This window comes from Micromys minutus (genome assembly GCF_963924665.1).
Source record: "Micromys minutus genome assembly, chromosome: 9".
NCBI lineage: Eukaryota > Metazoa > Chordata > Mammalia > Rodentia > Muridae > Micromys > Micromys minutus.
In genome coordinates, this window is record NC_137978.1 from 43,554,637 (window position 1) to 43,697,754 (window position 143,118).

The following is a 143,118-nucleotide window of genomic DNA, read 5'->3' on the forward strand; positions in this document are numbered from 1 at the left end:
ATCCAAATAGTGTTGAACCAAGTATGATTTGGGGCAAGTAAGTTTCTGCTCCAGGGTCTCAGTTTCCTCACAGTTATATAATGGGAACCATGAGCCATGTGGTTCCTGAGGCACATCCCCCACTCTCGAATGTAAGGCTCAATTCTAATCCATGTTTTCTTTCTTCTCCAAGACCCTGCACATCTTGTGATTGGTTTAGCCCAGTCACGCACCAGGCCCTGAGACATTTTTAACACACTAATTATTAGCTGTCACCTCATTTAACTTACACAATAAGCCTAAAACAGGAGGTGCCATTTTTATCCCTTCATCACAGAAGAAAAAGCCGAGTTCAGATCTTGCAACTCAACAGAACAGTCCAGAGTCTAGGCCAGGGGGGTCCTTGACAATGCACCTGAGTAGCCTCTAATCATTGTCTGCTTGGTAAAGCACAGGGAGAGAATTCTTTCCTGGTGGCAGTTGTTGGACCTGAGGACAGAGAGGAGAGATGGCCTTTTCCAGAGCACACAGCAAGGCCTTGGGCAGAGCTAGGAATGTGCTAGCACCAGGCTATGTGCTCCTCAGCCCATCTTCACCTTTTGCCCAGAACTCAGTGTTCAGAAAGGGATGATGGGAAAACAAAAGTAGCCTTGGACTAGAGCCAGCTGGCCAGGGCTGAAGGAGGGGTGGAAGTTGGAGAAGGTATCAGCTGAGAAAGGCTGTTTGTTCAGCCCAAGATCACTTCAAAGAAGTGTTGACTTTGGCCGAGTCTCCAGATTGCCTGTGGGGTGGACGAGGGCTGGGCCAGGAAGCGTCTGTCTTTCTTTCCCTCCTGACAGACCACAATGGTCACCCACACCATAGACTCCCATATCATACCTACTGTGTGTTGAGCACTGAGGCATGCACCACAAACAGGGTCCTGAGTTCTGTCAGGAAGTGCATGGTGACCAGACCACTCAACACAACAAATATACTGAGGGCTAGGAGAAGGCAGAGTCCCTGGCACTCAGACAAAGGGTGCCTCCCTGAAGCCCAGACCCGGAAGATGAGGAGGAGCTAGACAAAGTGTTTCTGGAAGACAACAGCCTCTTCAGGGGACAGGAAGAGGGAAAGAAGGCTATGTTCCAAGGATTGATGTGAGGGTGATATAGTTTTCGTTTTTACTGCTGTGGTAAAACACTTACAAAAAGCAACTGAGGGAAAGGGGTTTTCTTGGCTTACACTTCCGCATCATGACCCATCACTGAGAGAGTCGGGGTAGGAACTGAAGCAGAAGCTATGGAGGAATGTTGCTTGCTCCCTTCAGTCTCTGGCTCATGTTTAGTTAGCTTCTCACATAGCTCAGGTGAGCCAGGTATGATGTCATTCACAGTGGGCGGGGCTCTTCCAGAGCCATCACCAATCAAAACAATCTCTCTCAGACAACCTGATCTATTGAGGCTCTCGTGTCCCAGGTGAGCCTAGGTTATATCAAGTTGACCACAAACCTAACCATTGCAGAGAGCAAAAGGCAGAGCAAGAGAACAGGGATGGGTTTGTGCCACTCCATGAGTCATCCTGGTGGCAACAGGGATCCATGACATCATTTTAAGCAGAGAGGGAGTGTGTGTCTCCCTCTGTGTGTACTCCTAGTGTTCAGGGTGCAGCAAAGCTGGATGCAGGGAGACCTGAGAGAAGCCAGCCATGCTTGGAAGGCTGACCCATGGGGCAGAAAGAGAGATGAAGGAAGTAGGAAGACAGGGATTTCTCCTGGGAATGTGGTACGTGTTTTAAAGTTGTACTGCTCATCCTTGGTCCCCTGTTTCACAGGTATGACAGTTGCAATACCTGACACCTGCTATGGGACAGCAGAGCCCCACATGTCCCTAGCCCCACAGAACCTTTTCGATGCTTGTGATATCAGTCTCTCCCAGTTTCATAGTGTCACTGTGTGAGTGTGATGACAGGGGGGCTCACAACTATGGCCCATTGTTGAATAAGTTATGCCTGGAGATGGTGGCACATGCCTTTAATCTGAGCACCCAGGACACAGAGGCAGGTGAATTTCTGAGTTCAAACCCAGCCTGGTCTACAGAGTGAGTTCTAAGACATCCGGGGTTACACAGAGGAACTCTGTCTCAAAAATAAAAAGAATAAAACATAAAACCTGCTGGTGTGCCCCTGTGTCCACTGGTCCTCACCCTGTCTTCTTAGCCTCAGCTCTGCTTGACCAGCCTTGAGAGAAGGCTTTTGTGGCCCTCCGTTCTATCCCTTCTCAGGGACACCCTCTGGCTGCTCTGTGGCGTAATCAGAGGCAGAGAAGAACTGGCAAAGGTGGAGTCAGCCAGTGTGTGACCTGACCTTTGCCACCTTTCAGCTGGATGACCTTGAATCAGACACTTCACCTCACCAGCTTCAGTTTTCCCATCTACCCATGGGGCCCATGAGAGATCTCAGCAGGTAAAGGCACTTGCTGCTAAGCCTGATGACCAGAGTTCTATCCCAAAGAACCCAGAGTCGGAAGAACACACTCTTAGAAGTTGTTCTCTGACCTGCACGCACGCACAATGGCATGCATATGCTGTACCCAATTTTAAAAAAATGTTTGCTGTTTGTTTTTTGAGACAGAATTTCTCTGTATTACAGCCCTGGCCATCCTGGACTCACTTTGTGAACCAGGCTAGACTCGAACTCACAGAGATTCGCATGGTTCTGCATTCTGAGTGCTGGGATTAAAGGCATGCATCACCACACCCTGTTTATGACTTTTTAAAATATCTAGAAAAAAAATGGTTCGTTTGCCATGCAGACCAAGACTATCTACATAATACCACTTAGGGACAGTTGGAGGTTTCTGAGGGACTCTTGGGAGCCAGTGAATTCTTACTGGTCTGAGTGACATACCTGGCTCATTCACGGTCAGTGTTCAGAACGTGCTCAGAGACAGTTCACGGATAACATGGAGGCCCAGAAACTTGCGGCTCTGAGTTGAGATCTCTCCTGTGCCTGCAGCTTCCCCAGCTGCTGAACAGTGCTGGTGGGAGTGGCTTGTTGGATTGAGAGAGATGGGTCATAAGAAGCATAGGGCGTAACCGTCATGTCCCTCATTTTAGTCCACAACTTCTACCAAGCACCTGCCACGCGCCCACTCACTGACTCAAGGTACCACAGTCTTTGCCTCCAATCTCTGCCTCTGTTGTCCTGTCCCATATACCTCCTCTATGACATGGGAGCATACTACCTTGTGGGAAATGGCTGCAGAGGTCAGAGGCATAGCCTGCCCTGAGAGAGCAATCCACCTGATGCCCCATCCCTTGGTCCAGATCAGGGCAGCATGCAGACTGTGGTGGTCGTCATCCCGGCCCTGAACTCCCTGTCCACACTGCTGGTCGTCAGCTGCATCTTATGGAAGACGTGCCGACGGCGGACCCGGATCACCTATCCCAGCCCTCCATCCCCATGAAAGGACCCAGGCAAACCACTCCAGGACCCTGATGGGCATGCCAATGGGTACAGGTAATGCCAGCACTTGGGGGGAGAATGGAGAGTTCAAAGCCAGCCTGGGATACATAGGAAGAGCATGTCTGGAGAGATTAAAAGGAAAAGAGGGCTGTTGTAATGAAAAGAGGGATTTTTTTTTTTATTTAGTTACACCAATGAAAGCCCTGCCTGTTTGCACACTTGTGACACTTTGGTGTGACATAAAGACAAGAAATGGTCTTTGCTCTCGTAAGGCAACAAGTCATGAAGTGCTCCACTGCCTTGAGCCTTAGCCACAACTAGGCTATGTGCCTCTTACAGTCCCCTGTCCTGCCCAGGTTCTACGGGACATTTCTCAACAACCCCTTAGATCTAGAGGGGTTCATTCAGTCACTTTTGTTACCATGGCTCTGATGAGTGTGAGCCATATATTCCCTCCCTGTTCTGTAGCCTCTTGAGTGTGTGTGTGTGTGTGTGTGTGTGTGTGTGTTTCAGAAGGGGGTGGAGAGGAAGATGTGAACGTGGAGTCACTTTCTTTTGCACATACATGGAGGACAACTTTGTGGAGTTGGCTCTCTGACCTGAACCAGCAGGTTGTTCTTCAGTGCCAGGTCCCTAAGAGGAAGGACCAGGGGTTCAAAAAAAAATACAGAAGATAAAGAAGTTGGGGTCAGGGGGTCTTATGTAAGCTATGCCTTATGCCAAGCAAGTTTATTAAAAAGTCCAACATCTTTTTTTTTTAAAGAATTATTTTATGTATGTGAGTACACCACCGCTGTCTTCAGACACACCAGAAGAGGACATCGGATCTCATTACAGATGGTTGTGAGCCACCATGTGGTTGCTGGGAATTGAACTAAGGACCTTTGGAAGAGCAGACAGTGCTCTTAACTGCTAAGCCATCTGTCCAGCCTGAAGTCTGACATCTTATGCACAGTTTTCAGTGGGGCAGGAGAGGGACCGAGTGGGAAGCTAATCAAACAATGAGCACAAAGGGAACAGGACATCTAATGTGTCACAGGAGCACACTCTGCTGCCTTGAAACTGACAACCATAGCTTAGGATGGGAAGATGGAGTTTTTAGCATGAAGTCAGTTTCCCTAAGGCCCTGAACCCAGACTGTTACTAGCCTTGCCAAGCATATTCTTGGCTTTAGACAGGGAGTTCTGTTCCTTCCCCATATATCAGAGCCTCAGGAAAAAGCTCCCCTAAAGCTCTGACCCCAGGATGTTACTGGCTCTGCCAAGCATGTTCCTGGCTTTAGACAAGAATCTGTGTTCTTTCTCCAAACAGGGCCTCAGGAAAAGCCTTGGTCAGCCTGGATCCTAACAGTTCTCTCTCACCATCATTCCATGAATTCTGTGAATTAAGCAAGCAAGCCAGTCTGTTGAGCCATCTCATTGACCCTAGGTTTTTGTTTTTGTTTTATTTTGTTTAAGACAGGATTTCTCTGTCTATCTCTTGACTATTCTGAAACCCACTTTGTAGACAAGGCTGGCCTCAAATTCATAGAGATCTGATTGCTTCTACCTCCAGAGGGCTGGAATTAAAGATGTGTGCTACCGTGCCTGGATAGGTTTTGTACTTTCGATGAAGAATGAACACACACACACACACACACACACACACACACACACGCATGCACGCACCTACGCACATACACACATTCACATAAACCACTACTAGGAATATAACTTTGGGCTTCAACATGGTAGGCAAGCCCTGTACCACTAAACTATATCCCCAGTCTTCTTTGTTCTTGAGACTAAATTGTCCAGGCCGGCCTTGAACTCACACTATATCTTTTTCAGTTTTTGATCCTTTGTCTGAATGTTCTAATCATCTGGAACTCCAGGCCTATGCCACCAAATTAAACTGGGGGAGGGTATTAGCTAAAATTAAAGAAGAGAAATGAAACTTACAGTTACAGCTTTAGTCAGCATAGCACAGCATACATATGAGACACATATATAATTTTAAACTTTGTAATGGCCACATTGGAATGTGTTGTAAGTGAGTTTGTTTTAGCAATACGTTTTATTCAACTTAATATATACATAAGATTCTATTCCGGTGCAGAATTGATACTTTAAAATTTGATTTTTTGCAATCTCCTCTTAAACTATTGCTTCAAGGTCGATATCTATTTATGCTTACACACCTCTCACCTCAGACTAAACACACTGCATGTGCTCCACAGCCACAGGCATGTGACTGATATAATCTAGGTAGGATGTGGATTTGGGTTCTTGGGGTTGGGTGGAACTGGCATAAATCTTTCTCTCTGAAAGCAAAGGGCATTCATTAAGGTGATTCAGACCAGGATTTCATGTGATCAAATCTGACTTTTTCTTAAAGACCAGAGTAGAGAAGAGCTGAGTTTGGGAGACAGGTTATAAGGCAGCTAAAGAACTCCACATGAGGTCACACTGTCTCAGACTTGACTGTGGGAAGATAGAGTCAGGTAGTAACTAGGAGTATGGAGCGGCAGACCTCTTTTGATGTTGTGCTAGAGTAGATGCTTGAGAGAACACGGGGCGTTTGGAAACAGTATAAATATAACCCAAAGAACAGTGGTCAAGGCTGTGTGGCATTGGTTCACCTTGTCATCCTTTCCTGGTCATCACTGGGCTTTGCTGACACTGGTCTTTGCTAATGACACTTTGTTCGCCACACCACTCTTTGTTAGTCATCATTCGTTTTGACTTCATGGAGAGAAATGCCACAACAGGAGATGAGAAACTCATGGCCATAACCCACTCCTGAGTGTTCCCTCCCACATCTGATCCCCAATTCAGAAATAGAAGAACCTAGAACAATATTGGTGCCTCATGTCTTAGGTAGGGTTTTATTGCTGGGAACAGACACCATGACCAAGGCAAGTCTTATAAATGACAACATTAAATTGGGGCTGGGTTACAGGCTCAGTGGTTCAGTCCATTATCATCAAGGTGAGAGCATGGCATTGTCCAGGCAGACATGGTGCAGGAGGAGCTGATAGTTCTACATCTTCATCCAATGGAAGCCAGGAACAGACTGAGCATCTTCAAGCAGCTAGGAGGAGTGTCTCTAAACCCACCTCCAGAGTGACACACTTCCTCCAACAAGACCACACGTTCTAGTAGTGCCACTCCCTGGGCCAAGCAAATGCAAACCATCACACCCCACCATCACTACCAAATATCTAGGGTGGGGCAGTAGGGGTGGCAGTAGGAAGTCCTTTCGGTTGTCTGGATGTGGGCAGGGTTGTATTTTGCTGGCTCATGGCTTGCTTAAGAAATTCAAGAGATGAAAGAGAGGTGGGGGGGTTGAAGATTATTGCAAGAGAGTAGTTATAAAGACTACTCATGGTGATGAAGCTGGTATAAGAACCTTTCCATGCCGTTCCTAACTACTGCAGCTCTCCACCCCTACTTCCAAACATGGAGTAGGAAAGCACTCTCCTGCCTGCTTACGGTTGGGTGTGGCCATATGCCTGACTTGGGCCCATTTGATGGTACCAAGTCTTAGATGGAACAATGTTGCCAACAAGACACGCCCCCCAAGTAAGTTCTCTTTTTATTCTAACAGGTGGCCAATGTTGATTGAAATACTGGTTTCTTCCATCACAGGAGTAACTCAAGGACTATCAGCAGAGCCCCCAGAAGGCCCATAGTATTTAAGTAGCACAAACAAGAAATGAATACCCTTCTTAAATCTTACAGTTCAGAACACTAAAATGTGGGGACCGGTTGTTACTGCAAAACCACGTAGCCTACCCAACATATAGAACCGGAAGAAAGCATATTAACATGGGGAAGTTAGCACAAAATGTAGACTTCGTTGCAGTGCCCGATGCTGATGGAGTCAGGTCACAAAAGTAAGAGAGGAGCTGGAAATACAGCAAGTGCTGCATGGAGAATGAGACTCATAGTATATGGCTTGTGTAGAGAGTGGCAAACATGGAGTCAGGGCAAGGTCTCCGAAAGAGGTCAAGAAATGGGGAAAGGCTCATCTGCGTGCATACCGAAATCCTCAAAGATCAGAGCTGTTCCACAGCACCAGAGTGGTACCCGCAAACCAACATCTTACTGTTTCTACCTGAGACCCAGTGATGAATGCAATGAACGTGAGGATTCTGGTGGTCACTTTCGTGTCCCCAGTACCTGAAACAGGGCCTGTTACAGAAGACGCTTGGTCAGTGCACACTGAGGGTGTGGTCTGGTGCCGTGCGGGGATCAGCAGACTGCACGCCTGGGTAAGCAAACCTCACTGGGGAAAGAGTTTCCTCCAGCACTCAGGGTCTAGTCTATTATTTTTTTTCTTTTTGCACTCTATCTTCTCTGGCTCACAGTGACTGTTTTCCCTCTGTCTGCCCTTGAGTCCTCTCCGTTGATTTATCCTGTAACTGCAGATCTCAAGGAGCTCCTTTGAAACACATCCCCAGTGACCTGTACGCTGAAAACGCCTCAGATCGCTGCGGACGCCCTTCTCTCCTGTCTTTCCCTTTGTTCTCATCTAGTTATATGGACAGATGTCTCCCATTCTTTTTCCAAATGTACCTAAGATCATCTCCTGCTTTTTACCCCCACAGCTGTCATCAGTTCCTGTGCATACAGACCTGCCCACAGCATCGCTCATAGCACGGCTGGCGTCTCCCCGCGAGCAAGACCCAAGATGAAACCTAATCTCTGTCTTGACGTCATCGCTTCCAACATTCTCTGTTCGTTGAGATGGGCTCGTTAAGCCCGCTCCTACTCCAGGAGGGAGGACTAAACCAGGATGTGGATTCAGAGATGCAGGATCATTGAGAACAGTCTTAGAGACTGCCTGACACCTCTTCAGCCTTCTAGCTCGACATCTAAAGTGTACAGATGACATCTTCTCTCCCTTCTTGAGAAATTCCGATGACTCACTTGTACGACCAGAACACAGTCTTTCCTAATAGCCCCGCCCCACTCCCACCCATTCTTGCCTTCTGCTCTACCCTTGAACTCCCAAGGACTTTGAATTATCATGCCACTATTCCTGTCACACACCATTCCCCTGAAATGCCACTGATCCTTATCAAGTCTGTCCTGGACTGCACAGGCTGTCCCGTTGATCTCTAGTTAGGCATCCTATGGAGAGCTTGCTTTTCTCTAAAGCAAACCTGAGCACACCGAATCACAACTTGGAAATGTCATGGGATCGAAACATTTTACAATGTCCAGGAGCCCGTTTCATCCCTGGGATTTAGCCAGAGTTACATTCTGGAGCCATCTGTTCCCATTATTACAGAAACCTGGCCTCTGGTTTGGTGTATACAAGACCCTCGCCAACTCCATTCACTTTGTTAAAATGTCTGGAGAACAGCCGTTTGAGATAGGGCAAAACTAAGTCAATGCACACACTACTAATAGAAACATCTGTGCTCACCACCGTCTGCCTGCACAAGCAAGAAGAAACTTCGAGAAGGAAAAAGGGGCTTCCTAACTTGCTCCTCTAGTTACTTACTGTCTATTCTTAGACATGTTACTCCACATTTACGCTTGTTTCCTCGTTTGTAAATGTAAACGACTTAAGTAGTCACTGGCCAGCACCTACCAGGAACTGTTCCGTATGTTTTAAATATGTTAATTTAACAACGGAGAAGGTAGGTACTATATTTCCATTTTACAGACACAGTAATGATATCACAGAGTAATTTACGCCGTGAGACGCTTCAAATAAATGGTAAAAAGAAGACTATGACACAAGCCGTGAGGGTGAGAGTCTTGGTTATAAAACTCACTCCTCAGGGCTGTGTGGGTAAAGTGAAATAAAGCAAATTAAGGGCAAAGACAGGCCAAGGCAGGCCTGACCGTAGGCATTCTTACTTCTAAATGCCCAGTATCATCGTGCAAAGCCTCCGGCTTTCTGCACAAACTCAGCAGACATCATCTACACCGCTTTGCGGTTCTTGACTCTGGAAGGTTCTGAGTTGGAAGCAATGGCACCTAATGGACCAAAGAGTTCTGAGCGGGCGGACGCCAGGTCGAACCCACTCCGTGTGGCTGCTGTCCTGGGTTGACATGTTTCCGTGGAAGCCCCACGCTCGGCGAAGGCTTGAGTTTCCCTTCGTGGACCTAGAGGATGAGCCCATTTCTGGCTTTCCACTTTTGGATTCAGCAGTTTGTCCAAGTCGGTAAAGTCGATTCCTCCTCCCGGCAGGCAGAGGGCGCCGGAGTGCACGGCTAGAAGCCGAGGAGGTTCTTGGATGCGGAAGTGACGTCAAGAAAACGGAACTGCAGGGCTTGGGTGCAGTGGAGAGAGTTTCCCTGAATTCAGTCTTCACACTTCTGCTTCCACAAACTGGCACTTAAGTGTGCTTTCAGCTCTGACACTCTCATTTATGTTTTTAAATGTTAAATCAGTGTCCTAGACAAAGGGATCTCTTATAGTCACCTGGTGCTTCCCCGAGAGGAAGGAGAACCCTGAGAAGCATAGTGCAGGGTCTAAGGAGTCCAGGCCAAGTATCTCAACACTGCCCAGATTCAGGGAGGGAGGGGCTTCCAAAGTCGAAGGAATGGTTTTCTAGGATACGGCTGCCCGAGTTAGCAAATAAAATGCAGGGCACACTGTTAAACTTGAATTGCAGATAAAATAATGTCTTTGCCTAGAAATATGCCAGATACTGCACACACACACACACACACACACACACACTTATCCATATTCAAACTTAACCGGTGGTCTCTATTTTACCTGGCAACCCTCCCTCTAATGCTACCTAGGAAGCCAGACTTTCTATATACCCGCATGTCTCTCTTGCAGTACCTAGTAGTTTCTGAGCTCTGTTGTACCCAGCTATAACTCTGAGTTTATCTGTGGGCTTCTAGCTCATCGCAATGGTGACTGCACAATCTAAGGCTACGTGGAAGCTAAGAGATCAAACGTCCTCTCTTTGGACTTAAAAAATACCCTCCACTTTTAAGATGCGTGTATTCCAAAGACACTAAGCAACTGAAATACCAACAGAAGTCTGAGCTGAGGCTGGAAAGCTGGACACAGAGAGAGTAATCTATCTTTTATTGGCACCTCGGTGGGAATCAACTGAAGGATTTCAGCAGAATTGGGAAGTCACCCAAAAATAGAGCTCATGTTTCAGAACACTTTTCTGATTGCCAGGATGTCATAGCTGATGTGTCATCCCCCCCCCGGGGGGTTACAACGTAGCAAAGGGGTGAGAGAATCCCTATACTGTTGCTTTCCCGGTGGGCCCTTTACTGCAGGAAGTAGGTCGGTTTAGACAGGTGGGCTTCCTGGATTGGGGTAGAGAAAAGGGCTCTCAGACAACGTATCTCCTGCCACCTTATGAGGCTCTGTGGCTGGGCCTGCTTCTCCCAGACTGGAGGAAGAGAGACAGGAAGGAAAAACTACCACTAGGTCTCCCCACTCTGTTCTGTTCTGTTCTTTTGTAACTTTATATTGATTCGTTATGAGTCTCACATCACGTACCCACATCTCACTCATCTCTGCGTGTCTGTCACTCTTGCAGCCTCCACCCCCCCCCCAAATAAAGCACTCACATGCAAACAAATCAAAGCAAAGCATAGAAAACGCCTCACTGTTGGAAGCTGCAGTATGTCCCAGGGTGTCCCACAGTGCATCCCTCTGTCCACACATCTCTTGCAAATGTTCATTACAATGAATGGATCAATGGTGTGGTTCAGGATCTCTGGCTTCTGTGACACAATCACTACTGGACCCTCACTGGGACTCCTCCTGGTTGTCCTGTTGTTTCCCTGTGTCATGGAGATCCTGAAGCCTTGGAACAGCAGGACTGGTCCTTTCACGAATCTCAACCATTCACAGAAGATACAGATTTTGGAGAGGACCAACTCAGAGTCCTGGATCTGGGCTTGGGTAGTAACCAATGAGCTGGTCAACGCTGGGGCTCTCCCTTACCCACACCACCAGGGCAAGTTTCTCCAGCACTGCTCCAGCTAGGTCACGCAGTGCTGACTTTGGCCGGAGGCAGGGTGAGCTCTCCTGCTGTGCCGTGCAATCAGGGTGCAGGGCCAACTCTCCCAAGTGCTAAGGCCTGCAAGGGGCTGGGCCAGGTTGCCCAATCTCTGTAAGATGTAGTTGGTGAGGAGAAAGGCTAGCTCTTTGGAGCTCATGAATCTGTGGACACATTTCCTGACTATCAGAGATGGGGAACTGGTAATGGGGGGCATCACCTCTGCACCGGAGACACCCACTACAGAGGAGTGGCAGGGTCAGCTTGTCCACACTCATGCCCTTGGGCCAATTAAAACACACTTCTGCCACCAGAGTGTGCCTCCACTGTGCTACCTGAGCAAGGCACGAGACCTGCTCTCCCAAGTGCTGCCTCCGGTAAGAGATGGGACCAGCTCTCCAGAGTGCTGCATCTAGTGAGGGACACGGAAAGTTATGCACAGTCCCTGGACATCCATGTGGTCCCCAGGGACATCCCTATGTTCTCTAGTGGTAATATGAGCCATGGATATCAACACTGGCCCCTGCCACTACACAGCCATGGGGACCTCACCATGGCCCCCAGGAGGTAGGGCTGGACACCCATACCAGGCTCCTCCTCTCCACCCTTGAGTCTCTAGTTCCATCTCTCCTCAAAATGCTTAAACTGCTCCGCTTCTCTTTCTCTCCCATCTGACCACCACACACTCACTGTGGTGGCTCCTGCTGCAGGCTGGCTATGCAGCTGGTTGGGACCCCAAGTGACATCATCCATCCATGCCGAGAATTGTGTTGCCAAGAGGGTTATCTATGGCCCAGCAGTGCTGTGCGCTAGAGGACAGGTCTCTAGCTGCTGTGGTGATCCGCAGGTCTGTGTATGTCCTCCTCCTGTACTGTGTGTGCTGCCTTGATTTGATTTGATTTGATTTGATTTGATTTGATTTGATTTTTATGTGTCCTTGGCATAAGACATCTTTGGCCACCAAGCCAGGTACCAAGTTAGAATGAACAAAGGACTGCCATCTGCTCTGCTCCTGATTGAGATAAGAACAACGTCACCAATAAGGTGTCTTTTTGCACATTATCAGGGGAGGGGATTCTGTTCTTTTTTTTTTAAGATTTATTCATTTTATGTATTTGAGTACACTGTAGCTGTCTTCAGACATATCAGAAGAGGGCATCAGATCCCATTACAGATGGTTGTGAGCCACCATGTAGGTGCTGGGAATTGAACTCAGGACCTCTGGAAGAGCAGACAGTGAGTGCTCTTAACCACTCAGCCATCTCTCCAGCCCTGTTCTTTTTTTAATACCACCTTTCCAAGGTCTTGTGTTTCAGAAATATATATAATTTTATACACTGTTGTTTCTTATTGTACTGTGTGCTAAGGCACTTGGAGCTTAAAAGTCTTCACCCAAAGAGAGCACGGGGGTACAAAAAACCTGAATGACATGTGAGCTACACAGATTGTCCTAGGAGAGGGATCAATAGGAACCAACTAGGCCATGGGGTGTTGCAATAGCAAGGGGGCTGATGTGGCTGGGACCAGAGAGAAGGGGGATGGCACAGAAGTCAGAGGTAGATGGTGAGGGATTTCGGGGTCATGCTGAAAGAAAGGAGGCCTGAAGAGTCACGGGATCTGGCTTCTGTGTGAGGGGTAGACTGTTGAGCAGCAGAGGGAAGAGACCAGCCTGTAGAGGAAGAGTTTGGGTGTGAGCCTAGGGCAGCGCAGGTCTGTTGACCTCCTGGGAGCACATTATACAAAGAGAGGCTTCCGAGGGCATGGAGTAGGTATGAGGAATGCTGTGAGTGAGGAAAATGCTCCTCAGTGAGGTCCTCGGACAGATGCATCTGTGAGGACCACTGGCAGAAGTCTGCTTAGGATGGACAAAAGGCCATGTAGCCAAGGTTTGAGGACATCTATGGTCAAATTCTCCAAACCTCAGCATTCTTTACTCTTAATGCTTTTCTTCTCCTCTTCCTCCTCCTCCTCTATGGAAAAGGAGATAAGAAACAATGGGAAAGACATCGTTGCTGAGATTGGAAAGATGGCTTTGTGGCTAAGATCACCTGGCGTTCACACAGAGGGCCGAGGCGCAGTTCTCAGCACCCACACGGAAGCTCAGAACCATTGTTTCACAGGCTCTGACATCTTCTTTAGGCCTCTGTGAGCACTGCATGCACATGGTGCTCATATATGCATTCAGGCAAAAGTTCACGCTTACATATAAGAATAAATCTTTCTAAAAGAAATGAGTATGCATTAATATTTTTCAAATAAGGTCTGTCCTCAGCAAAGGAAGTGGGGCATAAACACACAAGATGTCAGTGAGAGAGCAGAACAAGTCCCTTACCAAGCAGAAAGTCCAGGCCCTCCAGCGAAGTAATGACTTAGTCCGAAGCTGCAGCTCAGCCATCCATGGCTCCAAAGGTGCCCTTCATCTTTGGAAGCAGGGGCCAGTTGGAGAAAGAAAATGACTCATGTGTCCTACGCTCCCCTGACCACCTCCCTCAGAAATGAAGCACAAGTGGGAACAGATCTGCTCAGACAGCTGACGTGGACACCTCAGAAATGGTCGCTTAGAGTGCTGAGACCAGTATGGGAGTCCCTGTGAGGCATGGCTCTGGGTGGCCGTTGGAGGAACAAAGGAGTAGCTCCTTGTGATTTTCCTGAGTTGACATCCTGAGCTTTCCTTCTGTTCATTGTCAGTGTATGAAGACTAAGCCCATGTTTTGAAGAGGAAGATATCCTTGATTATGATGAACACACAGCACACGGACTCATTAGATGACCTCAAAGCCTCAAAGCCATGTATGAGCCCGAGACTAACTGGAACTCTGAAGCAGAGTTGCCAGGCTTCTCCCAAGAAATGTTCTATAAGGACAAACATTGTCATACTGAGATGTCTTAACTGGGCAAAAGCACAAGGACACAAAGATTAATATTGCCAGGAGCTGGGGGGAGAGAAAGTGGAGAGGGAGGGCTTAGTGCTGGGATGTACTGAGGAGTATTCACTTTTACATTTTACAGGATGAGTGTGGGCCATTGTGGGTGGGCTCAGCAGTTAAAGAAGTGTTCTGACAAGCTGACACCTGAGTTCAAGCCCCAGGACCTACACAATGGGAGAAATAACTCCTAAAAGCTGTCCTCTGACATGCACACACACATGCACACACACACACACACACACACACACCATGCACCATTGCACATGTGTGCCTGTACACATGCACACAATAAATAGTATCAGTTTTTCTAAAAAAGTAAAGATAATTTTATGGCATGTGACCTTGTCTCAGTTTCCTTATATCTGGAAGAACCATCTTTAGCACGCTCACAGAAGCGAGGGGAAGTCTAAATTTGAACAGCTTTGCTCAGCACACACACACCAGGAGCATAACTTGAGACTGTGGCACTAGGAAGGAGCCTGTGTCCTGGTGAGAACTGCCAGTCTGTGGACACATTGGGACCCGTGGTACCGGGCACAGCGATGCTCTGTGCCGGCCTTGTTCGGATAGCTGCTGCATGAGCAAGCCGCACATGTGGTTACTGTTTCTGCCTTCCCTGCTTGCGCAGTCTACGCAACATCCTGGGGACAGGGTGATGGGCCACAATCGTGGCTCAGTGGCAAAGCACTGGCCCAGCATACACAAAGCCCTGGGTTTGTGCCCTGGAACAACAAAGCACCCATCCCCCACTTCTTTGCTCTCTATTTTTAAAGCTTCTCGGGGCCAGGCCTTAGCCTTAGGTGGGTTACAGAGGCCATGGCCAGTCATAGGTTTAGGAAAGGTCGCAACTCTGACTCCCACCTCACCTCACCCCACCTCATGACGCCTGACATGGAGGCCTGTGAGGAAGACGGCGATGAATCAGAGACAGATGACAGTGGGTAATGGTGAGGTTCAGGAGCAGAGAGTTGGGGCTGAAGTGAGGAACTGGTTTTTATATGTTGGGTGGGTCAGTCTCTCTCAGCCTTGCTAGGCTGCTATCTGAATGAGTCCACTGAAGTTTTTTTTTTTTTTTTTTTTTTTTTACAAAACTAAATATTTATTTGATCCATATTTACAAAGGGGGGGAGGAGACTAAGAGCAACCCCAAGCACACCCCCCCATACCTGGATGGCCAGGCCCCTCACGCTGCAGAGGCAGACACGGTTGGAAGGGACAGGATTTATGTTGCATACTTGAACTACAGCGAGTGTAAGACTGGTCCTATTTACAGGGCAGAAACACTACAGGTGGAGCGTGGGGGCGGGGCAGAGCAAGCACCAGAGTCCTGGCCAGAGGGTACCAGCTTGCCGCCATGCCCACCTCTCCGGAGGCATCTCTTTGGCCCCGCTGGGATTCTCTGGGAAAACAGGCCCGCTCACATGATGCTTGCTGGGGTGAAGACGGGGCCCACACACAGGGTGTCTGCTATCTCCCAGCCACAGGACAGAGGTTTGCACACGCCCTCGGCGTCCTGGTCTTCTTCTGTAGGCAGCAGCTGCCCTCGGAGTGCTTCCCTGAGAGCGAGAGACGAGTGGGGATGACAAGTGACGTGGGGACGGAGGCCCAGGGCTTCCTGTGGCCCCTGCTTCTGTAGAGTCCAGTCCCGCTCCACACCTTCCTGCCAGACTCACAGTCTAGAAGATTGACCCCTGTGTACCCCATGTTCTCTGTGGCACCCCCAGATGCCACTATAACACCTGCGGCACATCCCTCCCCAGCGGCATGCTGTCCTATCTGCATGGCCCATGCTCGCCAATTCCTCCCCAGCATCCAGGTTTGGAGCCCTGTAGACACCGCAGGGCCCTTCTCACACACCAGCTCTCCTTGATATCAAAGGCTCCGTGTCTGCACCCCTGGCATCCCTTCACCAACAACGGGGCAGGGGATGTGGCTGTATCCCTTACTGCGGCCATGCCTCTGTAGTTTAGCACCCTAGTCATTCACTGGGCAGGCGGGGGTACACGCTAGGGGGCGCTGTGAGGGAAACGGCACGAGCCAGCCAGCTTGCCTTTTACCTCTGGGGGCTACTCCTCCTATTCAATTCCTCACATTCATTTCCCACGTGTCCCACACATTCCAGTCCCCCAAGGGCAGGAAGGCCTCCCTCCTGGCTGCTTCACACAACAGCAAGTCGGAGCAAGTGGGAGGCTCTGCCCCTTGGTCTCCTTGTCCGTAAATGTAGCTTGGACCTACAGTAAAACCCTTAATGGCTCCTGCTGCCTTCAAGACCAAGCCCAGGCTGGGCCTCCCAGGTTCTCAACTCCATTGCCTGCTGGCTCTCACCTGGCCGGGACGGAGCCCTTATCCGGCACAGCTCCAGTCATAGGACTATATGCCCCATTGGGGGCTGAGCATCCCCTGTTACCATAGCCAGATGCCCATCACAGGCCTTACCTAGGTGGCTAAACTGGATTCCAAAGCGACAGACTGAGCTCTCTCTCCCTACTCTTCTGCCCAACTCCCTCCCCCTGCCTCATAGTAGGCCCCTCTTACCAGGCTAGCCGGGACATGGCGTAAGTGACTCTGCAGGCCTCGGTCCCCCCAAAGAGGGACTTTGTGTCCACGGTGTAAGCACCCATGTTGTCAAAGACCAGCCAGTCCCCTACTTGTAGTTGCGGCAGCCACAGGCCCTCAGCCACACAGTCACAGCCATCAACTGCTGGGCCACACAGGCTACTGCTGTACAGCGGTTGGTCCGCAGATGGTTTCTGTAGGAGAGAAGGGGGTAACACCTCAGTACCACACCCTCAGCACTTCCTTCCTCAGACACCTGCCATAGCTCCCACAGCCAACATCGGTAGTATTTAAGGACTACCCGATTTCCAGACTCCAACACTAGCAGTGTGACTTCAGGCAAGAACATAAACCTCTCTGAGCCTCAGGTTGCTTGTCTGTAAAATAGGGATTAAATCTCGCCTATGTTACCTGGCCACTGAAAGGGGAAATAAGTCGGTTCACACAGATCTTTTAAAGCCGGCTGGCAGACGCCAAGAGTCCGAGGGGTTCACACTAGTAAACTTGCTGTCACTGGGTCTGTGGGTCCAGCCACACTGTTCACTTTTCAGACCTCCTCTGCGTCCACACCCCCACAGCCCTTTCCATGAGCTCCTTCCCAGCCTCTCTTCCAGCCCTGAAGCTTCCTCCTCTAGGATGCATGGCCAGGAGACAGAAGCCGGAAACCCACAGGGGAGTAAGAGTCACCTGACTCAGGTCCCAGACCAACAGACTGTCACCCGAGTCTTTGACCTGGAAGAGTCTACAGAGGGCCCAAGGGTCAAACACACTGACTCCCAACTTCGGTGATCTTGGAACCTTGCTCTGTAGACCAGGCTGGCCTCAAACTCACAGAAATTCCACCGGCTTCTGTCTCCCGAGTGCTGGGATTAAAGACATGTGCCACCAACTAACAGCAAACTTTCTTCTTAAACGATTTCCAAAGGGAAAAAAGACCTCTGATGGCCCACCTCTGGGCAACTAAAGCATCAGTGCTTTCTGCCACAATTTGGGGCTCCTGCAAGAGGGGCCGCAGCTGACGGAGAAATGTGGGTGGGTCTTCTGATGGCCTCACTGGCCCCTTATTCTGTCTGCTGCAATGCTAGCCACATCCAGCTGCTCCTGGCTTAGTCCCCAGAGGGACATGGCAGAACATGCCTATAATCTCAGGCTAGGAAGGCAGAGACGGAGGACCTGGCTCAGAGAGACCCTATCTTTAAAAGGGGCTGGGGTGCACAGGAATTCGGGGTACATGGACTTGATGGGCCCTTAACCAAACCTGAAATTTTTTCAAGTGAATAATTCATATACCATATAAAACATTCAAAAATATTTTCAATGGGAGAAAGAGAGTTGACAGGCAGCGACAAAGGCAGAGTGTGACAGCGGGACATGACCTTTGGGTCAAAACCCTATTTGTGGACGTACAGAGATCAGAGAAGAAATTTCAGCTAATCAAGTCCATCTTTATGACCAGAAATCCCCTTCGGGAACCAAGGAATTCATCCCTGAACGGGAAGGAGAGGCAACATGCACAAAGCTCATCACTGTCAACACAGAAAATGCAGGTACATGAGTCCAGCTCAGTGCTTAGTATAAGCCAAGCTGGCACTGAGCTGCTGAATGATGCTCGGGTTCTTGATTTAAACTGCAGACCAAGCAAAGCCCCTCCCTAACTGTATCGAGGCTTGCTAGAATAGCCTTACGTAGAGCCAGAAGTGACTTCGGGAGTCAAAGGTCAGCACCCTCATTTTCCAAAGAAGGAAAGCAGAGCGTCAGGCTTCAGCAGCCATTCAGTGGCCTGCCTATGATTTCTCTGCTGCCTTGTGGCAGAGTTGGGTTCTGAACCTGTGCTTTCTGACTCTGTTCTCGTTACTGCGTGTGTGTAGTTACATGTATATATGTATGTGTATGTGTGTATGTATATACGGAGATACAGGTATATATGCATACATAATAAGAAATATTGGCATTACAGGATTTATAATGGGAAGGATATACATAGAAAAACAGGCTATATGCATACTCTTGTGTATTCGGGTGAACTTGTGTGTGTGTGTGTGTGTGTGTGTGTGTCCATGCATATGGAGGCCAGAGATCAACATTTGGTGTCATCCTTCAGGAGCCATCTACCTTGAATTTTGAGACAGGGTCTCCATGGTGGTTTGAATGAGAATTCGAATGACTCCCATAGGTTCATGTGTTTGAATGCTTGGTCCCCAGTTGGTAGAACTGATTGAGAAAGACTAGGAGATGTGGCCTTGGGTATGAGCTTTGAAGTTTCAAACACCCATGGCAGGCTCAGTCTCCCTTCTCCTCCTTCCCCAGTGCCATGCCTGCCTGCTCCCTGCCATGATGATCGTGAAGTACAAGCAGCCCCAATTAAATGCTTTTTTTTATAAGAGTTGCCTTTGTCGTGGTGTAGCTTCACAGGCAATAGAACAGTGACTAAGACAGCCTCCCTGGGACCTGGAAATGTGATGACTAACGAAGGTTTAACTGGCTGGTAATCGCCAGGGCTCTGCTTCCCATGGTGTCCCCAGTGCTGGGATGACAAGTGTGTACCACCAAACCTGTTTGTTTTTTACACAGGTGTTGGAGACTAAACTCAGGTTCTCATGCATGTGTAATAAGCACTTTGCCAACTGAACTATTTCCACAGTACCTAAGTGTACCTGCTGTATATAAACATCTAAAATAGTGGACTGTCTAAAACAGCATTTATTCCAGTACTTCATAAATACAAAGTACAATTGGGTGGGAGAAGGGATAGTAGATCAGATGGAAGGAGGGATAGTAGATTAGATGGGAAGAGGGATGGTAGATTGGGTGGGAGGAGGGATAGTAGATTAGATGGGAAGAGGGATAATAGATTAGATGGGAGGAGGGATGGTAGACTGGGTGGGAGGAGGGATGGTAGATTGGGTGGGAGGAGGGATGGTAGATTAGATGGGAGGAGGGATGGTAGACTGGGTAGGAGGAGGGATTGTAGATTGGGTGGGAGGAGGGATGGTAGATTAGATGGGAGGAGGGATGGTAGATTAGATGGGAGGAGGGATGGTAGATTAGATTGGAGGAGGAATGGTAGAATGGGTGGGAGGAGGGATAGTAGATTGGGTGGGAGGAGGGATTGTAGATTGGGTGGGAGGAGGGATGGTAGATTAGATGGGAGGAGGGATGGTAGATTGGGTGTGTGGGAGGGATGGTAGATTAGATGGGAGGAGGGATGGTAGATTGGGTGGGAGGAGGGATTGTAGATTGGGTGGGAGGAGGAATGGTAGATTAGATGGGAGGAGGGATAGTATATTAGATGGGAGGAGGGATGGTAGAATGGGTGGGAGGAGGGATAGTAGATTGGGTGGGAGGAGGGATGGTAGATTGGGTGGGAAGAGGGATGGTAGATTGGGTGGGAGGAGGGATAGTAAAATACAAGGAGATTTTATGAGAGTCTTGGGGTAAGATTACATTTTGTTTTTTTAAACCGTTGATAGAACTGGAGAGATGGCTCAGTGGTTAAGAACACTGGCTGCTCTTCCCAAGGAACCAGATCTGGTTCCAACTACCCATATAACAGCTCACAACATTCTGTAACTCCAACTCTTGTGAATGCAGTGTCTTCTTCTGGCCTCTGCAGGCACTGTATGCATATGGTGCATATGTTTACATGCAGAAAAACACTCAGACACATAAAATAAAAACAACATCTTTGTAAAGGCCTTGGCACCAACAATTAACAATAAACAATTAACACAATTAAAATGTTCCTATGAAGACAATTGTAAAGTATGTCATTTCAGATGAAACAGCCAACAAGCAGCCACTATGCTTGCTGTGGGGTACAAGTGTGTAGGACAGTGGGAGGTTGTGTAGGACAGTGGGGATGGTGTGTAAGACAGTGGGGATGGTGTGTAAGACAGTGGGGATGGTGTGTAAGACAGTGGGGATGGTGTGTAAGACAGTGGGGATGGTGTGTAGGACAGTGGGGATGGTGTGTAGGACAGTGGGGATGGTGTGTAGGACAGTGGGGATGGTGTGTAAGACAGTGGTGGTGTGTAGGACAGTGGGGATGGTGTGTAGGACAATGGGGATGGTGTGTAGGACAGTGGGGATGGTGTGTAAGACAGTGGTGGTATGTAGGACAGTGGAGATGGTGTGTAGAACAGTGGGGATGGTGTGTAAGACAGTGGTGGTGTGTAGGACAGTGGGGATGGTGTGTAAGACAGTGGTGATGGAGTGTAGGATACTGGTGAAGACTGTGGGAGAGTCTGCTGGAAATGTTCAAGCAAAGGGCCTGAAGATGCTCCTGAGCCTGGTAAGACTTTAGGGATCCATCACTAGAATATCATTCTTAAAGATAATTCCATCTTAACAATGTCAGATGAACCATTCCCTCAGGGTCATTCTAACATGGAGGATGCCCGTGAATGGGAGTAACAAGACCCCACAGCACTGGTGACACAGAGACTGTGGAAGGAAGGTGGTCTTTTCACAAGAGCTTCTTCTCTGACACCAGCAGATGATAAGGATGAATAAAGCATGCCCACCCGGGCGGCTCAGTCCTCAGGAAATAAGCATTCCACCTTACTAGGTCTGAGACTCAGCAAGGAACTCGGCCCCTCAAAGGCCAGTTTTCTCATCAGAAAACTAGATCAATTGCATGTACCTTAAAGGATTCTTACGAGAATTGAGAGTAATGCCGTGTGAAATGCTTAACACAGAAGCCACAGCCATAAGCCCATAGTATCAACTGTTCCCGCACATCCGTGAGGCAGGCAGTGATGAGGCACCACGTGTGCACAGCAGGTGAGGAGCCAGGACGATGGCCAGCGTTCATTAAGGTGGTGAGCTTTTCCCCTTTCTGTCTCTAACTGCCAAAGTCTGTTTGGTTCCAGCAGCTACACTCGACTGTGGCAGTGCCAGCTGTTATAAGATCCTGTCTTTTAAATATACATATATACATATACATCATATACATACACATACACATATATATGGAGAGAGGGAGAGAGGAAGGGAGGGAGGGTGGAAAGAGTGACTTTCTTTGCAATGTAGTGAATGGATGGATGGTAGGCAGGCAGGAGGAGAGGCCTGGTGGTCGCTTGGGTGGTTCAAACAGGGGGTGGCCCACAGGATGGTAACAACAGGGAAAAAAAGGAGATAAACTCAAATAGAGTTGGGATCTAGTCCTCAAGAACTGCAGGTGTACTCCATGAGGGAAGACAGGGAAGGCAAGAAGCCACCACACCAAGACCTTCAGCTGGGCTGACCACTGAGAGAAGGAACCATGGGTTAGAAATTAAGAATTCAGATCTGAGCAAGTTTAGCTTGAGGTGCTTGTGAGACATAGAAAAATCCTGTCGCAAAATCAGAAACAAAACCTTAAAAAGGCCTGACCCTCGAAAGGGATTCATGCCATGCCCAGTACTGTAGACCTGATCAGAGGCCCATGGCTCAGAAGTCAGAGACTCTAGGGGGAAACCAATGACCATTGTCTTTCTAAATGGGCTCACTGACAAATTGCCTTCTAAATATTTGTCTAGACCAGTGATTCTCAGCTTTCCTAATACTGCGACCCTTTAACACAGTTCTTCATGTTGTGTTGACCCCCGACCATAATAAACTTTGTTACTATTTCATAACTGTAATCTTGCTACTGTTGTGAGTTATGTTGTAAATATCAGATATGCAGAATATCTGACCCCCTGTGAAAGGGTCATCTGACCCCAGAGGGGTCGAGACCCACAGGTTGAGAATTGTTTATAACCATAGATCAGTGCCGCTTTCATCCTGGGTCCAGGACGCCTGTCATAAGCAGCAACGCAGAGAATCGAAACTCGCTTTTGCACTCATGGACTCTTTACAGCCATGATTACCTGCACAAGACCAGGCACCGAGATCCATCAGCATCTCAGCAGGCAGCACTAGTACACTCAGTGGGTTATTAAAGCTGGGGGTGCAACAGTGGTCATGGGATGCATTGGGATGTGGGGGTCAGAGGAAGGGGACTGGATTATGAATGACCAGGACATGTTATTGATATGTATAAAATTCTCAAAGAATAAGTAAGACAGTTTTGTTTTGTTTTGTTTTTTAAGTAGGAAATGGGAACTGTAAATAGCAAGCTACTAGGCTGGCCTAGTCTAGCCTGGTCCCTAAATCTGAATAGTAGGCTGTGGAGTGCCACACAAAATACAGAATGTAAAAAACTGGATTCCTCTGTGCATCGGGGGGGGGGGCTTCCTCAAACAAGCAGCCGTGACTGGAAACCATAGTTAACTTTGGAACAAGACCCCTCAAGGCCAGTGCACCACATGGAGGCCCCTGAATGAGGAAGAGATGGGCTCCCCCTGCCTGCCATGGGATTAGAAGTAGAGAGGGCCTTAGGGAGATGCTGGCTGTGAGGACATAGGCACAGACAGGATTGTCTGATTGTCTTTCCCTACTCAACTGTGCCCTGCTAAAGCTGCTGGAGGCCCGTATGCTGTGTTGCTTTGGTTCCCGTTCATATGAAAATCTATGACTGCCAAGCTTCTAGGGACTAATGGCGGAGTGGGGAATCACAGACATCCATCAGAACACTCAGTGCTGGAAACAGGAAGCCAAGCAGTCAGGTCTATATTGACTGAAGCACTGCTTAGCCACAGAAAACCTGTAAGCTGAGGCAATGGCACAGCGATAGCTACACCTCATGTAAAGGAAATGGAAGACGATGAAGCAACATCACCCCAGTGTCACGAAAACAAGTAGCTTGTGTTTTCTAAAAGAATGGAAAGAAATACAACATTCTGCATGGTAAGACTGTGAGCATTAATCTTCCCCCTTACATTATTATTATTTATTATTATTATTATTATTATTATTATTATTATTATTATTATTATTATTAACAGGTTCTATGAAGTCTAGGCTGGCCTTTAACTCAAAATACTTCCATCTCAGTATCCTGAGGGTTAGATTTCAAGTACATACCATGCCTAGATCTTTTCTCTATTTTTTAAAACCATTTTTAGTGTGCATTGAACCCGGGGCCTCTTGTGTGCTAGTCACATTCTCTGCCACTGAGCTACACTCTGAGAATACAGTTCAGTGACAGTCATGCTCAGCACCACTCAGCATTTCTGAGGCCTCCGGTTCGAGCCCTGGCATCACAAAGATAAGTAAACGTTAGATGAAATCCCATGCACATGCACAGGGGTGGGCTCACCTTCTGCAGGGTGGGGGTGGGGCAGTTGTTGTCAAACAGGACTGAGTTGAAGACCCCATAAACGCCCTCATCAAGGTGGTACACAATGCTCTTAGGGGCTGCACCGGTTTGCTCTGCAAGGAAGGAAGAGAATGGGGCTACACAAGCAGAATGCCAAGGGCTTGGGAGTCAGAGGCTGGCACCACAGTGGGCTCAGTAAGGAAAGGGCTGTGTGGCAAAGGGCTGTCCTTCTTCAGCTATGAGACAGACCCTGCAACAAAGGCCACTAAAAGCCATCTTTTTGGTGACATGGGTCCACTTCCGAGTTGGGAAGACTCCCCTGAGCAGCTGAGTCATGAGGTCATAATTCCCTGTTGCCTCTGAGCTGCTCGAGGCCCTAGTAAAAGCAGGAAGGCAGCTCACCCAAACTCAGGTCACCAGGACATTAAGCCACTTTCTCAGAGGCACATGACAAGGGAGAAGGTGTTTCAGAGTAAGAAACCAGGTGGGCTAGCCACCCTAGGTAGGATAGTCCCCCAAGTCTATCAGAGATCAGGAGAAAGCATGAATGCACACATGCACACAAACTGACCATGCTGGTCCCCCACCCCACCCTCCCACTGCCAACAAGCTCTATCTGGGAAGAGCACAGCACTGTGAGGCTCTCCAGGATGAGGGCCCTGGGACAGAGGACAAAGCCCAAAATCACATTCATTGACACCGGTCACTTATAGTGCTCCGAAAGATCCCCGTGTCTATCTGGAAGGGCAAATAAGTCACTGAGGCCAGTGGTGTGGGCACATGAGCTCCGAGTTAGCCTGGTGCCAGGGGTGTGGGCACTGGAGCTCCGAGTTAGCCTGGTGCCAATGGTGTGGGCACTGGAGCTCCGAGTCAGCCTGGTGCCAATGGTGTGGGCACTGGAGCTCCGAGTCAGCCTGGTGCCAATGGTGTGGGCACTGGAGCTCCGAGTCAGCCTGGTGCCAGTGGTGTGGGCACTGGAGCTCCGAGTCAGCCTGAGCTGAACTCCAAGCACTGCTCTTTATCAACCTTATGCCCCGGAACTGATGCCTTAATCTGTCCCTGCCTGTGTTCTTCCTGTGTCAACAAATATGTTTCCGTGACGTTATGAGAAAGGATGGGCAGAGGCAGACATGGGTCAAATGCAAGCTCACCTCCAGCTACCCAATAACCTCTTCACTCTCATTCTCTTTGACTCCCTTTCTCATCCCTTGCTCATCCGCAGCAGTTCAGACCATCGGAAATAGCAGACACTTACATTATGACTCATAACAGGAGCAAAATTACATTTGTGAAGTAGCAATAAAATGATTTTATGGTAGGGGTCACCAAAATATGAACTGTATTAAGGGTCACAGCATTAGGAAGGTTGGGGACCACTGGAATAAAGGGATAAGATTGTCTTTGGGGTGAGGGAAACTGACCACAACTTTCCCTACAGAAAATACCCATTCTCCAGAAGGCCCCACGCCTGCTTAGCCAGCCACTGTCTCAGCTTCAGGGAAGAAATGGGCTCTGCTGCCCATCTGGTACCGCACCTACCCTCCCTGCTGGGCTGGTCCAGAACCTCCTCCTTGGCGACGATGCTGACGGCCACAGTGAAGGCAGAAGTCACATAGTAGCGCCCCAACTCAGCAAGGATGTCCACACCACAGCCCTCAGGGAAGTACAGGTCCAAGGCTGAGTTAATCACTGAAGCAATCTGGGGAGAAGAATGTGCGGGACCATGAGATTTCGGGGAGAATTTGGCAGTGGAAAGGTCCCAGCTGGTAGCTGGGTGACAGCTAGCCAGGAGGGAGGAGGCTGGGGGTGACAGCTAGCCAGGAGGGAGGAGGCTGGGGGTGGAGCTGGAGTGAGGACCTCATACAGCTCACTCCTCCAGATAATCCCACAGAAAGGGATATTCTTTCCTGGAATGCTTGGTGCTAGATTTCAGGTAGCATGTTACATAGTAGGTTAGATTCCAGAAAGAATCTAAGTGCAAAGCTGTCACCTGTGGACGAGCCTGGTCACCTCGAATCTCTTTAGGGGGGGTCCTTTAATTCATATGCAAACACTACTTCTAATTATAAAGACAACTGAGTTATGTGGGCTTGGAGGTTTTTGTTACTGTTTTGTTTTGTCTTATGGGAGAAAGGTTTGTTATTGTAGCCGAGGCTGGCCTTGAATTTATGACCGCCTACATCCACCTCCCAGGTGCTGGGATTATAAGCATGTGATACCAGCACAGGTATATTGTTATAACCTGTTGCACTGGATGGATTCTTTTTTTTTTTTTTTTTTTTTTAAGAATTGTGTTTTACATTATGCACATGAGTACACTGTAGCTGTTTTCAGACACACCAGAAGAGGGCATCAGATCTCATCACAAATGGTTGTGATCCACCATGTGGTTGCTGGGAATTGAACTTAGGACCTCTGGAAGAGCAGTCAGTGCTCTTAACTTCTGAGCCATCTCTCCAGCCTGCTCGATGGATTTTTAATGTCCTACCCACACAAATAAATGTTTTCATCATATCCAGTTTGAGCACGGGGAAGTCCACTGGGCTTCTGCTATGTACAAGGCCACAACTTTCAATTTCAAGGCTAATTCCTGGGACATGTGGGGCCTTCCTCGGGTCACAGACTGCAGAAGTATTGCACTACTAAGGAGATGCGCCCCCTAGGGGGTCAGAATGGGAATCACTACAACACATGTTGGATACAAAGGGAGCAAAGCCACGGTTGGTTTTCCTTCCGTGCCCTTCCCACCAGGTTTCTTACCAGCCCTTCGGAGCGTAAATAAGGCAGACATGCTTAGACCACTGTAGAGTTCATGGAAAGTGAAGATACCTTGGCGGAGCCTCTAACTAGCTAGCTAAGTACATGGGCTGGAGTCAAGCAGAGGTGGGGTACAGTGAGTCCTGCTGTGGACTTGGGAAGTGACATAGACTATGCGCCAAGCTGAGCCACAACACGGGGTTAATAAATAGCAACACAATCCACCAAGCCCAAGGTGTTGGCAGTCGGGCCAGAGGTAATGCCCAGCGGGCTCCATTCGCTCGCCATGTGCCCTTCCCCACCGCAAAATAACCACCGAGCCACACTTGACCACGCAGTTACCTCTTCAAATCTCACTTTGGCTCCCTCTAAGCCAGGAAAGCCACCGCCAAGGTCCAGGATGTTCATCGTGTGGCCCAGCTCCGCACCCATTTGAAACACAAGCCTGGCATCCGCGATGGACTGGGCATAGGCCTGAGGGTCAGGACAGCCACTGCCAATGTGAAAGCTGGGAAGGGAGGAAGAGCCTCGGCTTACATACAAGGTCCGGGTAGCCCCGTGTTACAGATGCAGTGGCTGAGGCCTGGAACATTAGGCTACAGAGAGCCACGGGGGAAGCAAGGAGCGGAAGGAAGCACTTCTCCCATCCCTCCATGCGTCTCTGGAGAGAGAGACCTTTTGGGATGAGGACTGGAGTCCCAAGGTATCATGTGGCCAGGGAAAGTCACTAGACTTGCTTTGTTTACGTCTCAGCAACTACAGACTGGGAGAAGAGCCCCTATTGTTCGAGGGTGTGGATTAAGGCATGAGGCACAGGGCATGGAACCTGATGTACAGAATAAATCAAATTAGAGAAGTGGCCCTATCTCGGACAGAAACTTCTCTGGAGTATGGCTATGCCCTCTGACCTATAGGCATGCAGAACTCCCACGAAGCCACGCCCATGGCCACGCCCACGGGAAGAACCTCCGGGGATAAGACCTGGGGACTGTGGAGCTATGGAAAGAAATGCCAGGAAACCTTCCTTCTAAAGAGAGGACACTCTGGTGGCAAAGCTGCAGGCCCAGCTAAGGGCCCAGGATGTCCACAAATAATTCCCGGGGAGAGGACAGTGAGTCGGGCCTGGGCAGGGCGGCTGGCTCCCAATGCACACCTCACACCCACCACCTCCACATGGCTCTGCTTGGCGTTCTCAAGCAGATGTCTGCAGGATTTCAGCGACGCCCCGAACCTCAGGCTCAGGTGATTCAGAGAGTGGGAATCCTGGGTAGCGATGCACAGAACCATCCTGTGGAGAAACGAGGCAATCCTGCTGAGTGAATCCCCCCCCCACACACACACACACTGCCACGCCCAGCTGCTCCTCTTTGGACTGATGAGCTGGGAACCACGTAACTGAGAGGCCACTGAGCACACAGCCTTTCTAGCTCACCCTGCACTACTAATCAACTTCCGAGGCACTTCCGGGATCCAGACCAGCCCGGGTGACTCAGGTCTTCTCATTCAACCCCATACCAGGCAGGTTTCCTAAGTTTTCAGACATCACACAAGAGGGAACCACGTGTTTTAAAAGATTCCTAAGGAGAGTCCTCAAACATGAGGGGTGCTCTGTTTGGGGTGAACCAGAATGACTTCTGGACGCCCTACTATTCCCTCGGACCCCTAAGAGCTAGTAACAGCCACAGCCAGAGCAAAATATCCATTCCCACTCCACTTGCCCTGGGCCCTCCCCTATGACAAGTGTTAAAGTATCCCAATGTTAAAGTATCCCAGTGTTAAAGTATCCCAGTGTTAAAGTATCCCAGTGTTAAAGTATCCCAGTGTTAAAGTATCCCAGTGTTAAAAAGTTTGCCAGTGTTAAAGTTTGCCAGTGTTAAAGTATCCCAGTGTTAAAGTATCCCAGTGTTAAAGTTTCCCAGTGTTAAAGTTTCCCAGTGTTAAAGTATCCCAGTGTTAAAGTATCCCAGTGTTAAAGTATCCCAGTGTTAAGTATCCCAGTGTTAAAGTATCCCAGTGTTAAAGTATCCCAGTGTTAAAGTATCCCAGTGTTAAAGTATCCCAGTGTTAAAGTATCCCAGTGTTAAGTATCCCAGTGTTAAAGTATCCCAGTGTTAAAGTTTCCCACACCCATTGCACATGTTCAAGCAACATGATGCTTGTACTATCCCTTACATGGTCCATGATGTTTACCAACACCCACATATTTGGTTGGCTGTTTATGCCTCCCCAACTTTCACTCATTCCTCAAAGCCCATGTCAAATGTCATCTTTCCTGCAGCTGTGGATTCTTGCTCCTTGAAATCCTTTAGGCCTTTTCTACCTGGGCTACAACAGGTTTGCCCTGGATCTGGCTCCTATCCAAGAGTACCACCCCACCCTCCTGTGTGTTGCAATCCAAGGGGCATCCAGGGTGAGGATCTCTTCCCCAGCAGCCCACTCCTTCCCCCTCCACCCTCACCCTGCAGCCCAGCCTCCCTACATAAGTGGCCTTCAGCTTACTTGGCACTGGGGTGGCTCTTGACCACCTTGGCCAGCTCCACTTCATTGTCGAAGCTCAGCAGTCTCACCCCATGCTTGGCAGCATACTTGATCTGTGCAACTTGCTTACAGGGGTTGGCACAGATGATCTTACTGGCAGGGACACCAATGTGCTGGACCAACTCCATCTCTGCCTGTGAAGTTCCAGAGGTTGTGGTGAGGAGGCCCCAGGGGAGCCAGATGAGGAGCAAGCTGGTAACCATACACTGGTTTACCAACATAAGGGGGCTAGCTTTTTTTTTATTTGTTGGCTGGTTGGCTGGCTTTGGAGGGAGAGTTGTTTTTTAGACAGGTTTCTCTGTGTATCCCAGGCTGTCCTGAAACTGGCTCTGTAGAGCAGGCTGGCCTCGAACTCAGAGATCTCCCTGTCTCTGCCTCTTGAGTGCTAGGACAAAAGGTGTGTACCACCACTGTGGCAGCTCTTGAAGACAGCAGATCCACAACAGTCATGTCACACTTATTACCCGTTCTTTCAGGGCAGCGCTGCTGTGAGCACACAGGAGACTGGTAAACTGCACAATTCGTGACAAAGGCAAGACATATTTGCATATTTATTCTAACTTCCTGAAAGCAGAAAATCTCATTCTAACACGATCAGTATATTTATTCCAAATGGTAAATGCCTTGAAAGGGAGGCACATGCGCTGAAGAGAAGGCTCAGCCGTTAAGCATGCATGTTGCTCTTGCAGAGGACCTAGATTCAGTTCCCAGCACCCACATGGCAGCTCACAACCACCCACAACTCCAGTTCCAGAGGACCCTCAGCAGGCACCAGGCATTCACACGACACATACATACATGTAGGCAAAACATCCATATGGATGAAAATAAATAAGTCATTTAAAAAAAAAAAAAAAGGACAGGGACACACAGTTTCTAACTCACACTGGTATAGACTCACTGGCTTCCGACAAACAGATGTTTAATGAATATTGCTTGGGGAATAGCATGAAGAATATAAAAATTACTCATCATCTGTGATTACCTGCACAAGACCTTCAAGACTGGTGCTTAGGAAGCCCCGCCCCAGCCTGAGGTAGTTAATAACACAAAGCTAGGAGTGTGTTGACAAATGTCTTTAGTCCCAGCATTTGGGTGGCAGAGTCTGTCGGATCTCTGTGTTTGAGACCATTGTGGTCATAGTGAGTTCTAGGCCAGACAGGGCTACGTAGTGAGACCCTCCCCCTACCAAGAAAAAAGAAAAGAAAAAAGGACTAGTTGGGAAGAGAAAGAGGAAAGAGGACTTACTGAAATGAGAGAGAAAGCAGATGATAAAAATGCTTTATAGCCGTGAGCGAAACATCATCTCGGAACTGCTACATGACACAGAAACACCATGCGGGATGTGCAGAATACAATTCATTCCTTTGAAAGCAGCAAATTCTATTATTTGTAATGTGAATCATCACAGGGGACATTTTGGCAAGTGAAATGAGCTGGGCACAAAAAGAAAAATGAATGCGTCAACTCGATTAGTGTAAGGTATATGCTTGATGTATACATGTTTGCATGTATGTGTGCAGGTATATGTGTGTATACACGTATGTGAAACCCAGAGGTCAACATCAAGTTTCTTTCTCAGTCATTTGCCCCCTTACTTTCTGAGCCAGGCTCCTTCAATGAACCTGGAAGCTCGCTGATGGGGCTGGACTGTCTAAAGAGCAAGTTCCGGTGAGCTCCTGGTCTTCTGCCTTCCCAGCGCTGAGACCACAGCCACAGCCCCATCACCTGCTGTTCGACAAACTCAGGTCCTAAGGCACTCTGTCAGAGCCCTTGCCCCGGACCCTGCATCAACTATGTGGAATCTACAAACACCAAAGTCAGAGAGGCAGAGAGTAAGATGGTTAAGTCTGGAGCTGAGGAGGAGATGCAGGGACATACTGGACAAAGGATGTTGTTCTGGTCAAAAGCAATAAGTTCCAGCAATCTACTGGACATCCAGATGACCACATGAGTAACTGTGTTGTGTGCTCGGACATTGCCAAGAGACAGGATCTCAGCCATTCTTAACACACACACACATAAGGGAAACTGAGTTAAAGCCTGTATTAGGTTGGTTTGGCCTCTCTCTCTTTCCCTCTCCCCCTCTCCATGTGTGTATGTGTGTGTGTATATGTCGTGTATGTGTGTGTGTTGTGTATGTGTGTGTGAATGCGCACTTGAACCTGTGTATAATGCACATACATATATTACCTAACATATGAGGAAGTCAAGGCCATGGGTCTTTCTGACACAGATCACCCGCCAATCCAAAGACCTATACTGTGCCAATGAATGCATTCTCTTCCATTCCCAACCCCCAGGGTCTCTTCCCCCCACCCCATTACTCTTGTTTTGGGAGTTTGTTTTTTAGTTTTTTAATTACATTGGTGTATTTGGAGGAATGTGTAGAGGTCAGAGGACAACTTTCAGGAGTTGGCTCTCTCCTTCCACCCTATGGGCTCCAGAGGTCAAGCTCAGGGAGTTGGGCTTAGTGGCAAAGGGCCTTTACCAACTGAGCCATCTTGCCAACCGTTATTTTTGTTTCTAGGATGATACCATGTAACTCAAGCTGACCTTGAAATGGACTTTAATTTTTTATTACTTTATTATTATTGCATATTATTATTTTTTAAAAGATCTGTTTATTTATTTTATGTATATGAGTACACTGCAGCTGTCTTCAGACACACCAGAAGAGGGCATCAGATCCCATTACAGATGGTTGTGAGCCCCCATGTGGTTGCTGGGAATTGAACTCAGGACCTTCTGGAAGAGCAGTCAGTGCTCTAACCACTGAGCCATCTCTCCAGCCCCCTGTTGCTATCCATTCTATTATTGCATAGGATGTATAGGTGTTGAGGTGGGGTGTGCGTGCTTGTGTGTGTGTGTGTGTGTGTGCCTTGCACACATGTGGAAGTCTGAGGACCGTTCTGTGGAGTCGGATTCTCCATCCACCATGTGGTCAGAAGTAGAACTGTAGCTGAGGATCAGTCCCAGACTGTGTGCATGCTCGGCAAACACTCTATAGGATGTGCTGTATCCTTAGCCACTCCCGGTTTTGGTTTATGCAGCACTGAGCCTCCCCCCAGTTCTTCCTCACAGTTACTGATCGAGGCTCACACGCCTGCCGCATCAGTGATGTGGATGTGATAGCTGAGTGTTAGGTAGCCATGTGCACTGAGCACCTGTCACAAGAAGGTCCTAAATGAGGCACTTTCCACCCGGTGCGAGGAAACACTCTCTGTGGTCACTGGCTTCAGCTTCCTGAGCAATTCAGTCTGTCTCAACTACCCAACTGTCCTCCGAGTACCAAGCCAGCTGCTGACAACTCGTAAATAAATTAGCATGGTGGTCTGGCCAGGGTTAATGAAATCTGGGGGTGGGCTTGATTTGGCTCACTGCCCATAGTGTTCTGACCTGCTTAGATGGACTGTTCCGTTCAGTCCTTACAGCCCATGCAGGGGGTATGAGAAACTGCAAGGCCAGCGATGTCTTAGCACAGGAGCTCCTGCATACATGCACACACACACACAGACACACACATACACACTCACTCACTCACACACACACGCACACACAAAAATAAAATGTCATTTTAAAAAAAGCTATGCACTGGCTGTGGTGGCGCACGCCTTTAATCCTAGCGCTCAGAAGGCAGAGGCAGGCAGATCTCTGTCAGTCTAGTCCAACCTGGTCTATAGAGCAAGTTTCAGGACAGTCAGGGCTACACAAAGAAACCCCATCTCAAGGAAGGAAGGAAGGAAGGAAGGAAGGAAAGAGGGAAGAGGAAAGGGAGGGAGAGGGAAGAGAAGGGGAAGGGACGGAAAGGGAAGGGAGGGGAGAAGAAAAGAGAAAAGAAGAGGCTATGAAGCAAACACATGCCTCTCCATGAATAAAGGAGTCTAGAGACAGCCGTAGGGGAACATAATAGGAGAAAACAAGAGCTGTTTGCAGCCATTGTAAGTCTAATTCTGACTGGGCTGCTTTCAGCCCTGATTATTTACACACATGAATTCCTAAAAGGCCCTTAGCCCTTAGCCATCAAATACCACTATTCACTTGCACACTTCACAGAGGACGAGTGCGTGCACACACGCTCACACACACACACACACACACACACACTGAGGTCCATCTGCCCTTAGTGACAGTCAATAAGAGGCATCGTGGGACATAAAGATTCAACTCTGGAACTGGACTTGTCACAACACACATCCTAGACACAAGTCTGTCACCACAGCAAGTCTGGGTCAATATGAAATGCTCCCTCTCCCCCTACACAAGGTACAAAGAGACAAAGGTAGCCCTGGGAGGGCCTGTGGTTTAAATACGTGTGGTTATAAATATTTAAACTGTAAGCTTCAATCAGGGAGGCTTGCTCTGATTCAGCCACTGCATTCCAATCCTGTGCATTCTCATTCCTACGAGGTAGACTTGGAGGTGTGGAAGGCTAAGTCATTAATTCAAGGTCATATAGACTGACTGTCAGAGCTCAGCCTACCCTGCAGGCATCTCCTGAGCATCTATTAACTTGCCAGATTGTGACAGGTGTTGTAAAAAAAAAAAAAAAGCAGTGAATAAAGACAGGATCTCAGACTCTACAGAGCTTTCAGGCTAGTGGGGCAGAGGCACAGACAGTAACAGCAGAGTGACCAACGGGTTCAAGGCAACATGACGTGAAAACATGCAGCATGCTAGGGACTGGGGGGCCCTGGGTGTGAAGGACAAAGGACAGCCCGAGGAGTCAGAAGGGCAAGCGGAGCTCCCACTGGAGCCCTGGACAGGTCAGGGATAACAGTTTCGCAGAGGGAGCAGCTTGCACAGAGGTTGTAAGGCCAACCGAGGGATGAGAATGCCGCGGTGTTCTGGGTGAAGCTCCGTGCCATGGCAATGATGTGGGCAGAGCCACCACCTAGGAACCAGGAAGCAGCGTGTGGGTTTACACGTTATCCTGCTTGATGGAACATCTGCTTCAGGAGTTCCATAGACAGACACACGGCCAGATGGGACTATGTATACCTGCAATACCAGCACGTGGAGGCTGAGACAGGATTGAGAGTTCAAGGTCAGTCTGGACTATTACAGACCCTGTGGAAGGGAAGGAGGGAAGGAGGGAGGGAGGGGAGGAGTCAGTCTTGCATTTTAAGTGGAAGGTCTGAGCTCTTATTCTGATTCCTCAAGGAAAGGTTTTATGGGATACTGGGAAGACTGGGCCATGCCTGTCACAATCACCTGAGAGAAATGGCAAAGCCACTCTAGAAAGGACAGAAGAGGTGCTCTGGAGGGAGGATGGCCTGATGGAAGTTGGAGTGAGGGGTAAGGATATGAGACCATGCACCGAATGAGTGGACAGATTTGAGGTCGCCATTCAGTGAGCGAGGCAGGCAGCAGGGAACGGACAGTGGATGGTGGTGGGAGAGCTTGAGTCCAGAGGTGCTGCGCCATTCCAAATAGTAGGTATTGGAGGAGCCAGCATCCCAAACCTGTGCAGGCCAAAGAGCTTGTGCAGATGAAAAACCGAGAAAAATACACACAGGATAGGTCAGCAAAAGTATTCTCCGAGGGCGAAGGCAGGCCCAGAGAAGCTAGCTCGCTTCGCTCTGCCCCTCCCCTGCCCCCATCTCTCTCTTCTGTACACTTTTGAAACCTTTAAGCTAGGAACTTGTATTACTGTTGGATTTTATTTGAAAGAATATTTGCTGGGTTGAATACTGTTAACAGATGATAAGAAAAAGAGTTCCCCTGACTAGATCCAAACACTTCCACACAGAAGGCTTCCCAAGCTATTTTAGCCACACTCAAGTGACTGTGAGTGGTGTTGAGCGTGGCATTCTCCGGATAACAAGATGCTTGCTGTGTTCCCAGGCAGACGCTGTGTGTTCCAAAACACCATTTATCATCTACCAATTCGAGAATGCCTATCCTCTACCAAGGCATACAACCAGCACCCTTGTGTTCTCTTTAAGTGGATAAATCAATATGCTACTTGAATATCCACGAGGACCAGGTTGTGATGTTGTTGCTATCTGCCATTGTTTTTGTTGTGTTGAGGTAGGTACTCGTTATATAACTCAGACCAGACTCAGTCACAACAATCCTCCCCGCTTTTAGCCTTCCGGGTGCTGCGATTACAAGTATGTGCCACCGTGCTGGGCTTACACGATCATGTTTGAAATAAGGTGTTTGCCAGAATCTAGGAGCAGTGTTCGTGCCTGTAATCTCGGCACTGCCACAGGTTTGAGCCCAGCATGGGCCACATAGGTAGACTCTATCTAGTAGTTAAAAAAATAAAAATAAAAAGAAGCAAATCTAATAAGTTGGGTGTAGTGGTATTTTTATGACGATAATTCCAGCACTCAGAAAGAAAATTAAAAGGATCAAGAGTTCCGGGCCAGCCTCAGTTGTATAAGACCCTAACTAAATAATATATATTATATATCAGTCTGTGCATCCTATCTGATCCCTGGGTACCACATTAGAAGAAATTCTTAGGTGTATCCAGACTGCTCTGCTGTGTTCAGCCACAGGGGGGAGCAAGGGAGTAGGCTGGGAGAGGTACATTAATCCGGAAAGAGGCTAGGAGGCAAGAGTCCCTTGGGAAGGAGGAGGAGGCTCCGAGCACCGAGGGAATTGCAGCCTGTGCCTCCAGCCTGATTACCTGTCTGCACATCCATCCATGGTTCATGCCAGGCCTTTGGTCTAAGTCCGGAAAGGTAGGAGACCATCAATCACGGTCACCCACTGTGACCCACCAGAAGAGGGCAGCCTCTACCCTTAAAACACCTATACGGGATGGCTAGAGATGTGGAACAGGGGTATGGTGCTAGCCTAGCGTGTGGTAAGCCTGAGTTATAAGTGCCAGAGGCCTATTCAAGTAAAACACACCAAGCAATCTATGTGACCCACCACTGCAGGAGAGAACATTTTCACCAGCCACACTGCACCGCCAGCCCTCTCCGAGAATCTTGGAAAAGGCAAGGCCAAAAAGGCTGAGGTCATATTGCCAGACTCAAGCCCGCATCTCCCAGGGCATGACCCAGGGCAGGTGACTGAACCTCTGTGACTCACTTCCTTATGCATCAAATATGTGTTCCGGGGACTGTTGTCAGAATCCGGGCAAGAGAATGAACTCACAGCAAAGGAGAAACCTCACGGAGCTGTTTCAAGAATGAGATCATTTGCAGAAAATTCCTGGCAAAGAGCCTGACCCAGGAAGTGCTCAGTCAATGGGAGACATATTCAGCACACCCCTTTCTCCTGTCTTTGATCCCCCACAACTGTCCTTTGGCGGCTACCCTGTGAAACCGGGGGACCCAGTACCTCACTCTGAGTTTCCGGACGCTGAGAGATCTAGTCAGTAGACTTTTGCCATATTTGTCATCCCTAGTCCAAAGGAACCAAGGGATCCTGTCTCTTCCTGCCTCTGTAAGGAACTTGCTGTATTATGGACAGCCACAGGGCGAGCAAAGCCTTCTGCCTCACGGGGCTTCATGGCAGACACACACAGAACAAAGCCTCCAAAGACCACCAAGAGGAACTCCTGAACCACAGTCAACCTTCGAGTAAAGGTTAACCTGGCTGCTCATCTCCCACCCCAGTGTATGAATTTTCCTTACTTTGAAATCTCTAGCCCCATAGGCTTGCCCAGGCTAGCTGTCCTTTCTCCTCCACAAATTCTTTCAAGGACTCTGTTTGTATCACCGAGTCACAATGCTGATCTCCTCAGAACAGAAATGACTAGACATCAAGAAAACGATGATGCTGACATCACAAGGTACGCCCATCAGGCCGACTTTCTCCTGGGGGCTTGGCACAGGCCCTGACCTCTGCCTGGAAAGTTGTTCCTCTCCTTCTCCCCCTGGCTTGGTCTTCTGCCCCATTCAAGTGTAAATTTAAAATCTCAGAGGTTGTGTTCTCAGATGACTACCTAAAAGTGCCATCCAGCCAGGTGTGGTGATGTGAATCCTCCTGGAACCCCAGCATTTCGAGAGGTGAGACAGGAGAGACTGAGAGCTCCGAGCCAGGCTGTGGACAACAGTGGGTCCTAGACTAGCCTTCGGTACACGGGGACTAAGACTGCTTCAAAACAAACGAAGTATGACCCCCTTGCCCGACTTCACTCACTACTTCCCCCCTACAATAGCACAGGTTCGCACGGTTTTCATTGTTCAGTTCTCTAGAAAGGACCATGAAAGAGAGGCCTTTGTGTGTTTGCTCACAGTTAAATGCTCACCTGGGGTAGCCTTTTGTGAATGAGTAAATGAGACTGACTTAAGCGAGAAGGCTCTTAATCCAGCAGCTACAGAATGCACGAAACTCAAAGAAGGATAAGGCTCTGTCTTGCTCAGTGCCATGCGAGCCCCACCCAGACAGCCACCACTCCACCACAGCCCAGGACTACAGACTGCACACAAACAAAGCCGAAGGAAAGCCACCAGGAGGAAATTAAAAGCCGAAATCAAATTAGGAAGACGGCCTTCGGCAGCAACAACAAAACTAGGGGCAGATTAGTCTGAAAAACACAGTCACGAGTTAAGCTTATAAAAGGGGGGAAAATCAGCCACATAGGGCTGGTTTGGTTTTGTTTTGTAATTGCAAGATTAGTACTTACTGCTCTAAGCCAAGGTATTTTAAAACTGCTATCAAGTTTAATTTTTTTTTTCTAAGTAGAAAATTTTAAATATGGGTATTTCTTTTAAAAAGAAGAAAAACATTCAGGCACGACGATCCATCCCAGACCTGGATGAAGTTAAGAGAATCAGGAGTTCAAGGCCAGCATCAGCTACATAGTGAGTTTAAGGTCAGCCTGGACCACATGAATCCCTATCTTAACGGAAAAAAAATTATACTAATAAAATACAAAGACAAGTCCAAGCCCATTTAAAAGGTGTGACCCATAGGCCCAGAGACATCTCAGGATCCTATCTGGAGCTTCAGAGCTGACAAGTTCCACCCATTTCTTCCTCCCTCCTCCCTGGAGCTCCTCTTCTCTTGAGTATGTGTCCTTCCCAGAAGGTCATGGTCAAGTACAGGTCCCTCCTGTTCCCGGAGTCCCCAACGAGGGAGGGCCACATTTGGTGAGCGTCAAGGCGAAGTGTGTAGGGACAGAGGGGCTCACCTTGTTGGCACAGCTGAAGCCTAGCCCCAGCTCAGCTAGGACCTTCAGCACACCCAGACTGCTGTTGCACTTGACAGCATACAAAGGCCGGACTCGAGGCAGGTACTTCAGAAAGCAGAAGTGTTTCCTCACTACAGCACCCAGGTCGGCCACGAAGAAGGCAGCCACCTTGCCCTGCACAGCAAGAGGCGAACGGATTGGAGAGCCAGCTCCCTCCCTGCACATACTGTCCACAGTCCTTCCGGAGACTGGACACCAGTGCCCTGCTGCAGCTCTCTGAGGCACCCGTGTCCTCCAGGACAGAAGGCAGGCTCAGGCTGACATCTAAGGCTGTGTGACCAGCTCCAGCCCCTCCTCAGTCCAGCTAAAGCCAACCATATATACACTGTCTGTCTTTCACCATGCCCTCTCGGGTCTGGCAAGTTCTCAATCTCCTGTCATTCAGCTTAAATGCTTGTGTGAATGTATAGTTGTTATATATAACATATATGTGTTATGCATAATAGATTTTAATCCATAGCATTTACTGCTCTGGCTGCATTCTGCATGTCCTTTCAAAGCAGCAGACCTAGATGGCAGATACTGTGGCTTATGGCCCACTGCCACTGTCACACAGGTGCTCACCCCACTTGTAAGCCATGCCTAGTCCTCACAGACATGGATGAGACTGTGGTAAGCCCTTCCTGGGACTCGTTTTACTTTTCATGCAACTTCTTTTTTTTTTTTTTTTTAATGGATACCCATTTGGTATCCAACATAATAATTAAGAAACAGAGAAAGCCAAAGACCTCGAAAGAGCCTGGATCTGGAGAGAAGTAGCCCTTAAGTAATTACAAGTCCCTTTAATAAATGCTAGGTGGGAGTCCTGCAAAATAGCTTAGAGAATCAGCCAGAAGCAAATCAGGAAGAGGCCATCTTGGTGGGAGGGAAGACTGAAGACAGGTAAAGGGAAGAGAGTGCCCCGAGGGTACAGCCCAATGGCTCATCACACTCGGGCTTGGGAGCCCAAAGTGTGGCTGTGGGTCCTGTGGCAGTTGGAGCTGTTGTGGGATTCTGTTTGGGAGAAGAGTTGCAGGAGGTGAGAGAAACAGGAGAAGGTCATGGGGACTTGGGAGAGAAGAGGACCAACTACAAAGGGCGCTCTCCCGTGAAGCCTTAAAGGTGAGCTTCACGGAGCTGGTGATGGGAACTCCTAGGTTCCCAGTGCTGTGGAGACCGTAAGTGTGGTGATGCCGGGGAGGGGGGGGGGTCTCAAGGCGGGGAACACAGGGAGGGCAGATATGGAGGCAAGGACCAAGGGTTGGTGATAAAGGGGACAGTCTAGTAAATAGCAAGTAAATACCAATACCAAATGAGAGACTGAGGGTCTCCGACAGAGAGGACAAGGCAACCAACCCACACCCATTTCCATCCCCTCACCGTGGTGGCCTGGGAGGCCCCCAGAGTGAGTTCCTCCAGCAGATCCCGGGTGCTGAAGCCCTCCTCCACCATCACAAAGTCCGATTCACTCAGGTAGCCAGCCATGCTGAGCAGGAGGAGCCCAGGGGCTGGATGAAACGGCTTGGAGCACCGCTGGCTGCCTTGGCCACCGCCTTAGAAAGTATGCAACACACTGTGGGGAGAGGGAGATGGAGGAGACCGCTGGGGAACAGGCTGCATCCCTCACCTCCCCAGGCCCCGGTTCCCTGCCCAGTCATGCTCTACGCTCCCAGCACAAGCCCGAGAAGCCGAGGTTCGCAGGGAACGGTGATTTTGTGTCTGCTAGAGCCTCAATTATCCCCATCTGTTAAATGGGGTTGCTCTGGAGTCCTTTTCCAGTTCTGAAATTTGGGATTGGAAGGAAAAGAAAGTGTGGGGACAGATCTGAGAAACCTAAGTGGGGAAGTCTTCCTCCAGTCCGGACTACGCCTACCTAAAGGGCCAAAAACCTGTGAGCTTGAGTTCTAGTCTGCTCTCTGCTTCATGACCTTGGGTCACTTTCCCCGTTTATAGAAGGTTGGTTCTGACACGCTTAAGAACGCTCTAAGGGCAAGCGGTGGGTTCTGTCCGCGGGACCCCTCTCTCGAGTGCAGGGCAGGGGTCCCGCATCCCAGCCCCAGGCTTCCTTACCAAGCCCCGTCCTCCTTCGTGGGGGCCAGAGCCAGGCGCGCTGCTAGGGGGGGTCGCCGGTGACCTCGAAACTTGTGCAACACCCCGAGGAGGAGTGGCAGTTGCGGAGCCGAGGCCCCTGCTGAGAGGAGGCAAGGGGGCGGGGCGGACCGGTCAGCGCCCAAAGCCGAGGGCGCCCGCTCCCCAAAGTTGCCCCCCCAGCCATCTCCTGCACTCGCCTTAAAACGCATTTACACGGCTTCGGCCCATAGGTCTCCCCAGCGAGTGAATCGGATCCTCGGCGCCTCCGCTCGCTCGCTCCCCCGGCTCCGGCCCCGCGGCCTGCGCCCCGCGCGCCCAGCAGCCACCGACCCCACGCCCCGCCTTGCGCCCGCAGCTCGCTTATATAACCCCGCCCTAGCCCCGCCCCGGTGCCCCGGCCCCGCCCCTGCCCGCTCCGTAGCCAGGGCAACCGGGTGCCGCCAGCCCATTGGTCGATTCGGACATAAAGCATTCAGCCCTGCGAGGCTACTCCGCAAAGCTGCGCAGGTGGGCAAGCTGCCTGACTGCTGTCCGCGGAGGTCCACGCGGGGAAACCCTTCGAATCCTAGGCGTCTACGTAGTCGGAGCGCAGACCCTGCGTCCTGAGCCTCAAAAAATGGCTCCGGGAAACTTTTCTATCCCTAGCTGAAGTCGATGGCTCCCGGCTGGTGAAGTTCTGGCTCCTCCCTTGGAGCCCAGCCTCTCACGGTCTTATTTTGTAATACGACCTTTTACTTAATTGCCTCTTCTAGGCTTCTTAAACTCCCAACTCAAATGCCAACTCAAATGTGTTCAGAGAGGGGTTTTGTGGCTTCACGAGCTCAGGGCGATGCCTCCCTTCTTCATTCTCAGAATCCACCAGACTCCGGTGAAATGTGGCTTCAACTCTTCTAAACACAAATTCCTGCGCACCCATCAGAGTCCAGTGTAATGTCTTCCTCTATCGAGCCTTCCCTGGCCCTGAAACTCAATGGATTCAGTCCTTGTCTCTGTCTGACCACTCCCTCCTTCTTTTGAGCCTTAATACGGGTTGATGAGTTTCCTGCCCCTGCTTCCCACTTTTTTGCCTGATAAAACATCTCAGATTAGTGAGTGCACTCTGAGGACAGGGACTGAGAGCAGGGCCCTTTGGAGGGCTTAGTGTGCACACGGTGCTGCTCAGAAACTAAGTCAAGATTTCTCCGGGTAGAAGTCAGAATGCTGCTTGTCTCTGAGCCTGTGGCTACTGATTGGGAAGGAACATGATGGAACCTTTTGGGGTGCTTGGTAATGGTTACAGAAGTGTGTGTGTTCCTCGAATTATACACATATGATTAATGCCCCATTATATGTGTTTTGTACACTACATTAAGGATTTACTCGTTTTAAGCCAGGCGTGGTGGCACATGCCTTTAATCCCAGCAAATCTCTTAGTTCTACAGAGAAATCTACTGCCAGGACGACACAGAGAAATCCTGTCTCAAAAGACACAAACAAAATTTTACAACTTTTAAGAAAACCCTTGGCAGAGTTGGAGAGATGGTTCCGAGGTTAAGAGCACTCTTTGGTCTTGCAAAGGACAAGGTTCAGTTCCTACTACCCACATGGGGACTCCATCTAACTTCAGTTCTAGGATATCTAACACCCTCCTCTGACTTCCCTGATCACCAGGCACAAATTTGGCACACATATGCATGCAAGTGAAAATGTTCATAGGCATAAAACATCTTTTTTAAAAAATAAAGAAGGAAGGAAAACCCCTGGCATATAATAAGGACCTCATAAATGCTACTGACCTGCCAAGAATATCCCAAGTTTTATTAGGTAGAAATCTACAGATAGTCTTACTTCATCAAACTGCCTTTTAATTATTGTTTGAAGTATGTCTGAGGCTGAGAAGGTAGCTCAGTTAAGAGAGCGAATTCTAGCATGCACCAAATAAACAGGACATGTTGGTACTTGCCTATGATCGCAGCATTCAGGAGTAGGAGTGGAGACAGGAGAATCAGAAGTAAGTGTGAGGTCATCCTTGGCTACAAGGGGAGTTTAGAGCCAGCCTGGGCTACTGGAGACCTTGTCTTAAGAAAGAAAGAAAGAAAGAAAGAAAGAAAGAAAGAAAGAAAGAAAGAAAGAAAGAAAGGAGGGAGGGAGGGAGGGAGGGAGGAGGAAGGAAGGAAGGAAGAAAGGAAGGAGGAAGGAAGGAAGGAAGGAAGGAAGGAAGGAAGGAGGAAGGAAGGAATGAAGGAAGGAAGAAGGAAGGAAGGAGGAAGAAAGGAAGAAGCAAGCAAAGCCACTAGTCCATCTGTAACAGCTCTTGAAGACCAGCCAAGATGTTCTTAGAGAAAAACAAGTATGTAGCTTGTGTGGAGCTTATGGTAAAGTCCGTGCTTAACGTGTGGAGCCCTGTTTACATCCCCATCACCAAAAAGGGAGAGAGAAGGACCTCCTCCCCCAGATATCTCAAAACAAATGAAAACAATGTGGTTCTGGGGCAAGAAATGGTAACAGAATAGTCATCAGGATGAGAGAGCTTGCCTCCCAATGAAAGCCGAGTCTCAAACCAGTGGAACTAAGAGCTTGATCGCCAGGAGCATCCGTGCACTTTCGGGGGGAGGGGGGAACTGTAGGCTTTGTGAATCCAGAGGCACTTCCTGTCCAGCCTCAATATCTCCCCAAGATGTATTTTACAACCTAATCAAAATACAGTTCGCACTCAAGACAGTGTGGGACTTTGGAGTCCGAGAAAGCCACTTTCTGATTCTTACCTTACCGGAGCCACACGTGACAACTGAGCAATCTGCCAGGTTCAAACTGCTTTCTCTAAGTCCTTCTGCTTGGAGGCTTTGTACTTTCTGTGCCCAGGAGTATCCACTGCACGGGAGTCACTCACAGGTTCCTGCTTCGAGAGCTAGCAGCCATTTACAGCATGAGACTTACAGTTCTTGTCCATGAGTTACCCCCGCCCCCACTCGGAGCAAGGTTCTGAGAGCAAGCATTGGAAAGGAGCAGACCTTGAAAGCCATGGGAGAATCCTCAAAAGATGAGGCTAGGAGGAAGGGAAACACACACAAACATTGTTGGCTCTACGTTTTGTTTCTGAAAAGGAATCTCACTAGTCACTCAGGCTTGCCTATGTATTCGAGGCCGGCCCTAAACTCAGCAATCCCCCAGCTTTCAGCTTCCTGTTACAGATGTCACTTCCTATACCTGGCTTCTACTGCTTTTGGCTGTTGTGGCTTTTGCTTATTTGGTTTGGCCTTTTGGCTTTTGGAGTATGTTGGGGCTTTTTGTTGTTCATTTGTTCACAACAGGGTCTCAAGTGGCTCAGACTAACCTCAAACTAGACATGTAGCTAAGGATGACTTCTGACTTCTGGAATAACAGGCATCCAACACCACCGTGCCAGCTTTAACATTAATTTGTGATTTGGCAATTTTGTATACTGTCTCTACATTTTAAGTATTTGTTGAGTTGACTGCATTTGGGTACCACGGTCTAAGTCTGCCTGGGATTAGTAAACACATAGTAGGTACATTTAGCATCTCCATGAATGAACAAATCAGAATCCAGTCTACCCTTCTATAATCTGTAAAGGATTAGTAATAAAAGACATCTACACCCTGCAGGGATGCCTGTCTCTTTTTCTCTATTAAGTAAAGATTATGCCATTGAATCAATATGACAGTCTTGTGTCCTGAGAGCTATAGTTGTTCTCATTTTGTATGTAAGGTATCGAAGTTCAGAGAAGTTCAGTAACTTGTCTAGACTAACACAGCAAGTAAGGGTGGAGCCTAGAGGCTGGGTGAGGAGGTAAGGCTCTGGAAAATTGAGAGGCCCTGGATTCACCACCCAGCATCACTCAAAAAGTAACATTTTGCCAGGTGGTGGTGGTACAGGCCTTTATTCCCATCACTCAGGAGCAAGTTCCAGGATGGCCAGGCCTACACAGAGAAAGCCTGTCTCAAAAAAAAAAAAAAAGAAGAAGAAGAAAAGAAAGAAAGAGAAAGGAAGGAAGGAAGGAAGAAAAAAGAAAGAAAGAAAGAAAGAAGAGGGAGGGAAGGAGGGAGAGAGGAAGGAAGGAAGGAAGGAAGGAAGGAAGGAAGAAAGAAAGAGAAAAGAAAGACCCAGGTAGCGTTGGGGCACACCCTTAATCCCAGCACTCGGGAGGCAGAGGCGGGCAGCTCTGAGTTCTAGGCCAGCCTAGTCTACAGAGCAAGTTCCAACTATACAGAGAAACCCTGTCTCAAAACAAAACAAAAAGAAAAAAAATGTGGTGACTCTTAATCTCTTAATGGTGTGTGTGTGTGTGTGTGTGTGTGTATGTGTGTGTGTGTGTGTGTGTGTGCTGGTATGTGTACTATGTGCAGGTACATAAGCACATGGACACATATACTAGTGAAGGTCAGAAGTGTCTCAAGTGTCAGTTCTCGAGTTCCATCCATCACATCTTTTATGGATGGGATCTCTCTCTAGCCTATAATCCACCAAGCTGTCTAGTTTGGCCAGCCAGCCAACACCAAGGATCTACCTGTCTCCTCCTTCCCAGCACTGGGATAAGAAATGCATGCTATGCCTGGCTCTGTTCATGGGTTCTAGATTTCTAATTTGGGTCCCCATGCTTGCTTTACTGGCTGAGACCCTTAACTTTTCGCCTTTCAGTATGAATGCCAAGCAGCGACTGGGCATTCACCCTGCTGCCAACAGTCCACGCTCCTCTCTGCCCATCTCTCCTTTCCGTATCCTCAGACCTTTGTGATGCTGCACAGAGAGCCCTTGGGAAGTAGAGAGTTGGCAAAATGTTTATTTATTCAGACTTCCCAAAATTGTGCCTGAATTAATTTCCTAGGGCTGTGGGAACAAAGCAGGCGCAGCTGGTGCTGTAAACAACAGAAATGTGTCAGTCCTCTTTTACGGAGGCTGGCGATCAGCAATAAGGTGTCGACAGGCTGTCTCTCTCTCCCTCCGTCTCTGTCTCTCTCTGTCTCTGTCTCTCTCAATCTCTCTCTCTCTCTCTCTCACACACACACACACACACTCACACACACACACACACACACACACACACACACACACAGAGAGAGAGAGAGAGCCTCTGGTGTTTGTGGCTGTCCTTGGCATTTCTTAGCTAGTAGGTGCATCATTCCAACACAATGGTTCTGGGTTGCAACCCCTTTGGAGGGCGGAGTCAAATGACCTTCCACAGGGATCACCTAAGACCACCAGAAATGTCAGATATTTGTGATTCATAGCAGCAAAGTTACAGCTATGAAGTAGCAATGAAAATGACTTTGTAGTTGGGAGTCAGCACAGCATAAGGAACCGTATTAAAGAGTCATGGAGTTAGAGAGATGGAGAAATCCTGCCCCAGCATACTTATGTCTTCTCTCTGAGGGTGTCCATATCACTCTCTGGATGAGTCTGGCTCTACGTCTCAAAATCTCCTTTGGTGGAGGACATGTCTTACACTGGACCAGGACTTGGCATGAGTTCTATTTAACTTGCTGAGCTCTCTCAAGTGCCAAGCAAGGACACAGTACTGAAAGTTAGAACTTTAACATATTTTATGTGTGTGAACATGAAGACATAAAGTGTGTGTGGTGGGGGAGGTGCTTGTGGATGACAGAGGTCAAGGCCTGGTGTCTTTCTCAATCGAATTCCATCTTATTATTTTAGATAGGAATTCTCACTAAATCTCATGTTAACCAACAATGCTGGACTGGCTGGCCAGAAAGTCCCAGAAATTCTATCTCCACTTTGCCAGCATTTGGGTTAATACACACACACACACACACACACACACACACACACACACACAGCTTTTATGTTGGAGTGCTAGGGATCAAACTTGTACAACAAATACTTTGCAAACTGAGCCATCTCCCCACCTTAAGACATTAACATACCTTGGGGTTTGGTCACAACAGTTCAACACACACAGAGACACACACACACAGGTGCACGGTGGGAACTTGAGAGAGAGATTGTCTAATGCTTGGTGCCTAGCAAGCCAGATTTTCATATTTATTATTCATTTGTGTACGTATGTGGGTGTGCGATGCCCCTGTACGTCTGGAGGTCAGAGGCCAATCTGCAGAAGTCGATTCTCTCCTTCTAACACATAGATCCCAGGGATCAAACTTAGGTCATAAAGCTTGAAAGTACCTTTTGCTAGATGAGTCATTTTGCCAGCTGTTTCCCCCACTTAGATACCGGTGTGTTCTGTTCACCCCGATTCATTCCTTGGGGAGAGGTAATCAGAGAAACATAAACATGTTTGAGTACCACAGAGAAGGCTCACAAGCCCCTTCTCTTTACATAGCCCTGCAAGAAAAGCATTTCACTAGGTCCATTTTACAAATGGGAAAATTCAGACTTAATTGTTCTCTCAGGTTACCTCGCTAGTAAACTGAAGCAGGGACTTAATCGTGGTCTGTCTGGTTTAACGCTGATGAGATGCACCCTAGGAAGGAGGCATAGATTAAAGGAGAGAGAGTGCTTTTGGCTCATTGAGAGGGCAGACACAATCCTGGTGGAGAAGGTCTGGCAAAGCTAGCACGGCGTGGCTGGCGATCCTCACTAAAAGCAGAGGAAGGAGAAACCAACCTTTATCTGGCTTTCTTTTCTCCTCATCCTCAGAGCAGGGCCCCGTCCCTTGAGAGGGTGCCACTCACTTCAGGGTGAGCCTCCTCCCTCTGTTGAACCTGACGTCGATGGAAACGCCCTCACAGTTGGGCTCAGAGGTGTATTCCCTAGGTGATTCTAAGGCGAATTGATCACAAAGATGAACCAGCCCAGGATGTAAAGCCAGAGGAAGACCCAACAGCAGGAGACCTGAATGGCAGCTGGAGCTCATGACTAGAGGACACACGTGAGCTGGCAGAACAGACATGAACCGGAAGTCAGTACTGCAAACCCTTCAAGGGCTCTGGGTGAGGTGCTACTCCTGAAACCTGTAGACCCAGAAATTGAAGGGCAGCCTGAGGACTCTTTGAGGTCAGAGACATTCCCTTGTTCAGAATGAAAACCAATAATAGAGAAAGCTACTGTTTATTGAGCATTTACTATATGCACCCCAGGTTCTGTGCCACATGCCTCGTAACCATTGACCTTCCTGAAGTGCTTGCTGCTGTGCAATAATGAATTTACGTGTAAATCTGACTGTGACACAGAGAGATGTTAGACCCTTAGACTCTTCAACCCTGCCGCAGCCTTAAAGCACCCTACACTCTCAAGGACTCCAGGTGACAAGGCAGGGAAGAAGCCCAGAGAGGTAAACTCATCCAATGTCACATGACTAGAAAGTGGTACTGGCAGGAAACATCCACTTTCCCACCCCCTTCATAACCATCCCCTAAGATGGGAATCTCTGTTCTCGGCATGGAGGCTGGAGCCCAGAGTAGCCAACTAGCCTGCCCAAAAGTCACACAGCAGGTACGTAGCAGAGCCCAGCCTCAAATCATGATGTGCACAAATGAAGTACTTCAAGAGATGTGCTGTAGCAAAACCGCAGCCCAAGAACCCTGAATTGTTAGCAGTAAGCCATTTGTGTGCTCTAATAATACACAGGGGGCAGAGGAGGAGGTAGGCACAGAGGGCCTGTCTTTGCCAGCCCCAAGAAGGGGCTGATGGTGGCAACTGAACCAGGGTCCCATGGAAGAACAGCCAGTGCTCCTAACTACTGAGTCATCCAAGTGCGGGGACTGAATGGGACTACATCCTCATTCTTCTCGTAGGTGAGATGCTCAGGTACCAGCCCGTGTGCTTTGGATCTCAGTGTGTTTATTTACTCTGTTAGGCTACACCCGAACGTGGGAAAAAAAAAAAAAAACACGACGTGATGATTAAGGAATTCACACACTTTCCCTCACACCAGACCTTCTAACAAACGTGAGGAGAAAACAGACAAAAAGCGCACTCAGCCGACTCACTTCCTGCAGCTGCTGTCAGAGCCAGCGGAGTGCAGTGTGAACTGGTGAGGCCCGCTCCCGCCTTCTCCAGCAGTTCCCACTCTTGGGCAGGCATCAGAAAGAACTGGGGGGCTTGGGACCCAACAAGAGTGCTGGGCCCCGTGCCGGACATTCCGGCTCAGTATTCGTGGGGGCCTGAGTGGATGTTTCTAGGCAGTCCCCCTGGTTTGGTTGATTTTTGAAAGGCCCAGGCTCAGAGGGACTTGAAGCAGTTCTGGCAGACACCTAAGTCTGGATATCTTTGAAGGAAAGCACCAGGTTCTGGCCTCCAAACCCCTCTCTGGCTGCAAGTGCACTAACCTGAACTGGTGGGCTACACTGTCTCTAGACTGTGAGAGCATGCGCACAGACTCTCTCTCTCTGTCTCTCTCTCTCTCTCTCTCTCTCTCTCTCTCTCTCTCTCTCTCTCTCTCTCATCTCCTGGGGCAACCCTCACTGGCTGCATAACCTCCGCAAAGTGACTCACCTTCTGAGAACTTCTTTGGCCTTCTGTAAATAGACCGATTAAGAGTGCTTACTTCCTAGGATTGGCTTAAGGAGCCTCTTCGAGAATAAAAACCTCCGCCCAGTGCCCGGCACATGCATTAGCAAATGTATCCTTGCCATAGGCATTGCCATTAGTGCCCCGAACCAGGGTAAATAGAGTCAGAAGAGAAAAATCCGGAGCCGTGTCAGAAGGATACAGCTGGGGTCGTGGGAGAAGCGGTCCTATAGGGTGGTTGCTTTGGTAGCTCTCTCCCAGAGGAGGTATAAACCAGTGTCTAGCCCCTCCCCCATTACAGCAAAGCAACGACAAACCAAAATACCATTCCACCAAAGTCTAGTTTGGAAAACCAATGAGTTTATAGGGCTTCCTTACAGAGCATGGGTGGGGGCTACTTATATGAGTATCAGTGGCCCACAAAACAGCTGTACCCCCAGTAAGTATCACGCCACTGTGGCCGAATAGATGGAGTCCACCCCACCCCGCCCCACCCCCTTCGATCAGCTTTCCACACACTATATAGTTTAGCACCTCCTAAGACCATGAGGCCAGGCACAACTCGGGAGGATTACACCAGGCGTCATGGCTACCTTGATGGAGACAGTGACTCTTTTTTTTTTTTCCTGGTTTCTCTTGCACTCTATTTTTTTTTAAACAACTTTATTTTACAAAACAAAGATAAATGTACAGATTTTAAACATTTTTTGCTTAAAATTATACATTTTTGTCAGTACTTTTTTCAGATTTTAACATAATTTTTACATAAAACTATATGAATATATTCTTTAGTCAGTACTTGATTTTTTTCAAGGTTTGATAGTATGCCTTGAAAACTTAATAGTTACAATGAGCATAAAGTACATGTAAAACAAAATGTAACATGGAAATAGTTAAAGTTTTCTTGTTTTGTAAATATTTTTTTGTTTTGTTTTGTTTTCTTTATTTCTTGGACTTTATACAGTCTGTGAGTTGTTTCTGGGGGAGTGCAAGCCTCTGGGGTTAGCATCCCACTATCAGTGACTGCATATTGAGACAGTGACTCTTACATGCAGATTATAGCCCTGTATCAGGAAGTGCTGAGACCTAGGCTAAATACCAGACCATGAGGCAGAGGCTCGGCAAGTGGGTCAACGCGGCACAAGGGGGCGCTAAGGAGCAAAGAAGCAACTCTATGGGCTTTCACAGAAGCAAAGTTTGACGTGCTAAACCAGAGTATTTTGCTAATCAGGCCCAAGTGGGGTCAAGAATAGGCCCAGACAGACATGTTTACACCTCAAGGTTCTCTACTTCCCTCCCCGGTTGCTGACTGGCCCACCCGTGGCCCCTGATCCATAGGTCTCTCCAGTTAACTGAATGGTCAGCACCTTTGATCTGGGAGTTAGGTGACAGACTGGAGACTGGGCAGTGATCCTCCCTGAAGGGCACTTCTGTCTGAAGCCTGCAGCTGTACTATCGCCTCTGAGAGACTTTAGGTCCTTTGGACCAGTGCGAGTCACAGAAGAAACATGAGAGTCCTCAGTCACATGGACCGCTCTGCCATTTATCTGGGCCTTTTTTTCCTCAGGATAGACTCGAGATAAGAAGACTATATACCTGTGGGGTTGGCGTGAGGAAAGAGGTGGCCACGGGATATGGCTGTAATCCTGGTGTTCCTCTCCCCGGTTCACGTTAGGATCCCGTACCCGCTGTGACGGTGGTTAAGGCCTTTGGGAAGCGGCCCCCTCCTCAATGGACAAGCACCTTAATGAAGTCCTTACCTTTTTTGCCACACAGGGACACAACAAGATAATGTCATCATTTCTCCTTAAAAAAAAAAAAAAGTGTGTATGGTGCTGGGGATCCAACCTAGAACTTAACAAATATTCTACTCGTAGACTATTTCTCTAGATCTTTCTACTTACAATATGATAGATTGGTTGGCCAATTAGCATTACAGTATGGCACGCTGTAGGGGTGAGAATCTCTACTATAAAGGCTTTTTAAAGTATAGTAAATCTCTTTCCCATTTCCATGTCGATATAAAGATTTTTAAACTCGTCTCTCCATTTTGATATCACATACATTGAACATATTTTTCTGACCATTTTCCCCCCCAGACATAAAATTTCAATTTTTAGCTATTGGGTTTCCAAGTACAGTGTCAACCTGGGAAATTAAACAAAATTCTAATAAAATTAAGAAAAGACCCATCAGGGATTTAGGAGACAGTGATTGGAACTGATCAATGCTCTCTGCTGGGATTCTACGCAAGGCTTCTTCCTATCTTCTGTGTTGTGAGAATTCTAATACTTATGCCAATTTCATGCTGTTGGTTCCCTTCCACCAGCCAATAAGGAATTATAGGCTTCCTTTTTCAATGTATCCTTTGTTACAAAGAAAGGCACTATTAGGAGGTGTGGCCTTGTTGGAGTAGGTGTGGCCTTGTTGGAGTGGGTGTGGCCTTATTGGAGGAAGTGTGTCTCTGTGGAGGTTATATATGTTCAAGCTACGTCCAGTGTGAGACACAGTATCCTGCTGCCTACAGATCAAGATGTAGAGCTCTCGGCCCTTCCGGTACCGTGTCCCTCCTGATACTGTGTCTGCCATGCTTCCCACCAAAATAATAATGTACTAAACCTCTGAAATTGCAAGCCAGCCCCAATTAAAGGTTTTCTGTTGTAAGAGTTGCCTTGGTCGTGGTGTCTCTTCACGGCAATGAAACCCCTAAGACACCTCCATTGCCAAATTTGATATCTTGAATCAAAATCACCTTCTTTTCCGCTGTGTCTTTGGATCTCCACAGACCAATGCATAGGCTAAGCCTAAAAAGTACATGACTTTTCACAATGAGGTTTGCTTCAGGGTTGGGGAGGGCGGGGGGGGCTTCAAAGTCACAGATGGCCATTTCTCCTGCGTGTATACATTCACAAGCAGTATTTACGGGGTTTTGTTGGTTGGCTTTTTGAAGACAGGGTCTTGTACAGGGGGTGGGAAGACTGACTGCATCTCTAGCTTCTACTGCTTCAGCAACGAACATCACCAAGAGCCATGGAAGAGCAAGTGTCTAAAACTGAGGTCATGATTTGGGGTCTCTAGGTCTGGTGGTTTGGATGAAAATGGCCCCCATAGGCCCATAGGGAATCGCACTCTTAGAAGGCGTGGCCTTATTGGAGTAGGTGTGGCTTTGTTGGAGGAAGTGTGTCCATGGGGGGAGGGGCTCTAAGATGCTCAAGCTAGGCCCAGTGTCTCTCTCGCCCTGCTGTCTGCTGATTGGATGCAGCACTCAGCCGCCTCTCCACATCTACGTGCATGCCATGCTTCCCACCAGGACAATAGTGAACTAAACCTCCGAACTGTAAGCAAGCCCCCCACCCCACCCCCGCCTTGGTGCTTTAGTCACTGGAAATAAGGGGTTCCATGTGACACTACCTTCCAGATAGCCATCATCGTCATCGTATGCATGGCCAAAGGTACCGTCTCTGAAGCGAGAGCCACCTCTGTCAGACTTTGAACAGTGCCACCCAAAATTGTGAGCAATAGATTTCCGTTGCTTATAAATTATCTAGTCCGAGGTATGTATTGTAACAATTTAAACTGATTAAGATGTTGTGTGTTGTGTGGTGTATTTCACCCCAAGCCCCAAGCCCCTAGAACGTGACTCTGAGACTCAAAATGTATTTCCAAATACTTTGGCCAAATAGCCCTGGCTGGTTCCCTGTCTAGCTCATACCTTAATGACCAGTTTATTCTAAGTTTTGTTATGTGGTTGGTTACCTCTCCCCAGCTCTCAGTGTGTCTGTCTTCCTCCATGTCCCCCGGATAGTCTCTCGCCTTCTCTCTATCCCAGAATTCAATCTCCATACAGGAAGTCCCACCTTCTATCCTACCCTTTCCTGTAGGCCATAGGCTTTTTATTGACAAGTGATGCTTCCACACAACAATACACAAGGTACTCTCTCTACGGCTGTGTAAAATAACCAAAATGGCAGACAGGCTTTCCACCCAGAATTGCCATTGCTGTCAATGCAACGGCTTGGTGGGCTTGCTGTTTCCTGTGGCCTGTCCTTGCTGATCTGAGCACGAGACAGAGAGTCCTTAGAAAAATCACTTCCCTTCTTCCTGACACTAGCCATCTCAGAGACTCTCAAAGCTCCGGGGTTCTCTGCTAGTCTCTCCCCACATCTGGGGTCTAGAGGGAGACCCCACATAGCTTTTCTCTGATGGGGGAGTGTCCCCATTGTGATGTTATAAAGAGAACCACAGGAGTCTGACCAGAGTTCCAGGCCAGTTGCTGCTTCTCTCCTCTCTGCTTAAGAACTAGAGGCATGCCACAACCTAGAATCTTTTCAGTGATCTGGCAATTGGCTTCTTGAGCCTCAGCTCCCTCCACTACCAAAAGGGGCTTCAGAGGGATGTTGAGAAGAATGTTCTAGAACAACCAGGTGCTAGTACATGAGGACCAGCCAGCCCCAGGTGCTCTAAGACCAAAGCCGGGGTGGGGGTGGGGAGCAGACAGAGCAAGGAATACATGGAGTACAATTTGGTAGGGGTTTACAGAAACTTGGCCCTGAAAAGCTACAAGACCAAGTTGGAGTCTCACAATTTGGGTCCCAAAGAGAGGTATTTATGGGTGTACTGGCTGGTTTTGTGTCAACTTGACACAAGCTGGAGTTATCACAGAGAAAGGAACCTCAGTTGAGGAAACGCTTCCATGAGATCCAGCTGTAAGGCATTTTCTCAACTAGTGATCAAGTGGAGAGGGCCCAGCCCATTGTGGATGGGACCATCCCTGGGCTGGTAGACCTGGGTTCTACCAGCAAGAATGAAAACCCTGACTAATGGTTTAGGATGAAAGTGACTTCATCCTAGCTGGAATGTTTATCTTGGTTTATCTCAAGCTAACATCAAAGATTTGGATTCATCCCTGGAGCTAGGGTTTAGTTGTAAAGTTCCACATACCATTTTAATGGTTTTGCCTACTTATAGTCTGCTAGGAAACTATGCAGGAAAAAACAGCTAAGGATATCCTGGTATAATCATGTAATTATGACTCAAAATGGCTAGCTGTTTGACTCAGTCATGTCAGGCTGAATCCATGCAAAAAGACAGTAAAAAGACGGATGTGAAGCACTTTGCCTATTGCCCAATACAAAACCTGAGTTCCACTCATATCAGATGTTAACTCTAAGCCCTGGATGGATTTCCGCAGCAGCTGAGGATCCATGGGCAGGGGCTTGGTGCCCAGCAGCTGATCACCTGAGCCTGTGTTTAGTTGTTGTGGGGCTGTTCAGTAAGAATGGTCTGTGGCTGTATTGGAGATACTAGTTACCAGTGTCTAGACAGAAACCCTACTTATAAATGTTACTTTTATTTCCTCAGATGAAGGGATGAGAAGTATACCCGAGCTGTGTGAACACACAGCTTAGGCTGAGCCTAACTGTCTCTAGGCCTAGGCGTGGAAGCTTCTTACATCCTTACAGTCTAATTTTCCAAGCTGACTGATTCAATCCAGCTTCTCTCAGTTTCTAACTGAATTGTTCTGCCTGGCCTCATACTAACTTTGATGTTCTAGTCTTCAGGCTCAGACCTCCTTCTCATCCTCTGGTTTGTTTGTTTTTACTCATGTGTAGCTCGTTCTCTCTGCCATCTGTCTCTCTGAAACTTTCTGGGTAAAAATGCCATACACATCAGCACCCCCCCCCCACCGTTTTGCTCTCCGAATGCTCTTAAGTAGCCTCTCTTTCCTATGCTGTTCTCGGGTGAGTTGGGTAGATCCCACCTCTGGCTCATTTTGTCAAGTCTTTCTCTGACTCATCACTTTGTCTGCCCCTCAATTTGCTGTCACTTTCAAACATGGCTGCTTCTTTCTACAAACTAACCTTACCTTCATTGTTAGGGATCAAGGTGTGTACCTAGGGCATGTCTGTGTTCCAGCCAGATCCTATATAATGGTGTGTCTGCATTCCATTTGGGTCATATAGATCTAGAAGGTCTTTCGATGTGATCCCTTGCCAAAGCAGCCTCATTGCTGGATTAAAATTCTTCTACAGCCAGCAGTCTGTCTCTCTATCTCAGATGCTGATCAAAGAAGTCTGAGTACCAGAAAGTACTGAGAGGTCCTCGGAAAACACTCTGGCCCAGAAGCTCTTTAAATACATTTCCCTATATATGCAATATATTGACATTATTAAATGATCATTTACTATATCAATTGGGGCCTGGAATGAAGCTGAAAGATCCCCATCTCCCTTCTATCCATATCTCAATATACAGCTTCCTCCAAAATGAATGACAGGGATAGGACAGGAGGAGAAGAGAGGAGGAGGGTTGGGGCTACAGGGGAGTCGGTGGGGCAGAAGCAGCTGAAGGACTGAGTGAAGGGTGAACCAGGCCATGAGCAAAGGAGGACTGTTTAGTACCAGCCTGATCAACTTGATCTTTGAGAGGTTCTCCTACCAGCTCTGGCACACACGTGCGCACACACACACACAGAGGTGGGGATATCACTCGGTACGCTCCTTACAAATGCATGCACAAAGCTCTAGGTTTGATCCCCACCAGAAGATGGAGGCAGGAGGATCAGAAGTTCATTTTTCTCATCTATATCGTTTGAGGCCAGCCTGGGTTACACGTAACCTGTCTCAAACACAAACCCAGCAATAGGAAAAAAAGAAGAAGAAGATCCTACAGAGACATCTTGCAAACTGTGAAGGGAAAGGGACAAGCAGGGGCCACCCACAAAAATCCTTTATTATTTCTTACCCATCAGAGGGCAGGGGTCATTGTAGGAGAATGCCACACCTACTTCCCCTTCTGCCCTGCTGGACTTTGAATCCAATTGGAGATTGACCTTTGGAAATGTAAAGACCACATTAATCCCTTCAGCAAGAAATTCTACACGCAGTTAGAAAGCACTGGGAAGTTTAGGACCATCTGGAAAAGTCTTGAAGTAACCAAATACCTACCAACAAGGGGGAGATGGCAGATTACTGATTGAGATAAATATATATATATACAGATATATATATATATAGTTATCATATATATTGATATATTACATATATGTGTATATTATGTTTCAAGACAGGGTTTCTCTGTGTAGCCCTGGATGTCCTGGAACTCACTCTGTAGATCAGGTTGGCCTCAAACTCACAGAAATCCTCCTGCCTCTGACTCGTGAGTGCTGAGACTATGGGTGTCCACCACCACCACCACCAGGCTATAGGAAAATATTTTAAAGAAAGTAACTGAGCCAGGCAATGGTGGTACACACATTTGATCCCAGCACTCAGGAGGCAGAGGCAGATGAATTTTTGTTAGTTTGAGGCCAGCCTGGTCTACAGAGTGAATTTTAGGACAGCCAAACCCTGTCCTAGAAATCCTGTCTCGGGGGGGGGGGGGGCGGGGAGAACAGAACTGTTTTACAGCCAATAGAATAACTGAATTATTATAGGCCCCCCTCCAAGTCTGATGGCCAGAGTTTGATCCCAGAGCCCACATGTTGAAGGACAGAACCAACATGTAAATTGTCCTTCACATGCATGCCAGGTACATGCATGTACATACACAAACTCTCACACACACACATACACACATGCACACACACACAGAGAGAGAGAGAAAGATAAAATAAATAGAAATTTTAAAGTGATAATAACAAAAGGTTCTGGAGAGGTGGTTCATCGGCCAAGAGCATGTGTTGTTCTTTAGAGGGCCTGGTTCAGCTCTCCGCACCCATACAGAGTAGCTCATGAGGGCACTTGTGCTCATGTGGTATGCACACATACACATAAATAGAAAGGACCCTTTTAAATATCTTTTAAGAAAGAAAAGAACCTGCTTGCGCTGGAAGCCGTGGTGTACTTCTGTAATCCCAGCACCCGAAGGCTGGGGAGTGTTGCGGGTTTGAGACTTGCTTAGTGAGTTCATCTAGGTTAACCTGGGCTATACAACAAGATCCTGCATCAAAAACTGTTAAATGCCAATAAGATGAGTAGCCATCAAACAATGGAATAAATGAAACGAATGAACAGATACTTCATTGATCACAAGGTCTAAGCTCCCCTGTTCGCTTGGGACCACAACACTCAGACCTCCCAGTGAGAAGAGTTCTTCCCACCCACTGTCCCCACTGTCCCCAGATCTCCGTGGTCATCTTCCAGTCGACCCTCTGGTGCTTCCCACAGGGGTGTCCTCCCAGGCTGTGTTTCATGAGCAGAATCTTCCCCCGCTGAGTGTGTGTCTGCTGTGACAGAATCCTGTGCTTGGTTCAGCTGTAGTCAAGGTCCTATAACTTCTAGGTCCATCTGTGAACTTCCCTGAATGAAAGCCAGTTTCAGCAAAGAACCATAAGCCAGTAAGAACTTCCTTTTCCCTGAGTTCTGATTGTCCTTGATCAGTTCCTCTTCCTCCTGGATCCCAACGGCTGGCCTTCCTACCTAGACTGTTTTTCAGCAAGAATCCTGTTCAGTTTGAAGGAGGACCCCTCACCCTGGAGGTTTCCTCTTGGTAATTTTTCATTTATCAGCCCTATGTTGCTTCTGGTGTTCACACTTCATAGAACCTAATCTCTTCTTCACACCCCTCACCCACCCACAAACACACACACACATACCTGTGACACCCCACCACACTGGTCCGTTTACCTATCACAGTGGTCCTAAACAAAGTTGGCTTTGCCAAGTGTCATTGAATAATCCTTGTTTTAGCAGTTGCTGCTAATAGCATAAAAGTGTTTCGGTTTTATTTTGGTTGCATGTGTATGTGAGTTTTTATGGAACTACAAGGTTGGCCACAATGACCTCAGAATGGTAGTGAATGGCCTGATTGTTCAGGTGACCTGAGCTTAGTCAGTTCTTGAGAAAAACCACATCTCGTTGCTGTGGTCTGTGTGACAATAGGGCAGGAAGTATATTACACAAATCGGAAAGACCCACCAGGCCAGCCGGGCACAAAAGGACGTGTGCTTGCTGCCTGCCAGGTGAAAGCAAGTCAGTCTGCAGTGGCAGCCAGAGCCCAAAGTCTCAAAGCTTTTGGAACTGCACTCAAGTGACCAAAACAAGTGGATCTTGACCACTGGACAAGAACATCCTGTCCTGTTTGTTCCAACCCCTGTAAGAGAGATTCGGTGAGGACAGACTGAGCTTTGCTATAGTAACAGACAGACTAAACATGACCGTGCACACCAGCAACCCCAGCTTTTGGAAGATGGACACAGAAAGATCAGGAGTTCAAGTTTATCCTTAGCCACGTAGCAAGTTCCAGGCCAGACATGACCCTGTGTCAAATAACAACATAAGTAACTGGAAATTTTCCAGTATCCTAAAACAACAAAATAAAATCCCTGTGTTGACCAGAGTGTCTGCTCATCACGGTTTCTCTTAGGTTCATGGAGTTTCCGTGACTACAGAGAGAGGGAAAAGAAAACTCGGGAATCCTTCCCAGTAGTTTCTGATCTGAAGTCACACTTCAGCTCTCCCTGTTCACACCCCATTGGCCAAAGTAAGTCATGTGGCCTCACCAAAGTTCAACAAAAAGAAGGCACATGACCTGGAAGACAACAAATGTTCGTGGGGGAAAAAAATGAAATGGACTACCACAAAAAGTAAATGTTTGGCTGTGGTTGATATACAGGTGAGGGCAGGCACAAGATAAGGCAAGACCTGGGGTTGGGCAGTGACAAAGTAACGTAGGGACAGAGTTTTGGAAAGGGGAGAGAAGCCAAGAGGAAAGAAGTCAAGATCAAGGAGAACAAATAGGATCGATCTCCGAGTGGCTTTAAATAGCCACAGGTAGCTATAAATATCTTATAAGGGGTGGCTTATTATAGGACAATTTGTCTTATCTAGATGGGCAAATTATATTATATCAATTGGATCTGAGTTTATTGTGTGGATGTTTTGTGGACTGACAGAAGTTTGGCTGAGCCAGCTTTGACTAGTCAACCGTGAGAGCACGTGACCTGTGCCACTTCCAACTGAAGCTTTGAGGACCAACATAAAACCTCAGTTGTCCTGTTCCAGCATGGTGCTTGTAAGTAACTGTTCAACACCCAGCTCTTCCACAGGAAAAGTATTTCCCGATCTTCAGAGAGCCAACTTCTGCACATCACAGACCTTTGCTTCTCCTGAGATCACAGGGTTCTAGAAACTGTCCCCTCAGTCTGAATCTCTGATATGCCACAGAACTTTAACTAACCCATAACCCACAGCTGCCACTTAACCCCTTCTGATCTTAAGGCGTTGTTTCTCATTGCAGCTGAAGCTCTGGAACACTACTTTAGCTGTCTCTCTCTTCTATCTTGGTAACATTCCTTCATCTTTGCAAGCCAGAGAGACACCTGTCTGGCTATTTCAGCCACAATCAGTAGACTTTACTCTGATAAAGCAGAGTTAACTAGCACATTAGGGGAGGGCACTCATAGTCTGAGGTTACAAACACGTAGGAACAGAAGGGCAAAATAAGATACCACGAACACAAGAGAAGGGTAGGCTCCAGGAGTCAGAGCATCAGGAAATCTAACTCGGAATACAGGTCAAGAACCCAGGAAAGCCTCACAGAAGAGAATGTTAAAATCAGACTTCAAAGCTAAACATAGTGGAGCATGTCTATAATCCCAGCACTCGGGAGGCTGAGGCAGGGGGACTGCTGCAAGTTTGAGGCCAGTGTGGTCTACGGAGAATTCCTGTGGGACCCTGTCTAAAAACAAAGCCAGAATAAATAATATACACTGTATGTATGTATGTATGTATGTATGTATGTATGTATGTGCACACAAACACACACTCATACACACACACATACAGGGTAATATGTACAAACACATACACACACAAATACATAGAAACACTCACACACAATTACACACACACACTCCTGCACAAGCACATACCTACAGAGATTTTTTTTTTTTTTAAAGTAACGAGCAATCAATCACACTTTGATGGGAAGGAGCGGTGGGCGGATAAAACGTCAAGCTTCCTCCGAATCCAGTCCCTGAGCCCTTTGTTCACACATCTCTTTGTTCTCCAGTTAGCCTGGGAATTTTACTTTTCATTCTCCTCTCTACCTTCTCCAAGGACAAATTCATCAGCTCCATAGATTTTATGTGTTTGTTTGGCTGGTTCAGTTTTTTTTTTTGGGGGGGGGTTTAACTTGAATTTTTAAAAAGATTCATTTTTATGTATGAGTGTCTTGCCTGCATGTATGTTTGTATGTTCACCACATGTGTGCTTGGTATGCAAGAAGTCAAGAAGAGGGTGTCAGATCCCCAGGAACTAGAATTACACAGTGGTTGTGTGTTACAAGCCACCCCATGGGTTCTGGGAACTGAACTCTGATGGTTTGTAACAACAAACATTCCTTAAACACTGAGACATCTCTCTGGGCCAATTTTACTTATCTTTTAAACTTGGCTTATCTCTAAACTTTGTTATAAACTATATCCTTCAAGCAACTCAATTTAAAGTCACAGAATCATGTACAGACAGTAAAAAGAATCATTATGACATTTTTTTTGGGAAGGTTCATAATTTTATTACTGGACAAACATCCCAATTTAGACACGAACAAGTCTTCAGGTTAAAATGTTAAAATCCATCTGGTAGGACTGATTGATGATCACAGTTCAGCATAAGCCCTCAGTCTCACCGCTGTGTGACTCCTCACAGGTGCAGCTTCCTTCTCCTCCAGTGTCTTCTCTTAGAGTTGTACCTGGTTTTGTTACCAGTTTTCATCCGAATCCATTGAGGAACAGGACGATTTTGCTTTTGTTTCTTGGCCAGGAATCGCTTGATTCTGAAAGTCTTGTGGGACGACACGGTGAGAGGTTGTGTGCAGAGGAAAGAGCGACATTTTCATACAAGTACGTAATGTATTTTGATGACATCTGCCCACCCACCTCGTTTTGGTTGTGGCTCGTTGTTGGTTTGTTTTTCCGAGACAGGGCTTCTCTGTTTAGCTCTGGCTGTTCTGGAACTCACATTAGTCCAGGCTGGCCTTGAACTCACAACGTTCCTCCTGCCTCGGCCTCCCAAGCTTCAGTAAAGGTAACATAGCTAATATTTACTGCATGCTAAGCAAAAGCGGGACACTAGAGTATGTGGGTGTATTTTTTTTTTTTGTCAGTCTCTGCATTAATCCCATTCTGCAAAAAGAAGCAGGTCCAGAAAGATGACCTGTCTTACGGGGTTGCAGTGCAAGATAGTCTTATGTCAGTGTGACACAAGATGAAGCCATCTGAGAGGAGGGATTTCTATTAAGAAAATGCCCCCATAAGACCTAGGTGTCAATAGGCCTGTAGAGCATTTTCTTCTTTAGTGATTGTTGGGGGAGGGCCTAGCCCTTGTGGGTGGTGCCATCCCTGGGCTGATGGTCCTGGGTTCTATAAGAAAGCAGGCTGGGCAAGCCATGGAGAGCAAGCCAATAAGCAGCACCCCTCCACAGCCTCCACATCAGCTCCTGCCTCCAGGTTCCTATTTCATTGAGTTCCTGCCCTGACTTCCTTTGAAGGTGAATTGTGGTGTAGAAGTGTAAGCTGAATACATTTTTTCCTCCCCAACTTGATTTTTTGGTCACAGTGTTTTATTGGCACAAAGGTTACCCTAACTAACACCGTCACTCAAGGTGCTCCTAGACACAGGTCCCCGGACACAGAAATAGCACTGTTTGTGTGTTTTAGGTCTAATACTCCACCACAAGAAATTCAGATGAAGGGGATACCAGGTTGTTAATTTCAACAGCTCAGTGACATCAGACCACCTTCTCTTTGAGTCTTTTGACTCTCCCTGTGGTCCCAAGACAGCTGTGAACTTCAGCATTTCTCAAGTGTGCACTTGAGTGCATGCACACATGCACACACACACACACACACACACACACACACACACACAGCACCCAAAGACAGGCATTTTTTCCTCAGGCACCTCTTTTTGCTGGAAAGCAAAGCCTTCACCAGTATCCTTCAGGATAAATTCTAGAAGGGCCCTGCCCTTTACAATTTTCTTTCCTAACCACCTTAGGTTGTAACTATAACCAGACTGAATCCTAGTTTTGCACCAGTTAGAGTGCTCGGTTATCAAACCAAGCCGTTGAGAAGGTTTCTCAACAATGTAAGGTTCTCACAAATGTCAAGCCCAAGCAGGAACTGAAAGCAAAAATGTAGCCAAAATGCTGACAGAGGCCACCGGCTACTGGCCATTGCTGAACTTTAACCTCTTCCACTTAGCCACCACACCTAGATGGCTCTCTTTCAAGGGTCAAAGTCATAGGCAGAAAGATCCCGGTGGCCACCAGGGCATGTGTTCATTTTCCTGTTGCAAAATTCTGCCTTTTGGTTTTTGGTTTGCTTGTAGCCTTGACCGACCTCAAACTCACTGCCATCCTCCAGCCTCAGCCCTGCCCGGGGAAGTGTTAGGATTACAAAGTGTGCTCCACCACACCTAACTACTGCCCTTTCCACTTCAGTAGAGGGGGAAAAATCATTGTGTTTTCTACCAAGTTGCTCGTAATAGAGGATGCTCACAACAGGACGACACACCTCTCCTGGGGAACATGCTTTCTCTTAGCTTTCTAGTCTCTTTTGGCTTGTAATTGTTGTTATTTTATAGTGTGTGTGTGTGTGTGTGTGTGTGTGTGTGTGCATATGTGGAGGTCAAAGACAACTTTATGGAGTTGGTTCTCTCTTTCCACCTTTAAGTGGATTCTGGGAACCAAACACGGTTGTCAGGTATGTGTACATTTACTGTCAGACAATGTCGCTGGGCATATGCCTGGCCTTTTTTTTTTAAATGTATATTTTGTGTATATAGTGCCTGTGGAGGCCAGAGGGGGTGGTGTCAAAACCCAAGGAAATAAAGTTAGTGATGATTGTAAGCCATCATGTGGGTACTGGGATTTGAACCCAGATCCTCAGGAAGGACAGCCAGTGCTCTTAACCACTGGGCTATCTCTCCAGCCCCTTATTTTTAATTAATGAATGATCTGTGTACCCTTGGCTCTCCTGAAACTCACTCTGTAGACCAGGCTGGCCTCAAACTCACAGATATCCTCCTGCCTCTGCCTCCCAAGTGCTGGGACTGAAGAGGTGAACCACCACTGCCTGGCTTACTTTTATTTTTAAATGTTTTACTTGTGTGTGTGTGTGATGCTATTGTGGGTTCCGGGATCCAACTCTGACCAAGCATTTCTACTTTCTGAGCCACCTCAACAGTGCCACACGTAACAAGTTTAGAATAGTGGCTGCCAATATTGTTGCTTAAAAATGTTAAATAAAAAAGTCAGGGCTGAGGCTGAAGCTTGGGACATAGAATGCTTCTTAGCTCTCAGGAAGCTCCAGGCTCAAATCTCTTCAGTGGCCTAAAGCACTCTAAGTAGCTTAGGATAACTTTGAACTTCTGATACTCTGGCCAGCCCTCCCCTCCAGTTCTGAGATTAAAGGCACAAGCCACTGCGCCAATTTATGTGGTGCTGAGGCTCAAATCCAGGGTCTCCTGTGTGTTGGGCAAGCATTCTACCAATTGAGCTACAGTGTCAGCCCATTATTAAACGCACTTTAAATATTTTTAAATAATTCAACGGTGACCGGAGAGAGCTCAGTACTTAAGAGCTCTTGTTGCTTTTGCAGAGGACCTAAATTCAGTTTCCAGCACCCACACAGTACAAAACCATCAGCAAACTCCAGTTTCAGGGGAATCTAACAGCCTCTTCTGACCTCAGTGGGTAGCAAGCAAAGCACTTATACACAAACAATAAATAAACTAGAAATATTTTTAAACTAATTGGTTTGAAAGTACTTTTTAAAGAATCAATCAGTTAATGGAGGTAATGATCATTTTCCATGCTGGAGAATGAATCAAGGACCTTACATACAGTATATTCTACCATTGAGCTATATACCAGCAATATTACTATTAATATGTATATTAATGGTACTGCCCAAGTCGCTGATATCCAATAATAAGACTTACCGGTTAGCCCAGCAAAACAAAACAAAACAAAAAACATTTCCATGACATTTTGGTTAAGCAAGCTTTATTTAGACTGGCTAGATGGCTGCCTCGTCCTAAATTAGGACACAAGAGAACAGCCCTTCATTGGCTTTTGAGGTCCCTTTTATGGGGAAGGGTTAGTGTTGATGGAAGCGAGCTGTTAGATAACTGGCTGTTAGCCCCGGGACAGAAGAGTGGGGGGACTCGGGGCTCAAGGCCGCCTGTGGGGCAAATAAGCACAAGAACACATCCTGTGGAAGGGGAGTCATTACAGGTGACCAGGAGTTTAGCCAGGCAAAGGGGGTGGGCACACATCATGGGCTTACAAGTTCAGCGTAAGTTACAAACCCTGGTTTGCAGGATACATTAGGTTTAGGAAACAGAAACTTACTCTAGTAAGGCCTGGAGACTTTGTAACAATGTATAACAATGTTAACAACAACAACCTGTTTGGTTTCACATTACCCTCATCTGGTCTAGAGTCAAATTCCATTAATTCTACTACCACAGTCTAGTCCCTCACTAACTTCCTCCCAGACCTTCATAGTTTCCTGCTGAGGACATCAGACCTTCTTCCTCTTATTTGGGAAGCTACCACACATGCTTTTGGGGGACTACTTTTTCTATTCCCTCGAGTCTTGAGAGAACCACAAATCAAAATCATTTCTATTTTCGCCAAGAGACAAAAAGAAGAGCCAAGCGGAGACAGAGATTTGCAATGACAGAATATGTGGGATGGGTCATAAGAAATTGCTGGATTTAGGCCGGGTGTCCTCATCCAAGTTTATAAACAAGTGGTAGCCATAGGAGTAAGACTGGGGAGTTCAGAATACTGTTTTTACACCAGAAAAGCTGTTTGTGATCCATCTTTACCAGTAGAGAAATGGAATGGCAATGCTGGATATCAAAATTGTACTTCTCCATTCAGACCCAGATAATGCTAGAAACATTATATGTTTATCCAGGCTCTGCGGCTTTATGTCCCAGCCAGCTAGCTACTCAGGAGGCTGAGTCAGGAGAATGATTTGAGCCTAGAAAGAAATTCAAGGCTAGCGTGGGCAATATAACAAGACATTATCTCTAAGAACAAGGTTTGGGGCTTGGTGGATGGGTGGGTACGTACCTAAAATCTCAAGTTCAGCCTGAGTCTCTGTAAACTCACTCATCAGATTCCGTGTCATTCTTCCTCCTCTGGGAGGAACATGGAGATGAAAGTAAGATGCTAGAGTGTCACTCTAAAGGAGATCCCTCTCTGTGGAAAAAAGCTGGGGCAGAGAGAAAATGTTTCCTTCACACCATTCACTCATTCCTCCTATCCTGGTTACTCTGGCTCCTGTCATTCCTGAGCCCTGTCCCTGGACAATTCGATCTTCTCAATGAATTCCTTTTTAGCTTAATGTGGCCAGAATCCGTTTCTATTGTTCTATTCAACATATAGATGTTGAATGTCTTTCCTATTGTTGCTGTAACAATTGCCACAATTTGAGTAGCTTGTAGAATATAACACAGAATTTTTATGTTATAGTCCCCCACACTGTGTGTGTATGTGTGTGTGTGTGTTTCCTTTTGTTTTGTTTCTCTTTTTTTCTACCTCCTCAGTTGTGGGATCAGAGAAATGCCTACTATACTGGTTTATGTGCTGCTGGGGATACAACCCAACCCCTTGTGTCACAGGTTTGAAGGTCAGAAATTCTTACGAAGCAAAAGTGGAACCTGCCCCAGAGTTCTGGAGATTAGGGTTCGGGCTGCTTTAAGAGGTAGTTCTACTTTGCTTCTTTGATGTTGTGATAAAAACGATGACCAAAAGCAAGCTGAGGAGGAAAGGGTTTATTTCATCTTACAACTTGCAGCCTAACACTGAGGAAATACAGGGTGGGAACCGGAGGCAGGAACTTAAGGCAGAGACTGCAGCGGGTGGGAGCCACTAGTTCCTCTAGGCTTACTCAGCTACCTTTCTTACACACCCCAGGTCCTCCTGCTCAAAGGCAGAGCCAACCACAGTCCTACAACAATTACCAATTCAGAAAAATACACCCATAGACACACCTGCAGGCCAATTGGATGGAAGGAAACTCTTCAGTTGAGGTTTTCTCTTCCCGAAATGCTGTGAGGTATCCAACAGAGAAGACTGTCCACACCTGGGTTTCTGACATGGGTTTAAGCGATGTGGAAGCCTTCATTAGCTGGCCAGTGACTGCACTGAGTTCTTGGAATCCCGGCCTAGGAAGCTTTTCTTGTAGGACCTTTTAAGCATAAAAACCATGTCCTGGGTTGATACACTTCAGTTAACAAGAACAGTTAGCCAGTGGCCGAAGCTAAAAAAGCAAGCTTAGCACATTTAGAGACTTTCCCAGAACTGTGGCCTTGGATGGATCAGGTGTTAGTTTGCATGTTGACTGGTGATGGGACTTGTGTCATGCAGCCTATTGTGCTAAGGTGGCCCTGCTACAGATGACTCTGGTCATTATCCCCTAGGAACCCCAATTCTCCAAAGCCCACTGAATAAAACTCTCTCCTGCTTTTGTGGGGGGCGGGTCTTCCCTCCCAATTTCTCTCAGCCTGAAATGTCTTCTGCTCCGAAATCAAGTCTTCTCCATTTGCCAAGGTCCTTCTCTGTTTCCCAAAGGCCTCCGCTATCACTGGAGCTGGGATCAGCTGGACCGTGAGCGCCATGTCTGTTACCTGGCACCAAACAGATGGACCTTAGCCCCAGGCTAGTCATGTGACCTCGGGCAAGGTACAGTGCCCAGCCTCTCTGTGTGCCTTAGTTTTTTTTCCATCTTACAAAAAAAAAAAAAAAAAAAAAATGCTGGTGATAACGTAGCTACTGTAGTCTCAGGTGGCTGTGAGAACTGTGTGAGATAAAACATGCAGAGTGTTTTAGCCTACTGATTGGCCCACAGTACCCAGTAAAAGCAGTTATTATTAAAACTTATAGTTGGGTAACTACATGATTATGAAACATCTCTTTGGACTTTTCTTAGGATTCTTACTATGCCTCAAAGCTTAGAAGATTCTATGATTAGGCTGAGAATGTCATTCAGTTAATAGAACGTTTGTGTAACGGGCCTGGAACCCTGGGTTTCATCCCCAGCAGTGCACACAGATAGACACAGCAATATAAGCCTGTGGTCCCAGGATTCTAGAGGTAAAGACAAGAGGATCAGAAGTTCAAGGTCAGTCTCTGCTTATAGCCAATTAAAGGCCAGTCTGGGATACTTGAGACCCTATCTCAAAAAAAAAAAAAAAAAAGTCAAAAATAAATGAATAGGGGCTGGAGAGATGGCTCAGCAGTTAAGAGCACTGACTGCTCTTCCAGAGGTCCTGAGTTCAATTCCCAGCAACCACATGGTTGCCCACAACCATCTGTAATGGGATCTGATATCTGATGTCCTCCTCTGGCATGCAGGCAGACATGCAGATAGAGCAGTCATATACATAAAATAAATAAATAAATCTTTAAAAAATAAACAAATCTTACATTTTGTAATATGTATATATAATTTTAGTTACATTCCATTCTGGGGTTAAGGGTGCCCATGCCTGGTCAGAATAAGAACAGGGAGTCATCATTACCAGCAAGAAGGACTGACAAGATGGAATTTGCCTACCCAGAAGTTTCTCCCAGACAAAATGTGCTTGCTCCCACAAGCCCTGTGTTTTCTGCCATATTAGCTCATTTCCCCCAGTCTTTTGTTTGTGGTGCTTGCTTGTTTAGCTATTGCTGTTTCTGAGATTGGGTCTCATATATCCTAAGCTGGTCTTGAGTTTGCTACAGGACCCAAAATGGCCTTGAATTTCCTCTTCCATTTCCCAAATGCTAGATTCATAGGCCTGCATTACTGCAAGGGGCTTCTGGTCCCTCTCACCCCCGACCATGGATGCCTGTGCCCATGTGAGTGCAAGTGTGTATGTGTCTGCAAGTGTGTGTGTGTCTGCATGTTGGCGGGAAGACCAGAGGTTGACAGCACGTGTCTTTGGCTTATTTCTCTCCATCTTTTTAGATGCATTTATTTTACCTTACACGCGTGAGTGCTTTGTCTACATGTATGTATGTGCACTGTGCTTGTACCTGGTGCCTTTGAAGGTCAGAAAAGGGCATCAGATCTCTGAAACTAGAGTTGCAGAGCCAAACCAACACAATGTGCTCTTAACCCCTGAATCATCTCTCCTTCCCCTTCGCCTTATTTTCTGAGACAAGGCAAACGTGGGCTTTCCCACCTGCACCCCAGTTCCCAAGTAACAACTCAGAGGCCTGTTAATTTATAAATAAATGCCTAGGCCATAAGCTTCAGCTTGTTCCCTATCTCATAACTTACATAACCGATTCAAACTCTTTTGAGTTCAGCCACATGGCTGGTTTCTTCTCTTCTCGGTTTCAGGAGCCCGACTCCCCTTCATGAGCCCAGAGTCTGGGCCAGGCATCTTCCCCCTCCGACTATCTCCTAGAGGCCACATGTCTTTCCCAGAACTCCCACCCCCTTCTTTCTGCCTTTTGCTAATAGGCCACCTGCTTCTTATCGACACGGCACACATGGGATTCTCTCTACAGGCCTTCCAGTGAATCTGAAGCTCTCTCATTAGCTAGACTTTCTGATCAGTGAGCTCCGAGGATCTGCCAACCTCTGCCTCTCCAGGTCTGGGGTGATAAATATTTGTTGACATTATCTGGGTGCTGGGGAATCTGAACCCAGGCTCCCATTCTTGAGTGTTAGACAGCACTCACTGAGCTATCACCCCATCCCTTATTTCACACTATTACTTACAATCCTGTGACAGTGTAACTATATAGTGATCACCTCTTACTTCAGTTTCCTGTCTTAACAATGACTCCAAAACCCCTGCTTCCTTCAAGGCCACTAAGAGAACCCAACCAGATCAAGTAGGCTCCCATGAAAAGTCCAGGATGAGAAGAAAGAATGAATGTTATTTCTCTCTCTTTTTTTTTTCTTTAACTTCATTAACTTTGTTTTTGTGTGTGTGAACATATATGTGCGTGCAGATATGTGTGCCAAAGCATACATGTGGAGGTTAGAGGACAACCTGTAAGAGTTTTTCCATTGGGGGGGGGGGTCTTGGTAATCAAACGCAGGTCCTTAGAGTTTGATGGCAAGCGTCTTTACTAGCTGAGCCATCTAGACAACTTGCTAACGTCCATGAGGTAACATGACAGCAGATTTACCACAAGGGTTTAGAAAATGGTTGCTCTGTGTCTGTGGGGCAAGAATGATTTCCTAATCACATTTGCACTTCTGGTTGAGAAAGGCTCCTATGGGACAGGATGAAACTTTGACACACCAAGAAGCTGGCGAAATCATTGCCTTGTCCAAAACAGGCTCACCTCTCTGGATAAAAACCGTCTTTCTGCTGACTTAAAAGCCAGGGAGGTTTTGTATGTGTGCATATATGCATATGCATTGTATTTTGTTTGCAGTCCTGGGGATTGGGTCCAGAAACTCCTGTCTCTGTACTGTAGCCAACTGCAGCTCTCTTCCATTTCATTTTGGGACAAGGTCTCATTAAACTGCCCCCAGGCTGGCCTTGAATTTCAAATAGCTAAAGTTACAAGTCTTCACACCAAGTTACTATAGAACGCATTATACAGCTTCGTGCAGAAAGGGAAGATGCTCCCCTAACCACACTGGACTTTCTTCTAACTGCTGCAATTCTGTATGGGTGGGCATTTCTCCCTATGATTAAAAAGTGTTGTTCATGGGATGTTTGGGGGGGCGGTATTCAGACTACAAACTTGTTGGAATTTATTTAACCAATCTTACTATTGGGCATTTGGGCAATTTCTCTTTCAGTTTTAATAAGGCAATCAACATCTTTGTCAGAAAATACATATTCCTTGATTATGCCTTTGAATTCTTGGAAGTGGAATTACTGGTCCAAAGGGTACGTTATTGCCCATTTGTTTCCTGGAGTGATTTTACCCACTTATACTCCCACAGGTAATTTCACAGGGCTCAAACACATTCTGGAGTCATATGCCAAACTAAAACTTCCCACTCGCTCCAAGCTTCCTTCTCGTTTTCCCGCCCACTCCATACACCAGCGGAGAGCCACACGCGCCCTCCTGCTCAGCTCTTCCCGGCTGGCCCGCCTCTTCCTCGGTCTCTATGCTGTCCAATCAGAAACAGGAATTTCTAAGTTTCGTCGTCCTATTGGTAGTTGAAAGTGTCCGTCAAGTTTGGGGGCGGGTGGAGAGGGAGGACGGACGCGGCGAGCGACCAGTGCGAGCCCAGAGTAGGCTGTGCGCTGGCCTGGAAGCGCTAGACCTGTGAGGTGTGCGGGTGGCTGGTAGAGTGAGGCTTTGGAAGACATGGCTCCTAACGTGTTGGCTTCAGAACCAGAGTATCCGAAGGGCATCCGGGCCGTGTTGCTGGGGCCGCCCGGGGCTGGCAAGGGGACCCAGGTGAGTGTCCATTCCGTGCCCGGCGGCGGAGCCCGCAGAGTTACAAGGTCAGGGCGGTCGGAGATCCGGAAGCTCCTTTCCCGCCCCGAACTGGGTGGTGAGCCCTGGCCTGCAGAGACCCTCGCGGGGTCTCCAGTTGTGGCGCGGTATTTAGGGGAAGATCCCAGTCGCAGAAAGGGGGAGGCTTGTTTGGGATTCTTGGGGGAACCCAGGGTCGTTTTAGGGCATCCAGGGGCTGTTACTTGAAAATTGTGAGAGGCAGGGCGATCCCCTTGGCTGAAGCTCCAGATCACAGGCCCGAGTGGGAGAAAGCTTTGTGACCAAGACGCCCTGGGGCTTGAGGGTTGATTGCCCTGAGTTAGGGATAACTTCCAGGCACAAGGGGGTAAAACTTTTTTTTTTTATTTTTAATGATTAATGACTAGGGGTACTAAGAAGTCTCCACGTGGGGCAGAGTGGGAGCCGGCGTATGCTAATCGAGGCGTTCTGCCAGGAGTGAGGTTTGAGCTGAGTGAGCCACGGGGGGGGGGGGGGGGGACCTTTCCAGCTCGCCAGAAAGCTGGAAATGAATATATAGATCTGGTTCATAAGCCGCAGGAATCATGGGGGTTGTGAGTGGGACAGGGAGTGCTCATGGAGCAGCATGAGATGGCTCTGGTGGTTGTAATGGAGCGATTTGGGGACTCTAACATGCTGGGTCAGAGGGTGGGAAAACAGGCCCAGAGGTCCAGTGACTTTTCAGAGTCAGTGAAGTCTGTTCACAGAGGCGTGTGCCTCCTGGGCCGTAGATTAGGGTTGGGGAGCTCATATGGTGGGTTATTGGTGTCATTTTCTTGCCCAGCCTTTGGCATCACCCCTCACCCCTACCTCCCATCTTATGCTCTGAAGAGGGAGTTCTTTCAAGGTTGGGTTCCCAAGGGCACTGACCTCCCTCTTCCTAGCACTGCCGAGTTTATTGTTATGTTTTTAAAGATATCTCCCCTCTCTCTCCCTCCCTCCCTCTCTAACACACAGAGGGTGGGAGACAGTGTGTGTGCAGGGACATTCTAGCCATGGTGCATACGTGGAGGTCAGAGTACAGCTTGCTGGAATCATTTTCTTTTTCTACCCTGAGGAGCCCAGGGATCCAACCTGGGCCATCAGACTTGATGGCAAGCTACTTTACCTGTGGGCCCATGTCACCTGTCCCGTTTGTCTCAAAGTTTTGGCAAGCAGATGATCATCTACTTATTGTTGGGACTCCTGGAACTCTGTGACCAGAGAAAGGAGGGCTAGAAGGCTTTAGTTCCTTTCCTCTGACTTTCCCTCTGCCCCTGGGCTGAAAGTCACAAAGGACCGCTGTACCTCCTCTCTCTGTAAACTTAGGGGTTCTTTTGTGAGGTCTCACCAGTTCTTTGTACTCAATGACTTTGACATCCCTTGTTCCAGTTCCTGTCACTCTCAGTTATCAGGTAACACATAGCATAGCCGTGATTAATCTTGAATGTGAACAACTTCTATTTGGAGTTCCTTTAGTATAGACAGGATCGCCCACAGTGGCACTTTGGTTTTGTTTGTTTGTTTGTTTTGTTGTTGTTGTTTTGTTTTGTTTTTTAAGTTTACACTGAAGCTGACTGTTTCATTAGTGAAATGGGCAACTAACTCATCCAGTGCTGCATCAGAGGTTTCATCGTCTCCATCTGTGTATGTCTGTTATGTGTAGAAAGCTATGTGATTTCTCAGTGTTTCCACCTGGAAAATGTAAAGCTTACAAGGACATTGGAAGACTGTGGCCTATATATCGGGAGCACCCACGCATTCCTAGTTGGTGGTAGGGCACATGACAACTACAGGTGACCGTAGCCCACTCAGTAGCATCTCTCTCTGCCCCCAACTCAGGTGTAGTTCAGCACCAAGCTGATTTATTCAGACCTGAGAGGACATTCTGCAGTGAACTCACTAAAGATGGTGCGAGACAGGTGGAAGTTGGTCCAAGAAGAGTTTGCAGTGATTAGAAGTTGGGCTTGAAGGAGGAAGATGGCAGCCCATGCCTGTCCGTATTCTCAGAGACAGAGGCAGGAGGAAACTGAGGAAACCAAGTTTGAAGACATCCCAGCTAAAGTTTGATTCCCTGTGTCCAAGAACACCACCACAAAACTAAGAGCTGGGACTTCAGCAAACACACAGCACTCAGACAACCTCTGTCCTCCTCCCTGTCCACATCAGGAGCCACACACACACTGGTGGTTGTAGCTTCATAGTGTTGAACAAAAGTTCACACAAAGCCATTGTAAGCTTTATAGACACAGAAGGGAGCAGGTGCGAGCTTAGCTACTATGGAGGCTGAAACAGAAGGCTCACAGGTTCAAGTCCTATCTGGGCCAAGACTGAAATCAGCCTAAGCCCCAAAGTAGGCTGGGAACCTGTTCGCTGGCCGTTTGTTTACCTACCTTTGTGGGGTCGTGGGTCAAGTCCTCAGTACCACAACAAGAGTGGTGTGATAGTTTCAGTAACCATCAGCTGACGGCAGCCATTGCCTTCCCGTCCACCCACCCTACAGATTATGTGAAAGGAGCTCCAGGTACTGTAGCAGTTTTATAATATATTTTAGTATCTCTAAAACAAAATCCCTTTTTAAAAATATATAGGTTCAATATCCCCTAACACTGTTACAAATTTTAATAGTCAACGTTCTAATTTCTTTCAGTCTCACAGATAACTTTAAGTCTAGTGTTTGTTTTTTGATTTTTTTTTTTTTTTTTTTTTTTTTTTTTTTTTTTTTTGGTTTTCTTGTTTTGTTTTGTTTTATCTTTAGAAAAGATATTTGGCATGTGTGCAAGGGTGTGTGCATGCCTGAGTGCACATGTGGAGGCCAGAGGACAGCTTTCAGTCGTTTCTCCCCTTCCACCATGTGGGTCCCTCGTGTTGAACTCTAGACAGCAGGCTTGGTGTGGGCACTTTTCCCTGCTGAGCCATCTCGCGCCCCCCCCTTCCTTTTCTGTATGCTGTAGTTTTGTGGAATGAAGTGCCTTGTCCTGAGAATATTGTCCCTTTTCTGAGAGTTTTCGGTTATATTCCTTCGGTTTTTTTAACATCTTCCTCTCTTCCATTTCCTGCAGATAATGTTTGCAGCATCCGGTTTATCAGATTCTGTTTCTAGTCCTGGCTACCCAGGCGCTGCCATGTTCTGGCCTTTGGTTGGACACTTCTGATATTGTTTGTCTGTGATGGGTTAGGAGCTGTTACTATCTGTTGCCTAAGCCTAGCAATTAATTCTGGGCGGCAAAACAGGACTGTTCACAGTGCTCCTTCCGTACCTTCCTAAGCGTGGGATTCCAGGCTCCCATCACAGCTGGTGTTTAGCTTGTGTGTCCATAGAGAGAAACTTTCCATCCCCTAGTTTCTTGCCCGGTGTGGTTTATAAAGCCCGTTTAAACGCTTGGTTTGTCCTCTCTCTTTGTCAACTCTCCAATTAATGGGTTGACTATGGAATGTTTTCAGTGGTGAAATTTTAAAAACAAGAAATCACAACTCATTTTTCTCATGAAGATCAAAAGATCCGAGAGCACTGGGCCTCCATTCCTGTGAGTCAGGAGTCCCTTGTAGCTGGGTGGTATTTCTGCTTTGGCTGATCCCTTCCTAAGGATCCCTTCATCGAATTCCCTTCACTGCATACACTGTCCAGTCCACATTAGCAGCTGTTTGCCCCTGACCTGTCCAGTGGTATTTATGTTTCCTTCCCACCACTTCCTCTTGTGCCGGTATAATTCCATATTGCATGACTTATGTCAACATGACAGATCTTCTCTGGTCTAGGAAATGGCTCAGTGGACACCCTTTTTTCTTAGGCAGGATCTCTGACTGGCCTGGTGCTCATCACATGGGTTAGACATAGGCCGGTGAGACTCAGGGATCTGTCTGTCTGACTCCCCAGTGCTGAGATTATAAGCACACATCACCACAACCAGCTTGTTGGCCGTGGGTTCTGGAGTTAGAGTTCAGGTTATTGTACTTACAAAGCAAGTGGTTTTCCAGCTGTGCCATCTCTCCAGCCCCATATCGTACAGCGACTGAGTGTCTTAGACAGGATTCCAGCCTATCCATATTCTTCACAGTCTGGGCCCGGTTGGGTGGAGTCGGTGTGTGCTCCCATATGACCAGCAGTAAACTAAGGCACAGTCCTGCACCTGGCTATGGTGAGTGTCGTTCTCGAAGCTCTAGGGGTCACCTGGAAGTAACTGAGCAGCCAGAAGTAACCATTGAACACTTGAGTTATCAGAGCAGCTTTTCTGCCAAGTGTATAACCCCAGCTTCTGTGATTTATCCGCTCAAGTTAATTTTAATAAACACAGAGTAGATAGGCAGGAAGCTCTCCGTTCCCTGGGTGTGGGTCCACAGTGCAGCCGACTTTCCATCACCAGCTCTTGCTGACCTTCATTTTCACAAGTGCTGGCTCTAACTCCATCTCACTGGGTTTCATTTCCTTATGAGGTGATTTCTTCACCTTAGTGGAATCGGTCTGTGAATCACAAACCAGAATTTCCTGCATGGAGTCCCATTGGTTGTTTTTTTCTCATACACCCAAGAAAACACCCAGTGAACTAGTTTAAACAGGGATCCCAGCTGCTACCTCTATAAACCACTGAACGCAAAGCTGGGCTCCTGTGAGTACAGAACAGATCTGAATGTGTGGGATAGGTGATGCTCGATTGTTTCCCTCTCTGTCTACCCAGAAAGGAGAAGTAACTCGGGCCACAGAGCCAGGGGTGAATGAGGTGCTTACTGTAACTCTCAGCCAAATGGCCATATTGAGCTGGGGCAGACACCTGTCTGTAGTTGAAGCCACTCAGGAGGCCAGCCTGAGCTACGTAGTCACAAAACAAACTAGAACCGATTGTAAAACTGCTGTAAGATGGTTACTGTGGAAAGGGTCAGCCTGCACCTCTCATCTGTGCTCCACGGCCACTTTCTGAGTGGCTCATGTTCTTCATTTAAACAGATGTGGAAACTGCTCTGTCTGTGAGAGGGAAGGAAAGTGGTTTGGCTAGGATGCCACAGTGGTGATGCCCCGTCTTCTCCAGCTGCCAGGCCTAGTGGCCACAGCAAACCACAGTAACAGAGTCCCCTGTGGCAGATACTCAGCCAGGTCTTGGTCCATCTGCTTTATAAATGAACGTCACTAAGTATCATGGCTGCTGTGTGAATATTGCATGGCTGCTGGGTTTGCCCTCGGTTATTCAGGGAACGTGAGCTTGTGTTTCAGTGGTGGGGTTAGTGGAACAGCTAGTATTTACGACGGCTTCCTGTGTGTTAAGTGTATTCAGGTACCTTACATACATCATCCCGTAATCATATGATTCTCACAATAACCCTGCTGTTGCTTTACGTTGGAATGAAAGGTAAAATGCTCTTATCCCTGTTAGAAGCAAGAAAGTAAGTAGACATTTGACCAAGTTCACACAGCCAGTAAATGCCGGGGCTAGGTTCATATCCAGGGTCTACGGCGTTAATTCTTCTTGTTTTTCTTTTTTGTTTGTTTGTTTGTTTTGTTTTGTTTGTTTTTGTTTGTTTGTTTTTTGTCTTTGGCTCCACAGGCACCCAAATTGGCTGAAAGATTCTGTGTCTGTCATTTGGCCACTGGGGACATGCTGAGAGCCATGGTAGCTTCAGGCTCAGAGCTGGGAAAGAAGCTGAAGGCGACAATGGATGCTGGAAAACTGGTAGGCTTGGACGTACTGGGACTGTTGCTTTTCCTTTTCCTGGGTCCAGAATGGTGTCCCCAGCTGTGGTGGCTGCTCAGCTTTGACTTTATTAAACATTTACTTCCTCATTCATCATAGACACACTTGAAGACTTTACCAACCAGTGCAGACACAGATCGTTCTCACCATAGAAAGTCTGCTGAGACAGTCCTGTGTTGTTTCTAACACACTGGCAGGTAATAGGAACCATGAACACAGCATAGTGTTAGGTTTATTCTAGATTTATGATTTCATCAAAACTTACTTATATACAAGTTTTTATTATTTTGTGTACATGAGCAAGCACTTTTCACAACCATCTTCCCAGCCCTGTTCACCGTATTTTTTTCTTTAGTATTATTTTTTTTAATAAAATATAGTTACAGGGGCTAGAGAGATGGCTCAGTAGTTAAGAGCACGGACTGTTCTATCAGAGGAACGGGGTTTGATTCCCAGCATCCACATGACAGCTCACAGGTATCTGTAATCTCAGTCCCGGGAGCTCTGACATTCTTCTGACCTCAGGCAGACACTAGGCATGCACATAGTGCTCGAATATGCCTGCACACACATAAAACAATAAATTCTAAAAACCTAAACGTAGGTGGGAGGGAGTGTGTGTGTGTGTGTGTGTGTGTGTGTGTGTGTTTGTGTGTCTGGCCGCACCTTTAAGTCCCATCACTGAGAAGCAAGCAGGCAGTTCTCTGAATTTAAGTTCTAGGTCAACCAGGGCTATACAGTGAGACCCACTCTCAAAACAAACAATATATATGTGTACATACACACACATATAATGACATCATTTCCCCCATTCCCTTTCCTCCCAACAGCTCCTCCCATGTGTTCACAGACTTCTTGAAGATACTTTGTACCAATGCATTTTATAATTTACCCAGACAGAGCTTAACAAGTCGAAACTGCTTTTCCTAGGACAAGATTTAGGCATGTCTGCAAAGGAAGACTTAGGAGACTGCAGAAACATTTTTAAAGCTTTCTTGGCGCTCACGGCTCTATTTCTAACAAGGGAGTTTCTTGGCGGGTGTGGAAAAGCAGTCCTATGTGATAACCCAAAAACCGGCCTGATCTGACAAGCTCAGTGAACTGACAAATGTTTGCTTGCTGCCAGATCTTGCTTCTAACATTTATTCTGGAACCTGACGTCTGGTAACACTTTCAGAAGTCATTTTGTTCCTCAACCCAGTAGGCAGGTGCTGGAGCGCTGAACCACAGTCTCTCCGACACTTTGCTTTGCTCTTGTGTTTCCTTTTCTAAATTCCACTCCGTCAGTGTGGGCATTTGCCTGGCCCAGCATTCATGTGGAGGTGAGGACTACTTTTGGGGGTCAGTTCTCCCCTTTCTCCATGTACCCTGAGTTCAAGCTAAGGTTTTAGGCTTTGGTAGCAGGCACTACTACTGATTGCCCACTGCAGCTTTTGAAGCAAGATTTGGCCTGTGTCTTTGGTTGGCCTGGCACTTACAATGTGTCCCAGGCTGGCCTCTAACTCAGCCCCATTGAAGAGATTGCAAGTGTGACCACCACACCTGGTTTCTCTGGTCCCTTCTTTCTGGGTATATTGCTTGGCTGGAATCTGAACTTTATTTTTATTCCCCAAATTACCTGTTAGGCCCGGAGATACCAGAGCACTACTGAGTGGTGCCACAGTTTGTCTGTGCAGACACTGCTCCCTAGCTTCCCTTCTATGTCAGTGAGGCCGTGAATCAAGCCAGGATGATAGAGTTTGGACTTTGGGTTTTGGCAGAAAGTTCTGTGAGAGGAAATTGGGATATTGCTTATCTCTGCCTGCAGTTGCAGGCTACACTTTGTCCCCAAGTTCATAGCTGCTCCTGAAGATGAAACCTTTAGCTGCCAGCGTTGGCAGCCTTCACCATGTGTAATACAGGTGGGGGCTCCTCTCTCTCTAAAGACTCTGGGAGAAAGCCTTTTTTTAATAATGTGTTGGTGGGATTTTTGTAGAGGCTTGGGCTACATTGTGATGGCTCGTCATCTCCTTGTTTCTGATCCAGTATTGCCCATTCAGTGCAATTCTTTCTCAGACTTAGACAGTCCCAATAAATATCAAGTCCACGTGTCAGTCACGATACCGTTAATCTAATCAACTTGTAAGTCGGAAGGTTGGTACTTCCCACATTCTGGTTCTCAGGTGATTTTACTGCCGGGTATCCTCATCATCTCGAGGCAGCTTGTTGCTGACCACAGACTCTGGACCCCTCTTCCCTTCCCAGATTTATTGAAACACATTAGAGTTACAAGGGCAGAGGCATGTCTATGGCCACTACAGAACTGTGGGAGTGAATAACTCAGGTGCAACCTGTACTGGTCAGCTTTGCATTACTGTGATGAATACCTAAGAGAAACCAGCAGAAGAAGAGAATGCTGTTTTAGCTCAGTTGCAGTCTAAGGTTGCTTGGTGCAGTACTTCCAGGCCTGTGTTGAACCATTGTGGAAGATGTGGTAAAGCAAAGCTGTGCACCCTATAGAGGCGGGGGGGGGGGGGGCAAACAAGAGTGCTTACTGCTTAAGCAAGATGGCTCACAGTAAAGTGTGCTCTGCTCAAGCCTGATGACCTGAGCTCAGGGCTGAGCCCAATGCAAAGGTGGAAGGTGAGGAGAGGCTCCACACACATGCCATGAGGCATGTGCCTGCCCTCCCCATCCTACGTGCATTCCAATAAGCAAAGTTTAAAAATACGGTATTGGAGATCAAGCCTTCAACACACGAGCTTCAAGGAGGTATATGTAGGATCCAGATTGAAATGGAAGCCCCTGACATTTACTCTGCTTTGGCTTCTGTGGAGTCAAGCTGACTTGCTGTTCAGTAGCAAGTCATCATATACACAACACACTTTTGACCTTGTGTTTGAGGTGTATCGCCTGCTTGACAGATTTGAACCCCAGGCTCTTTTCTTCAGGTGAGTGATGAAATGGTCGTGGAGCTCATTGAGAAGAATTTGGAGACGCCCTCATGCAGGAATGGCTTCCTTCTAGATGGCTTCCCTCGGACTGTGAGGCAGGCTGAAATGGTAGGTGATGTTTGTGTCACTGTTGCATGAAAGCAAGTGCCAGCTCTTTGTCTTTTTTATTTTTTTAAACAAGATCTTTTTTTTTTTTTAATTTATTTATTTATTATATGTAAGTACACTGTAGCTGTCTTCAGACACCAGAAGAGGGCATCAGATCCCATTACAAATGGTTGTGAGCCACCATGTGGTTGCTGGGATTTGAACTCAGGACCTCTGGAAGAGCAGTTAGTGCTCTTAATCACTGAGCCATCTCTCCAGCCCCAGCCCTTTGTCTTAATCTCTGAGGGGATGGGTCTGATCAAGCTTAGGTGGGTCACACACTCTTTTACAGCTTGATGACCTCATGGATAAGAGGAAAGAGAAACTCGATTCAGTCATTGAGTTCAGCATCCAAGACTCCCTGCTGATCCGGAGAATCACTGGAAGGTATGTGTCCCTGGAGGTCCCTGTGCACTTTCCCAGCTTTGTGGGGCAGAAGCTCAGAACCATTTCAAAATGTTTGGATCTTGTGTGTCAATATGGGGCTGCTGCGGTGACGTGGAAAGACGAGCACGGGTTCAGACAACATCTCTGTCTTAGTCATGTTTCTTCTATTGTTTAATATATTCTTCATTCCTTGTGAATTCTCCCTCTAACCTTATAACGAGCCCTCTCCTTTCAGTAATGACCCACCAATTTGTGCTGTTAATATATTTATAGGTATGGGGTCATCCACTGGAGTGTGGTCAACCTACAGGGGCCATACCCTTGAAGAAACTGGCTCTCATGGTTCCTCAGTTAGAAGTAGGGAGCTCATGAGCCCCTCCTGGCCCATGCTAGAATGTTGATTAGCTGATCTTAAACAGGTCCTGTAATGTGAGTTCATAAGCTCTTGGAGAATAGTGTAGTGACACCTAATTTCTGATCTCGGGGGCATGTATAAAATTTGGGTGGTTCTGGCCATTGGTTGTAACAGGAAGAAGAGCGCCTGTAGATGGAGAAGGCTTCGAGGGAGAGGTATGCCAACCAGTCAACCTCTTGAATAAAGATAAATTCAGCAACGCTTTCTAGAAGGGAGTAGAAGTGGAAGTGAGTGTTGGTTAAGGGAGGTGCTCGGGGTGCAGCCCTGATAGACTTGACCCATGGTAGGAGGCAGCTTCGGAAGCGGGGTGGGGGGTGACGCTGGGATGAAAGCATGGGTTTAACGGGAGATCTGCAGCGCTGAGAGGAATGGCCTTCACAGAGCTTACGAGTCGTCACACCATCGGGAGCCATGAGATAGTGGAGCAAAAACAGCATTCTAACCTATTACCTTGGTGCTGACTATAAATGGGGGGTGGGGCAGCCAAGGACCCTGTGTGGGGACCTGCTCATAGTCACATGACATGCAAGGAATGAGTGAGAATCCCAAGAACAAGCTGCAGGATATCAGGAGGCAGGAGAGTGCGCCTCCTCTTCAGAAGACTCACATCTGCCTCACGGGTATGCCAGACTCGTGAGTTACCCAGGCCTACGAAGAGCTGTGTGGGTAGGTCTCTGCTTTGCTAATGGAAGATGAGATGGGAACTGAGGGCTTAACAAAGATTTCACAACAATATTCTGACCGAGCTGTGACCTCAGCTCTAGTGACCTTCAGTTATACTGTTTTTGAGACTCTGTTCACAGAGGTTTGAGCTCTGTTTTTCACATGTTTGCTGTTGACCCTCTGGTATCCTAATTATCTTACCAGTTGGCTCTCTGGTGTCACTGTCCTGATGTCCAGTAGCAACTCACTTTTGTGGATCAAACAACAATGGTTTAAAACAGCAGTTCTGAACCTGTGGGTCTCAGCCCCTTTGGAAGTTGAATGACCCCTTCACAGGGGTCAGCTGAGACCATCAGAAAATATAGATATCTACATTATGACTCCTAAAAGTAGCAAAATTATAGCTCCAAAGTAGCAACAAAAATACTTTAATGATTGGGGTCACCATAACATGAGGAGCTGTATTAAAGGGCCGCAGCATAAGAGAACCCCTGCTCTAGACTGTCACGCTACAGGTCAGTGGTGTAGAAGCCCAGCCTGATCACTGCCCAGCAGGCTCGGTGGCTCATGGGGCTATTGTGGTTGTGCCGTGTGGTCCTGCCTGTTAGAGAACTGGGAGATCAGGCTTCTTTCCACTTACCTTTGTTTTCTTCATGGGTATGTGCCTTATGTTCTTAAAAAAGATGTTCCTAAGTGGCTGAAGAATGGGAGAGTGTATATAATCAGAGGGCTGAGGGAATCTGGCTGGCAGCCTGGGGATACAGAGGAAAGAGAGTTATGTCTATTGCAGCCCGGCTGTTTAATGCCCCCTGTTCTCCAGAGGATAAATGCCAGTGGTCCACTCTTGCCCCTAGTCCTTTCCAGAGATGCTTCAGCCGAGCCCAGAGGCCAGTGCTCTCCCCAGCATCCCACTGGCACTGTTTATGAATGGATACACTACACGGGAGAAAGCTGTTCAGGGCTCACATAGTGGAGGACTCAACCCCACCATAAGTAGTTGTTGTCACAAGCCTGCTTCACAGTGCAGCTTCACCTACAGCTGACTCTCTGTGTTGTCACCCCAGCCCTGCCATTCCCTTTCCTCATCTGATGTTCATTGTCCAAAATATGTTGTGATTAAAATGTAGGATCACATTATATGGCTAGGACTTCAACAGTGTAAATATAACTTCCCATATAATAGACAAAATACATTCTCCCCAACCTCTGAGCCACTGGATGTCCTAGAAGAAACAGACACACCAAAATAGAAGGCAAATTAAGAAAGTACAACTTGTCAGGCCTGGTGGTGCACACCTTTCATACCCGCTCTCAGGAGGCAGAGGTTTGTGGATCGACCTGAATTTGAGGCCAGCCTGATCTACATAGTAAGTTCCAGGACAGCCAGAGCTAACACCTCTTACAGTCCTTATCACAAAAACATCCGCCTGGCAATAACAAAGAAAATATTTTCATTTTTAGTTGTATGTGCGAACACATGTGCATATACATGCAGGTGTGTATGAGTACAGGTGACCACAGGTGAGATAACTCTGATCCTGACACTAAGAGAGTCACAGGTAGTTGTGAGCTGCCCACTGTGGTTACTGAAAACCAAACTTGGGTTCTCCACAAGAACAGCAGGCATTCTTAACTGCTGACCCATCTCTCGCCCTGTTTCTATTATATTTATGTATGGTGTTGGGGGGGGGGTGTGCATACATCCTACAGCTCACATGCAGAGACTGAGAGTCAGTTCTCCATCTCACGTGGGTCCCAGGGACTGAGCGCCAGTCATCAGGCTTGGTGTGAGTGCCAGTGAGCCCGCCCGCACTGCTGTTGCTCTTGTTTTCCTTCGCTTTGTTTTGTTTGTGTTGTTTTGAGACAGGATCTAAAGGCTAGCCTTCAACTCTGGAAATTCTCAAATTCTGGAATGACAGGTGTGAGCTACCACACACACCTCCTTTGTTTTAGGAAGGAGTCTGACTGTTGCCCAAGCTGGTTCAGAGTCCTGGGCCAGAGTGTTTCCTCCACTTTGGCTTCCCTGGGTAGCTGAGACCGTGAGCATAGGCTACTGTGTCCATCCATCTTCAGGATTGGCTTAATGTGTTCTTTCACTAATACCTGAGCATTGCCTGGTCTTAGGCTGTCCTTTATCTGTGTGGTCACAGGGGTATGCACCATCGTCTGAATATCTATAACATGTTCTTATGTGTTTGCACTATAACCAACTTAGATTTATAAAGCAGTGCAGCCAGGTGTGTGCTTGTGATCTACGGCATCTGTGTGGGGTATCGAGTCTGGCGTAGGCTATGTACCAAGCCCTGTCTTTAATTAAAAGGAGATGAAAAGGATGGGGTTAATTTCTATCCTGTGTTCTCCCAACACTTTGTACAAATCTTGAGGAGGACTGTCTAGTTTCTTGTAGCTGTTGGTTTCTGCTAAGTGCTGCTGTGGCAGAGACTGTGACCCATCACTGTAAACAACAGGGCTCAGCATGAGATCTGGTCGAAACTACGAACTTGTTTAGGAAATAGGTATGACTAGAAGGGATGGCTGTGTGTGCCGACATCAGAGTCATTCCAGGCCCCGGATGAGGCAGGTCCACCAGCAGCTTTCCTTGTGCTTGGACAAAGCAAAAACCACTCTTCTGTGGGCATTTTCCTAAACAGGAGGTAGAGCAATTGTGCTCCTCCACTAGGACAGCATTTTCCGAGGTGTGTGTGTGAGGTCTCTGCTGATTTCAAGTCTTCTATATACCTTCTCTTTCTCTGCTTGTCATTTCAGAGTCCCCTGGAGTACCAAGGTATTTCCAGGCAGCACGACTCATGATCATTTGCTGTCTTGCAGGCTGATTCACCCCAAGAGTGGCCGGTCCTACCATGAGGAGTTCAACCCTCCAAAGGAGCCCATGAAAGATGATGTATGTAAACTCAGAAAGGAAATGGGTTGGGCTGCTTTGGTCTTACTTACCCAGAAAATATCACTGTCTTGTAAATGAGATGGCTGGTCACAAATCTGGACAGTGTCTCCCAGATTGCTTTATGCTTGTCCTCAGTCATAGCAGTCCCTTCCTGGCACTGTGGCCATCTCAGCCGTTGGCTAGTCAGGAGAGTGGTTCCAGGAGCTGGCACTGAAGAGAATGTGCTGACTGTTGTGCTCCAGCATGCCCTGCTCTTGGGGTATTCAGTGACTGCTGCCCTGGGTCTCATCCATGGTCCCTGTTCATTCACTATACAGAGTGTCATGGTCTGCTATAGAATATGCAGGCAACAGTGGCAAACGTCCTGGGCTTACCCTTGTCATGTGAGACAAGTTCAGGTTGTCCAGGGTCTATAAATACAGGTCACATTTCAAAAATTGACAAATCTAACAGAGACCTTTCTCGTTTCAGTTGCTGCTTTTAGGGTGTTAATGGGTGGTGCTTCAGTAGTTACACTAAATATTTAAGCAACTAAGACTGGAGTGGTTTATATGTTTGGGGCTGCCCGCTTCTGTCTTCTGTCTTCCAACTTACGACTTGAAGTGCTTGTCTCAGAAGTCACTCAGCCTGAGCACAGAGCAAGAAGAGAGCATTACTACTTCTGGCCCCTCTGCGGCAGAGCGGCCACATCTCATAACAATCCCTCCTTCCGTTCCTTGTTCTCAGATCACTGGGGAGCCCCTGGTCCGCAGGTCAGATGACAACGAGAAGGCCTTGAAGACCCGCCTGGAGGCCTACCACACTCAGACCACTCCCCTTGTGGAGTACTACAGGAAACGGGGCATTCACCGCGCCATCGATGCATCCCAGTCCCCTGATGTCGTGTTTGCAAGCATCCTGGCAGCCTTCTCCAAAGCCACATGTAAAGACTTGGTCATGTTTATCTAATGTTGGGTCTAAAGGGTCTCTCTACTTCCTCTCTGTGAAAGGAATGGGTGGTCATGGTTAGGTAGCTGGAAGGAACGTCCTCTCTCAGACAGCGAGGTTATCTTCTAATGTACCGATTAAAAAGCACTTATTTGATGTGTCTCCTATGTGCAGCGCTCATCTGTATGTGTGGTGCGTGGGTGCTCGCTCCTGCATTCTGAGTCTTGTTGTTTTACCAGACGTTTACTTTTCTCTTTCTTGTTTTATAAAAATTAGCACACGGGGTATTAGATAATCGATATCATTATGACTTGTTCTTGAGCTGGTTTCTGTGTGTATCCCCTCTGTCCCGGAACTTGCTATACAGATCAGGCTGGTCTCAGACTCCTAAGATCTGCTTGTCTCTGCCTCCTGAGTGCTGGGATTAAAGCTTGTGCCACTGTGTTCATCCTCATTATAACATTTTTTAAACAAAACATGTTTTAGTAGATTTTCTTCCCTCTCCAGCCCTATAATTCCCCCTCCTGTGTTGTTAGCTGCCCCCCCCCCTCGTGCGCGTGCTCTCTCTCTCTCTCTCTCTCTCTCTCTCTCTCTCTCTCTCTCTCTCTCTCTCCTCTCTCGATCTCGCTCTCGCTCTCACTCTCTCGCTTTCTTCTATTTTTTGGCCAAAATAAACTGACAGACACCCCCAGTTATAAAGCCTCATAGAACTTAGCACAACCAGCTGACTCAAGTCTAGGGTCACATGAAGTCAGACAATTTCACAGTTCCTGATACACATTCTTGACAGGAAACAAAAAGCCACAAGTCAGTGGGTGCACAAGGATCATTAATTTTTTCCCCTTAAATGGAATTTCAAAGACATTACAGAGTCTAGACACTGCTAGGATGGGGCGTCCGCGTGGAAGTGTGACAAGGTTGGGCTGTGTTGGGATCCACACCGAGGTGCTGTAAAGTTGAGACCACACGGGACTTCCCTTTACACAGTGAGCTGCTGTCAGAGACTAATGCTAGGTAGAAGGTCCTCTGGGGTTCGGGTTGTCCCTGAACGTTGGGCTAGGGAACAGAATGGCCACGTCTGTTTCCCCAGACAGACCCAGTTAGGGAGGTTTGTTTTTTGTTTGCCTGTTTCCAGGGATGAACCAAACAGTGACTGGGGATAATCTCTTTGGATTCATTCCCATCAGAAATTTACTCAAACACAAGGTATAAACCCAAGTCAGATGCATCCCTTTCAAGTTTAACCCTTTTCTTTTTTTTTTAAATATTTCATTGATGGGTAGCCATAGGCTCCCTAGGAAAAGATCACCCCAAAACAAGACCACCTATGACCATTACAAGTTTTTATTTGTAACCTTAGCTCCCATAATTCTGCGTGTCCTATGGTCTGTGCTGTGCCTTTTGGTCTCTGGTTGGTTTGTGACAGATAAATTAGTGTGCGCTGTGACGAGACCTCAAGGCCTTCAGCCTCTGGAAAAGCCATTAGAAAGTCAGTGACGAGACCAGTAAATATGCCGCCTGCCTCAGAATAACCTCCTGCTGACTCTAAAGTGCTTGGTCCCCATCTGGCCTGACTCTCCTACTGTCTGCATTTGTCGAGGGCTTGTCTCCACATGGAAACTCTTGGGTACGTGGCCATCTTGCCTCCCTTTTGACCTCCAAGTGTCTGCTGCCACTGCCCTGGCTTGTTTCCGTGGCTTTAAGCTAATTCTGTCTGCTCTTAACAGAAACCCAGTCTGGCTTGTGTGTTTCTGGAAAGCACATGACTGCTGGGAATGGACAAGGGAGAGGAGTGAAACCAAAACCATCCTGAGCCTGCAGGAATGTGCCATCTTTCCCTGGAGGGGGTGGTTCTGTGCATCCTGCAGTTGACTTTTCCTGACCTAGAGTAGCTGTAGGCACTCGACCTCTAAGTACAGGTCCCTGAGTGGTTGCTAATTGAATGTGACTGATCTGTGCACAGACGTTTGCCACCTGTTCATATACATACGTATATATACATATATATCTTCATGCATGCACATACACCAAATGCAGGTGGCATTTGGGCTTCAGGTAAGAGCTGGGGAATCCTAGGGTACGTGCTCGGTGGTGGTGGTAGGGGTTGTACTTTTGCTTTAATTGCAGAGTTGTAACCTCAGCAAGCATGAGAGCTTTCGGAAACCTGGCAGAGAAGTGTCCAGGCTTTGACGCATCTGGTTGCATGGCAGCCTTCCCTGATGTGTGTTTGTTTGTTTTAAAAACCCACTTTGTTCTCTCTTGTTTCCTCTCTATTTCAGCCTAGTAACCGAAGGCCAGGCGAGACCGCACCACTGCTCATCTCCCCGCCGTGTGATCCCTGCTCTTAGGTGCTGGGCAGAAGGGAAAAAGGGTGGTCACGGAAAGGAAGGAAGGATAGATGGATGGATGGTGAGGGAGGTGGGGGGGGGAGGAGCATTTGGAACAGTGGTAGTGTTATAATTAGTAAAAAAAAAATTTTTTTTTACACATTGGTGAGAATTGTTAAAGTATATGTAAGGGAAAGGATTAATTTTTTTTTTTTTTTTAAACTGTGATTGGAGGGCATTGGTGCAAATAAGAAGACATGGTATTATTTTTAAGCAATCAGCATCTTGTTTCCTCTGGACCACAAAGCTAATGCTCTTTAAGAGACCTCAGCTTCTACATAAGAACCTCATGGATCACCAGGCCAAGAACACAGCAGTCAGACTGGGCCTGTGTATCCTGTGCAGAGGAGAGGACTGTTAACTGCTGGTGGTTCCCCATTCCATGAAGTTACAGACTCACCCGCACGTGTGGAAGAGAGGGGTATGAGCTAATGGGTGCTGGCTCAGCAGGTCATTGCTACTGGGATTGTGGGAAGTGAGGGGAGACAGGTCTCACACTTGTGACTTAAGAGTTCCCTTTTCTGGTGACAGAGCCATTAGTCACCCAGCACACACTAGTCTTACAGCCTTGCCTTCATGCATCCACGGGACCCTTTAAAGGCCTAGGGGTGTGTCAGGGGCATGAGTGCCTGGCGCTCGAAAGCCCTGGGTTCAGCCCTCTACAGTGAAGGGTTGGGGGAAAAGCTAAAATGTCTTAAGCTAAGTCATCCAAAGATTGCCCTTCTCACCCTCAAATCCTGGGACTGGGATTGCCCAACAACACTGTGATGTATTTTTCAATGAGGTGCCTTTCATAACTGACCAAATGCTGCCATGTTTGGCCCATGAGTCAATAAAGTATGTTGAAAATTTGTATCCCTGTTGTGGCCTTTTTGAAGAATTCTGGACACAAGACAAAAAAAAAAAGTCAAAACTCTGGACCTGTCTTTAAAGCCAGTTCTCATGGTTAGAATGATGTCCTGGAACAGACTACACGTGTGCACTCCTAAGAGGAGCCTGCACCCTTGCGGCCGTCGGCGCCTGTGCTGGATGACAAACCCCAGTGGTTAGTCACATACTTCATTCCTGTCTCATCTGAAAAACAGTTTTGGTGCTACAACCTTAAACAGTCTGTAGGAAACCAGCCCTTGGCTTAGCACCTACCACGGCAGGCATCAGACAACGTCGGGTCAGAACATATAGACAAGTATCTGCTTCCTGCTGTGCTGGATAACTAGGGATGGGCAGTTGTCTGCAGCCTGGCAGACTTCTGATGCATACGTCACATCCCTGGCCACCTGCCCGGCTGCCGCTTTTTAGCACTCTTGGTTGCCCCTTTGTGTGTCTTGTTTGAAACCCGTTTACTTCCCAGCAAGAGTGGGCTTACGCTGTTGGCGTACACAGAAGCTTTTGCTCCTGGAAAGCTGCCTCTGCCAGTGAGGTTTCTGAGAAACTGCTGCTCTTCCCAAAACAATGGCGAACTGGCTGGAACCGCCACTGTTCAGGCGTCTTAGGACTCTGGCATATGAAATTGTGCTCTCTGAGCCAGCCCCTCCTGTCTGCTCTTAGGTCCCCACCTCCATGTAGCCTCAAGACGTCAGCATGACTGCTTTGCTCAAATCTTTTGCTTTCTTTGGGCAGTATGAATCTCTTAAAGTTTGTTGGCTTTTCTTGGTTGCCATGTACAATTAAGAAAAAAATATATCAGACCAACCTGGGGGATGGCACAGCGCGGCCAAGGACAAACTGAGCAGACTGGATTACCAGTATGAGCTGCCTTTGACCCTGGTTTCCTCATTGTGTCAGGAGTGCTGAAGAACTAACATCAAACCGAGTACCGCATGGGCCTTATGCCATGCTCACTTCCTGTCATCCTCAGAGACGATCCACACTGGGAACCAGCCTCCTGCTTTCCAGGTGAAGAGTTCATAACTCAGGAAGCAGTCCTCTGTCTTACAAACAGGCACAGTTGAAGCTCTCTCCAGCATGGGTTTGTCCCCATGACATTGCTGAAATGATCAGTGACCAAGAAGGTCCTCTCCAGCAAGAGTTATTTCTCACAGTCCCTGCCAGTTGTGAAGACCAGAATACATGTCATCTCTTAGGACCTTGTGTGTACAGTGACACCAGTGGCAGAGTGGGACAAAGAGCAGCCTTAGAAGATGGCTTGGCGCATCACAACAGTTGAGGAGCTCCTTCACCATGGGCACAGCCTTCCTCTGCTGGAGAGTGGAATGGCCCCTGTGCTCAGGCTTGCTTCTTACTGTGGGTCAGCATGGCTAGCAAGGGATGGGGGAGTTGAGAGAGAACAGGCATTGGAGAGAACTTGCCCTCCAGGGCACTGGGAGCCTGGAAACCACGAACCACTAAGATTGTATGCAGAGAGGTCTCTCTCTGTGTCTCTGTCTCTCTCTCATTTTCTTAACCAGTAGCTTAATGTATATAGAATGTGTGCTTTGTGGGAGAATCTGTGTGGATTGTCCCCAACCCTGCAAAGGTAAGTTCTATTACATCTCTGTGGCTCCACACCCTCCTACCATTAAGCTAGTGGCTTGGTGCTTCTCTAAGGAGCTGGAAGAGGTTCTCAAACACCCCTAGTTCAGAAACAGCTACTGGCTGTGAATGAGATAAGGCACAGCACCACCACAGGACCTGGTCTATGTTAGGGGTCTCTATGGGGTCCCTGCTGTTGACCTGGAGCTCTGGCAAGTTGGGTTTGCAGAGCTCCTAAGACCACAGAGAGCCAAAGTGAGTGAGAGGAGTTGGTTTCCATGCCTCTGGTTTTGGAAGGAGCAGCCCAGGAAGGTGTGTGCTGGCTCTGTCTCCCCTTCCCATGTCAGCCCAGCCCTGTCTGGTGGCGCTGCATTATTACTTCGGAGGAGGTACTCTGATACTAGTGTCCCAGGCTGCCTCAGCATTGTGCAGTGATGAACATCCCTGTGGGAGGGCCCATAGGGGCCTACTCCTGGCACATAGTAGGTGGGACTGGAGGCCCTGGCCAGGTTTAGATCCTGTGCAGATAACCCTCAAGCCTGAGGTGGATCTGAACTGTTGTGAGGTTGCTCAGAAGCAGGAAGGCCTACTGTACGGTCTTTAGAGCAAGCTGCTTAGTGGTTCTCGCTTGGAGCTCCTTTCCACGTGACCCCAATTATCCAGCTATATAAAGTCAGTGCACACGTGGAACATTTAACCCGGTGTGGTGCAACACACCTACAATTTCTGCACTTGGAAAATAAAGACAAGGAGGCAAGGGTCACGCTTGAGGCCAGACCTAACCTAAAAAGAATAAATAAAAGGTGAAAAAAACAGACATTTACTGACAAGCCATAAACATTTTAAAACCAATTCTTTGGGCTAAAGAGAGAGCTCAGACAATATTGTGGAAGTTCTGAGGCTCTGAGTTTCACATCCAGCACCCATTGGCCATTGTGATCTCGGTGCTGGGGAGGTGGGACAGGCAGTTCTCTGGGGCTCACTAACTCGCCTGCCTAGCTTAGTAGGTGAACCCCAGGTCCCAATGAGAGTCTCACAGTGGGGGTTGAGGGGGGACTGGAACCATGGCATGGCTGTCAAGCATCCTAGCAGCTCCTGCAGGGACTTGAATTTGGTTCCAGCACCTACTGCAGGTGGCTTAGACTGCCTGTCACTCCAGCCCAGGGTCTCTAACACCCTCCTGCCCCTACCCACACAGGCACTGTGCATATACTTGAAAACTTTTATTTTTTTTTTAAAGGTACTACTGAGAAGCACCTGAGGCTGACCTTTGACCTTCACAAGCATGCATATGCTCGCAACACAAATAAGAAAAATTAAAATTGAAAATCATAATTTTACCATTAACCACAGATAGGCAAGTTTGTGTACTCTTGGGATAGATATGCTTTTCCTAGGCTAAGAAATCTTAGCTAGCTGGGCACTTGGGAGGCAGAGGCAGGTGGATCTCTTGAGTTCCAAGACAGCCAGGGCTACATAGTGAGATCCTGCTTAAATAAGGAAGTAAATAAATCTTGGCTGGATATTGGATCCTGTAGGTCCTAGAGCATCTCCAGCACTTTAGGCTTGACCGGTATTTTTATTTGTATAGTTGCCAAGGCTGCGGTGTTGATGCCACATTGAGTAAGTATGGGGTATGATGTGTTTAGGACCATTTTGGAGATTACAGATTCTCTAGCACAGCTGTCAACATGCCTCTGATGGCCAGAGTTTGAACCACCAGTCCCACAGGATGGCTCTCACTGGTCCTCTGACCCACTGACCTGCTCTCACACAAGGTAAATAAATGTAAAGAAGTTTAAAAGGAAACATCTTAGCACAATATAATCCAAAGGTAAACTAATTTGATACATGGCAAGGGCCAAGGAATGACAGTAGGAAAACATTAAGCCTTTGTTTTCCGTAATCAAACCGTTATGTTTCTGTAAGAGCAGAAAAAAAAATTACAACCAGTAAAATACAGCAGTTTGCCACATACCATCGTCTGGAATCTGAGCTGATGAATCCTGGGCTGAGCCCCTTGGCTTTGTGGGTTGGGCCAGCATGTGCAGAACCAGGCTGCAATGAGAGGCACAGGGTCACGCTACCCGAGACTCCTGAATCTTTAGCCTTGTCACGCTCAGTTTTCCATGGCTCACAATTGAAGACGCTGTGCCTTTAAAGACTCGAGGCCGAGAGCTGGGGAGTCCTTGTGCTCTTTGGCTCTGCTTCCCACTCCTCTGAATATCAGAAACCCTTCATTTGTATTTCCCGTTTCTCTCTGCTAGTGAAGAAACTCGGGATAGAGTCTCTTATTCAGCCGTCACACTTTCCTCTGCCAGGGTTATTGCCCTCCGATCTCAATGTGCACTTGGGGGTCAGGGAGAAATAAATGCCTTAAGTCCATTTTTTTGGGAGAAAAGACAAACAAAAAAAGGAAAGGCTAACTGGGTGGTTCCGGAGGTAAGAGGCTCCATGCAGAAGAGAGGGAGATTCCAGGAGAGGGCAGAGCCCCGGGGAAAGTACAGAGATTCTCTGATCAAGTGTGCCAGTGCGTAGTTTTGGGGAAATCTGCGCCAGATTGGAATATGATTTTCCAAAGAAAATACACAGAAATAAAAGAGGCCTTTCAGCTCATGTGTAATGTAAAGTGCCCAGAAGAGCTGAAGGTAAGGGAATGTGATGCTCCTAAGTTCTGTCCCCATGCCACTGTAACCCCCCTCCCCCACCCCCATATTCCAGCCTTTGCTAAGGAGCTGAAGAGCAGGGGGAGGAAGGATTCCCTCAGTTTTGTCAGCTGTATTCTATGCCCAAAAGGTTTCTGAGGATGACAAAGATGGCCTGTGGCTAGATCTGGGCACTGAAAGCTCACTGTCTTGGGGAAGACAGCCTATGACCCTCAGTGAAGTAGAGATCAAGGTGCCCATGGAGAATGGTAGTAGATTTCATCTATGTTAAAAAGCAGTGGCTGCCACCAACTGGTTCTTCCTGCTGGGGGGGTGACGGGGGCACGGGGGGGGGGACATTCATTCACCAAGGGCAGCCGACCATAGCCAGCTTTCACAGTGTCAATTTCTCAGTGCCTGCTCCACCCTCTGTGGAAGGCCACCTAACTTCTGGATTCTCCTGAGCTGCCAGATGTACCCCTGGGTGGAAAGGGGAACCCATCCCTTGCCTAGGGACACCGACTTGAGTAGAAACTGTCAGGAGTGTGCACAGACTTGACACAGAGACAACTCACTGAGAAGCAGAGCTGGTGCAAGCACTCCTCAGGCTGGCTACACATGCTCACAGACCCACTGCCATGGCTGCCTTAGGAACTGCCCATGCTGAGGTCACTTAGCTGAGGCGTGACACTAGGGAGGAGCTGGGCTAGGCAAGAAGAATCCCTTGTGAGAATCAGGTACATTCTGCCTTAGAATCTTTTTGAAAATTGCCCTGTAATAAGGGAGGGGAGTCGAGGGTTTCCAGCACCCGTGTTCTAAGGAAATGAGTAAGCGTGTGCTGAAAGCTCTGGTAGCAGGATAAGGACTGGAAACAACCTAAGTTTCCATCAGCAGGGAGATTGGCTGATTCATCGTGAGACAGGATAGTATACAGTTATGGACTAATCCCTTCAGAGAAACCTCACAATAAGCTACCTGGCGAGTAAGCACGTTCATAAAGCAATGCAGAATTGGATTTTGTTTTTGTTCTTGATCAGTTGCTCATGTTGCCCAGGCTGGGCCAGTCTTGAACTCAATACAAAGCTGAGGATGACCTTGACTGTCTGATCCTCCAGGCTCTACTGTTCAAGTCCTGGAATCATATGCATGCCACGCCACACCACGCCCACCGTGGGGTTATTTTTAAAATGGAACTTTCTGGGTTACCTTTAAGTTTACTGAAAAGCACCAAAGACTGTGAAGTTTCTGTCTATGATGTTTCTCCTGAGGACGACATCACAACTCTGGTAATTGTCAACAGTCTTTCCCCTGGTGAACTTTCTCCAAGTCTGACACCTACCTCCCCCCCACACACACACCCCACTATATCAAATGTTTTTGTTGTTGTTTGCTTTTGTTTTGTTTGTGTTTTTTGAGGCAGGGTTTTTTTATAGTCCTGGAATTCACTCTGTAGAGCAGGTTGGCCTCGAACTCAGGGATCTGTCTGCCTCTGTCTCCTAGGTACTGGGATTAAAAATTGCACACCACCATTGCCCAACTACATTTAACTTTTTTTAGTAAATATTTTTTAAAGTGTGTGTGTGTGTGTGTGTGTGTGTGTGTGTGTGTGTGTGTGTATGTGTCAAACTTGTGTGGCAAAAGTGCCTTTACAGATGGAGTCATTTCATAGTTCAACATTTCTTTTCAAGTTTGTGTAGCGGGCTGGGGACATACCTCCATTGTATTAAGTCCTAGGTGAGACCCTAACACCATAGACACTGGCATATTGTGAACCCATGATCCAAGCACTCAAAACAAGATGCAGAAGGATCAGGAGGAAAAAGTCATTCTCCACCATATCATAGATAAAGTTTGTATAGAAAAGCACTTGGGAGGCTGGAAAGATGGTTCAGTGGTTAAGAGCACTGGCTGCTCTTCCAGAGGTCCTGAGTTCAATTCCCAGCAACCACATGGTGACTCACAACCATCTGTGATGGGATCTGATGCCCTCTTCTGATATGTCTGAAGACAGCAACACATAAAGTAAAATAAATTTTTTTAAATATTTGTTTATTTTACATATATGAGTACACTGTAGCTGTCTTCAAACAGCAGAAGAGGGCATCAGATCCTGTTACAGATGGTTGTAAGCCATCATGTGGTTGCTGGGAATTGAACTCAGGGCCTCTGGAAGAGCAGTTAGTGCTCTTAACTACTGAGCCAGCTCTCCAGCCCCCAAAATTATTTTTTAAGAAAAGCATTTGGAATGGTTGAAAATAGTTATGATCAGAGCTGCATGGCGGGACTAAAATATTGATTTTTTTTTTTTTTTTTTTGCGTCTTCAGTGTGTTCTGATTTTTCTGTGTATCATGTCACATAATATTTTAAGTATAAAATTACATTTTATATGTTTTCATGACACATAACTTTAAAACACTAGAAAAAAAACCTTCAAAACTAGCTGGTGCCCTTTGATTGTCTCTTGTGTGGCTATGCTGTGGTCAATTGCTCATTTGCTCTTAAGACAGAGCTCAACAAGAGGGACTGTATCTGCCTCGTCCCTGTCTGGTTTTCCCACCACAGTACCAGACACCAGAGGAAGAACTAGGCCTTGGCACTTCTTCTTCAGCATGAGGAAACCCCAGGCTTGTGCTTCCTGTTTAATGACCCAAGAAAAAGACTGGAGTCTGGAGTCTCCGGCTAACGCAAGTCTGTCACTGACTATGGCTAGGAACATGAATTTTGCTAGTTGGCCAGGTTGATTAACTGGGCCTTTAGGTGGTTCCCCAAAGCGAAGTCAGGGCCCCACAATCCAGAGAAGGGAGTAGATGCCAAGCCGGTCAAACTGAGCGTCACAGGCTGACCCTGAGGTCAGCTTTTACTCTCCAATTCTTCCCATGTGTGTATGTTTCCTGATATTGGACCCAGCATAGAGCCTGGTATGTAGCAGGGACCCAGTTATATAAGGAATTAATTTCCAGCATTAGTGAGTGACACAAACTCCTTTATCCAGGAGGGTTTTTGAGTCAGGATGCTTTGCACTGCAAATAACAAAGTTTGCTGAACCCAAAAGCATGTTCTTTGGTTCGAGGCAAGAGGACCCTGGGAGTCAGACACGGTTTGATGAGCAGTCTGTCTGTGCCAGCGTCCTGTCAGCTTTCAAGTTTTAAGCCTTGAATCTCACACCATCTAAAATAGAGAGCAGATCAGAATCCCAGCATTCCCAGCAAAAGCCCCAAGATTCAGCGAGGACTGGATAAGGTCACACGTCTACCTCTGAGCCAGCCACTAAAGGCAGGGTCATCGGCTGGTTTTGTCCAGATCTTATGCCTCATCCTGAGAAGTGGGGTGTGGGCAAGGAGAGCCAGCTTCTCTAACTATGGAGTCCTGTCAGGAACTAAGGGTCTGAGGAAGGGAGAAGGCCCGTGGGCTGGGGAAATGATCAGCAGGAACCTGACTCAATTGAAAATAGAATTGTGGGGGGCTGGAGAGATGGCTCAGCAGTTAGGAGCATTGACTGCTCTTCCAGAGGTCCCGAGTTCAAATCCCAGCAACCACATGGTGGCTCACAACCATCTGTAATGGGATCCGATGCTCTCTTCTGGTGTGTCTGAAGATGGCTATATAATTAAGAAAGAAAGAAAACAGAATTGTGTGGTGTAGACTGGGATGCGAGAGTAGGAGACAGCTGGAGACAGAGGGCAGTGCGGTTGCCTAGAGAACAGCTGTGCAGGTGCTGAGGGAGCAGCTGCTATTGGGAGGTGTGGCCCCAGAGACGGAGGGGGCGGAGCGTAGGGAGGAGCATACCATCCCTCCTTGCAATGCTGGCAGCACATCGCCACCATCTGTGAGTTACCCCAGCTGATGCTTACACCTGCAAGGTGACTGGCTGTCACTGTCATCACGCTACATGAACAACCCAGAAGATGCTTGGCTCCCCGCTTGTCTATGGGGTGAGCCATGTCCTGTGTGCTCACTATAGCTGTGAATACTATAGACCTCAGAGCTGAAGAATGTACATTAAATCACTTCGTTTTCCCCACGAGACAGGATTTACTGTATTTGCATTGTACAGACAACGGAGGCATACACAACTTACAGAGCTAGGGAGTGGTGGCACCTGACATTTTCCACTTGGCCTGCCCTTGTCCCTTCTGCCCTATGTGAGCTGCCATTCTCACGGTGTTTGCTGAGTACGTGTTCCATCCTGGGCTTTTTTGTATGCACTTGAAACTGTCGCTTTGAGCTTAATCAGATTCTAAGCTAGTTATTCAGAAGGACTCTGCTTAGGAGTCCAGCTCGAGAGCCCTTAGTCCAGAGATGCTGTTCCCGGTCTTGTGTTTGAACATCCCCGTGGGGAAGTGGCCTGGCTGCCTCTCCAAAACGCTGACAACACAACCTTTGGCAGGGGCAGGCAAAGCCCCACGTTGCTGTTGGCTGAGCGCCCAGCCAAAGGGATCCAGCACGGACTGAGCAGCTGCAGGGCCTGGGCCCCTGGGGCCTCCAGGCACCCTTACTTAATGCCTGGATGCTATTTACTACTGTTAGAGCCAAAGCCATGGATCAACCGTCAGCACCCTCGGGTCCCAGTCTTGGCTTGGTAACTGAGGTACCGTAGGATCTTGGGTAATTTGTATATCCATCATTGGACCTCAGTTTCCTGGAAGCTACGTTAATATCCCTTATGATCTGCTTGCCATTTAAGGTTGCCCCTCCTAGAAACCCAGACTCCTGTCTGTTTAGAATCTCTCCTAGTGCCGGGTGCCGCTGGGCAGGAGAGCACAGAGGCAAGCCGAGCCGATCCCTGCCTTCAAGCCTCTCCCGGTCGTTAGAGGTTAGAGAAGCAATCGGCCCAGAATGGTAAGTTTGGTACTCCACAGAGGATGTCCTAGACTGCAGAGCTCAGCGATGCAGCAACCGACTCCCTGCGGCAGCCTGGAAGACAGTCAAACCGGTGCATTCTCAGAAGGGACCTGTGTGCGTCGGTGGGGGAGGGAGGGACAGCTTTGGTAATGGCCTAAGGACAGAAAAGGCCAAGTACAGAGAAGAGAGTGGGCATCAAGCGCCGATGAGTTAAGCCATAGCTGAAGCCTCCCTCTAGGGCTAGAAAGACTCTGGAGTCCCAGCTGGGCCCACCGGCATTTTTCTCCCTTCGCTGGATCTCCGCCATCTTGCGCAGGGCACGCCACCTCTACTTTTCATGGATGAAGTTCTTCAGAGTATCCTGCTCATCCTAACACCTCATTACTATCCTCTGGGTTTCCCCTGGCACGTAGGAAGAGAGCAGAGCTGCAAAGAGCCCCTCGGGTGGAACAGAAACTGTGAGAGCGTGCGTTGGCCTCTGGAGTGCAAACACTCGTGCTTCTGGGAGCCTGAGTCTGGCCAGGAGACAGAGGCTAACACATGACTGTGGCAGGGATAGTTATTTATAACTATTATTATCTTTTGATTGTAGACAAATAGAAGTAGCTAGAGAACTTTATAATAGAGAGGGGATGGACAGTTAGGGAGGGTGCCCCTAAAAAACGCTGCAGTCTGAGGGCTTGGGGATATGGCTTATAGAACCAGTAGGGGGTGGGGTGCTCTCAAAAAGCCTGCAGAGGAAATCTGGGGCCAATGCTATGCTCTTTCTTGCCTTTACCTCAGGCTGGTTGTCTCCCAGGGCCCTACCACCAGGATTCTCTTAATCATTCCAAATAAAAACTCAAGAATTTTCCCCTTTGGTCTCACGTGTCAGAGGTCGGGCCCCTCCCTATCTCCAGGCCAACAGAAACCTGGCAAGTGTGAGAGGTGTGTCATGTACAGAGGACCAAGACAAAACCCCGTGCCTCAGAGCCTGCTGAAGTCATGGAAGAAAACCACTCTTCCCAGTTTTACGTGAGCCATGACACATACCCAAGGAGCTTTCCTGGAAAACAGTCTTCCAAGGGAGATATGAACGTCCCAGAAATAGACTTACTCAGAGGCCATTTTGTTCTGAGCCGGAGAGCGCCCAGACGCACTATACTGCCATGCTCTCTGTCTTTCCGTAGCCCAGGCAGACACCCAGTCTGCGGTTCTTTCCATCCTAACTGAAATAAAGCATGGTGAGCCCCACACCACACACCTACACAGGACCTCTGAGCACTCTGGGGGAAGGTGAATGCATCGTCACAGAAGATGACGGACCTGAAGCTATGGCAACTTCAAGTCCTTGTCCCTGGATGCTCATACCCTGAAGTGGGAGGTCTGAGCCCTGAGGGTTTCAATCCCATATAGGGACCTCTAGGTCCAAGCAGAGGAGTTTATATGTTTTGGAGGAAGGACCTGGTGAGGATCTGATAAAAAGCCCCAGGGATGCTTCAGACCCAAGGGAAGAGGTTCCGACAATCGCTTCACCTTCAGCAGAAACACTCTGCTGTGCCCACACAGCATTCTCAGCCCCTTTCATTTTCAGAGCACTTGTCCCTAGGTTGACTCATATGTCCCATACTGACTCCAAGGCTGCCATTTGAAACATTAGTGATTGAAATGAGGGTTGCCCAAGGCCACCCTGAGAGGGACACATCTGGAACCGTACCTGTCCCCTTGTGCCCGCCCCAGACCTGACCCTTTTCTGCACCTTCAGTCTGTCCTCGCACCCTATGCCAAGTCAGAGGTTCCAGCCTTGACCGGCTCCTACTATGCCATCTGAGTATGCTACCAGAGCACAGCTACCCTTCCAGAGTCCAACTTTCTGAAAGAGAGGTGTCCAGGGAGGTGGCGTGAACTGGAGGCTTTTATCCTCTTTCTGCTTCCTTCAAGTGGCTGATCTTGAAACTGTGAATCTCAAAATGCTTCTTTAAAAATGTTTTTTGAGGGGCTGGAGAGATGGCTCAGCGATTAAGAGCACTGACTGCTCTCCCAGAGGTCCTGAGTTCAAATCCCAGCAACCACATGGTGGCTCACAACCATCTGTAATGAGATCAGATTCCCTCTTCTGGTGTGTCTGAAGACAGCCACAGTGTACTTATATATAATAAGTAAATGAAATCTTTTTTTAAATGTTTTTGAGATTTAGTTTTATGTTTGATGCTGTGTCCGTCACTGCAGAGTTGCAGTACCTATAAGAACCAGAAGAGGGCGTCAGGTTCTCTTGGAACTCAAGAGTTACAAGTGATGGTGACCACCGTGTGGATGCCGGGAATTAAACCCGAGTCCCCAGAAAGAACATCTGATGCTTTTATCCTCTGATCCATCTTGGTAGTCTAAGAGTGCTTCTCTTTTAAAGGTTTGTTTCTATTATTTATTTTGGGTTTTTTTGTTTCTTTGTGCAGCCCTGGCTGTCCTGAAACTGGCTCTGTAGACCCAGCTAAGCCTCAAAGTCGGAGATCTACCTACCTCTGGGTCCTCAGACCTGGGATTAAAGTCGCGCATCACCATGCCCAGATCTTTTTCTTTTTAACTGTGTGGATGTGTGCGCATGAATGCAGGTGCCTCGGGCCTCGAATGGCCCTGGATCTAGAGTGCTGGGAACTGAACTCAAGCCCTAGGCAAAGGCAGTGCACATTCTTAAACACAGAGCCACCCCTCCAGCCCCTGAGGGCTGTTAAAGCTGAGGGGGAGAAATGTTTACCCAGCCCCACACGAAGGGAGAACCGCCATTCAACCGTTCAACCGGTCCATGCAAGCATGGGGGATTCACAGGTTTGGGGGAGGTAAACACCCAGCCCCACTGGCACAGGCATAATGAATAATAATGCATCAGCCGATAGGTGAGTCAGGCTTTTTGAAGGCCAGCCAGCTCCTAGTGGGGAGGAGTGGGGGGAAGTCCGAAGAGAAGCACACAGCGGAGCCTGCCCTGAGCTCACCCACCAGCCAGAAAGGAACAGTGCACTTCAAGAGAGGAAACTAAAAACCAAAACAAGTGTATTCCGCTACAACGCACTCTTAAGTGCTCATTTGTTTATGTGCTTGTTTTTTGAGACAGAGTCTCACGGTGTATCCCTAGCTTGCCTGGAATCTACTATGTAGATCAGGCTGGTCTCAAACTGAAAGAAATCCTTCTGCCTCAGCCTCCTGAGCGCTAGCATTAAATGCATATCCCACCGTGCCAGGCCAGATTCGGCTAAAAAAAATGTTTTAAATTACATTTTATTTATTTTGTAGAGAAGGGGCATGTATGAGCCACAGGGTGTGTGTGGAGGTTCCGACCTCCACATCTGTGCAGGAGCACAGGCATGCTCCACAAATAAATAAAAATACAATTTAGAGTGTTTTGTAAGATTCGCAGTTTAGTAAATGTTAGAAATCTTAAGGCAGGAAAGTAGCACTTATAATAGGAGTTCTTTCCAATTTAAACAAATTCCGAACAGAGGCTCAGAGGCTTAGGTATGCACAAGACTCTGAGTTCAGTCCTCAGCACGATAAAAACCAAAACGAAACAAACTCAGATGAGCAAACAGAATGTCCGAAATCTCCATCTACATCAGAGAAACAGAACCAATAGCATCCGCCTGTCATCACCCGATGTGGAGGACAGCAAGTCCTAAGGCCTGTAAGGTAAGTGGAGAAGCTGGAGACCCAGCAAGTCTGCACTTAGGTGGGCAGCCAGACGTGGTCACAATGAAACCATCAGGCCACTGCTGTGAACCCCCCGCGGCCTGTCATTAAAGCAACAGAGCTGGAAGGAAGTTAAACCCAGGTGTCACTCGCTGCTGCAACACTGGGCAAGGATCCAAGGCTGTCCCTTCTCATCCTGGACTCCAAGGTTGAGCCAGTTAGAGAGAAGCAGCCAGTCACCCACCAGCCAGAGAAGGCAGAGGGCTCAGGCAAGGAAGTGCCCAGCAGCCTTTCTGCTTTGGGCAAGACTCCAAAAAACGACTTTGCACCCTCATCGGAGGAGAGGGGAGGACAAGGAGTCAGGGCTCCATCTCCCAGCAGCCCTTGGCACGAGTGGGACTCCCTCATCAGCTGGCACCTTCTGTGCCTTTGTCTCCTTACCCCCACTGCTCCTGACCTGGAAAGCCATGATTTTTAAGACTGTTGGAACTGCAAAGGTGTATCAGTAAATAATAGAAAAGTGGCGAACAGTTCCAAGCACCACACCAGGCTACTCTCTGGCCCCAGCAGCTGCTCTTGCTGCGAGTCTCTGCTGAGAACTCTGCTCACATTTCCAGCATCTGCTCCCTGTCTCTGCTCACATTTCCAGCATCTGCCCCCTGTAGTTATTGTCACAACTCCCAGTAAGCCGACAAAATAAAAACTCCAGAAGCTTGTAACTTATCAGTCAGATTTATATCAGTAAATTCTCACTCCACAAAATGTCCACACAATAAACTCAGAGACAATTGATATTGATACAAACTGCCCACATAGATAAGACAAATCGTCCTGTAATAATCCATCCCTTATATGCTATTCATAGTTACCTGTGGCTACTTAAAGCCACACGAGAGTGGGTCATCCTCCTTCTCTTTTCTTCTCCTTCTCCTATCTCCCCAGACTCTCAAAAACTCTGTGTCTACCTTACTTTTTTCACTGTCCAATCACAGGCCTTGCCTTATCTTGTGTCTGCCCCACCTGCTTATAGACAGCAACCACACAAAGACTTCTATCTAACTATCCCTTTTTCAACTTCGCCATGACACAGGAGGCAAACAGAGGCCCACGGAGGTAGAGGGCCTATCTACACTGGGTCTAGTTCTCCTCCAGCCTCATTAATAGGCCTTATTATTCAAAGACTCACTCCTTAACATATACAAGAGTGAAGCAGCAAATCCTGATTGGCTTTCTGTTGATGTGATGAGACACTGGCCAAGAGCAACTTGAGGGAGGAAGAAGGTTGTATTATAGTTCACAGGTCACCATCAAGGGAAGTCAGGGCAGGAACCTGAAGGCAGGAACTGAAGCCAAGTACTGTTTATTAACTTGTAGTCCACCCTTCACTCAGCCTGCTGTCTTATATAACTCAGCCTGGAATGGTGCTACCCACAGTGGGCTGGGCACTCCTAGTTGAATCATTAATCAAGAAAATACTCACAGATTTGTTGGCAGATCAATGAAGATTCCTACTTTCCAGATGACTCTAATTTGTGGCAAGCTGACAAAAAGAAAAAGGAAAAGACAAAAAACCCCTAATCTAACCTGAATAACTAACCCCTTGCCAACTCCACACACAGATTTATCACTATTAAGCAATAACCTTTCCTTTCTTATTTGTCCCCATGATGTCATGGTAATACCACAATCTGAAACACTAGCTAAAAGTCTCAGTGTACTTAAACATTTCAACACTTTGAAACTTCAGGGTCCCTTTAGAAGTCAAAAGTCTGTCTGTCTGTCTGTCTGCCTGTCTGTCTCTTAGAACAGAGTTTCATCTCATTATGTAACCCTGGTTGGTTCTCACTCTGCAGACCAGGCTGACTGTGAACTCACAGAGATCTGCCTGCCCCTGCTTCCTGAGTACTGGGACTAAGGGTGTGTGCCACTGTATCTGGCTAAATTTAAAGTCTCTTAATTGTGAGCCTCGGTAAAAATCCAAAATAAGTTGCATACTTTCCTACTTCAAGAACCAGAGCACAGTTATGTAGTAGAATTTTTGAGGGCGGGGATTGCTACCCCCTTTCCCCTTTTGCTCTCAAATAACCACAGGCCCCTTCTATACTCTCTTTACGTATTCCAGCTCCCCAATAATTGACACTGAGACTTGGTGTTTTTATTAACAAGCTGCAAGCCCAAGCTGGGCAGGTTCTGAGCTATTCTAACTTTCTAAACCATTTTCCTCACAGCCATAGGCCCCAAGTTACCCGCATTTAGTTTCAAGCTGGCTTGCTCTACTCCACCTGTATCCTCATGGTAAAGCATCATCATGATCCTCACAGACCCTTTGCCTCATAGCCACCCCTTCTCTCCCTATATTGTGGTCCTCCTCCATGACTTTCACCTACCTCTTGAATTCCTATTACCTGGCTCTTCTACCCAGGACCCCTTGCTGGGATCGGAAGCCCAGCCTTTCTCTCTCCTCTGCCCAGTCATTAGCTGTTCAGCTTTTTATTAACCAACTGAAGATAACTGGGGCGCATTGCTTACATCACACTGACACAGGAGATTCTTCAATATTCATGACAATGCCTGAGTCTGGACTGTCATTAGATCTTAGGGCACAGAAATCATCATCTGAATACACAGAGCACAAGACCAAACCCCAACACAGTTACAACCATCACTGAGCAAAACCAAAATTCAACCCAGGAAAAGCTCAGTGTCAGATGTCTTGGACTCATTCTTATCTTCTGAGCTGCAAAGGTACTGGCTTGCCCAGTTCCCCATTTCTCCTACTCACAACACACACCGCTTACCTTTTAGGGAGGATCGTGGTGGCATTTGAACAAAGCTGGAAAAGCCATGTTCAAAGCTTAATGGTTTCAAGCTAAGTCCACTCCCTACCTGTCACTGTCCTTGCTGGTCACTCCATGGTCACTCATAGTCTTGATATCTCCAGTCTGCTTAGGTTTCTATGACAGCAGAAGCTGCACCTTCATGGTGGCTTCTCTCAGCTGTTCTCCATGACCCCCTCAATCCCACAGCTTCCGTGCTGCCAAAACCAGGACCGTGTTGAAAATTTCCACTCATTAGCAAGTTCAGTTACCAGCATGAGATGCATCACAACTTTTTTCAGCCTCAGGTTAAAAAACCTCAAACTCTTAATTCAAAACATCATATAAGAGTCTTTAAGGTAATCTGGGGGTTTGAGGGACACGCTTTTAATCCTAGCATCTGGGAGGCCCAGACAGGCAGATCTCTGTGAGTTCAAGACCAGCCTGGTCTACAGAGTGAGTTCCAGGAAAGAAAAAAGGAAAAAAAAATGTTCCACAGGCCAATATGATGCAGGCATTTTCTCAATTAAGGTTCATCTTCACAGAAGAACCATTTTTTTGTCAACAAAAAACAAACAAAACGAAAAACAGTACATGTGTTCCAGAACATGTGGTTACTCTGCCCCTTCCCCACCAGCCTGAAAGCCCTAAGGACAAAGACACACACTTGGGTGTCTCCAGTGGCTGATCATACAAAGTATCCCACGTTGTTTCTCACGGCTGGGGGTACACATGAGGGACACAAAGGGTGGCTTCTCAGAGAACAGGGTCTTCACGACTGGGGGGTTGTGAACATGTGCAGAGGGAGACGCTGCTGACGCTGGCTCTTGGGTACATAGCGTCTCTGATTTGGAAAACCTCGGAAGAGGATGCATTAGACCGGAAGACAAGGGCAGTTGGGAACATGAACTCATGAATGAAAGGCTGGAGACAAGAGCAGGAGTGTTTGAGGAAGGTTTCTGGTAGCCTTGGCTGGAAGAACTGAGTGCAAGTGGCAACGAATCCTGAATGGAAGCCGGAGCTGGTTTGTGATCCTCTGGGACAATCAATGGAGACATCATCATAGGTCCTATGGGGGCTATTCTAATGGTTTCTTCCAGTAGCATCTTGGGGCTATATATATCCCCAATTTCTCAGTATCTAAGAAGACATGAGGACAACCCTTGCATACATTCGCGTCTATCTCTCCTCCCACATTAAAAAAAAAAGATTTAGTTATTTACTATATATAAATACACTGTAGCTGTCTTCAGACACACCAGAAGAGGGCATCAGATCCTATTACAGGTGGCTGTGAACCACCATGTATGTGGTTGCTGGGATTTGAACTCAGGACCTCTGGAAGAGCAGTCGGTGCTCTTAACCACTGAGCCATCTCTCCAGCCCTCCTCCCACTTTAAAAAAAAAAAAAGAGTTTATGCTTGTAGTCCAGGTTAGACACTACCTTGCCATCTTTCAACAACAACCTCCCATGCCTTGGGATTCCAGGCCTGGGTCCTCACATCTGGCTAGCATCCACTTTCCTGTTCAAAACATGTTCATCCTCGTCACCCATTTAAACCTAGTGACCCCAAGAGTGGGAAAGGGTGAGTCACCCATTGGACAAACAGAGAGACTAAGACCAGAGAGGTGACGTGGTTCACCATGGCCACAGCTCAAAAGCAGATCAGAGGCCTGAGACCCCTGAAGTGCTCAGTCACCTCCTGATTTACAGAGAGGGGAAAAGGGGCCCAAAGGGGAATGGCCCTACTTCGCTGATGAGGAAGTACACGTAGGAGGTTCTCGAAGCCTCCATGAGCCACTGAGTCCTCCAACCATTTTTGGTGCTGCTTCTTCTCTGGACAGAACTGTTCAACAGCCCAGTGTTTACAAAATAGCTTGTCTTAACCACAGCATCTTGGGCTCCATATTATCCCACTCCTGAGCATCTGTCACTCCCCAGAAAGGGAAAGGGACCTCCTGTGACACCCAACAAACCGCGAGCTTACAGCAAGAGCCACCCCTTCCCCCATCCCCCCCCACCCCGGACTATACCTCAGAGCCGCTGAGCAGAGGCCTGCTTGATAGCACCCAACTCTGAATTCGAAACTGCCTTGGCAGGGGCAGGTTCCCTGGCCAAAGACGGCAAACGGCTGGTGTGAGGCTTTACTGGGTCAGTTACGTTCTTGTTCTAACGTGGCCCCAAGTGAAACCTGGAGTGAACACCAGGTACTTTCTCATGGAGGTGGGGGTGAGACAGCTACAGTGTCTGCCCCCACGTCCCATTATGAGAACACGGTAGGAGTTGGGGGTTTCCACTCAGATCCTAGCCAAAGTTGCTCCATCGCTCTTTCTGACCACAACCACTTCCTCCTCTAAAAACTCCCTTCCCTCAGGCCCTGACACCAGCCAGGCTGTCAGTGAAGAGAATCCCCTATGCTCTGGTGTATGAGCTGTGCTGGAGCTCAGGAATGTCACAAAAGGCCCCATCTGACTACAAGTTGTGGGATGGAGGGTGGAGGAAAGGGCTGTCTCTGAAGCCTTTGGCTTCTTTTAGGGGGAGAACACACTGCTTCCATCCTGCAATGCGCCTTCTAAATAGATGCCTTAGTCCCCCCCTCCCCCGGGGGGGGGCAGGTGTCATCCCCGGCCATTTAATAGGTAAGGAAGTTGAAGGTGGAGCTCAATTCAGGTCACACACACCTCCTCCCCTGTTTTTCTCCATGAGTTCCCTGTTCCTCTGAAGAGCCTGCTCCGTGAGCTTAAAATAGTCCTGAGTGTCTGAGTTGTTTGTTTTGCTTTTGCTTTTGGGAATTTTTAGAGGTTGCCTGGGAGAAAGGGAAGATGCTGCCTAAGCAGTCAAAAAGAGGAAGAGACACCTCCTCCACCCTGTTTCCAGGTCCAGAAATGGATAAGAAGACCACACAGCAAGCAAGCCTAAGATCTGGGTTAGAGCTCTCAGAAAGCACCCGTCAGGACTGCTGCCTCCAGTCAGCCCATTTTTAGGCTTGTTGGACTCCAGTCTGGCCAGGGATCACTCCACAGGTGGGGCTGCTGACTGTGACAACTGCATTCCAAAGTTGCAGTCTTCCACTGACTCAGCCATTGTGTCAGGCTTGGGGCGGGGGCACCCCTAACTCTGGCTGCTTCCAATCCTCCAGCCCCGCCTTGTCCCACCACGTTCCCTGTACTCCCTCCTTCCCAGGCTTTGGGAGGCACTGTGACCAGAGAGCTAGGCCTACCTGTCCCAAGATGTCAGAAAGCCTTGTCTGCTATGACAAAGCCTACTAAAGGGGGTAGGGCCCTCTCTCTAGTAGGAGGGAGTGGCTCTAGTGAATGACATCATCTTAGGGACCTCACCCAGCCTGCCAGCCATCCATTCATTCCAGTCTCCCAAATGTTCATTCCTTTCTTCCACAACTCATTATCTAAGTCTCGCTCACCCCACACTTCTCGACAGCCATAGTAGGTCACAAGCAACTTGTCAGATACTGGGAGCAGAGAAAGGAACACGGTGGTATTGGTCCTTACTCTGAATGAGCTTCAAGTAGCAGGGCATAAAATGGTTAGTGACCGGTGTTACTTAACATGCAGACACTCGCTGGGAGACAGAGGAAGTGAGAAGAACCAGGGTAGCAAGATACAGATTGAGACCAAGGGGGTTACCTTTGACCTGATTAGACAGAATAACAGTTAGCAGGGACCAGTTCTTGCTCCACTCTGAGCTTTCCACAGCCCCTGACTGTGCTGCAAGATTAATTTCCATTATTACCATCTTTGCCACATTCCTGGGAAATGGTAATTATCATCCCCATTATACAGGTGACCAAACTGAGAGGCTCCAAGACACTAAGTGGACTGAGATATAACCAGGAAGTACAGAAGCCAGAATTCAACCCAAGTCTACAGACTAGGGAAGGGAGGGCTATGTTTCCATGGTTATACTGATGTTTATCTGAATTATATCCAGAGGCATTAGAATTTGAAATTATCCTTTTATTACTACATTGGTTTTATTTTCTCCAATTTCTTCCACAAGGAAATAGAAACTTTAAAGTAATAGGGGGTTTTGCTTGTTTGTTTGAGGAGATTTTGATTTTAAGTCAGAAAAATAAATTAATATCCATTACAAGTTAGCTTTATTTTTCCTTGGTGTTTTACTAACTTACTGTATCAAGCAGAGTTTTGGGTTTTGTTCTTTTTTGGGGGCATTGTTTTGTTTTGGTAGTGGTGGTTTTGTTTTTGTTTTTGACACAAGGCCCAGGCTAACCTCAGACCTGAGACCCTCCTGCCCCCAGCTTCCTGAATTCTAGGTAGTCTGCACCACACTTAGCAGGCCAGCTCAGTCTTATAATTCGAAAGTGGTGTTATTTTTAAGAAATAAGTCTTACACGTCAAAGAAGGACAGGGTGATCCGATCCCCCAGAGCTTCTGCAGTTCCTGAGAAAAAGGCCCCGGGGTTTTGGTTGACCTCAGACCAGATTGAGTCAGCCTGGCGAAGTGTTGCCAAAACCACCAGCAAACAGAAAGCTGCTCCTCAGAGAGAGCAGCACCTCCCTCAGAGAGAGTGCAACACCTCCCTGTACCTCGGGCCTAGTCATCTGAGGCTCAGTCTGCAGAAAAGTTGCCTCAGGGCCTGAGCAGGCCTCAGCACAGCTGAGAGGCCTGTGTGAGAGGGGAAAAAAAAGATCTTGGAGTGTAGAGGTCTGCACAGGGCACACGCAGTTGACATGCTAGTATGGGCAGAGCTTGGCCTGGGACTTAACCCAGCCAGAGAAATGATGAACTCGCTGTCCCTGAGTATGTGCAAGGAAAGGCTAGAAGATCGGCTCCCAAAAGGCAGCTGTGTGGGCAACTGGTCCTATTAGCGGCGGAATCATGAGTGTATTCATAAGAGATGAAGGGGAAGGGACACAGAGAACTCAGCTTCACCGGAAGGAATCTAAAACTATGGCAGGGATCAACAGTGGCAACTGCTGATTATTTGTCACCTAGTTAATTGTGTGCTGAGCTCTGTGCTCAGCACGGTGCCAGAGTTCTCTGGAAGGAGTGTGGTAACACCAACTGCCTTTGGATTGTGGAGCCCCATGCTCAGCCTCTGATTCAGTGCGTCAGGGTGGGGCTGATTCCCAGATGACGTCAATGCTGCGGTTCTGGACCAAGTTTGGAAAAGCACCATCATCTACTTTATCTCTGCGTTTATCAGTTTATCACAACCACATTACACCCGGTTCTGTTGTCCCCGTGTCACAGGTGAGCAAACAGAGCACAGTCATTAGCTGAGTTCACTCACAGAGGGAAAAATGTACCTTTTAAAGTTGCTAAGCAGAAGCATCAGGGTTTTTTGTTTTTGTTTTTGTTTTTTCTCTTACAGCTTTTTTTTTTTTTTAAAGAGAGATACATGTACAGATTTTTAAAGGCATTTTGGCATAAAACTATATGAATATATTTTTGTCAGTACTTAATTCTTTTAAAGGTTTGATAGTATGCAATGAAATCTTACTAGTTACCATAAGCATAAAGTACATGTAGAACAGAACGTAACATGGAAACAGTCAGAGTTTTCTTGGTGTGTATAGATTAAATATAATGATTTTTGAATACCAAAAATTGCCACAAGGCTATATTCTTAGCTCTTGGATTATTAATGATTTAAGGTCCAGGTGTACCACACTCTGAGAGGGTGCTATTCACCCTTAAGAAGGACTGGGACTTTCACTTTTTGGCCTTTGTTTTCTTGAGCTTCATATGGCCTGTGAGTTGTTTCTGGGTGTTCAGAGCTTTCTGGGGTTAGTATGCAATTATCAGTGACTGCATATTATGTCTGTTCTTTTGTGACTGGGTTACCTCACTCAGGATGATATTCTCTAGATGCATCCATTTTCCTAGGAATGTCATAAAGTCATTGTTTCTAATAGCTGAGTAGTACTCCATTGTGTAAACATACCAATTTTTGTATCCATTCATCGACTGAAGGACATCTGAGTTCTTTCCAGAGAAGCATCAGGTTCATAGCCAGGTCTTCCTGGCTCTGGAGTTTTAACCTTAGGAAAAACAGTTTGCCTTAGAGCTTTTTTAAGAAATTGAAATTGTTTGGTAACAATAAACCTTGATGTTGGGAAAAGGTGGAGTAGGAATTCCCACAACAGGGACAGGGAATCAGGAAGAACTTGGGATGGGGGCGGGGAGCAGGGAGGGGGGCGGGGATGAGCGGATGCCTGGTTAACCAGCCCAGTAGTCTTTCATACTTGGAAGGATTTTGGGTTAGCCTCTGCTAAGCTGGAGATTTTTGTGGCTCCAAGGTTCTGGGGGGTCCCACTGTCTGCTGGGTGGCAGTTTCTCCACTGTATGGATGTGATTCACCAAACACGAACAAAGTGTCTTGGTCATAGACCAAGGTAGGAAGAGCTGCAAATCCGATGACTAACAGCCCCCTGGATTGGTGCTCACACTCACACTCAACTGCTTCTGGTCTTGTGTATGCTGAGGCAGGTATACTGGTAAGCATGTGCGGATTCTGATTTCGAAGAATGAAGCTGTGGGCACGCTGGCACTGGCCCTTAACCTCAGCACCCCAGAGGCAGGTAGATCTCTGTGAGTTCAAGTCCAGTCTGGTCTACAGAGTGGGTCCCACGACAACCAGAACTGCACAGAGAGACCCTGACCCGGAATAAGAAATTAAGACTAGGCACCAGGAGCCACTTAGACCTCCACAGACCACTTAGGGTGTTAATTTTTTTTTCATAGCTAAGTACTGAAGAGTTATATTCCTTAAAAGAGAAGCATCAAAACACTGAGCGTGTGCATGACGCCAGCATGGCGCTGTGTGGATATGGAGAGATGAGAGATGCAGGCTGGGGGTGGGGACAGCGTGCGGACCAAACCTCCACCTGTGTTACCCTGGTGAGGATGTCTCTGAAAGGGCAAAACATGATCATTCAAGAGGATAATGAAAATATTAACTGGGGTTTGGAGAGTTGTCACTCAGCCTCACAAAACTTAACTTGACATTAACAAGGCCCTGGGGTATGATTCCCAGTGTCCACTTCATCCCACAAAAAGAAAGGAAAGACCCTATTATGCACTGTCATTCTCTTTCTGACATGCGCAGATCCGAGAACCAATGCTGAAGCTGAACAAGCTTGAAGAGAGACAGGGCCATGCCATCTGGTCACTGAAATCTCTGGCTTTAAAAAGGGAGCCACACAAGCACCGGCTTCTCTTCAGGACCCGGATTCAATTCCCAGCACCCAACTGGTGGTTCACACCTGTCTGTAACTCCAGCTCCAGGGAATCCGACACCGTCACACAGACATACATGCAAAACACTAAAGCACATAAAAACAAAACTAAGATTAAATCATTAAAAAAGAAAAAAAGGAGGGCTGGAGAGATGGCTCAGTGGTTAAGAGCACTGAGTTCAGGTCCCAGCAACCACATGGTGGCTCACAACCATTTGTAATGGGATCCAATGCCCTCTTCTAAAGGCAGCTACAGTGTTTATTTATCATATAGATAAAATAAACCTTAAAAAGAAAAGGAGAGTCATTCTTTAGGGATTTGAGGCTGGGCAGAGAATTTAGGGGCAATTCTGAAGTCTGTGGGACTGACATGTCTGTTTTAGGTTTTCTTTGTTTTGTTTTTCTGAACTTGATTGATACTTACTCTTCTTGTGTGACCTTTTTTCTGGAGAGACATAAACAGAAGTCTGTCCAGCCCAGATAGGTCACCAATGATAGACCAAAGTAGTGGCTCTCAACCTTCCTAATGCCACAACCCTTTAAAACAGTTCTTCCGGGGCTGGAGAGGTGGCTCAGCAGTTAAGAGCACTGGCTGCTCTTCCAGAAGTCCTGAGTTCAAATACCGGCAACCACATGGTGACTCACAACCATCTTAATGGAATCTAACTCCCTCTTCTAGTGTCTGAGGACAGCAGCAACAGTGTATATACATAAAATAAATACATCTTTAAAAAAACCAGTTCTTCCTGTTGTGGTGAACACCCCCCCCCCAACTATAAAATTATGTGGTCGATACTTCATAACTAGTCTTGCTACTGTTATGTTTGTAATGGAAATACCTAATATACAGGATAGCTGATATGCAATCCCCAAAGGGGTCACAACCCCTTTGGTTGAGACTCACTGGACCGAAGAATTATCCCACCCAAACTCAGTCTAGTGAATCAGTGAGTTTATTGGGGTTGCTTTTGGGAGCACGGCAGATATTGCTGCAAAGCCCAGTCCTCTGTGAGTGGTGGTTCACAGGAGTCTAAGCCTCTGGAGCCCCGGCTTCCTGCACAGACTTGCTTACTGCTCGTTTGTTTGGTTTGGTCCTCCTCCTCTTCCTCCTCCTCCTCCTCCTCCTCCTTTTCCTCCTCCTCTTCCTCCTTATTTTTTAAGATAAGGTATTGGGTGTTCCAAGCAAGCCTGAAACTAGCTATGTAGTTGACGATGACTTTGAATTCCTGATCCTCCTGCTGGCACCTCTCAATTGCTTATATTACAGGTACACAACCGCATGCTTGTTTTATGCAATGCTGAGATTGGGACCCAGGCATCATATATACTTGGCAAGCACTTTATCAATGCAGTTTCAACTCCAGACTTGATGGAGAATGGAGCTGGGGGAGGGGCAGTATTGTGATTCCTGTAGGTTTCAGGAGCATCCTAAACCACCATAAGTTTCCTTTGTTTGCTCTCTACCCCCCTTCCTCTCTCTCTCTCTCTCTCTCTCTCTCTCTCTCTCTCTCTGTTTGTCCTTCCCTCTCTCCCCACATGTTCCCAGCCAGCCTCTTTCCTTCTTTCTCCCTCTCTCCTCTCTTTGTCCTTCTCTCTTCCCTCTCTTTCTCCATCTCAACTCCCGTTTCACCACCTCTTCCTATGCCTGAAATAAACTTTATTTTATACTAGAAGAAAAGTTCCCTTTGCCTCTTAAGTCTTACAAGTCTCCTTCCACAACACCAGGAGGGAAACTTTGGATCTGGAGGAGAGAGCTACACAACAGTTTGTCTATTTTAAGACAGAATCTGGACAGGCTGGCCTTAAACTCACTCTGTAGGATAAGCTGGCCTGGACTTTTATCAATCCTCCTGCCTCAGCCCTTCAAGTGTTAGGGTGATATGTGTGCACCACCATGGCTGCCCTCCAATCTGCTTTTATACAAAGCATCCATCATTAGCTGGTTTTACGAGGCTAATAGGAAATTCTGCAATGTTGTCCTTGGTGGTCAGTGGTGGGCAGATCACATCCACCAATACTGCTACTTCATGGGCCTCTGATGTGAGTCCACAGGCCAGGCTGGGTTGGTGTGTTACAGACAAGAAAGCTGGAGCCATCAGAATCCATGGCAGGGAAACCTGGAGGCTTACAAGAAGCCTTACCAGAGGAAGTGGTATTGGATTTACATGGGGACAACTGGACAGTAGCCAGTCAAGACAACTGAAGGAAAGAATATTCTAGACATACATGCCAATGCAGATCAGTAATTGGTAGGAAATCCAATAGAGTGATACCCCCAGCCTCCTTGCTGCCTAGAGGGATGCTGGGACTCTGTGTTAACCCTGAGGACCTCTGGGAGATGATTTTACACAAATCCTTTACACTGACTAGACTTCCTAAGGACTGCTCAAGATAAGACTTATTGTTCATCCACCATGTCTGCCTGGGGTACCTTCTGTTTTCTAGAACAGTGTGAGCAGACTTTGGGGACAGTAGCCTAGAATACTTCAGGATTTGGTAGCTGTATCACGGTATCTCTCGCTGGGCCTCGATTTGTCCATCTGAAAAGCAACCACTGGGGACAAGTTGAAACCTTCCACCTTTGAGGACCTCTGAAGGTACCTTGGGAAGGCATCACCCTATAGTGATTAAACTCCTGGTCTTGAGTTCAAATCCTACCACCAGCATATGCAGGAACTCGGGCCCACTGTTTCTCCTCGCTCAGGCTCCTTTTCCTCTGCAGTGGCCTCTGGCTCATATGGAGATTAAATGAACTCATGCACACAAAGCGTTTGGGGCTGTGCCAGGCCCAGCAAATGGCAGCTGTAGTCCTTCTATTCTGTGATGGACCAGAAATGGAATGTGCCAGTGCCGCTGATGGCCATGGAACATGATGAAACACGCCTGCACCCTCAGGTCTGACCTCGAGGGCAAGCTCTGCAAACCGTGTCAGAAGATCCCGATGGGAATCCAGGGGAACACCCAGGGCTAAGTGGCTCAGCTTCAACAGAAGCTGAGCAAACTCCCGGTGCAGTCTGCCTGGGGGACAGCAACTGTGCTTCTGGGCACGAAGACAATCCCAGACGCTGTCCTACAAAAGTGGGTCTAGGGTGGCTAGAGTTAGCTCAGGGTGACAAAAGAAATAATCTCTACCCTCAGCAGGTACGATTGGGATGGCCTGGGGCAGAAGTGAGAGAACGTAGTCTTCTGTCTTTTGTGACCCGCCGGGGGGAGTCTCTGCCCGTTCCTGTATCCATCTAATTCTAACTGCCTGGTGCCTCTTCAGTTTACAGCGCATGTAGTCTGCCTGGCTTTTATATAAAAGATGTGAAACCGAGGTCCAGAGAGAGGCAGGAGCTCGCCAGAGATCACACAGCAGATGAGAGCATAGGTCTCCCAGGCCACAGACCCGCTGATCCCTGTGAGAATCAGGGTCTTTTGATTCCGTCCAGTCTGTGAATGGCAGCTTGTTCTCTGGCAACCCTGGCTTCCCCAGATGTTTCCTATTTCCACACTTCGTGGGAATATGGCCACCCAGGAACAACTGGGCTCAATCCTTCCAGGGCAAACTACTCCAGCTTCAGGGATCCTAGGGAGGAGTGTTTGTTGCAATGATGTCTTGGCTCAGGGAAGATACAGTCAGGTCCTCAGGGGACGAGAGCTCCTCCAGGAAGTCCAACGCCAACTCTTTCTGACTTGGAGACCAGACTCACACACTCTTCTGCAGGCAGAACTGAGTGACCGCCTGTCTCCACAGACTACAGCAAGCGGAGAGGGACAAAACTCTCCAGGGCGGTTTTGTTACCACTGGGAGAGCAACTTGGAGTCATCTGGGCCTGAACCCTCACTCGTTGGCTATGTGAACTTGGTCACGTTCTTCTGCCTCTGTTAGCTGATCCCCTCATCTAGAAAATGGGGTCATATCTGCCTCTCGGATCCACATAGAATTGTTGAGATAATGAATGTAAAGTACCAGCCACAGAAATAGATAATTAATATTTTTTAAATTATTATTTTATGAGTATGCTGGAGAGATGGCTCGTTAGTTAAGAGCACTGACTGCTCTTCCAGAGGTCCGGAGTTCAAATCCCAGCAACCACCTGGTGGCTCACAACTATCTGTAGTGAGTATGGGTGTTTTGCCTGAATAGATATCTGTGTACCACATGCATTCCTGGTACCTGTGGAGGACAGAAGAAAGCAATGAATTCCTTGAAACTGGTGTTACAGATGGTCGTGAACCACCATGAGGATAGTGAGATTTGAACCTGGGTCCTCTGGAAGAGCAGCCAGTGCTTTTACCTCCTGAACCATCTCTCCCAGCCCAGCACTCAGCATGTTTGCACTGGCCATTGGGCTTAAGAGGTAACTTGAAGGTAGACTGCTTACCTAGCGTGTGTGTTGGGCAGCCTTCTCCCCTAAAAACAACAGGTTCCATTGTAGGTTGTCTAACAGAAAAGGACAAAATGAACAGGCTTGAAAACTATATGGCCAAGAACAATATCACAAGAAAGCTACCCTTGTGCCGATCCTGGAGTCTCCAGTGGCCAGCGTGCACCGAGGACAGTCTAAAGTTGTACTTCCACCTGATGCTCTTTGTCCTTCTCTCTTTCCTTTCAGGATGGTATAGGATGAAAGGTGGGGTACTGGATCCTGTGGCTGGGCTGAGTAGGAGATACACACATACATGCACAGGCACACACACTTGGAAGCAATAGATAGCGGGGCTGCTTTGAGTAGAGAAGGATTTGGCTATCTGCCAGTGTTCAGGTTTGGAAACTGACACTGATGGAAGAGGTCAGACGGCTGATTATTGGTGGAACCAGTCTGGTGTTAGAGCGATAGCCTTACCTGCTCACTGCCTCTCTCCGATCGACATCAGAGTGCAGAAATGCTCTGCCTAGAAAGGTGCTCTCAAGGGAGAAGAGTTCCTTATCTCAAGATAGAGGGCGGGCTTTGTCTTTTCCCCGGGGGGGGGGGGGGGCCTTGCGCGTGCTGGGCAAGTGTTTTTATCTGCTGAGCTATCTTTCCTACCCCAGCACGTTTAGACCCCGATCTACTCTGCCATCAGATTTTCATTTTCTGATATTATTTATGTATTTTTACATCTATGGTTTATCTGTTTCGCCTCAAGCACGGGGAGAGCAGGCATCCCTGTTCTTGCTGTAGAGAGCAGCCATGGTGAGAGGGCAGGAATGTTTGTTGAATGACCAAAAAAAAAAAAAAAAAAAAAAAAAACCTCTTCTGGGGGTCACACAACAGGCAAGTGGCTACAGAGCCCCTCTCTCTGGGGCTGTTAAAGAGTTTAGGTGGGTCCCCAAGTCAGTCACTTAGCATACTGCCTGGTAGAAAGTTAATGTGCTAGGACATTAAAAAACATTGAGTTGTTATTAATGGGGGTGGGGCTGTCTCTTGTCCTCATTTTCTGCATTGCTGAATGGTGAAGTCTCTAAGGCTGGAGGAAGTCTTCAAGGATGTCTCAGCAGATACGATGGCGTGACCCTCAGATAGGAAGCTTGCAGGTGTGCCTTTAAAAGTACCAGACAGACCAACACCTCCCAGACAGACAGGTCAACCTCTACTAGACAGATGGCCAGCCCCTCCCAGTCAGATAGGCCAAGCCCTCTAGTCAGACAAGCTAACTACCACCAAATAGGCCAACCCCTCCTTAGACAGACAAGCCAACTCTTACCAAACAGGCCAACCCCTATCAGACAGACAGCCAACCTCTCCCAGTCAGACAGGCCAACCCCTATCAGACAGACAGCCAACCTCTCCCAGTCAGACAGGCCAACCCTATGAGACGGAGAGCTAACTCCTCCTAGACAGCCAATAATCCTAGACAGACAACCAACTTCTACCAGACAGATAGGTCAACCACTAGTGGAGTGGCAGCCATAATCTGCAGGACCTGACCGTCTACACTGCCCTGCCCACTTGATAACTAACCTGCGATTGTTCACCCACTAGGCTGTCAACACCAAATTTCCTGTCTTTTGAGAAGGGAAGCCCTCTCAACAGCTTACCAGGACTCGTTGGCTTTATGAAGAAAGCCTCAGGAATTGGCAGAGGTAGCTGAAGAGAGGCCTGGATTCTAGAAGAAATGTGGCTACTCTGACTAACTCAGCAATTTTGGCTGACTACATTCATTGAACCAGTCCGTTTCCTGGCCTTAATTTTCTTATAAAAAAATGGGACAATAGTCTTATTTAGCTGGGTCTTCTTAGATAGCTCTGCTAACTTACTTTTGCTGTTATTGTTACTGCCTGTTTGTAACAGTGTCGTGCAACCCAGGCTGGCCTCGAACTTTTGGCAACCTCCCTGTTTCAGTCTTGGCAATTTTAAGTATGAGCCACAGCACCCAGGTAGTTCCACTGTGGGTGACCAAATGGAGAGGCTTAGAGTCGTTGCTGAGTCTCGGGGTTAAATCGTGCCAGCTCAGAGTCAGTCAGACCGGGACCCGAGCACTCAGACCGGGACCCGAGCGTCATGGCCTCACTTTCTAGCTGCGTGTCGCTGGGACAGTAATAGAAACTTTCTGCCTCTTGCTCTCTTGACCCATAAAGCCGATATTTAGTTTCTCAGCTGCAGGCTATCAGCTAATCTTCTAAGATGCGCTGAGACATGCCTACCGTGAGGTAAGTAAGAGGAAGCTCACAAAGATCTCCCAGGAATAGGGACTGGTTCTCAACCTTTGATGCCCTCTCAAAGCCTCATGTCTCCCTGGCCCTGAGGCTGCTTCTAACAGACCTACCCTACATCACCAGGGCCACAAATAATAGAGAATAATTTCATTTTTACTTTTTTTTTTTTTTTTTTTGGTAGATGTGCCAGGGATTGAACTCTACCACTAAACCACAACTCTAGCCACACCTTAACTAACAAAAGAAATAAATTCATGGTAGAAAAAAAAAATTGAAGCAATGAAGTAAAACACACTGAGAAAGATTATGGGTAACCTCACCATACAAAGATAGCTCTGCTGGCAGGGAGGCTGGCTCTCTTGGAATCCCCGGAGTTAAATGAGAGCTGCTTTTGTGCCTGGCCCCAGATGCAATACCACCTTATACTCCCAGGCACATGGATGTGTGTGTGACACATGTGTGTGTGACAGTGTGCATGTGGAAGTCAGAGGACAACTTTCAGGAGTCAGCTCTCCCCTTCTACCATGTGGGTCCCGGGATCGAACTCTGATCATTAAGGCTTGGTGGCAAGTGCCTTAACCTACTGAGCCATCTCACTGACCCCTCCCTAGTCTAGACCTCTTGACCCTCTAGTCTCAGCTTCCTGAGGGCTGAGGTTGCAGGTTTGGGCCGCCACCACACCCAGCTCACAGATGGTTATTTCCACTGACACCGTTCTCAGCTCTCAGGCGTAGGCCATCTCCTGGTTGCTCTTGACAGTAGACATGATCTTTCTCTCTCTCCCATCCCCCTTCCAAGCTTCACATCAGCTTAGGGTTGGGAGGATGCAAGAGTTAGCTTTCCCTCCCTTCTCTCTATCCCCACCTGTAAAAGCACGTTCATCTTGCCCCTCAAGAACAGGAATACTCAGGTGCTGAGGTCTCTCACGGCAGGCTTCCTGCTGCCCCACCCCAACCCCAGTGTCCTCAGACCCTAATGTTACCCCAATAGGAACCCATCCCCCAGCTCTTGCTCAGAATATCCAAAGCCATTTGGGGAAACAAATCAAAGTCCACAGCCTCCTCCTCGTGGACTCCGCGATCTCTCAGAAGTTCAAGGCCGCACAGTTTTTCTATGTATTCTCCTAACTCGAATTAGCCTCTTCCTGTGGAGGTCAGGTCCTGAGGGCCTGTGGGTAAGTAGTATCTCATCTGTAAGAGTGTTTTTTAAGACATCCACCCTGAAAGATTACAAATAAAATCATGGAACTGTGGCTTCTTCCCCACACCCGCCTCAGAAAATTTCTCAGGGAATCCACTTTTTTTTTTTTCCTTATGCCTCTACCCCACGGCCATATTTATCTTTCCTCTTTGAATCCTGCAGGCTTTCAAATATATGGCCTTTGCTAAAAGTCATTTTATGGTCCATTCCTACCTCCCGCTGTTATTGTTACTATAAATTTAGGTCTGAACCTCCCCAGGCTTACAGTATTCAAATGATAGCTGTTCCTGGAAAGGTGAGGCGTTCCAAAAAACTTAAGTCTCCAGTTAGAAAGGGCTAATAGGGCTGGAGGGGGCATTCCGGGCCAGCATGGTGTTTATTCTTACCCGGTTTTTATCTTATTTTATTTTTTGCAGCTGTAGGCGTTAAATTCAGGGCCTCTACCACCGAAATACACCCGTAGTCCCTGTTGGGTTTTAAAACAAGAGCTGTGCATATTAGAAACGCAGCGGGGAAGCTCTCCGAGCGCGATAAAGCCCCACACTCCCTCCCACAGAGAAGCTGGTGTAGTGTGTCCGAGAAGATCGCGGATGCTGCAGCCTACCCGCCGGTGCCAGAGGCAGTGGGAATAGCTGGGGGGTTGGGGTGGGGGAGGCGAATGGCAAAGAAAGGATTGAGGCGTCCCTGACAAAGAGTGGAGTATCCTTGACCTTGGCGGAAAACACTAAGAGCGCTGCGGCTACAACTCGCTGGTTTCCCTCTCTCTCCCCTCTTCTCCCCCTCCTCTCTCCCTCCCTCTTCAATGCAGCGGACTGCGGAGGAATCCCAGCCTGGCGGGAGCGCCCACCCACGCGACTGCGGCACGCGAGGGGCGGGAGCCGGAGGGCGGGGGATGGCGGGGATACCGGTCTTCCCTGGAAGGCCCTGGAGGGAGGCGAGGGGAAGCTGATCACGTGGCACCGCCACCAGGCGCTGCCGGATTGGCGGGTTTGGCTGCTAGGGAGCGGGGGAAACCTGTGCCCCCGCCTCCTCTTGAGGGCCAGCGGGGCGCACCCGCACTGCGCGTCTGGGAAGGGCGGGAGTGGTGCTTTCTTTAGGGATGTAACCCGTGGTCGGGCCCCTAAGTGCTCTGCCCACGCAGTCTACCAGTCTGGAAATACATCGCTTCCCCTTTCCTTCCCAGCTTCTGCTCTTCCCACCTGCCGGCTGCTCTAAGGAGCCTGCCCGGAGGCTTTATTTGGGCTAGCTTCCTTTGACTTAACTATTTTTCGATTTAACTCAGACTAGAGAGGGCGCAAAAATGCCAAGGTGTTCTGTATCCCTCAAGCCACACACATCCAAATCGACCCTCGTCCCCCATGTCTGCTCTTGCGTCTTGGGCAGAAACCGGAGAGCTAGCTCCACTGCTGCTCAGGCGAAATCTGTATGGTTAAAAAGCTTGTTCCATTTATTACGAAATAGTTACCTCTCGTTTCTATTCAACGCATTAAATATTTAAGCCACTAGTTTCCCTCCTTTGCGTTCATTCTGACTTGTAATTACGGTTATTTGTGTGGCTGTTGCTGAACGGGGTTTCTGCTTGGAATGTGAGTCCCACGAAGGGGGGGAGGGGCGTGTGTTTCCTTTATCCACCCTTGTGACAGCAGCATGCGGCGGTGTAGAAGGCTTTATATTTTCTCCTTCCTCTGGAGATGCATTAATGAGCCACCAGAAGGTAGACTGAAAGAGAAAGAGAAAGAGCAGGGCTGGGGAGATGGCTCAGCTGATAAAGGCATAAACTGTTATGTCGGGGCTCTCCAGACCACATAAAAGAAGGAAAGAACCGACTCTTCCAGACCTCCACATACACACCGTGCCATGCAAGCATCTACCTGCATGCAACCAGAGAAAAAAGCAAGCAAAATCTGTTGGTGAGAACCTGAATTCAGTTCTCAGATAGACAGAAGGGCACACACACACACACACACAAACACACACACAAGCAAAAATGCCAAGAAGTGTAAGCCATAAGGGAAAGGCCAGGTAGTCGACATTTATTAAACATTCTGTGTTACACAAAGGACCAGGCAGGGTATGGGGCTTTTCTGGATGAAGGCAGGTGAGGACCTAAGCCAGGAGAGTTCAGCACTGAAGCAGCTCTGTGATCAGAGCCTGCCCTGCAAATAGTAGCCACCTGTGGTCACCTCTGCCTGGGGTAGGGGGAGGGTGCTCCCAGCTGCTCCTGCTTATAAAATCTTCCCTGGGCCATTCCAGGGACTCTCAAAGAGCTTCTGCCGGTGCCTGCTGTTTTTTTTTTTTTTTTTTTTTTTTTTTTCTGCTAATGCAGATTGATGAAACTTCTTCAACCCAAGAACAGATTTCCAGAGCTATTTTCGTGTACCATTTCTCAGAATAACCATCTTGAAATATGGCAAGGAAATATGTTTAGGAGAGGTGTGATCTGGGGACCTCCAATGACACATAGTAGGTGTGTAATAAATGTTAATCGAATACTTGGCTTGATGAATAGATAAACAACTAGAGTGCTGGGGGTGGGTGGGGCACAGGTTTCGTAACAAAATACCATTTCTTTTCTAACTTGAAGGGATTCTTTATCCACCAAACACACGGAGCCTTCTGTCTGAGTAAGCATCCATGTCTTCACTCCCTTCTTATCTCAATCCACCACATGGGGGAGGCTGGAGAGATGGTCTGATTGAAGAACAAACAGAACAATACAGGGAATATGTACGGGATTACACCCAGAGCAGAGCGCTGGGAAGGGACTAGCAGGCCGTTCTGAGGAACACACAACACAAACAGCCAAGGGGCAGGGAAGGAAATGAGAGCTATACTGGGCCTATCTGAACCAGTGACTTCCCGGAGACCAGTTGAGGAACTTCGGATAAATTCCAGGCTATACACAAAAAAAACGAGGCCTGAACCAGGCAGGACAGGGCCTGTCAGTCCAGGAAGTGAGGAGCCAGATGCAGGAATCCGAGCTTAGGTCGGAAGCAGGAGGATATCCAGGTAGAGGAGAGGTCACTCCTTGAAGACTAGGAGATGAGCAGTGACCAGGCCTGACTAAGTCTTCATCACGCCCGACCATAGAAAGGGTAAGGTTTACTGCAGGTAGCTCACTGATGCAGCCAGAGGAAGGAGCTGGAGGCCCAGTCAGTGTTTAGGTAACATCTGATGAAATGAGCTTTCACTAGGCTGGACAGGTGGCTCTTCAGCACTTGCTACTCTTTTGGAGGACCCACCTTGGTTCAGTTCTGGTGCCCACAGAGGGACTCATAACTGTCCCTAACTCCCCTCTGTCACTTCACTTCCAGGGGTCCTTACACCCTCTTCTGGCTTCCATGGGTACCAGGCACACTCATACACACACATGTGATATACATACATACATGCAGGCAAATATTCATATGCATAATATATATACATTATACATATATACATATATACATACACATACACATATGCATATAAATAAAATGAGCATTCATGGCCAAGTTTTGTTGTCCCAAGAACTGAATCAGAAGAATTGGGGGTTTGAAGTCAGTGTAGATTGCATACAGTGGGATCAAGTTCAGCCTGAGCTACAACACACACACACACACACACACACACACACACACAAATGGCTGAATGGCTGGGGATCTAACTCAAAGTCAGAACACCAGACTGACCTGAGAATAAGGCCCCCGAGCTTGATTCCCAATAGTGCATAATAAGTGAACGTAAAATAAAGTAAAACAGCTTTCTGAGCGACCTTGAAAGGCAGGGTCAGGGGGAGACTGGAGAGATGGCTCAGCGGTTAAGAGCACTGGCTATTCTTCCAGAGGTCCTGAGTTCAAGTCCCAGCACCTACATGGTGATTCACAACCATCCGTAATGGGATCTGATGACCTCTTCTGGTGTGTCTGAAGAGAGGGACAGTATATTCCCATACATAAATAAACAAATCTAGACAGACCGAGAGAGAGAGAGAGAGAGAGAGAGAGAGAGAGAGAGAGAGAGAGAGAAGATTCAAAACCAGAGTTTCCAGCAAGAAAGAGCCATTTGTTGTATTCCGACAGGCCCTTTACTCACCGGGTTAGTTACAGTGAAGACTGGGTTCCAATGACACTTAGCATAAGTGTGCAGGCGTTGCTTTATCTACACAGATTCTAGCACCTGCAACCAGTGTGCGTTCTTTCACTGTGACACACTGTCAAGACATTAAGATGCCAAACTGGTCCATACTTGTCTATCTGCACTTGTGCACCAGAAGGATACTGTTCACATGAGTCCACGAAAGTGTGTCGGACAGTGGTCTAGACAATGAGGTAAGCAGACAGGCCAGAGAGGAACATGACTGCTCTTGAGTGGGAGTTTGTGGTCCCCACAGGGGTCACAGGAGTAGAGAGTTAGCTCAAGAGTTATTCTCCAAGAGGTGTTTTTCTGGGTTGGAAGAGATAGAATCAGGAGGCAAGTCTGTCTGGTGAGGATGGGAGTTGTCCTCATGGTCTATGAGCTGTCTTTAATCAGCAATAGTAATTGATGCTCACCCTATGTGCAGCCTTAGAGATAGTGATGGGTATAGGCCTTGCTCAGTCTCAGTAATCTTCAGTGGCCAGTCCCAAGAGACCAGAAGAGAGAGAGAATTCCTACTCAGAGTTAGGGCTTGACACAGTCAGCCTCTGCCCAGAAGCTAGAGAACATCTAAACTTCCAATGTCAGCCAGGTGTGGTGATGTACGCTTCTAATCCTATCACTCAAAGGCAGGTAGCTTTCTATGAGTTTGAGGCTAGCCTGGTCTACATAGTGAGTTCCAGGCCGGCTTAGACTGCATAGACCCTGTCTCTAAAAATAAAAGTCCAGTGTCCTTTAAAGTTGTGCAGTAGAGAGTCTCAGTAGAGCCTGTGGATTGGAACACGCATTGGTCCAACACTTACTCCAACTTCTTTGTATGACTGTTCTTAATTTAAATATTTCTGTACAATCTACCTGCCAGGCAGACAGACTAAAGCCTGGGCTCTTTAGCCTGCCATTCAACTGACTTCTGGTAGTCTGGGCCCAACTTATCTCTGGTGAATATTTCATATTCTATGTGTCACTGGCCCTACTTTTAAAAAACGCTTTTATGCGTATGGATGTTTTGCCCATATGTTTGTCTATGTGCCCTATACATACAGTGCCCGAGGAAGGCACAAGAGAGGGCATTGGGTTCCCCTGGGACTAGAGATACAGAGGACTATAAATCACCCATGTGAGCACTGGGAATTGAACCTTGGTCCTCTGGAAGAGCGGCCAGTGCTCTTAACTGCTGAGCACCCCTTCTTTTCTCATGATGGCTTAGCTCCTTCCTCTGGAGAATTGTTTGCACTCCTACCAAGTATACAGTGTGGGCTGACAGTATTAACTTCAATCTGAGATAAATCAACTTAAAGGATGGAGCTTTATGTTGGCTCACAGATTCAGAGGTCTCTGTCCACGACTGGCCCAACTGCTCGTGGGTTTTTGATGAGGTAGTGGGAATGTGTGCAAAGGAAGGGAGGTACATGGTGGTAATTGTTACCCAGCAATTTGAAAACTAGGTGGCCTTGAGCAGAATGCTTGGGATTGGTTAAAATTGAGGTCTTATGACTTAGTTTTTAGCCACAGTAACAACCAAACATCAACTGACGTGGAAGTGATAATGTAGAAGGAGTGTAGGAGCTGGATGGGTCCCTGGATGCAGCTGGTCTACTGTAGTCGGTCCATGGCACCAATGGTTCCCAGTGCTACTTGAGCCAAAACTCTCTCTTCGGACTTCCAGTCATTTGGACCAGGCTTCTGTTCCTGGAACCTGCTAGAGCCATAATACAGAAATTTCCATTCTAGCCTGTTATTTCCTTTCGAATATTCTGTCCAGTGACGCCCACAGCTCATGCTTCCTTGGACTGAACGTGCCTTTGCCTTTCCTACTACGTGTTTCCCTCTGGCTTCCTCTCTTTGGAATTTTCCTCTCCTTACAGGTTTGTCCACTCTTACTGAGAGCTTGCCCCAGGAGCTCCTCTGCGTGAAATCAGTCACTAAGCCCCAAGCAAATTCTGCCGCCCGCCCGCTCACTCTGCTGGCCTGTCAGAGCCTTTGAGGGGCATGCCTTTGTCACCTAGTGTCCCAATGGCTTGCTTTCTTGTCTGTAACCTCCAGAAAGCTGTGTGGTCCGTCTCTATTACGAATGCAGCTTTTGGCAAAGAGTTGTGCTAAGGAAATAGAATGACTACTTACTGGATAGGTGAGAATCCATTTCCCTCATGCCAACCCCGAGTCACCACCACTCAGTCTCTAAAGGAGAAAAAGAGAGAGTGGGAAGGACTTGCCTTAGTCTCTCTGTTTGCCGGTGATGGTCCAGGAGAGAAAAACCTTTGGAAAATGGGGACACCACAAAGCCCAGTGGCATTTAGAAGAGGTCCCTTTTCTGCCAAAGCCCCAGTAGTGTCACTGACACACCGAGCCTGACTCTGGGAGTCTGTGCTCAGGACAGGCAAACATTTGGATGTCTCAACAAGCTGGGATTCTTCCCTTTCTTTCTTTCTTTCTTCCTTTTCTTTCTTTCTTTTCTTTTTTCTCTTTCTTTCTTTCCTTTCTTTCTTTCTGTTTATTCTCTTTCACTTCTCTTTTCTCTTTCTCTTTCTTTCCCTCCTCCATTCCTCCTTCCCTCGCTCGCTCACTCACTCACTCTCTTGCTTCAACAGTCTCACATAGTCCAGGCTGGCCTTGAACTTGGACTCCCCATTGCTGGGGTGTCAGGCATGCACCACCACACACCAGACAGCAAACTAGATAGCTGCTCCTGCCAGCGGTACAGGTCCGTGCACCTCAAGGCATCTGGCTAGAATTGAGATCGCCCTGTCATTTGGCCCAGTCTGACCAAGAAACAAGGCAGTCTTCTTCCCCACCTCTCTCCTGAGGGCTTCTGTAATTAATATGAAGGGTAGGCACTGAGAACAGACAAATATGGTCCGAGGGTGTCATGGCAGAAAGAATGTTGCCAGTCACACAGCCTACACTTTTCTCTTTTCCCCTATCTGTTCTAGCCTCTCTTGCAGTGGACTGAGCCTGTGTGAGCACTTCTGGCTAACAGTCTGTGAGTGGAAGATGAGGCACTTAGTTGTTGATGAACAGCCTCCAGCCCTCCTTCTAGTTGGGGCAACCTGACTGAGGCTAAGATATGGAGCTGAGCACCTGAAATCTCTAAGAAACATTAACAGCTGGATGTGACAGCACACAACTTTAATCCCAGCTTGTGAGAGGCAGAGGCAGGAGCGTCTCTATTAGTTCAGGGCCAGACTGGTCTAGAGTGAGTTTCAGGACAGCCAGAAGTTGCTATAGTGGAACGCTGTCTCAAAAAAAAAAAAGTTTTTAAAATAAATCAATTACCTTGAAGAATGCCTCTACTCAGAGCAGATATATTACTCAACTCATTGCTCTGACAAAACAGTTGATAAAAGCAGCGGGAGGAGGGAGGATTTATCTTGGCTCACAGCTTGAGCAGACAGCCTGTCATGGTGGAGGTGTCATGGCCATAGGATGTCCTGCTTACACGTATCCACAGTCAGGAAGCAGAGCTGGTATTCAGCTGCTTCCTCCTGTCTAAGGACCTCTGCCCATGGATGGTGCTACCTACTAACTTTCTTCATTTCAGCTATTCAGAACCCACTCTTACAGACACAACCTTAGATGTGTTTCTGTGGTGATTCTAAACCCAGCCTTAACCATCAAGACAGGTTTTCACAGGTGGGGGAAATACACCCTGTGTTAAAGCCATAGAGCTATTTAGAATATTTGTTACCCACCCTACACACACACACACACACACACACACACACACTCGGGACTCCTAGGTGTTGTCGATTCCAGTGGCCATTTTTTTTCCTGTCCTTCTCTTTCTTGGGTTCTCAGCAGCTTTTGTCACAATTGACAGTTGACCACTCCCTTTTGTAAAAAAAAAAAAAAAAAAAAAAAAGTCTTGGTATCTATGACATCATACATGCTTGAGTTTCTTCTTAAGCCACCAGACCCTGTTCTCAGTATTCATCACTGGACATTTTTTCCAATGGACTTTGTTTAGCAGGTTGTTGTTGAAATCTCAAAAGTTTGGAGAGCTGTGGGTGTGATTTTAAGTATTGGCCAGAAAAAAACAAAGCGAAACAATAAAAACCTTGCTTATTGTTTCAAGTATCTGTTTCTTCATGGAGCCATCCCCTCCCCCCACCACGAGTCTTCACTCTACCATTTCTTACTAATAACAAGACACTATTTTTATCTTTAAAGAAAGAAGCCCTTCAAGATTATTGTCTTGACCAATGAGATTTAAGCACAAATGTGTAGAGCTTCCAAGCAGTCTTTTTAAATAAGACGTTTTTCTTCCCACCGTTTGAAATATGGACCAGAATGAGGTGATCTTAAGACCAAAGCTTGAATTGTCAATCTTTGGACATATTTTTTCTATCATAAACCTTTCTCTTTTGTTTTTCTAAGTTGCAGCTAAAAATTAATCCTGATACGGCTTTGTTGCTGTTGAAGGTGTTTGCTTATCTCTCATCTTGACCAAGCCTTTGTCAGAGGAACTGGGAAAGGGGACTGAAAGCAGGCATTTCCGGAGAAATTGTTGGTCCTCTTTCTACCATCAGTGAATAACCAACTACCTGGGAGATAGAACTTAGGAGTAAGTTTATTAGTTGAGAGAAAACAGCAAATGCTAGAATAAAAACTTTGGACTTATTCTGGTCGATAGGGGACCCTGCCTGTCTTATCTAGAAGTGTGTCTCACTTTGAGGATGTTCAAATGAGTGATCATATTCCCTACCACTTAATGGCTAGCTTCAGTAGAAATGTTGGACGGTGGGTCGGTGGGAATCACTACCAGATCAACGCTCGTCTACGTTTTATAGATTGAACTGAAGACACCCTTATAGACAAGAAGCCCACTGACGTCTGGACCAGGACTGGAGGAGGGTGGAGCCTGTGCAAAATACGGCTGCGCCAGACCACCTGACCTCAGGAGGCGGGGCTTCGCCGCAGCCTACAGGCCCCGCCCCCAGCCCCGCCCAGCCCCTCTCGCGGGGCCGAGCGGGTTGTGAGGTGTCTGAGGCCGGCGCCTGCGCAGTTGCCCGCGGCGCGCGGGGCGGAGGCTTTATAACCACTTCGTAGCGGCTGGTCGGTTTCTGTCTTCGGAAAGGCTGCCTAGGTGGCGGCGGCGGCGGCCGGGGCGCCGGCTGGGGGGCCGCTGAGGCGGGAGCTACGGCGGCGCTGGGCGCCCCTGGCTCCTCAGCCTCTGCGGGTCATGGGCTCCGAGAAGGACTCCGAGTCGCCGCGCTCCACCTCGCTCCATGCGGCCGCCCCCGACCCTAAGTGCCGCAGCGGCGGCCGGCGCCGGCGCCTCACCTTCCACAGCGTCTTCTCCGCCTCGGCCCGCGGCCGCCGAGCCCGGACCAAGCCTCAGGCCGAACCGCCGCCCCCGGCCGCACCGCCACCGCCCGCCCCAGCCCCGGTTGAGGTTCAGGCCCCGCCGGTAGAAGCGCTGCCCTCCGAGCCCGCTGCCGAGGCTGAGGCGGAGGCCGCGGCTGCCGGGCCCGAGGAGGACGAGGCAGCGGAGGGCGGCGGCGCGGAGGAGGTGGAGTGCCCGCTGTGCCTGGTGCGCCTACCGCCCGAGCGGGCCCCGCGCCTCCTTAGCTGTCCGCATCGCTCGTGCCGGGACTGCCTCCGCCACTACCTGCGGCTGGAGATCAGCGAGAGTCGCGTGCCCATCAGCTGCCCCGAGTGCAGCGAGCGGCTCAACCCACACGACATCCGTCTGCTGCTGGCCGACCCGCCGCTCATGCACAAGTACGAAGAGTTCATGCTGCGCCGGTACCTGGCCTCGGACCCCGACTGCCGCTGGTGTCCGGCCCCTGACTGCGGGTAAGCGCGGGGGCGTGGCCGCGGGGGGTGTCCCGAGTACAGTGGGTGTCCCCCACCTTGAGGGAGGAGAGGAGGATGCCCAGCAGGAGGTAGAGGAGGGATAGTCACGAGTAACCGACCCTCGGACCAGCCTTGCAACTGGTCTGATGACACTCGGCACCCTATACCTACTTAGGAGCTTGAGGTGGTGGCTGAGCACTGAGAGACGGGAACTGTCCATTAAGGATACCAGGGTGAACAGGGTTTTGTTTTGTTTCTTTTGCCCAGGTAGGGAGAGAGAGGGGGGTGTGTGTGTGTGTGTGTGTGTGTGTGTGTGTGTGTGTGTGTGTGTGTCTGTCTGTGTGTCTGTGTGTGTGTGTTGTATCGTAATAATAGAAGGGATATTTGTTAAAGGAGAGAATGAAGTGGCCTCACTACTGAGGGGTGTGTCCATATGGCTAGGGGCTCACTTAGCTGTAGCATTGCAAAAGGCGTGTTCTTCCACACAACGGCTGCTGAAAGTTGAGAGGCGGATGAGGAGAGAAGACAGCTCACTAATAGCTCTAGGGGCACCCTGGGCACTGCGCGCTGTGCTAAGCCACCGGCAGGCACCTTGTGGTTCTTAACGTGCTGTGCCGAGGGCAGGCGGAGTGGTGGACAGACTTTTTGACCAGGAAAATCAATAGGGCTCTGAGGCGGTGTCTACCCAGAAGTTGATCTTTTAATCTTGAAATCTGTATGACAGTCTTTTTAACGTTCTATGCAATCTTGATTTCAAAGGTCAGTGAGTTAAAATTCTCTTTAGATCAGGAATTACTGATTTCTCTATCTGAAGCTTTTAGTGGAGGTTCTCCACCCCTTTTCTATTAAAAACAAAACAAAACAAAACAAAAACCTTGGTTGTGTCTTATCATTCCAATCTATGAATGACCAAATGCAGCCAAGAAGGGGCTCTTTAGTGTGGTGGGGAGTCAGACTGCCATTACCTGTTCTGTGACCTTGCACAGATTAATTATATTCTTGTGTGTCATGTTTTGGGGGCAGAGGATTCTAGGGACTCTTTGCAGCGCCTAGTGTAAAGGTGATGCTAGTAAAAGGGTTTATAAACCCTTGCTTCAAAGGATTGAAAAGCTTTTAATTGTAACCTATGAATCAAGGCTGAGCTGAGATTTCCATGATGCTGCCATTTGTCTCCCTTCAGAAGGAACTGTGTAGTCACAAGTGCCAGACTTGTTGAGAAGTGGGTGTGTTTAACCTCATTGAGACCCGAGTTTCTAAACTACTTGGAGATGTGGTCAAAGGTACCCAGATTGCTTTCACTTTCTGTTTAGTGAATACCAGGAAGGGCCTTGTGGGCATTGAAAAGATCTGTTTGTGTCTGGTGGCCTTGTTGGTTTTTGAGAGGCTAATTTATAGGCTATTCAGGTTTTGCTGATATTCTTTTTTAGTCTATTTTCTGAACCAACGAGATGTTAGTTTAGGAAAGCATTGCCTGATTAATTGCAATATTTAATTGCATAATAGTGTAGTAACTCCTTTTTTAGAAATGAGAGTTTATTTGAATTTTAACAGTGAAATGTGACTTCCCTGATTATTGGGAAAGCTCCCCAATTTATTTGGTTTTTCTTTTTAAGCCAACCTATGTCTTCACTTACATCAGTATAGATGGACAGAAATTAATATAAAAGCTTGGTGACAAAAATATAACAAAACCATTAGTGGTTTAGAGTTACTAGAGTTTTCTTAATTTAGCAAGATTTAAGGTAGGCTTATCCAGAGTCTGAGTGTGTGTGTGTGGTTTTGGGTTGGATTTTTTTAAAGATGTATTTATTTATATGTATATGAATACACTGTCACTGTCTTCAGACACACCAGAAGAAGACATCCGATCCCATTACAGATGGTTGTGAGCCACCATGTGGTTGCTGGGGATCAAACTCAGGACCTCTGGAAGAACAGCCAGTGCTCTCAACCACTGAGCATCTCTCCAGCCCCAGTTTTGGTTTTTGTTTGTTTGTTTGTTTTGAGATTCTGTTTTAATTAGTCAGACTATTAGTCAGCAATCATATACACACTTTTTGTTTGTGTATCTATGTGTTTAAGGAAAATAAAATTTAGGGGAAGAAAGCAAAAGGTACCTGCGTATTGATTTAATAGTTTTATAAATGAGGACACTGGCATTTAATGAAATTAAATACTTTGTTCAGGGTGATACAGCAACAAATCGGTAGGCAGCAAAACAAACCTGTGTGGAACAGTCTTACTTCGAAAGCCAATAATATTTTCAACTCAAGTATTGGCTTGTCATTACAGTTCCCATTTTGGGCATATTCTAGGAAGTGTGGCTTGGGAACAATACTGAGGGCCAGGAATTCGTGACCACAGTTTCTCTTATAGTTATATAGATTCCTGTAGCTAATAGTCTTACCTGCTTTGTTTTTCTTATCTGACAGAAGCCTAATCCTATCTTAAAACTTAAGAGGCTTAATTAATTAATGTTTATAAAGTGATTTTCAATGGAAGGTAGTTAGATACGCAAAGAGTCCTTTTATAATTCATTTACTTTCCAAATAATAGTCGATGAACAGTTGTTCTGGCCCCCTCTTCTTAATGCCAGAAGAAAAATAGCTTCTGTGGTGCATGCACGTGTGTAGTGTGCCTAGAAGCCCATGAAGACTAGAGGTCAGTTTTGGCTGGCCAGTAAGGCCCAGGGTGCCTCCTGTCCCTGTCTTTGCAGGGCTGAACTCCAAGAAAGTGCTACAACTGGCTTACTTAGTTTTGAGAAAGGGTTTCTCTGTGTAGCCCTGGCTCTCCTGGGACTCTGTAGCCCAGGCAGGCTTTAAACTCACTGAGATCACCTTAGTGCCTGCCTTCACCACATGAGTGTTGTGATTGAAGGTGTGGTCCTCCATGCCTAGCTGCAGCCTCTTTGAGTTGTTGATGACTTTGAATTCCAATCCACCTACCTCTACCTGCTGGGTGATGGAACTGCAGACTGCTATTATGACTGTTTGCACAGTGCTGTGAATTGAATCTAGTGTTCTGCCTGCTGAGCTATATTCCTAATCCTAATCTGGGTTTTCAGACAGAGTTTTACTTGACCAAGACTGTCTCAAACTCTTGATCCTCCTGTCTCCGCCTCTCCAATGTTGGATTATGTATATGCACTATCGTGTGTAGAATTTTTTTCTTTTTAATTTTCTTTTTCCTTCCTTCCTTCCTTCCTTCCTTCCTTCCTTCCTTCCTTCCTTTCTTCCTTCCTTCCTTTCTTTCTTTCTTTTTTAAAACTATTCTATTCTTCTGGGTCTGGCAAAAATCTTGTGTAAGCATTAGAAAAGAAGCCCTAACCCTCATTGATCTCTTCCTACACCTGGCCATATTTATTGCCCACACGTCAGTCTTGGCGGTCAAATTGATCAGGTCTTCCCACGTATGTATTATTTGTGTGTACGTCTTCAGGCTAAAGACTCATATAAGTGACCTCTCAGACTTAGGATCATTTTACTATGACTAAGTTACTGAGAACACCATAAATTTAAGTCTATATTTTTAAAATATTTGTGGGACAGAACAGCGTTTTGATACTTCTTTTCTCATATGGCTTTATCAATGAGAGAACCAATATCTGTAGGAAAATATGTACATTATTATTTGATATACCAAATACTGTAGTAACAAGTGTAATTGTAAAATATACTTTCAAGGGGATGGAGAGATGGCTCAGTGGTTAGAGCACTGACTGCTCTTCCAGAGATCCTGAGTTCAATTCCCAGCAACCACATGGTGGCTCACAACCATCTATAATGAGATCTGGTGCCCTCTTCTGGTATGTCTGAAGACAGCTACAGTGTACTTATATACACAAATAAGTAAAATCTTCAAAAAATATATATACTTTCAAGTGAGATAAAATTAGCTTAAAATGCATATAGCTTGTGCTTTTGTAGTGAGTCTTCAAAGTATTATCTCAATGATGCAGTAAATTCACTGTAGCCACATTCAGATAGGTGGTGGAAGTATAGTTTTGTAAAGGAGAAACCAGTTCAAAAAAGCTGAAATATGGGGCTAATGCTTCCTAGCTAATAAGTGGTACAGTTGATCAATTACCTTTTGAGTCTCTGGCTAAGTGTGTCCTTTCAGAAACCCACACACAAATTATATAACTGTATTGTTTTTCTCTCAGGTGTTCTACGGTCTGTCTTTAATTTTTAGAGTCTCTGGGAGACTAAGGGGCAAGTAGAGTAAACAGAATTTCCTGTTATACAAGGGCAGGTCCTCAGAATAGAAGAAGCACTAAGGCTATCTTGACCTAAATTCTTGTTGCAGGTCCAGGCTCTGGCCTCTCATTGCTCCTCCATTCCCTACAGAGTTCTGCTTCCTACTGATCCCAGCAGATCGTATCAGCTATTGGCTTTCCTATACTACTGGGCTGGCCTACCTTAAAAACAGGAAGCTTCTGTTCGTTTATGTATAGTACATTAATTTATATATAGCATATTAATGAGAGAAGAACAGGCTCCTTGGATGAGAGATTTCACGTTCAGTAAGGATTTTTCTTTTGTTTGGGGCAGAATTTCACAGTACATCCTTGCTAGCCTCAACTTGTAGCAGTCCTCTTGCCTCTGCCTCCTAACCTCTGAGACTACAAGTGTACACCATCGCACACCATCGAACACCATCACACACCCATCATGCACCATTGCACACCATCGCGAACCATCACACACCATCGCACACCATCGTGCCCAAGTAGGACTTTCCTCAGTATCTTGCCACTATTTTAGTTTGCTTGTTTTGATGCTAGGCACTGTACTCATGGTCTCAGTACATGCTGGATGAGCATTTCTACCACTGAGCTGTATCCCCACAGCCTTGCCCCTTACCTCCTGTTCTATAGCTTTCGCCTGAATCTTACTCAGCCTCTGTGTACACTAATCTTCCAGCTCAGTAATACTTCTTCCCATATTTGCCCAAGTACTTATTCTAAAGTGCTTAAAATGTTTACTGATTATCTGACCTATAAGATAAGTTCTGAGTATAAAAATCACCTATTTGTTTTACATGATGACACATGTACCATGTTAGGCAAATAATCCTGGCACTCCAAAGAAAGGCAGAGACAGTATTGCTGGAAATCTAAGGCTAGCCTTAAAGAAATTCATACCTGGCAGACAAAAGTAGATAAAGCATTTAAAACCTGAATGCAGTGAGCAATATGTGGAGGTATAAAAACAGGAGACAGCATCCTGAGGTTGAAGTCTGGTTCGATTAGCACATTATCATAGCAAGTTCCCCAGCTAGATAAAACAGTGTAGCAAGACCTTGTGAAAAATAAGACTTTACCTATTTAATCAGTCCTTATTTCTAGCTTCTTTATAGACTTTAACTTTCCCATTGTGTTTTTGTTGGTTTTGCTTTTAACTGGCATCTCCTTATGCAGTGTAGCCCATGGTGACCTCAGACACAGACCCTCTTGCTTGGGCCTCTCAAGTGTTGGGCTCACATGCATGTGACACTGTACCCTGCTGATTTCAACCAACTTTTGGTTTTATTTTCTATTTTTTGTCTATATCATTGTTTTTCAAGGTGTGTTATAGATATTACTTTAAATGTTTTGTGATCAATGTGATGGAAAAATATTAGTTGAAATAAACTAAAACAAGTAGTTTTATGTTTTGTTTCTGTTTTTTTTTGGTTTGTTGTTGATTTTGTTTTTTAGCTTCTTTGACTTTTTTTTTTTCAGTTTTTAGCTTTTAATGAACTTGTAAACAAAAAGCTTCCATTTCAAAATAAAAACTAAATCCCAGATCATACCTGGCTGTATAGTCTGGCTCAGTCAACTTCTAACCACATTATTGAGATCTTGAGTCTGAAAAGTAGACAAAATTCAAGTTAACAGACACAGCTAAACTGTACAAGTGGAGGGCTGAGGGATTTGAGGGTTTGAGTACCTTGTTATTTATAACTATTGGTTTTGCTTTTGATATCTGGATGTGCTATAAGCAAGTGTCCTACCATTAAGCCACACTCTCTCCTCCAGCCCTCTTCTCCCTTCCCTGTCATTTGACCTTACATGTATCTCACACTGCTCCCAAATTCACCCTCCTCCTATTTCAGTGTTCTGAGTGCTCCTGCTATTCATTCTCAGGTCTTCTCCCTTTCTCTCTCTCCCTCTCCCTCCCTCTCTCTCCCTCTCCCTCCCTCTCCTCCCCCTCTCTCTTTAGTTGAAAGAACTTAAGCAAAAAGTAGCTCCAGGATGGATTGCCTTCTGGAATGAATAGTGAATTGGTATAAGGAATAAGGAGTTCAGATATGGAGACCTTTACAGTTGTCTGGCTTAGGAGTGGGTATAAAATGAGACAAGAAAAAGGCAATAAATAGTAAGGGTGTGACTTTTCTAACCCTTTTTATTTTTACTTACTTATTTTATGGGTATGAGTATCTTACCTGCATGTATATATATATTCATCAAGAGGGCATCAGATCCCCTAGAACTAGAGTTACATTTGGTTGTAAGCCACCATGTGAATGCTGGGAATCAAAGCAGGGTCCTCTATGAGAGCAACAAGGCCCTTAACCACTGAGCCATCTCCCGAACACCATGCCTATCTTCTTCAAGGACCTCAGGGTCCATTTGTAAATGCATAATATTGTTAACAAGACTTGAGGACTAAAAATACAGATATAAGAACACATTTCTTTAACTACTGGAGTCTGTTAAGGCATAATTAAAATTATACTAATAGGATATTTTTTTCCAGGCCTGAAATTAAGATAGCCTGCCACACTGATATTTCTGAAGCTTTAACAGTTGTGTGAACTTCAGGGAGAGCATTCTGTGCTTGAGGCAGCATTTAACTTTTTTAAAAAAAGATTTATGTATCTATTATATATAAGTACATGGTAGCTGTCTTCAGACACACTAGAAAATGGGATCCATTACAGATGGTTGTGACCCACCATGTGGTTGCTGGGACTTGAACCCAGGACCTCTGGAAGAGCAGTCAGTGCTCTTAACCACTGAGCCATCTCTCCAGCCCCCAGCATATATATCTTCTTATACCCTACTTTAAGCTTCTAATTAGTAAACTTGAGTGCTTGATTAAACTAAATATCAGGGTAGAAGAGAAGCTCCCTTCAGTATAATCATACAGGAAAAGGAACAACATGGTCAGGAAAGATGGAGGGTATGAATGAGTCTTTTATTCCTACTAGGGAAATTTTCTCTTAATTAGAAGCTTTACCTTTAAGATAAATTTTTATAAAATTGTAGGATCAAGTTATACTTCATGATATATAACAAGCCAATCATACATGGCTAGGATGAAAATGACCAGGAGAAGAGCTAGAGTGTCCCAGGGAAAGCCAAAGAACCAAAGCAAAGGGAGTCCTTGTGTGCCTACCACGGGTATGCTGAGGAGTCCAGTGTAGTGGGAGAGACAGACGCATGCACAGGCTATGATGTGTTGTTAAAACTGCACTGTACAAATAGGCCACTGTCTGCCTGGAGATGTTAAGTAGATTATAGAGAAAATGACATTTGAGTTGGTTCTTTTTTGGTTTTGGTTTCAAGATGGGGAGGGGATGTCTGGCATTCCTAGAACTCACTTTGTAGACCAGTGTAGCATTGAGCTCATGAGATATGCTTCCTCTGCCTCTCATTTGCTGGAATTAAAGGTTTATACCATCACGCCCAGCTTGAGCTGGTGTTTAAATGGCTATTTACCGGAAAGAAGAAAGGAAAGACATCACTGGGCAGAAAAGAGAGCAGGCAAAGGCCAGAAGTCTGGTGCAGTATATGCTATGGCTTTCAGTGCAAATTATGAATTTTGTTTTAGAATGTTGAGCTATACCTGAAGGCAAAAGGCTGCTTTACCTCCATTACAGGGAGAGAAGTAAGGTTTGGAGATGTTTAAGTTCATCTGTGTCATGCAGTGTGAATCAGCACAGAGTAAGTACCCAAAACAGGAATTCTAGGTCTTATGTCCTAAGTAAGTCTGTGTCATAGTGGTTAGACTGCCATTGAGTCATCAGGATTGGGGGTTATTTTACTTCCTTGGAACTGAATTCTACTAACATTGGTTTCCCATTGTTTGTTGTCCGGTCTGTGGCCTCTCTGTGCTGCTTCATTGTCATGCCTTGAAATTTGAGGAGTGTCTGCTCACTACCCAGTGAAAGGATGCCAAATCTGCCAAAATAAAGGAAATCAGGGTAATGTGAAGTCAAACTGCAGCACATACTTTTATACCGTGTAGACACAGAACAGAGAATGAAGCAGCCCAGGCCCAGGTTTGACAGTGAAGAAACTGAAAAAGAAGAGTGAGAAAAGAAAAAGATAAAGAAAAAGAAATGTTGGGGCTGGAGGACTTGGCTCAGTATGGAATATGCATTTACAAAGTGCTGGGTTCAGTCTCCAGCACCCTTATGTGTACACACACACACACACACACACACACACACACACACACACACACACACACACACACACTGGTGGCGGGGGATAATAAGCACTTGAACCATGTGATGTAGGAATGTGTTATGAAATTTTAAAGCCTCTTCATTGGTACTCTTCTTAATTTGTATCTTTAGAACTTAGCTAACTACTTTTCAGAAGCTATTTAACACAAAATAGCAAGTCACTTTTGATCTCCTAAGATACATTGTTTAGTATCTATCTGTATTTCCTGCTAGCTGGAGTAAATATGCCCAGAACTCCGACAGGAAATGAATCATTGTATTTACATATTGACCTAGTCTCCCTTTGTTTTTTTCTGAGAATATTAAGGAAGCATGTTATGTAACAGGAGTTATATACATTGTCATTTATCTCTGTAGCATGATTTTCAAATCAATCTGAGGATATAAAATGCTATAATAAACATAACTATTAATAAGAAACCTATAGGATAAATAGAGAAAGCTTAAATTGTTTGAGGTCTTGGAATATTAAACTAGAGGACAGCAAAACACAGATGCCAAGAAACCTGCAATCACTGATGTGCTTGGAAATTGTGTTTGGAAAATGTGTTTGGAAATCTGTGCTGAGATGGTGCAGCTCAGACCACTCTTCTAGAGGATCTGAGTTCAATTCCCAGCACCCACATTAGGTGGCTCACACCAGCCTATAACTCCAGTTCTGGGGAATCTGACAACTCTGACCTCTACCTCTACCTGCCTTTGTGTGCACATGTCCAAACATCAATTTATAATTAGAAATAAAATAATTTTAAATCTAATTAACTTTACAGTACCTGGGATTGAACTCAGAGCCTTGCACATATGGCAAATGCTGAGCTACATCTAGGCCCTTTAATTTTTAAGCAAATGCCACTTGTAAGGGCAATGTGAGAATTTCCTTGACAATGTTAAGAATTAATTTAAAATGCCAGTAGTTTTGAATATCTTGGATTATTTATGGGGACTAACAGAACTGGTAAGGGCAGCTGATGCCAGTGCCGACGGTATGCAATAGTGCGTCTTTAACACGCCTCAACAGAGAGGGGGAAGACATGACTTTGCTGTGCTGGTAAAAGGTTAGTAGTAAGGTTTTGTAAGCTATTAGGAAAGCACACAGAAGGGAGCCAGCCAGGGTAGGAGTGTGGGCTCCTCTTCCAGAGGACCCAGGTTCAATTTTGAGCACCTACATGATAGTCTATAATGACCCTAATTCCAGTTCCAGGGATCTGATGCACTCTTCTGTCTTCCATGGGCACCAGACATGCACATGGTGCACATGCATACATTTAGACAAGACACCCAGACATGTAAAAATAAGTTGTAAAAAAAGAAAACAAGGAAGGCATTAAAGGGTACAGAATTTAGTTAGAAGAAACAAAACAAAACAAAAAAACTAAAGCAAGGGGCTCAAGTAATGGCTCAACAGTCAAGAGCATGTTCTCTTGGTACACAGAACCCAAGTTCAGTTCCTGTGTCCATGTTGGGTAGTTGACAGCTGCCTAGAGTTCCACTGCAGAGAATCCAGTGTCCTTTTCTAGTCTCTGGGCACTGTGCTCATATACACATACCTCCCCACACACATACATCATGTATGTAATTAAAAATAAATCTGGGGTCTGGAAAGATGACTTAGTAATTAGGAGTACTTGTTTTTTGTGAGACCCAGGTTTAGTTTTCAGCACCCTTACTGGTGATTCACAGCTGACTGATAACTTCAGTTTCAGCATGATCCAGTGCCCACTCTGGCCTCCTCAGGCACCAGACACATACTTGGTGCACATCTATAGCATGTAGTTAAACCCTCAGACACATAAAATAAAATAACAAATCTTTTAAAAATAGGAAAGAGAAAGCCAAGAATGAGCTTTCAATAGACTGTAATTCTAGAAAACTATTGTTTCAAGCTGCGGTCCAGCCAGTTCCACCATGGATCTTAAGATAGAAGAGCATATGTGCCTTAGTTTCTGCTGTAGCTCTTTTAGTTTTACAACGGCTCTGACTCTTCATGTAAACAAGTTCAACTCTCTCTAAATATAGCACACCATTGAAAGGAAATTGTTGTATACCCTATTATTTATGAAGCTGGCTGTGGTAAAGTTGCTCCTAAAGCATCTTAACCTGACTGAATACGTGTAGGAATCCAGGCTGTTTTCAGGAAATGAACCATTTTGTCACAAGAAGGGTAAGTACAGTTAGTGTACTTGGTGTGTGTGTGTGTGTGTGTGTGTGTGTGTGTGTGTGTGAGAGAGAGAGAGAGAGAGAGAGAGAGAGAGAGAGAGAGAGAGGCGGGGTACCAGACAGCATAAGCTGATGAATAATAGCTGTCTTTGTCAGCTCAGTCTTATCTCATATATCTCATCTTGCTTCTTTACCCAGTTATGCTGTTATTGCCTATGGCTGTGCCAGCTGCCCAAAGCTAACCTGTGAGAGGGAGGGCTGCCAGACTGAGTTCTGTTACCACTGCAAGCAGATATGGCATCCAAACCAGACCTGCGATATGGCTCGTCAACAGAGGGCTCAGACATTACGAGTTCGGACCAAGCACACTTCAGGTCTCAGTTACGGGCAAGAATCTGGACCAGGTATAAGCTGGCCCTATCTCATTGTCTCCTTGTTTGATATCTATACTGTGAGTCTTTAAAATTAAAAGAGTGTCTTCACACTAATCCTTGAGATCAGAGAGCAGAACATGCTTGGTTCTTCTGAATAGCTCAGACGACAGACACATTTTCTGGTTGGTTGAACTTTGAGTGACACATGTGCTATGCTGCTTCTTTGTTAACCGTGATAAGTAGTGAGTCCCAGCTGTGTGACATGAGGATAGAACACAATGGGACTCTCAAGCTGCTGTTTAATGTGTCTTGCTTGGCGGGCACTTTGGTTTTTTGTTTTGGTTTTGTTTTTCCACCAGGGGCAGAGAAACACTTATTAGCAGTAAGTGTGTCCTGCTGGCCATCTAGCTGGAAGCGTCACCGCTTTTGAAGTAGGGCACAGATGTAAGAAAGGAAGTAAATACTAGTGTAAGTTAATGACTAACCTGAGAGGGAAATGTCACAGTCACTTTCCACCGTTGATTGTATAGAGTGATCTTTAAGATGTCAGCCTCTTTCCATGCACTTTGTCTTACCAATGTCATTTGAGCAGGTCAGTAGGAGAGAAATTATGCCATTTGCTTTTTCATAGCACAATATAATCTCGAGTTGTCATTTGGATAGGATAGTTTGTAAGTTCCTGGGGAAATTACCTGGTACATGCTATACAGTTACTCAGTTGGGTATTGATTTTTAAATTTGAAAATGTTACAGGAAGGGCTTTGTTAACAGCAAAAGTTCACTTCCTAAAGAACCACTGGAAGTAGAGAAGAAACCCATCACAGAAAAAAGCCTGCTGCATAAACTAGTAAAAGTTGTTTTATTCCAGAGAGCAAATAGAGTCAGCCTATCTGATATAAAAATGTAATCAAAGATGGGGGGGCAAAGAACCACTGTCAAAACTTAAAGCCGACTGGGCTGCAGAATCTCCTTGCTCCAATAGCCTGATTTTAAACTGTCAGCCATTGGGTGGTAGAAATTCCATTTGCCTTGGAACCATCAGTAGTCTCTCTGCTGGACTCTCCCTGCCCAAATGGGACTTGAGTGTTGTATGAGATACTGGTTATCAGAATAGGCAACTTAACATGAAACAGGATCCATTTTACAAACATTTCTGAGTCTGCGCATGCACTCAGGTGTTAGAATGCCCACATCCATGCTGGCATGTGCCTGGAATCCCAATGCTTGGACGCTGAAGGCAGAGGGATCCTAAATTCAGGACATTCTCAGCTGTTTCACCAGCCTGAGATACATGAGACCCTATCCCCAAAACAAACAAAACACAGCAAGAGTTCTTGATGTAGTCAGCCTTCCAGTAAAGTGTTACACAATTTGGAATTGCAGGCAAAATCTCCTGACTGCCTTGTTCTCGTTTCTTACATACACTCTTAGGAATAATAAAGTCAGACTAAATTTAACTTGGGGTGTTTTATCTTTCCTTCCCTACCTAATAGATGACATCAAGCCGTGCCCACGATGCAGTGCTTACATTATCAAGATGAATGATGGAAGCTGTAATCACATGACCTGTGCAGTGTGTGGCTGTGAATTCTGCTGGCTCTGCATGAAAGAGATCTCTGACTTGCATTACCTCAGGTAGGTGGCACATAGGTCCATGGCCTTTGTCGTTCTAGTCATTTGCTCATTTAGGAAAAGAGATACCAAAGAGCCATAGTTGATGTCATTTAAAGAGTGAGAAAACTGTAAAATTTCTTGAAAACTCTCCTGGTATTTTTCTCCAGCAGTCTCAGTGACTGTCTTCCATTACCTTGCTTTCATACCTGCTGCATGGCTTTTCAAGCTTTCCACAATCTGGTTTTAGTCTGCCTCTCCAGTCACTGCTGTTCCAGATAACCTGTGCTCGCTGTTCACTATGTCTCTTGCCCCCATATTTGTTCTTATTACCTTATTGTCCGCAGTTACCTTCTGACCACTTCAGCCTCCCACTATGCCCTTTTATCTCTCCTTTTTCAGCTCTTGGTGGCTTTACTTAATTTTTAAAGTTATTTCTTTTGTGTGTGTATACACTTGTGTGTACCACCCACACATGTAGAGGTCAGAGGACAACGTGCAGGAAACAATCCTTTCCATCCACCATGTGAATTCTAGGGCTTGAGCATAAGTCATTGTACTTCCACTGAGCTGTCTTGCCACCCTTATCCCTTTTTTTGAGAGAGAGAAAGGATCTCACTGTGTAGCTTTGGCCCAGAACTACCTATGTAGACCAGGCCTTGCTCAAAGAGATTTGCCTGCTTCTGCCTCCTGTTTAAATGTGTGCACCGCTATGCTTGGCCTTTGTTTGGTTTCTGAAATGGGTTGGCTGATTCTTGGCTTGAACCTGACATCCTACTGATTTAGCTCTTCCAGTGCTAGGGTCATAGGCATATTCCACTAGGCTTGGTTGCAGAGTTCCTACTTACCCTTGAAAAACAACTTAAATGTACCTCGTTCACTAGGCTTCCCATTTCTGCTGTGTCTTTCACTGCCATTCCTATATAACTTGCTGTAAGTGTTGCTGCTACTTAGTATTTCACAGTCACATCTGTTCTCATTAACTGATCTTTCTATAGTTCTTCCATCCAGGAAGTTTCTAAAGTATTGAGTCATTATTACATTAATACCCTAAAGGAGTTAACATTTATGAACATTATTGTGAAGCATTCATTGTGAAATGAGATACCTCGTTTCCAGTTTGGTGAAAATTTGGTGGCTTCTATATAACAGACATTGAATAGAGACACAGGATGAAATAAAACAGGATTTCTACTTGGTATAATACTGCTAGACTTAGAGAAGGTGGCACAAAGGAATGAGGGAGAAGAATCAGATACAGAGGGTAAAGGTCAAAGTAACCACTCTCAGTAACAGGCTGATACAAAAGACAAGTCTCTAACTCTTTCCCCAAGAATTAGTTTGTGTATGTTAGGTATGGAGGGCCATGGGCCATGAAACCACAGTCTGTGTCATGAGTTGCAGGATCCAGCGCCTTGGGTGAGATGTCAGGTCAGACCTGTGCAGGGTCTCAGGTAGGTCGGTCAATGTAGGTAATGTGTCAGAGAGAAAAGGAAAGAATTTTAGTTTTGGAGGTCTGTCAGAAAAAATGAGAGGCCCAGAACCCCTTGTCCTTTGTCTCCCTTGTCTAAGAGATGAGTTTTCTGTTGTTCCTGTTGAGCCTCTGGCCACAATAGCTATGTTTGTGATGCTGCTGTTAACTTGAGCACATTTCCTCTATAGCCCCTCTGGCTGTACATTCTGGGGCAAGAAACCATGGAGCCGCAAAAAGAAAATTCTTTGGCAGTTGGGCACATTGATCGGTGCTCCGGTGGGGATCTCACTCATTGCTGGCATTGCAATTCCCGCCATGGTCATCGGCATTCCTGTATACGTGGGGAGGAAGGTAAGACATGCCTTCCTATGCCCGCTCCAGCTTTGGCTCTGTGGCAGTAGTTTGAAAGAAAAGAAAAGGTCTTATATTTCAGGGCTGTGTGAAAACCAGCTGGTTTGTAGATAAAAATAACTTTAATTTCTTAAATGGATTTTTATAAACCCCCCATGAGATCTGAAAGTTCTTATTAACATCCTGAGCCTGGTTTGTCTCAGTGACTTAAGGTGAAATTCCCTGGAGCTACTTTTTCTTTTCTTGGATTAACTTTTCCTACATTCATTTATATTTTCCAGGTCTGGGTTAGGTTAAAACTTGAGAAAGATCCCTCTTTGGGTGGAGGGTATGTTTTAATATAGCTTTGCAAGTGAGCATTTGTCCTTTTTTTCCCCTGGCAAAATACTGATGTCCTGACCTGCTGACCTGGATTTT

At 47.1% G+C, this 143,118-nt stretch overlaps 4 protein-coding genes across 6 annotated transcripts in view; 2 read left to right on the plus strand and 2 right to left on the minus strand.

Annotated features, from left to right (window-relative positions):
* Positions 1-15,532: 15,532 nt before the first annotated feature.
* Positions 15,533-40,926, minus strand: AZIN2 (antizyme inhibitor 2). The gene is made up of 11 exons (XM_080921183.1): positions 40,793-40,926; positions 40,575-40,695; positions 39,885-40,077; positions 38,466-38,639; positions 29,327-29,499; positions 27,981-28,115; positions 27,170-27,335; positions 25,610-25,769; positions 24,071-24,183; positions 16,867-17,081; positions 15,533-15,887 (listed from the first exon to the last, which is right to left on the minus strand). The coding sequence occupies exons 3-11, from the start codon at positions 39,987-39,989 to the stop codon at positions 15,749-15,751; spliced, it is 1,380 nt and encodes a 459-aa protein (XP_080777309.1). The 5' UTR covers positions 39,990-40,077; positions 40,575-40,695; positions 40,793-40,926; the 3' UTR covers positions 15,533-15,748.
* A 19,741-nt stretch (positions 40,927-60,667) lies between these two features.
* Positions 60,668-60,829, minus strand: LOC308424312 (large ribosomal subunit protein eL39-like; the record flags this gene model as incomplete). The annotated part of the gene is made up of 1 exon (XM_080921246.1): positions 60,668-60,829. A coding segment is annotated over one exon (162 nt), but the record flags the coding sequence as incomplete, so codon positions are not given.
* A 9,421-nt stretch (positions 60,830-70,250) lies between these two features.
* Positions 70,251-87,711, plus strand: AK2 (adenylate kinase 2). 3 transcript variants are annotated; one of them, XM_080921004.1, is made up of 9 exons: positions 70,251-70,409; positions 75,983-76,108; positions 79,060-79,170; positions 79,502-79,596; positions 83,504-83,576; positions 84,303-84,498; positions 85,639-85,709; positions 86,104-86,130; positions 86,783-87,711. In XM_080921004.1, exons 1-9 carry the CDS (start codon positions 70,317-70,319, stop codon positions 86,849-86,851), a joined length of 861 nt encoding a protein of 286 aa, XP_080777130.1. In that variant the 5' UTR covers positions 70,251-70,316; the 3' UTR covers positions 86,852-87,711. The 3 variants fall into 3 exon arrangements, with proteins under 3 accessions (XP_080777130.1, XP_080777131.1, XP_080777132.1); XM_080921005.1 differs by lacking the exons at positions 85,639-85,709; positions 86,104-86,130; XM_080921006.1 differs by lacking the exons at positions 79,502-79,596; positions 85,639-85,709; positions 86,104-86,130; positions 86,783-87,711 and having other exon boundaries at positions 84,303-84,443.
* Positions 87,712-127,559: 39,848 nt separating this feature from the next.
* Positions 127,560-143,118, plus strand: part of RNF19B (ring finger protein 19B) — a 22,992-nt gene continuing 7,433 nt past the window's right edge. The window contains exons 1-4 of the mRNA XM_080920921.1: positions 127,560-128,277; positions 139,090-139,295; positions 140,759-140,900; positions 142,539-142,701. Of these exons, the coding sequence (XP_080777047.1) occupies positions 127,661-128,277; positions 139,090-139,295; positions 140,759-140,900; positions 142,539-142,701 (1,128 nt within the window). The 5' untranslated portion in view covers positions 127,560-127,660. The remainder of the gene's footprint in view (positions 128,278-139,089; positions 139,296-140,758; positions 140,901-142,538; positions 142,702-143,118) is intronic.

Excerpts from the sequence above, each read along its gene's own strand:
- AZIN2 (XM_080921183.1), bottom strand. The coding sequence starts at position 39,989 with ATGGCTGGCTACCTGAGTGAATCGGACTTTGTGATGGTGGAGGAGGGC. Across the intron at positions 29,500-38,465 it reads GCTTCAGCTGTGCCAACAAG|GCAGAGATGGAGTTGGTCCA; the intron begins GTGAGCCCCTCT and ends GGAACTTCACAG. Across the intron at positions 24,184-25,609 it reads GGACCAGCCCAGCAGGGAGG|AGCAAACCGGTGCAGCCCCT; the intron begins GTAGGTGCGGTA and ends CCTTCCTTGCAG.
- AK2 (XM_080921004.1), top strand. The coding sequence starts at position 70,317 with ATGGCTCCTAACGTGTTGGCTTCAGAACCAGAGTATCCGAAGGGCATC. Across the intron at positions 70,410-75,982 it reads GGGCTGGCAAGGGGACCCAG|GCACCCAAATTGGCTGAAAG; the intron begins GTGAGTGTCCAT and ends TTGGCTCCACAG. Across the intron at positions 83,577-84,302 it reads AGGAGCCCATGAAAGATGAT|ATCACTGGGGAGCCCCTGGT; the intron begins GTATGTAAACTC and ends CCTTGTTCTCAG.